At 37.1% G+C, this 144,179-nt stretch overlaps 2 protein-coding genes and 2 long non-coding RNA genes across 10 annotated transcripts in view; 1 reads left to right on the top strand and 3 right to left on the bottom strand.

The window, feature by feature from the left end:
- Positions 1-14,534: 14,534 nt before the first annotated feature.
- On the bottom strand, positions 14,535-23,062 carry LOC139076641 (small ribosomal subunit protein eS4, X isoform-like). The gene is made up of 4 exons (XM_070580256.1): positions 22,830-23,062; positions 20,778-21,010; positions 20,461-20,678; positions 14,535-16,840 (listed from the first exon to the last, which is right to left on the bottom strand). The coding sequence occupies exon 4, from the start codon at positions 15,404-15,406 to the stop codon at positions 14,741-14,743; it is 666 nt and encodes a 221-aa protein (XP_070436357.1). The 5' UTR covers positions 15,407-16,840; positions 20,461-20,678; positions 20,778-21,010; positions 22,830-23,062; the 3' UTR covers positions 14,535-14,740.
- Positions 23,063-36,035: 12,973 nt separating this feature from the next.
- Positions 36,036-57,404, bottom strand: LOC139076820 (uncharacterized). The gene is made up of 3 exons (XR_011528807.1): positions 57,055-57,404; positions 39,157-39,362; positions 36,036-36,215 (listed from the first exon to the last, which is right to left on the bottom strand). It is a non-coding gene; the product is annotated as an uncharacterized lncRNA (long non-coding RNA).
- Positions 57,354-124,175, top strand: LNPK (lunapark, ER junction formation factor). Of its 6 annotated transcripts, none has more exons than XM_070581585.1 (14): positions 57,380-57,659; positions 63,246-63,334; positions 64,868-64,909; positions 65,950-66,137; positions 79,020-79,078; positions 86,146-86,186; positions 91,747-91,830; positions 91,911-91,962; positions 105,014-105,226; positions 112,033-112,138; positions 113,387-113,457; positions 114,221-114,391; positions 115,935-116,017; positions 121,791-124,175. In XM_070581585.1, exons 2-14 carry the CDS (start codon positions 63,308-63,310, stop codon positions 121,797-121,799), a joined length of 1,146 nt encoding a protein of 381 aa, XP_070437686.1. In that variant the 5' UTR covers positions 57,380-57,659; positions 63,246-63,307; the 3' UTR covers positions 121,800-124,175. The 6 variants fall into 6 exon arrangements, with proteins under 6 accessions (XP_070437683.1, XP_008531264.1, XP_070437686.1 ...); XM_008533044.2 differs by having other exon boundaries at positions 57,381-57,996; XM_070581583.1 differs by lacking the exon at positions 121,791-124,175 and adding an exon at positions 118,698-118,832 and having other exon boundaries at positions 57,404-57,996.
- A 13,946-nt stretch (positions 124,176-138,121) lies between these two features.
- Positions 138,122-144,179, bottom strand: part of LOC139076819 (uncharacterized) — a 27,923-nt gene continuing 21,865 nt past the window's right edge. Inside the window, exons 6-8 of one of the 2 annotated variants that reach the window (XR_011528806.1) lie at positions 143,138-143,217; positions 141,121-141,427; positions 138,122-138,382 (exon numbers count right to left, since the gene is read on the bottom strand). This is a non-coding gene — a long non-coding RNA (uncharacterized lncRNA). Of the gene's footprint in view, positions 138,383-141,120; positions 141,428-142,990; positions 143,218-144,179 lie in introns of those variants that run through there. The other variant, XR_011528805.1, reaches the window with a different exon arrangement.

Here is a 144,179-nt window from a genome sequence, read left to right as displayed (position 1 = left end):
AGCAGGCTGTCCTGAGAGAGACCACGTGAAAGTAAGATCCATTCAGGAACGCCCCTGTCAGCTTCTCCAGCCCCCCAACTCCTATTCACCCTCGGGGCCACCTCCTGGACAGCCTTCCTTGATTTCCTCCCTCTCCCGCTCAGAGACTCCCACATTCTCCTTGCATCTGATTGAATGTTGGTGGCCAGAGAGGGCAAGCTTAGGTTTCAGCTCTGGATCTCCAGAACCAGGTGCAGAATAGAGACTGAATAAATGCTTGTTGATTGAACAAAGGAATAAATGATGGGGACTGAGGAGAGGCCAAAGGTTCCTGAAGCGCCCAGGGCTGCTGATGGGGGAGCAAGCCAGGATGCTGCCAGCAAAGGTTTGATTCCAGGGGGAGAAAAGCCCGGCCAGGAAACACCTGCCTTAACTGCCACCCTTAGTCAGAAGGCGAGGGATGGAGGGGCTCCCCAGAGGCAGTGACTTGGCTCAGGGTCTGGTTGGGCATAGTTCCCAGCTGGGGTGCTGTGCAGGGAGGCAGGGATGTTGAAGGGACTGGGGCAGAGGGGCACTGAGTTCTCCCCTCGGCCACGTTGTCCCCACATCCATAGTCTGGAGCCCAGAACTCTCTGCAGACTCAGATTCACCAAGAAACTGCCCCCTTCCCCGCAGGTGAAAAGAAATAGCCCAGAGGCTGCCCCATGGGGTCTGTAGAGGAGAGAAAATGGGATGAGGGACCAAAGGGCAGAGGTTTCCTAGGGATTTGACCAGATCTCCAAACAGAGAAACGAGCTCCAGGCAGTAGAGTTGAGGGACCCAGACCCAGAGAGGCCCCCAGGACGGTGACAGAATAGTGCCTGTGACAGACTGATGATGGAGGCAGCCTGGAGGTCGTCGGGGACAGCATCAGGCTCAGGGGTAGCAAGGCCCAAGGTAGGTCCCGGCCTGGGGATAAGGCCAGAGGAAGCTGAAGTCTGAAGATGCAGCCTCTTAGGCAGTGGGCTCCATGTCTTGTGGGGAGTAGCTCCAAGTACAAGGGGTGGGGGGGGGAGAGGGTTGGGGTATGGGTCGGCGGGGAGAGGCGGGCAGGGCCTAGTTAATCGCAAGCCTGGGCGCTGCAGGGAAATCTTGCAGATTCGGGTTCTAACTGGCCTCCTCTCCACAAAGGGCCCTCCTCCCCTCTCACTGCGGCCACAGCCCCAACGCGCGAGAGACTGCAGAGCCTTGTGGTTTGAATCCCCGCTCTGTTGTTCATCCGTGGTGTGACCACAAGCAAGTTACTGGTCCTTTTTGTTCCTCAATTTCCTCATCTGTGAAACAGGGATAGTCCTACTGTGATAGATTGTTGGGAAGATTGAGTTAATATGTGTACAGCTCACACTAGGCCCTGGCATAGGCTAAGTTCTGCGTGTTAATCCTTCTGGTCAGTAGGAAGGAGTGGGGAGTCTGGGGACCCGGCCTTCCTCACTCCTCTCTTGCCCCCCTCACCCTCTCTGGCCCACTGCTCTCTGAGCCTCCAAGGCCAAGACCAGGCCACCAAACACTCTGCCCCAGAGCCACGCTTGGTTGAGGCCTGGCATCAAGGGAGGAGGATCGCCTAGGGGCATGTCAGGCGGCAGGAAGGGCAGAGTGGGAGGTGCCAGGTGCAGCCTGCACTGCTTCCAAAAGAGCAAAAAAGAAGGAAACAACCTTATTTTGAGCACTTACTATATCCTAGGCACCGTGCTAGGCATGAGGAAACCAAAGGGAGAACAAGGGGAAAAAGTCTCTTCCTTCATTTAATCCTCACAAGGATCTTAAGAGTTGCCCACCTGAATTATGTATTATTATTCCTATTGTATAGCTGAGAAACCAGAAGCTGAGAGTGGCTAGGCAACTTGCCCAGGGTTACACAACTAAGACATCCAGAGCCAAGATTAGAACTCAGATGAGGTGAATCGGTCCCTAGACTCAGGGTCCTCAGAGTCCTGCCTCCCCTTGCCCCACCCCACCTCCAGCAGGTCCCTGGAAATCCTCCTGACATTTTGTTGGTGGTGACCTGGAAGACCCAAAGGGTCAGGGAGCCCGATAGAGCTCAGCAGGCCACATCTATCTCCCTTACCAACACTCTCCACATCCCATCGTCTAAAACTAAAGCAGCGGTATGGGATGTCGTGCTCTTCCTGGTCGGAGCTCAGGTAATCTATTAACCGCTCTGCATCTCACTATTCTCATCTGTAAAATGGGTATAAGAGAACTTGTTCATTTGGGTTGTTGGGAGGCTCGCTGGAGAAAATACAGCCTTATTTTACAGTTTGCTTGGCACGCAGTCAGCGTTCAGTGAATGATAGCCGTTGCTGTTAAATTTTCTGTCATCCTTGGCTGGCTGTCAGGAGAAAGCTTGGGCTTAGCCAAATTCAAGTGTGTGAGCCCTTTACGTCTGCTTCCGGTCTGAGCCTCGGTTGCCGCTTTTGAAATTTGTGGGCAGGACTGGGGCTGCGCTGGGTGACTGCACAGAGCAGGTGGGTGCGCGGACCCAGCCAGCTACAGGGGCTTGCGCCTGCCGGAGCTGGCAACGACTGCTTGACGGGCGGTCGTCGCAGCAAACGGAGTGACTCCGGTCCGAGGGGGCGGCGGGCAGGCTGGGAATAGCGCTGTTCACCCAGTCCCGGAAACATCCTGGGAGACCCGCAGAAGCGGACCGTGACGGCCTGTCCTTGGGGACGCCCAACGCGAGCAATCCATGGGGACTGGTGGGAGGTGCGGAGGATTCCAGGTGAGGCAGAGCGGCTGACCCAGGGGACTGGGGCCGCCGGCTGCGCCAGGCAAGTGCTGGCTTAAGCTTCTGGAATCATCTGTTGAAACCTTAGTTTCCCAGCATGCAGAAGGGCCCTCTGTATCTGCCCTCCTTAGGAGACTCCGGAAGCCTGCAGTCATGCTTGCCCCTGGTTGGTCTTACCCAAGTCCTACCTCCAGGTGTCTTAGTAGATTGTTGGCGCTTATCATTTGAGATTGAACCCAGATGAAGTGTGCATTGGAAACTTTCACACTTTGAAAGCTGAAAAGTGGTGGACCTCACTTGTGGTCCTGGAGTCCCGGGTGGGTGACCAGCAGCAATCTTGACCTCTGTCTGCCCTCCACGTGCTACGCAAAACTGAGCTCTCCCCCGCGTGTGCGGTTTCTGGGGGCTTAGAGGACAGGGGCGGCTGAAGAGTGGGGAAAGGTTAGAGGCCCAGACCCTCAGGGACTCGGCCCTAAAAGAAGCTAGGTGTCCTGCCGAGAGTCCTCTATTCCCCAACTGGAACGCAAGGGTCAGGATGCGGGAGCCGGGTCCCGCTGCGGAGACTCACATTGTCACGGGGACGGCGGCCGCGCCCGGCGCGCCGCGCAGAGCCCTGGCTGGGTGCTTCTCGTCTCCCCAGACCGGCCGAGCTGGGCCCGCCGCGGCCTCGCAGGCTGGGAAGGGGAACAAGACCGCGGGCCCCACCCTGGTGCTCCTGAGGCGAGGGAGGTCCGCCTCTGCTGGCTTCTACAAGTTTCCAGACTCGCGGCACCGAGGGCTTCCCTTCCTTCGCATAACTCTGTCCCTGGGCATTAGTGGCGTGTAGGGCCAAAGGATTATTTATTTTTTTTAAGAGAAAAAGGAAAAGAAACATTGGTTTTTGACCCGATAGTCACTCCTGGTCCTACGTCCATCTTTGGTTCCGCCTCCCTTTTTCTTTGAAGGAACAGAAGCCAAAGAAGGTCACAGACACGCTCCTATCCCGTGAACCAAAGGATGCCAAGGTTGGGTCGGCAGCCGCGTTGAGAGCGGTCCGGGACCCACAGACTTTGGACGTTGCGCCTTTAGCAACTGAGTCACTTGCGTAGCGAGGGTCGGGGAAGTCCGGTGATGGCCAGACGCGCAGAGCGGGGACACGGCGGCGGCAGCAGCCCCGGCACGGCCGGAAAGGAGCCCTGGGGCAGGGCGGGCCCCGCGGCAGCGCCCGCAACATTTTCCCAGCCCTAGACGTGCCAACCTTTGGACTCGCAGGCCTGCTATCCAGGAACTGCGATTGGCGGCTGGAAAAGCTTTCTCGTGGATGCCCGGAAACATCCGGAAATATCCTGAAAAGTGTCGGCTCCCGTGACACTGCTCTAGGGAGAGCGGGGCCTCACCTTTTCCAAGGGCCGGGACGCTGGAGGGGCTTTTCTACAACGTGCCCCCGGCGTTGATGGGGGCATGTTTCTTCTGGGCGGGTCTGGACTTCACACAGCCCAGAGGGCCCCGGTTGTTGCCGGCGAGCACATGCGCCCACGCGAGCCCCCCACGGCGAGGCAACCGGTCAGCGGAAGCTCGCGACACGCACCTTTTCCGTCTAGCTCCTTTTCTAAGTTCATCAGTAAACGAGGACTTAGACTATGGAAGCTCAAGTCCCTGTGAGAGCGCCTGTCCCTGGGGCGCGCAACACCACCCACTGCGTCCTCCTCCCTCAGCCTTCTGCCCCACCATTAGTGGCTGCGTTGAGGTCCTTGCACCCAGTCCAGGCAGGCACTAAGGAAAGCTCTAGTGAAACAGCGTGGGCCTGACAGTAGCCCCGGGGGACCCCTTAGCCAAGTCTGCAGCCCCCACCTCCACCTGCTTCATTTATTTGCTATGCGACCTTGGGCAAGTTACTTAACCTTTCTCAGCGTCCTTCTCTGTATAATGAGGTTAAATAATAGTGCTACCTCAAAGAGGAGTCTAAGGATTTTACGAGTTATTTCATGTCACACACAAGTTAAGGCAACATTGGCCACCTCCACCTTCCAGACACCCATTTCAAACGGCAAAGAAAAGCAATGAACAAATTTCTCTTTGCAAATTTCATTTTGCCCAGTGAAAATAATGCAGGCTTAGAAGTGAGCTGTCTTCTGGTCTCTGGCACTCTTTAAGGGCAAATCCACTAAACTCTCTGATTCTTAATTTCCTCATTGTAAGATGGGGATGACGCTAATAATGCCTTCTTTAAAGGATCTTTGTGAAAGTTAAAGGAAATAATATATGTGAAGCATTTTGCACTGGCAGCCCAGAAGGATAGATCCAATAATTCACTAAAAATAGCAATGACAATAACTCCCAAACAAAATCTAAGCAAAGCAAAAGGACAGACGTTTCCACTGCAGAATGACGAGGGTGCGTTCTCATTCCGGTTGCCAGGTCAACACAAGAGAAAGTTCAACCCAGACAGGCAGCTTAGCATGAGTTTCAGAGAGGGGATTTAGGACTCTCAGTTCTGAGAAGGGACAGCCGTGCCCAATTTGCTACTTTAAAACTCAAGACATGTCTCCATCAAGCCCAAGGATATTTTTCTGTAAACACATCTCAGTTTCTCCAGTATCAATGAGAGAAATTGTCATGCATTAGAGGAGGGCTGCAGATGAAACATAGTCAAAGCTTGATATAACTGCAGAGTTACTCCAAATATGCTGAAGTGTACTTTTAAAATAGGGAGAAAACTCAGGACCATTTTTTCTCATGCTATCATCTATAGAAGTGAATATTTGTATAGCTTCTCATTTTAATATCTCTTTGCCTCTCATATATGTGTATCTATTTTACATATATATATGTGCAAATTTCCATTTTGTTTTCCATTTTGTGTGAGGGGGTTTTAACTTAACCAGATCATTGAACTTTTTTTATTCATAGTTTCCATTCAAAATTAGAGATAACAAAGGTTTTTCTTTCTCTATTCTTTGCATAAAACCCCCCAGTTTGTCCAAAAAATAGAATTTATCACCTCCAGTTAATTTTGTAAAATCTATTCGGTTATTGTTTGGATTGTGCTTTCCATCTTCTTAAAAATATGAACCAATCAATTATAGTAGCCATATGGCTTGATCATAACAGCTAATTTCCATTTCATAAAGTAATTGTTGTTGAAACACTGACAATTTATTAGTCAAGGTGTTTAAGAAAGTTCTATTTCTGTCTTCTTAAAATGGTGATTAAAATAACCATAAAAACTCAATTCATTAGACTATTAGCTTTTGTGGTTTTGGGTTCTGTGGCTCCTCAGCATTAAATATGTCCAAGGAGAATCTTCCGCTTGCTCTGCGGTCCTGGAACTCACACATGGACTATCCAGAGCAGCTTTGTTTTCTTTGCTGGACACAGGCTTTCAACAAGGAGAATTTGTAATGGGAGGGGCTCACAGGGTTACTCAGTTATGTTGGATCGGACATGAGTGCTGGCTGGAAAGGCTGGGCAGCCACACATCACTGCAAACAAACCTGTCATCCTTCAGTGATCTTAATGGTTTGTCCGGTAAATGTACTCCTTCATGGAAATGGCAGTATTTAACCAGTCAACAGATGTTCCCCACTCTCCTCAGAATGAGAAAGCTGTGGTTTATGGTTGGCTTTAAGCCCTGAGTTTCTTATTTCCCTAACTATTTTCCAGACTCACTCTGGGTTTTGCCCCCACCCATCTGAGTTTTGGTTCCACTGTGGCCTTACTCTTGGTTTAGGGAGAAAATGCTCCTGACACTGTAATACACTTCTTATGCGCCTCTACAAATATTCACATATAATACATTAAAACAACTGTGGAACATAACGCTAAACATGCTGTACTTAAGGTTATTTGGCCTTAATGCAGTCGGACTTTAATTGAGGGTATGGTTTCAGCGAACTGCTCTATATATCCCTTAGTTTAAAATACAAGAAACCCACCACGTCAGCCTATCTCCTAGAAGATGGATTTAAATGCCAGATGGATGGCTGGCCTATTAATAGGCAAAAAGTTTTGACTTTAAGTTGGTTTCAGAAATGTGAAATCTTTGCGTAAGCCAGCCCTCTCTCAATTAACTAGAATTTTAAAAAATTTACATTAAGGTCATACATTTCCTGAGAGTCATTTATCTACATTATTGATGATATTTTCTGATAAAGACGTTCCATTTAGGTATTCTACATTGAAAGTATTTGTTAGGAGTTTGAGTAGGATTTGCAGATCCTAGCACTTAAGGAGAGATATTTATCTTCAGGTCCTTCCATCATCATTGCTTGGTTATTGGACCACAGATGGGTGGATGGGCTTAGCATTAAGCCTCTGCTCTCAGAATGATGAACTTGCTGCCACTTTATCAAGAGAACCAAGACCCGTTTCCCAGAGGTCTGCCACATGTGGTACAATAACAAAAAGTAATCCAACAACTAAGTTGAGAGTGGTTAACAGTGCCTTGTGATAAATAGTAGGCACTCAATAATGATTTGTAAATGGTTGGATATCTTAGCTCTTTCATTTTTCCATGTTATTATTTCTTTAATAAATGTCGTTGAAATATAACACCCACAAAGAAAATTTATTAATCTATTCTTCTATTGTTTGACATTTAGATGGTACCCAGTTTTTAGTTATTTTAAATAATGCTGCTATGAACATTCCTGTGTATGTTTTTTGGTGCACATATGTGTGCTTTTCTGGTGGATATAATATCTAGGATTGGAATTGCTGGGTTATCTTAGGGTTATCATGTATTAGTATCGATTTCACTTCCTGATAAGGATTATATAATAACCTTCCAATGGCATCCCATCTAACTCAGAATAAAAGTTAAACAGCCTTACAATTACTTACAAAGCCCTAAACAATTTGCTCCTCACTCTGCTCTCTTTCTCACTGCCTCCATTGCAGCTATAGTTACCTCCATGCTGTTCCTAGAACGTACGAGGCCTGCTCCCTCTTAGGGCCTTAGCTCTGCCTCTTCTCTCTGCCTGGCGGTTCTTCCACCAAATATTTGCAAGGTCCCTCTCTCACCTCCTTCACTTGACTCAGATGTCATCTTCTCTGTAAGGCCCTCTCTCACCAGTCAATTAAAGTTGTAACCCTTTCCTATTACTCTATTACTCTCCCTGCCACCCTTCTTTGCTCTATAGTTTTCCATAGCACTGATCAGTATCTGATATGCTACATGTTTCCATTTGTTTGTTTTTGGGCTCTTCCCACTGTAATATAAACTCTATGAAGCCAGGAATTTTTGTCTCTGTGGTTCCCCCTGCCCCCAACTGCTATATCAATAACTTGCTAGTCCTAGAACAGTGCTTGACAAATAAATAGATGCTCAATAAATAGTTGCTGGATGAATAAATCAATAGATGAGAAGAGGAGGCCATGATAGTGAAAGCAGAAAGGTGCTGCAAAAGAGTCAGAAGACCTGGCTCTTGGTTCCTGCTGTGGTTTCAATAGACTCTGTGACCTTGGGCAAGTCACTGCCAGCTCTCTTGTTTGTCAAATGGGGATAATCAACCCTGCCTCCATCTAGGACTATTAAGTGGATCAAGTGAGATAATATGGGTGAAAATGCTTTCTAAAGTTTAAAGTCTTTATCAAAATAGATATTCCCATATGGCATATAAGAGGCCCCCAGGAAAAATGAGTTAAAAATGATAAAACAAATAAGGAATGTACATGAAAGCCCAGCTTTCTTTTCCCTCTTGTGTCTTAGGAAGGTTGGTGCATGTCATGGTTCAACCGCCTCTTACTCATGCACCTAATTGATGTGTTTTTCTTCTCAGTAGAGACTGGAGCTTGAGGGCTCTTGCAGGCGTGTGAGGTCTCAAGTCTGCATTCCTAGGTAGGGCTGAGGGTTCTAAAGGAAGTCAGGGTTCAGCTTGAATGATGGGAGCAGTAATAAGTTTGTACATTTATTGAGTGCTCACCATATGCCAGGCAAATGGTGCTTTGCATCTATTAGCTCATTTATCATCATAACGTCCCTTTGAGGTACTGTTACTACTCTGTTTTACAGGTAGGGAAAATGAAGCAGAAAGAGGTTAAGTAACTTCACTAAGCTTGACAGGTAGGGCCAGGATTAGAATTCAAGCAGTCAGGTTCAGGGCTCTAGTAGATAACCACTCTGCTATGCTGCCTTCTGGGTGCTCCCGCTATATTGTAGAATAGCACAAGCCGAGTCCATTCCCGACACAAGCTTACACAAGAGGCCAGGCCTAAGTGGGTGCTCTCCGAGGCTGCTGGTGAGAGTGATGCTGTTGTAAAGATCTTGCCGCTTCTCAGTACTGCCTTATACTATGTAATTACTTGAATTGGAAAGACAGCCACATATGAAATTGAAAATAAAAACCATTCGAAGCACAGTAAATGCTTTTCAAAGCTATTTGTCAGTGGGCTAAGTACTTTTTGATTGGTAGGAAAAATCATCATCAAAAATGATAATAACTGCAATGGATTGAAACACACCAAATATGTTTAAACACGGGAGTTTATCTTAGTGATACCAAAAAGAGCCCCAAACCAATTGGTCATCATTGGAGAATGCTAGAGAACTCTTTGTTGAAAAAAATTGGTAAATAGGGGCTGGCCCTGTGGCTGAGTGGTTAAGTTCGCGTGCTCCGCTGCAGGCTGCCCAGTGTTTCGTTGGTTCGAATCCTGGGTGTGGACAGGGCACTGCTCATCAAACCACGCTCAGGCAGCATCCCACATGCCACAACTAGAAGGACCCACAACGAAGAATATACAACTATGTACTGGGGGGCTTTGGAGAGAAAAAGGAAAAAATAAAATCTTTAAAAAAAATTGGTAAATAAAGAGAAAGAATTAAGAGCTGATTCTTTCTTATATGAATTGTACTGTGGGGTAACCAATTAGTAAATGAAGAAAGTTTCTTTTTATAGAAATATTTCAACACATAAATGAAGACGGAATAGAACTGGAATATCCCCATTTTGGAGCCCAATATGAATTAACGATCTAGGCATTGATCATCACAGTGCTGACACAAAAAGGAGAGAGAAGGAACACCACGGACCTCCTGGTGGAGGAACACGGTACCAGGGGTCAGGTAGTTTTGCTAAAATATTTGAACCTGAATATGAGTGATTATGAGTTGATAATCACTGAAGCTGGGTGGTGGGTACATTTAATGCTTTAGTAAATGTATGAGATTCTCCATAATAATAGAGTGTTCCAAAGTGTTAGCAGATACCAACAAAGGCATTGTGTTTGCTTTACTTCTCATATGGCTAAAATGAAAAGACTAGACAACATCTACATGGGTGAGGGTATGAAGCAATTGGAAATGAAATCTTACACATTGCTGGTGGGAGTGTGAAATCATATAACCACTTTGGAAAATGGTTTTGCAGTTCTTTGTAAGGCCACCTACCCTGTGACCCAGCAATCTCACTTCCAGATATTTACCCAAGAGAAGTGAAACATATGTCCATAAACAGATGTAAACAAGAATGCCTATAGCAGCTTTATTCACGATAGTCAGAAATGAGAAATAACCCACATACCCATCGATAGGAGAATGGATAAACAAATTGAGGTATGTTCATAAAATGGAATACTACTCAGCGATACAGAGGAAAAGACCGCTGATAAAGCAGCAGCATGGTTGGATCCCACAGATGTGGTGCTAAGAGACATCATGGAGTCAGACACAGAAGAGTCTACACGGCAGTTTTTGTTTTATATGAAGTGCTTAAACTAGTAAAACTAATCAGTGGTGATAGAAATCAGAACAGCAGTTGCCTCTGGCAGGGGGCTTTGACTGAGAAGGGCAACAGAGATCTTTACTGGTGTGGTGGTTACATGGGTGTATATGTTTGTCAAAATTCATGGATCAGTGCACTGAATATCTGTACATTTCACTGTATTATTATTATACCTCCATTAAAAAATATCAGATAAAAATGAAATCACCTCTTGCCTGGTGGGAGGCAGAGAGGCAGAGCTATCTATTGTTCTAGCACAGCTGGTAAGGCAGCCTCGGCCTGGTAAGATCTCAGGGGAGAAGAGTCCTCCATGACTAGATCTCAGTCTCAAAAGTTTTCTTTCCCAGGGACTAGCCCAGTGGTGTAGTGGTTAACATTGCACACTCTGCTTCGGTGGCCCAGGGGTTTGAGGGTTCAGATCCCAGGTGTGGACCTACACACCACTCATCAGCCATGCTGTGGTGGTGACCCACTTACAAAATAGAGGAAGATTGGCACAGATGTTAGCTCAGGGTCAATCTTCCTCACGAAAAATAAAACCTTTCCTGGACTAATTGGTTAAGTAGGCCCCAAAGAAACAGTCATTTAACAGTTTAGTTAAGTTCTAGCTGAAGGTCAAAGGGGCAAGTGATTTTTTAGCCATCTCTCAGATCAGCAGAAACCAGACAACATGAAACATAAACACTAAAGGCATGGGGCTGAGAACCGGAGGCCTGGGCATTCAGCTCAGCTGGGCTGGTATCTAGCTAGTGTTTGTCTCACCGTGGGCAGAGCACTTCACTTTTCGAGACTTCAGTTTCTTCTCCAAATGAAGGACCTGTACAGAACAGTCTCTGGGGCATCTGTCAGATGTAAGATTCTGAGACTCTACATAGCTTCATCTCTTCTACAGAGCCTTCTGTGGAGTGGTCCAGAAATTCCCAAGCTGATCTCAATATCTTTTTCTCCAGGTCTGTTTCTCTTCCTACGTGTTTGCTCAGTTTCTCAGCACCACCATCACGCATTCATTCATTCAGCAGATACTTATTGAGCATATTGTAGGTTCCAGTGACTGCTCCAGGTAGTGCTGATGCAGCAGTGAACCAAAGAGACGAAATCTCTGCCCTGAAGAACCTCATCCATTCTAGTGGGGGAGACAGATGGTAACAGAATTATGTCCTACATGATAAGAGCTACAGAGAAAGACGTTGCAGGGAAGGGGGCTAGGGAATGCCGGTAAGGATGATGTTGTTGTTTTATTAGGGTGGCCAGGAAAGGCCTCACCGCAGAAGTGACACTAGGTGAATACCTGGAAGTTGTCCCTAATCCAGCCCTATTTGACAACTCCCACACTCAACCATCTGGTGAACCCTCCAATTTCACTATATGTGAAGTATTTCTCAACTTTATTTCTTCCCCTGACTACCAACACCCGGGTTCAGGCCCCTAGTGTTTCCTCTCTGGATTACTACAACAGTCTCTTCACTACTCCCTGCCTCCTGACTTGTCTCCCTAAATCAGTTTTCTACAAAGCCATGCCAGAGAGAATTATCTGAAAGGTATATCTGACCCTGTCACTCTCCAGCTTAAGACCCAACAATGGCTCACTCCTGCCAACAAAGTAAAGCCCAGATGTCCTAACGAGGCACTTAAGCCTTTTGTGATCTGGCCTCTGGTGACTTCTCCAGCCCCATCTCTCACCTATGCCAGCCTCGACATCTTTGTCCCAGACTAGAATTTTCCCTCCATACACAACACAACACCAGAATGCTGATATCTCCTTTTACATGCTGGTGTAAGTCCTACTTTTATTTTAAGATCCATTTTAGTAATCACTTCCTCCAGATGATTTCCAAATTCTTCACCTTACTCCAGATAGGCTGGGTGCCTCTCTTCAGTGGTCCTACGACACCTTGTACACATCTTTTTTATCACTTTATTTGCCACTGTTTTTGGAAATGATCTAAAATGGATCTGTTTCCCCCACTAGACTATAAAGTTTCTGAGCATAGGACCATGTCTTCTTCATTTTTGTAATCTCGGCTGCAACCCAACAGTCAATCAATGACTTAATTTGTGTTGTGATCCTCCCCCTTGCTGATCTTGGTAAGCCAACCGTGATGATTTATAACTTGTGACTGAAAGACAGATATGGGAAATAGTCCCATTTCAAGGCTGATTTCAACTCAAGTCAATTATCAGAGAGCCACAGATTCTCAAACTTGGGAGAAAAATTCCAGGTAATCTAATTCAACTACCCATCCAACACTTGGAGACCCTCCTTCAACATTTCTACCAGTTGTAGGGCGTGGGGTCCTTCAAGTACGGTGGAACGGTGATAGTAGTGTGGGGCATCCTTGGCTCACTGGAGGCCTCCTCTTTTCTCTCCTCCTCTGGTTCAGGATGTTATGTGTGAAAATAATGAAGCAGGAAGTTATGTGTATCAGACATATATGTATTTATATACACATGCACACACACACACAGCATACGTTTAAATCTGTAAATTGCTTAAGATGATGAACGGCAGGCTATTACCTAAAATGTTAAACATAAGTTAGGGACTGAGATAGTACCCAGAGAGAAAATTATTTGTGATTTGAAGTTCAAACCATCTGTCAAAGCAAGGGACTTAGAGTAAGAAGCAACTGAGTAGGTAGACTCCCTAGATGGACGGCGGGGGACAAGGACTCAGCTGCAACTGGCAGTCTGGGCACCAGTCCAGCTCTACAACCAGAAGAGCAGACTAGAAGCCTTGAGTGAGCCATGCCCCACCGCTGAAGCCTTGAGCGCCACTGTCGTCTCAGAGTTTTGTGAGGAACACCTGACTTACTTGTCAGGCTGATCCCAGTTGAACTCAGTGCACTCGAGTTGCTTAAGCTTGCATTGTACCTGAGTCAAGAACTCCTCTCCCTATCTTCTTTTTTGCTTGCTGGTCTTGTAGGAAATAGTGGTGTATCTGTGGGTGAGAGGAATAACAAACTCTTAAAGAATCAGAATTCTTTAAATTCTGCCTTTTCCTCTTGTTTTCAGTCTCTAAGTAGTTGGGGGTAAAAATTATCTATTACAAGGGTAAGTATTAACGTGTTAAGAAGTGGAAAACTGGGGCTGGCTTGGTGGTGTAGTGGTTAAGTTTGCCTACTCCACTTTGGTGGCCTGGGGTTTGCAGGTTCAGATCCTGGGTGTGGATCCACACACTGCTCATCAAGCCATGCTGTGGCAGCACCCCACATACAAAATAGAGAAAGATTGGCACAGATATGAGTGTAGCAACAATCTTCCTCAAGCAAAAAAGGAGGAAGACTGACAACAGATGTTAGCTCAGGGCCAATCTTCCTCACCAAAAAAAAAATTGCAAAAAAGAAGTGGAAAACTTACTTTGTTCAGAGGTCATTCGGTCCATCTTAGTATAACCTATTTGGTAGCTGTTCCCTTAGGTGAGTTAAAGTCTGTCTTTCTATGGCTTCCAGCCATTGATCCTAGTTCTAGCCCAGGACCACACAGAGGAAATCCACATAATAGTCCTTGAGTATTCTGAGGCAGCTTGCTTGTGTAACCAGCAGTCACAAAACTCATGAATATCATGTGCTTAGCAGAGTGCTGGCCCGTGGTTGCACCTCATAAATGTTGGCTATCATTATTAGTTGTATTATCATACTGCCTTTGAGCCATTTCTTTCTTCATAAGCCAAGCCCTTTTAGGAAAGTGTTTTACTGGTATCATAGAATTAACAAAAACAGAGTTTCCCACTTAATTATGCCAACAACTTTATGTGTAAATTGGACACTAGGATGCTAGGCAAATGGAGATGCCCTTCCTTCACCCTCCACCATCTGCTCCTAACATCTATTTAGAGCCAAATCAGTGTTGAAGACTTGGTTCAAGCTGTTTCCTCTTTGAATCTCTTTCCCCTACTCCAAAGAGAACTGACTGCTCCACGTCTTCCCTTGAGCTGAGACCGAATACTGTCTGTATTTTTGATCTCTCCCCACCGCTCCCTCTATGTATAATACTGAACCCCTCTTGGTATCTCTAGGGTCAAGCAGAATGGCTGGAACCTAAGCACATGATAAATATTTATTGAATGAATAACATTTTTGAGTATCAGATTATACCATATTTGTTTATTTACGTCATATTATCTTTAATTAAACACAAAGACTCTTCCAATCATGTCACCTAGAGACCGTTCCACCCACTGCTCTGTTTGGCCGCCAGTCTCCTGTCTCTCTTCAGCAATGATGAGGTGGATATCTTTTCTTTGCGGAAGAGAAATCCGTGTTTTGTTGCATTTGCAAATAACAAAAATGTTGCAGAATCAGGTGGGAAAGCTGTTGCCACTGGAATCTTGCACGTGAACCACATCAAAAGAACCAGGTTGTCTGTCTCTGTTGGTGACCACACTCGTTCCTCCCAGGTTAGCACCTCTGGTCACCATACACAGGTTAGCACTGTCGGACTTTGTGAAGCTGGTGATCTTTCCAGTCTCCAAATCAGTCTGGATGGTGGTGTTCACGTCGATGAGGCAATCAGGGTAGTGGATGGTGTGAGCATCATGGGTCACCAGATGAAGAATTCCTTTCACGCCTACAAAGATCTTTCTCACTTTGTGCAACTTGTACAATACCTTGGCCTCCTTGGGTGTGATACTATGAACAGCAAGGCCACCCTCACTGTCATAGACCACCTGGAAGTTCTCTACAGGCTTGTCAATGCTGACGACATCCATGAAACCAGCAGGGTAGGTTATATCAGTTGGGACCTTGCCAATCTTAATGAACCACTGCATGCAGATATTTTTTACTTCATCTCCTGTTAGGGCATGCTTAAGTCTGTTCCTTAGGAAAATGATGAGGAAGAGACATTCTCTCAGCTTGTGGGCACCGGTAGATGGACAAGGAGCAAACACGCTGGGCTGTTTATCCAGAATCCAATGCTTTGGAGCTGCTACATACTTCAGATGCTTCTTGGGACCAAGAGCCATGGCTGCCACTAGGCATGAAAAGAGGACCACTTCTTCCGGTGCACTGATAAAATAGCGGGGTTATACAATTTTTAGAGCTGGATGGAAACTTTAAAGATTCCTCCATGCCTCAGTCCTCCATTTCAATGGTTCTCAACCTTGATTTTTTTTTTTGAGATTTTATTTTTCCTTTTTCTTTCCAAAGCCCCCTGGCACATAGTTGTATCTTTCAGCTGTGGGTCCTTCCAGTTGTGGCATGTGGGATGCCACCTCAGCATGGCCTGATGAACGACGCCATGTCCGTGCCCAGGATCCGAACCCGCCAAACCCGGGGCCACGGAAGTGGAGCGCACGAACTCAACCATTCGGCCACGGGGCCAGTCCCACAACCTTGATTTTATATTGGAAAATATTAGGGAGTTTAAAAAAAATCCTGAGATCTTTATCCACAAAGATTCTCATGTAATTGGCCTGGGGTGCAGCCTGGGCATCAAGATTTTAGAATCATATCTTAGTTTGCTGGTTCCAGTGTGCAGCTGAAGTATTTCCCTTCTGTGAATGAGGAAACTGACTTCCAGAGAAGTCACGTGTCTTGCCCAGGTTACGTGTTGGGTGGAAATGAACAAAAGACTCAGGTCTCCTGACGTCTAACACACTGTTCATAGTATATGACTCATACTGTGCATTTTTGCCTCAGACAGAGACATTCCTCTCCGCTGGGGCACTGAGGAGCAGCCCGCAGTTCACAGGCACAGCGAAGCCTGCTTGCTTTCCAATTTTAGGACAAAAGACTAGAAAGCAGCTTTCATAATTCTGCTTCTCAAATATCACCAAATAGTAATATTTTTGTGTGGAAAAACATATCACTTTCCTCACTGTCATTTTAGTAAAGGGAATGATCTTACTTTTTATGACTTTCCACTCCCCCATGGGACTTAATAAAAATAACTTCATTTTGAAAGAAAATAAAATGCAGTCTGTAAACTTTTTAATTTATGACTGAATTGGCCTTTGTCTGGAGAGGATGTTTACCAGTAACCTAGGATGTAATGTTTAAGGCAGATTGCTGTTGCCTCTGCCCAAGGCGAAGGGAACCGGTGTCGTACACCATCCAAACACTTCTTCAAACCTCCTAAAACTTGACGGAGTGGTATTTTGACCGAAACCACTCTGCCAGTTCTGCCTTAGGAACCATCGGATCAGCCCACTTACGAAAGGAGGGGGAGTAGGCTCTGGTTATCTATGGCTGTGTGGCAAATTATCTTGAAACCTGGCAGCTTAAAACAGCAACTATTTTATCATGTCTGTGATTTTGAGGAGCAGGACAGGGCTCAGATGGGTAATTCCTCAGTTCCAGTGTCTTCCTCAGACATTGCTTGAGGTCACTCAGAGGTAAGCAGCTGGAGGTGAGGCTGTTCTGGAGGCCCTAAGACAGCTTCGCTTATGTGTCCGCTCCTGCAGGGGTGGGTGGAAAGTCAGGATTAGCTGAGTCTGTCAACCTCCGTGTGGCCTCTCCAGTGATGGTCTCGAGGTATTAGGACTCGGACTCCTTCCCCTCCTCTTTCTTTCCCCTTCATTTCCCCTCTCCATCTTCCTCCTCCTCCTCCTTCTTCTCCTTGTTAGTATATGACAGAGTTTGCAAATTTTTTCTTGTGGTAAAATATACATAACATAAAATTTACCATTTTCAAGTTTCAGTTCAGTAGCAGTAAGTACGTTCACAATGTAGTACAATCATCTGTCTATTTGCAAAATTTTTTCATTGCCTCAAACAGAAACCCTGTACCCTTTAAGCAGTACCTCCCCGTTATCCCTTGCCCCCAGCTCCCGATAACCTTAAATCTACTTTCTGCCTCTATGAATTTGTCTATTCTAGATACATCCTATAAGTCGAATGCTACAATATTCTTCCTTTTGTGTCTGGCTCGGTTCACTTAGCATGATGTCTTCAAGGTTCCTCCATGTTGTAGCAAGTGTCAGAACCTCATTCCTTTTTATGGCTGAATGATATTCCATTGTATGCACACCACATTTTGTTTATGTGTTCATCTGTTGATGGACACTTGTGTTGTTTCCATCTTTTGGTTATTGTGAATAATGCTGCCACAAACATGAATATACAAATATCTGTTCAAGTCCCTGCTTTCAATTCCTTTGGATGTATACCTGGAAGTGGAATTGCTGGATCCTATGATAATTCTATGTTTAACTTTTTGAGGAACCACCAAATGGTTTTCCATAGTGGCTGCACCAATTTTACATTCCTACCAGCAACGCGTGGGCATTCCAATTTCTACACATTTCACCAACATATTTTATTTTGTTTTCTTGATAATAATTATTCTAGTGGGTGTGAAGTGGAGACTCATTGTGGTTTTGATAGGCATTTTCCTAATGACTAGTGATACTGAGTATTTTTGATGTGCTTATTGGCCATTTGCATATCTTCTTTGGAGAAATGTTTATTCAAGTCCATTGCCCATTTCTAAATTGGATTATTTTGTTGTTGTTAAGTTGTATATTTGGACTTCTTACAAGACAGCTCACGGTGTTCAGATAGAAGATTCCAAGAGACCCAGGTGGAAGTTGCAAGACTTCTTATGACTTGGCTTCAGAAGTCCCAGGACCTCAATCTGCTGTATTTTACAGGTCATGCAAGTTACTGAGGTCAGCCCATATTCTATGGGAGGGGTAGCAAAAAATTCGTGGCCATCTTTACTCTACCAGAGTATGGTATTAAAATTAACTAAAGCAATTCAATTGTTTGAATAACAGTAATAATAATGAAGAATGGGGCTACAACTTTGGATTAATACAGTTTCTTTTCTCCTGAGGTCTTGAAGTGCTTTCAGCCATCAAAACCCTCCCCATGGCATTTTTAAACATTTTAGAGATTTTTAATTATGATATAGAGATGAGCACAGTTACTTGAGTTTTAAAATCACTTAGCTGATCTGCTTTATAATGACAGAGTGAGGCAGGAGGCCTGGGTTTCAATCTGGACTCTGCCATTAGCTGGCTGACTGGCCTCTCTTGGGGGATGAGCTGGATGGCCTCTAACTTCTCCTCCTGCTTGGACACAGTATTGTTTTAAGAAGGAAGATGAATTGATCAAGAATTAGGATGTAGAAAATGTCTAAGCACAGGACAATTTGCTGCCTAGAAATATTCCCATGTGTCATTTATTTACTGGGACAGAGAAATAACTTCAGCTTAAAGGCAATTATTATAATAGGATTAAAAAATAGCATCAGTAAACACATACACACAGTTATGATGAGAGCTGAAGAAATGTCTTGGAGCATTGAGGCAGAAGGGCAAGAAGATAAGAAACAGAGCAGTTCACAGGTCAGCCAGGTGCAAGGGAATGAGGAATATGGTTTTCTGGGTCAAAGTCATAATCTAAGAGTGGTGCATAGCAACAAGATTTGCAAACTGGTGGCTAAATCCATGAAACAAAATATGCAGAAATAGGGTAGTGGGGGGGAGGTGGTAAGAAGTGAGGGCACCAAACAATTGCAGTGCGTGTCTTTCACGTGTGCCGAGCACAGGGCCGGTTGTTTGCATATTGAGCCGAGTTGATTTTCATAGGCAACCAGAAGAGGAAGCATTACTTGCCCCTCCCTCCTGTTTTACAAATGAGGGAAATGGTGCTCAGCATTGTGTGTGTGATCCCACAGCTCAAGGCCTGAGAGAGACAAAAGCTTATGTTTTTCCTACATCAAGCTGCCTTCAACAAGCCAGGACGCCATATTTACAGGAGAACAGTGTTTGGAAAGGATTCTTATCAGACATTAGTCCTCTCAACCCTAGAACATAATCATCGTCAGTTTTTTGGTCCTCTTTGAAAATGAAGAGAATATATCCTCTCAAGCTTGGTTTGGAGGATCACTCACTAGCTGTTTCTGACTACCTGTGAAATTCTCCACTACTATCTGACTTCTTCATATAGAGAAAAGTGACCCTTAATAGAAGAGATAACTTTAGTAATTTAACTAAGTTTGTTCTTTAAAAAGTATGCAAGTTATGGGTGGATCTCAAGGACACCTGTACTGAGTCTTGAGCAGATGAGAATTTCCTTTTCCTCCCCGACCCAGAGAGGACCCCTGTCTTGCATCATTGCAAGATCCCAGGCCCAACAGGTTTTCATAGCTCTCTTCCAGGGTGAGGGGCTTTCATTTCTACCCTTTCTCCAGGAGCAGTGGCTCTTTGCCTGGATCCCTGCAGGAGAGGCTTTGCCACCCTCCTCCTGCCCCTTAGCTGCTCAGAGCTTTTGCTTTGTAGGAGAGAAGGTTTGGGGAAGTGGGTTATGTTTCCTAACTCTCCCCCAATGGGAGTGGATCACCACCTGCATGGCTGAGCTCCCAATGGGGACTCTCTTCTGTCTCCTGGTCTTCCTCCAATCTTGCCTATGATCACCTGGTGGATAAGAGCTTAGGAACAAGTCCATGTTCCTTGTAGAAGCCTAGGGTTCCCATTTATTCTAAACTGATACACTGGTCCACATTCAGCCTTTAAGTATTTGTTAAAAATTTAGCTGTTTTCCGTGAAATCAACAATACAAAGAGATTTTTGCACTCCTATGTTCATTGCAGCAGTATTCACAATAGCCAAGATGTGGAAGCAACCCAAGTGCCCATCAATTGATGAAGGTTAGAGAAGATGTGGTATATATATACGATGGAATACTACTCAGCCATTAAAAAAAGATAAAATTGTGCCATTTGCAACAACATGGATGGACCTTGAGGGTATTATGTCAAGTGAAATAAGCGAGACAGAGAAAGACAAACACTACACAATTTCACTCACATGTGGAAGATAAAGAAACACACGGATAAGGAGAACAGATTAGTGGTTACCAGAGGTGAGGGGGATGGGAGGGAGGGCAAAAGAGGTAAAGGGGCGCATATGTGTGGTGACGGATAAAAACTAGACTACTGGGGATGAGCAAGATGCATTTTAAATAGAAACTGATATATAATAATGTACGCTTGAAAGCACACAGTGTTATAACCAATATGACTTCAATAAGATAACTGAAAAAGAAGGTCAGCTGTTTTCTTCTTACCTACCTTAATGGTGGCCATTCCTTCCTTCCATGCCATTCCAAAGGCAATTCATGTGTTCACTTTTTCCCTCGGAGGGGTTTGCCACTCTTTGGAATTTAGTTCATTTAGTGCCTTGTGTACTCAACTCTCTAATGGATTTAAGAAAAACTATGACTTTATAGATTATCAGGCTTTTTCTTATTCTTGGGATGGGAGCAATGTTCTCTTGAAGCTTTCTATATCTTAAACAGAAGTGGAAGTCCAGATGATATTTAAAAAACTCTTTGTATCATGGAAATTTTCAAATATTCAAACACATTGAGAAAAGAGTAAGTACTCACCATCCAGCGTCTGCAGTAATTTATCACTGACATTCTTCCATATTAACACGTACAGATCCACTCATTCTTGTTAGCAGCAGTAGAGTATTATATAGCATAAAAATACTTCCGTTTATATAATCATTCCCATACTGATGGCTAGTTAAGTCATCTCCAACCAATAATAATATTGCATCAAACATTTTTTGTACATATTTCTTTGTGTTCTGTGAGTTTTTATTTGGGATGGGTTCCTAAAAGTGAATTCAATGGGTCAAAGCTTATGCGCGTGTTACATTTTGATAGATAATGTCAAATTGTCACTCAAAAAATCTGTACCAATTATATTCCCAGCAAACATTGTATGTGTGGCACCAAAAATCTTAACCTGGGGCTGCCCCCATGGCCGAGTGGTTAAGTTTGTGCACTCCACTTCGGTGACCCAGGGTTTTGCCACTTCAGATCCTGGGTACGTACATGGCACCGCTCATCAGGCCATGCTGAGGCGGTGTCCCATATTGCACAACCAGAAGGACCTACGACTAGAATATACAACTATGCACTGGGGGGCTTTGGGGAGAAGAAGAAGAAGGAGAAAATAAGTAAAAAGATTGGCAACAGATGTTAGCTCAGGTGCCAATCTAAAACTAAAAATTTTTAACATAACTTAAAAATCTGAGGCTACTTATTGTAAGGAAAATGATAAAGCAAATAAGTTTCCAGTTTGGTCCATTGAAAGACATTCTCATTTTAAAAATGTATTTGCCATTTCAAAAAAGCAGTTCATGGAAGGAAGTAAACATTAGTCTTTAGTTCTTTCAGTCCAGTATTTACAGCTGAAGCTATTTGCCATTTAAATACAAGTCACTAAAATTTAGTGCTTAACCACATAAACAGCACTTCTGGTTTCTATTAGTTTCTTATCCTTGTACATCAGTGACTTTAGTAATGGCTCTGATGATTTATGTTATAAGCAAAGAATGTGCTTAACTTTGGCATTAAATGAAAAGTGGCTAAATGACATTCTATAGCTTCCAGTTTTTTTTAAAAAAGAAAACTTCAAACACAAATTTGCTTAAATTCTCACACTTCTGATTATTTTAAATTCTAGCATCTCATGTGTAAGTTTTTTTCATTTGATAAATATTCATATTTAGTTCCTACAATATGTGTGTGTATACTGCTATGTACTGAGAGGATTAAAAAAATTAGAAATGATTCCTTTTTCTAAGAACTTCCATACATATAAATATATATATGTATTTACAGGAATCTGTCCACCTATTCATCCATCCATCCATTCATCCACTTATTCATTCAATAAGCATTTGTCTCTAGTGTCTAGTCTGTTATAGTAATGTACTGGGAACTCAGAGTTAAATAAAAGATGGTCCCTGTCTTCAAGACAAAACAGTCTAGTAGGAGAGAGACACATGTTCATGTCCTACTGGTGATTAGAGAAGGCTTTCCAAGAGAGGTGGCATGATAGATATTTGAAGAGGATGTAAGATTTTAATAGATGGTGTAAGAGGAAGTTCTTTCCAGGTTGAGGAAATGTGAAGAATGCTGGGCGAAAGCATGCAGGTGCAAAAGTGCAGGTGCAAACGAGAACTGATTGGAGGGGGAGGTTGAGTGACACAGTAGATGCTGATGTTGAAATTGGAAAAAAGTTGGCTAGGATCAGGAGGGAGAAGGGCTACCATTATGGGTAGGAATGGTTAGAGAAGACTTTGTGGGGAAAGAGGAAGTACTTAAACAGGACTTTGAAGGATGGGTAGGATTTGATAGGTAGATTGCAGGTGGAAAAAATACCAGAGGCAGAGAGAACAGTATGAGCACAGCTTTGGAGTTGACCAGGAGCTTAGTGTCCTTAGGGCACAAAGGAACGGAACTATGTTGAAAACAAGAAGTATCTAACATTGTATCACATTCTTTCCTTCTTTAGGGTTTTCACATAGGCTATATCCTCTTCCAAGAATCCTCTTTGCCTGTAACAGAATGCTTTTGGTAGTCATGAGCAAAAAAGCCAAGTTGGATGGACTAGGGGTTGATTTAACTTTCAATTCATAATACCGTCAGGGTTCTGTTTCCCTGTGATCAACCAGTTATCTTGGTTCTTCCTTCTCCTGTATGTTGGCTTTATTTCAAGCTGGCTTTTCTCTTGGTAGACAGTTGACTGTCGTTAGCTCCCAGGATACATGTCCTTGTTCACAACAAGGACGAGAAAGCAGCTGTTTCCCTTCCACCTTCAAACAAATGCCTGACTTTCTTTCCGATTAATCCAGCTTGGGTCACATGCCCCCTGTGAACCAAATACGTAGACTTGAAGTCTGTCGTGTATCGATTGTCTTACGTCAGACCATCTCTGAACCAACCACTGTGACAAAGAGATTTGACTGGACCAATCAGGGGCCCAATCCTTGGGATGAAGGCGGGCTCTATAATAGCCTAAACCTGTGGCTATGTACTGTGTGCGTAAGGGATGTTGTGGGGTGGGGGTGAGGGGTCTGGAGGGCAGCGATCATAAGATCTACCCTATTGCTCCACAGATTGCTTAGACAACTCGTGGTCTTTCTTTAATTTTCACCTTAAATGTCAGGTTTGCAAAGAGGCTTTCCCTCTTCTCTCAAACTGGAGTCTTCCTGTTTTAGCTCATGGTATCCCATAGTTTTTCTTCATAACGCTTATCACCTTTAAATTACACACTTATTTGTGTGATTATTTGTAAAAAATCTGGTTCCTCACTAGACTCTAAGCTATATGAGAGCAGGGACCATGAATTTTTCTCAGCACAGATCCCTAGCTAGCACGTAATAGGCACTCTATAAAAATGTGTGAAATGAACGCCTGGATTAATCTCAGCTCGTATTCAGTAAGGAGAAATCTTACTTTGATCAGCTTCAAAACTGCTATTGTACCAGGGGAGGGGTAACATAAAAGTGAGTATTAAGCTCAGAGCTATGTTACAATGTGACCCAAAACTGATAAGTACCATGTAAAACAGATAAGGTATTCCAGGAATTACATGGATTAAAAGATGCACTGTTATTGTAAATGACACTGTCAAATGCCAGTTTTGTGTAAAAAGTCTTGTCATTTGTAATAATATTCATTCCCACTTTCTTTTACTATCAAGGTTGTATCTCACAGCAGAGCATATTTTGAATGCACTTACACAGACCAGGACTATCTTGCTTTTCTTGTAATAAATTATCTGCATCAGAAATGCACAATATGGAACTGAGACTATAAAGAGGTTTTTTATAGGGGCTAAAGAAATGATTATAAGTCAGTAGAACTGCTATCATTCAAAACGTGCATTTTGACTCCTGGCTGTTTCAAAATTTATTTTCATATATAATTTCGGTACAGTTTTCAATTAGAGGGATTTAGGAAAAATCAACTATCAACACTTGGAAATATTCATGTCGTAAAATGTGAGTCTTCTCTATCCCATCAAACCTCAGCATTCTGGTTAAGGATGTTTGGAAGATCCACTCATAGAACATTAATTTAATTTGGTAAAATTATTCAGTTGACCTTAACATAATTGTTTTCTATGCTTTCAGTGGGAAAAAGTCTCATTGTTAGTTTGGTCCTGAGTAAACACTGAAGTGTTTTAGTGACCACACGAACTAGTTATGGATGTTATCACTTTTTATCATAAACTTATTTTGCATTGTTGTGCAGAAACAACCAAAGTATCATGTGTTCAGATGCCTGTTAGAATATGTGAATAAATTTATATTTAATTTGTCTTTACAGTCTTTTATCCATTCTTTAGTTATTCTGGGTTTACAGAGCCTGAAATTTTCAATTCAGTAGTAGTAATGTGGAAATGAAAGATTTAGGTAATATGGGTTCCATAGGGCATCCAACATCATCAACATTTGGTAGGGTGGATATGGGCTACTCCATTTAGTATAATAGCCCCACATTGTCAGGCGATCTCAGAGCAAGCACTCATTTGAGAAAATAAATCATCCATCCATCTTTTCTCTTCCTGTCCCTCACCCGTTGTTTGTGCTTACTGATTATTTCCTATATTATATATAGTATGAATAAAATTTGTCTTATTATATGAAGAAATAAAGACAATATGTACAATTAAAGAAATAAAAATCCCAGGCCTTGACATCAAGGCATATTTTTTTTTATTGAGTTAACGATAGGTTACAATCTTGTGAAATTTCAGTTGTACATTACTGTTTGTCATTCGTGTTGCAGGTGCACCACTTCACCCTTTGTGCCCACCCCCCACCCCACCTTTCCCCTGGTATCCACTAAACTGTTCTTAGTCCACATTTTTCAATTCCTCATATGAGTGGAGTCATACACAGATTATCCTTCTCCACCTGGCTTATTTCACTTAACATAATTCCCTCAAGATCCATCCATGTTATTGCAAATGGAATGATTTTGTTCTGTTTTGCAGCTGAGTAGTATTCCATTGTATATATGTACCACATCTTCTTTATCCATTCGTCTGTTGATGGGCACTTAGGTTGCTTCCCTGTCTTGGCTATTGTAAATAATGCTGCAGTGAACATTGGGGTACATAGGACTTTTGGGATTGCTGACTTCAAGCTCTTTGGATAAATACCCAGTAGTGGGATGGCTGGATCGTATGGTAATTCTATTTTTAATTTTTTGAGGAATCTCCATACTGTTTTCAATAGTGGCTGCACCAGTTTGCATTCCCACGAGCAGTGTATGAGGGTTCCTTTTTCTCCACAACCTCTCCAACATTTGTTACTATTAGTTTTAGATATTTTTGTCATTCTAATGGGTGTAAGGTGATATCTTAGTGTAGTTTTGATTTGTATTTTCAAGGCATATTTTTTAGATTGCACAAGACATGGCTAAAGTAGCGAAATGAGTTTTTGTGTGCCTTAAGGATCTGTTGGCATTTTTTTTCGTGGGTCGTATTTACATCTCAGTGTCGTTTTGTTCTGCTCATGAAAACATTTTAGACGTGTTTGAAATCATTACACCCTTCACAAAACCAAAACAAGAAATTGGCTTTTCTTAAAATGTTTCATTTTTTGACAAGCTCCTGGCTGTTTCCCAAATCTCAGTTAGGTTTTTAATATCCCATTTAAGAAAATGAGTTTGGCCTGGTGAGATAAAAATTGACATTAGGACATCTGTGTCCCAGTCCTATTTCAACAGTAATTTTGGATAACTGTGCCTCAGATTGTCCATCCATGAAATGCTTTGCAGTCGGTGCTCAGTTTTTGTTGAATGAGTGAACGAAATAGTAACCAACACTTAACTGAGTGCTTACCATGTGCTCGGCACTCTATGTATTATCACACTGATGCCCTATGGAGTAGATACTATTATTTACTCTATTTTATAGAGGAGAAAGTTAAGCTTAATTGACTTGCCCAAAGACATACAGCTAGAAATGAGTGAAGTTTGAACCCAGGTCGTCTAAATCCAGTGCCTGTGTTTTTAAACATACAATGTCTGAGTCTTTCCCCTGGCTCCAGGAGGACAAAATCAGCTATGGGCAGCTAACAACACTCCAGCTATCCTCTGCCTGGTGAGCTCGTGTCTGTGCTTTGTCGTGTTACACCATGTGAGGAAGGAATTCGGCAGGGCTGGAATCTCTCACTATGTGATGTCAGTAATTTTGGGTGCTGGAAAACTTTCCTTTTTGTGTCTTGAAGATTGCATAACCAAGGTCCTTCTAAACCAAAGGGACAGAGTAATTGACCTCAAAATATGTACTGTCCTTTGACTCCTTTGGGGTAAGTGAGGGGTACAGAACTAAGTATTACTGCCGTCTCTTTTAGGAATCTAAGTATAACACCTTCAAAAAGAAATCTGATGCTCGGGAGAACAAATGGCCAATGGATGTTTCAGACCCAGATGGCGGTGGTTAGAAGTTTGGAGGAGGAGGCCTCACTACAGTTTATCAAAGCCACAGAGTATCCTAATTAATATTTAGAAAGTGTATACATGGACGTTGAGGTTGAGTTTATATGACTCTGAAAACCTTCGTTTCATTTTGAAAACAGTCAGTGCCACATAGTGACCTGGCTATGTGGAGTTTGAGATGAGATTCTATGCTCTTCCTTATGGTTTAGAAATACATGCCATATTTTGGAATCATATTGAAATCTGATTTATATCATGAACACATTCTGGGGCATAAATGGAATATTTTATAAAGCTGAAGTTAAGTGAGAGTGACTCCCGTTACGTCGAGGTGTCAAGGGTGTGCTGAGGCGGAGCGAACTCTGCGCGTCTTGAACGAAATTGGAGACGCAGCTGCACATGTGAAAGGTCAAGGGGAACTTACAACCAATAGGTCAGGCCTGAGAAACAGACACCACAACTGAACCAGTTTATATCGTCCCTAGTCTATTTTTAAAATATCGTTAAGAAAATGCAGTTTGGCTGAGAGAAAGAGAACAGCGAAGCTACCCCCAAAGAACAAGGAGGGGAAGATAGGCAGAGCGGAGGGAAGAGGGTTTGCCTAACCAGAATCATGTATCTAAAAGAGATGAATGCTTCATAAACTCTCAAAAGTACTTATCAAAACACAGAAGATATTTTAAGTACCCCCCTCTGAAAAAAACCACAACAAACTATTAAGACTGTGATACAAGCCAGTAGGCAGCAAGATACTCTGTTAATTTTGGAAGCCTACCATATGTCACCATAACACAAAAGAATGCTATTTTAATGGCTCTCTTAACACACCCTGTGGTGTCTGAGTGTTGGATGACACAGTATCTTTCTGGTTTAATTGTGCATTTCCTTGCTGCCTTTGATTTCCCTCTGTCAAAACAGAAATATTCTAATGTTAACGTATATAAATATAAAAAAATTAATAGTTAATAATGAAACAATTTAGTATGCTCAAAATATTTTTAAAATTCAAAGCAAAGCATACACAAAATATTCTTAAAATTTTCAATAGGAACCTCTAAAAACAGTTTTCTGTGTTAATAATTTACCTTCCAATTTATATTCAGGGAGAGAGGTTTTAAGGTGGTTATTCTAACCACATACAATGCATAATTACTAAATAAATGTAAAAAATAGAGGTAATTTTCTGAAGAAATTAAATTATGTAAAAAAACAGCAAACAATATTAAATTAACTTACAGAACTGAGTACCATAAATGTTCAATGTACATCTATGATATCAACACAATTACTTGTATTTACTGAAAGTATTTTTCCTTCTATAAAATATTTAAATAGCTGCACTTCAACCATTTGAAATACATTTATATGCATTTAAGAGATTTTGCTTAAAGAATCAAAATCTATCAAGAAAACATCTGAATGTTTGATTTATATGTATTAAGGAAAACCAAAAAAATGATGAAATTGCTTAGTATCCTTTAAGGCAGTATTACTACCAATGCACTCAGGAATGAGGACAAACAGGTCTTACTCAATGCCATCTCGGCAAGGATTGTCCTTCCTTCTCTTCTCTCCATAGGTCCTCTTATTTCCAAGTTAAACTTAAAGGAAACTCGTCTCTTTAAAGAATTTAATGATAAAGAAATATTACATAGTTAAGGGGTAACAAAAAATTGCCAAACGTGAAACTTTTAGTTCTGGATCATACATTTGAGGGAAATAGAATATACTAAGATCACTTCAACATTAAGACTAAGTCAAACATAATCGTCCTGCTTTGTGCTTCAGAAGGCACCTGCATCTTGCAGAGTCACAGGCCTGTCTATAGGGAAATAAATTGTTGCTGTCTGTGACTGCAAAGAGTTCTGGTTTTTGGGTCCGACTAGATAGTAGCTTATGGTATTTGGTTTAATTCTCCTTTTGAGTTCATGTAAATGGTAACGTAAGTGAAATGGTTTTCAGACCTTTTCTTAAGGGTCTTTTTTATAATACAATAGTCTCTTCTGTGCTGGATATTTCCTTTAAACCTAAAAATCACAAGACTTGCAGTAATTTATGTCCTATTTGTTCATGTACTTCTGATTTAACATACTACATTATTAACAAATATTATAATATTAAATATAATATAAAAATACATACTACATATATTAAGTCAGAAGTAAAAGTTTATTTATCTATCTATCATCTATCTATTTGTCTTGGTATTGGGGAAATCAATGTAAAATTACATTTATAATGCCTGTGACTGAATAGTGCCCCCAATTTAAGAACCATGTTCAATTGGGAGATCAGTGAGGGGAGCATATCGTTTTGAACTTTTCAATTTTTGAAACTATGTACACGTATTATTGTTTCTCAAAAAATAAAAAGAAAAAATTGACATTTTATTGGGCTAGAATGGGGGCAAAAACATCCTGTTTTACCACAGGTAAAATGCCTTATTTTAAAAAGTATCTTGCAGAGTCAGAATTATAATTTAACTCAATTCTTTCTCATTGCTTTTTTCTGGTCATACTACTTGACTTTCAGCTACTATAGCATGACTTTGTCTAAAAAAAGACTAAAGTAATAAAAATCATCCATCTTACAAGAACATTATGACTAGGATTAGAGAATCCCGAAAACACCCTTCAATGTTTTGGAAAAACATGATTATGTTAAAAAAAAAAAAAAAGGCACTGTTATGTTGAGTTTAGGGAAATGCAGTTAGAGGCGGTTTCAAGGTGGTTCTTTTGCGGGAGTTGACGTTTCCCATCTCGGAATACGGAGGAAACAGGTGCAGGGCTGCGGGGGAGTGTATTTTCCCAGCCGACCTAATAAAACCACACGTATCCACTTATGTTTTATTCATGGGATGACACAGGACATGTGTGTTCTCGTTGATTTTAACTTAAGATAGCTTAGGACAAAAGGCGGAACCCAATAATCTGGTGTTTCAGTGGAATTATGGAAGTAAAATAATATTAAATACTTGATTTTTGTGTCAGAAGTTGAAATTTGGAAACTGTTGACATCTCATCAATTTTTTGAACTGACCACCAAGCAACCTAAGTATTGGCAGTCACATAATTGTTCTTTGGTTATGCCTCCAAATTTACTAGTGGTTTTTAATAAAAATATTTTATTGACTCCACTAGTGAGAGGACTTTGTAAGATGACTTCCCTTATGCTCCTAGAGGGTCTTGCTTGCTTCCAAACATTTAGCTGAGTATACATCATAGCAATAGTTCAGTTTATTGAGTGCTTACCATGTGCAAAACATTTTACATGAGTTATCCCATTTAATCCTTACAAAAATCCTTATAGTGTTGGCATTTATTATTATTTGTACTTTACCGATAATGAAACTGAGATTCAGAGAAGTTAAGAAAGTTGTCAAAGATCTTGTTCAGAAGTGGGATTAATTCCAGTCTGTCGACGCTAGAACTTGAGCTCTTTCTACTTTGCCGTCATCAGATTCCAGACCTTAAGTGCATAACCAATTAGTTAGACAATATTTCATTTAAAACACATACATTTATTAAAGATTAAACATCTTTAACTGTTTTGACAAATTGTCGTTAATTCATTGTGTTAACTAATGGGCAACCTATTTTTCCTGAGGGTTAGTTTTGTTCCTGTACAATATTAATTCAGTACTATCATCTATAGTTCTTTTAATATTTTTACATATTGGATTCTCATCTGCACAGTGATGTTCCAGATCTTTAAAAGGGACTTACATAATAAAGTGTTTCACATTTCCAGTTTCTTGCTGATTTTTGTGAAAGTCATTATCTTTACATAATCACAGAAGATCCTCAATTTTATTCATAAACCTTTCTACAGAAAAGAACTGAATGCCAGGAAATGCTTCTGTCTATAAGATGCCACTCATTTAAAAAGAATTAAAATCTGAGTTTGTTGGCACAATAAAATGACCAGAAACACAGAGAAATTGCTTCTGGTGAAGGAAGTAAATAAAGACAATATAACACCAGCTAGGGTTTATGGCCATCATAATGGACTCTGTTTTACATGCCCTGGGCACTTCCCCTTATAATTTCTACTGCATTATTTTTTACTTATTCAGCTGTTGCTTTGTCACTGTTCTGCAGGTTCATGCATTCCCCTTTTGTCATCTCAACTTATAATTTCACCAGAACAAGACTCTGCCTTCTAGTTTTTTAAAAAAAATATGATCCTGAAGATCTCAGTATTATGATCCTGAAGAGATCAGTAAATCAGCACTCAGTAAATACCTACTGAAAAAATACTGAAATAATCATTTCTCTGTGAAGGGAAGAATTACCACCATTAACTAAGAAAAACACTTTATTTTCCAGTCAAAGTAACAAGATGGAATTAAATTCCTTTCTCTAATTCTAAAATCAATGTACTTTAAAATGTGTGCCTCCTCAAGAGCAAAGGCCAAAGGATTAAGCTATCAACAAACTCATTTTTTCATGGAAAAACATGAGGAAGAAAAATGTTTATTAAATTTTATAAAGGCGAAGTCTTAGGCTGTGAGTGATGCGTGTCTCACTGGTCTCAGTTGCAAGTTTTTAAAAATGGAAATGGGAAGAACATAGAAATCTTAGTCTTTTGGCACAAGAGCGTCACACTCTTCCTGAGAAGCTGCTGGAGTTTGGGTTTGTGGTCATGTTTCTCAGGCTACTAGTCCTTCACCAGCAACCCAAGAATATTGGTTTTATTATGTAGTTTGTATTTCTGTACTAGATTTGTGATTATTTGCCAACTAGTATAGACTCATATCGTTTGGATCTAGACAATCTGAACTAAATCCATTCATGAGAGGAAACTAAGGCATAGGAAGAATGAATGACTTGCTCAGAGCATTTTCTACTTAAATCTGATCTTTTCCCTTCTTGAGTCTGGTTGTGGGGTACATGATAAACACCAGATGCAGCTAGAAAGAAAACTTCCCTCTGAAGACCCCAGAAAAGATGCATGGGTTCCATTGGTACGTGTTTGATTTATAATTTAGACATTTTTCGGTTTGTTTTGGACAATGATTGAAGGAAGGTGTTCTGAAAAGGGCTTAGGATGTTCCTGACCCCAATATAGCTGCCCACCTCCCACCCCACCAAAGTACTTGCTGAATTTCCTGAAGCTGGGACAGCAATTAGACCCATAAAAATGAAGTTCATTAATGAAAACTAATTGAAAATTAATTCACCACGACTCCAGGGAAGAGCTTGCATTTAAAATGTTGTGTTGTTAGCGAGCAAGTCTCTAATCATCAGAGCATGGCAAAATACTTCAGAATGACACATAGGTTAATGAGGTGGTGAAGCATCAGAAGAACGAAGTCTTGTAGTATTAAAATAGCAGCCACACTTAAAACGGCTGGCTCGCCCCTCCCTTCTGACTCCCTTCCTGCCCCATTCCACCTTCTTGCTTCATTGTCACTAGACAGAGTGGACACGGCCGTGTTATCCCTTCCCCCAACAAATCTGTCCTAGAGAAGAAATTCCACAATAATCTCCAAGTTTTGATTACTAAACATAAGTTTTGCAAATGCCAATTTATCTATTCTCTAAACCTTAAGTAATCTACTTTTTCATTTTTTAAATGTGTTATGGAAATTTTCAAACATATACAAAAGAGAGAATGCTATCATAAAATCCCCCACCTGAGTTACACAGTTATCTACTGGGAACCTACTTTAAATCATATTTTAGTAAATTTGAAAGAGCAAATATTTAGACTTAGAGTGTTTTCTTTCTCACAAAATAGATATTATGTGATAGCAGGCTTGCTTTTCTTCTTTGTTTTCATTCATCTAAAAAATATTGATTAAAGGTATTGTACGTGCAAGATGGAACTAAGAGGGATGGGACATTTATTCTTTTAAAATTTCACCCACGTCTCTTCTGAGGGATCATCTAGGATCCCCTTGAAGCATCTTTACATGCAGACAGTTTCTAATTTTATGTTTATATTTATGGATTTTTCTTTTTCTCTGTTAGATCGCAGTTATCATGAACATTTGACTGCATCTTTTGGTGATTCCAAGAGGGATTGTTCTCCAAGAAAACATCCATTTTCATTTTGCTCTTCACACAATTCATAGCTGTGCTGGTATTGAAAACATTGGTAAACCGGTGTGTGAAGGAATCTGATGAATCACTGCCTTTCCTCTCTATCGTATTTTTTATTATTTTTGAAAATGAGAAATTAAGGGTGGGATTTTGAAGATAAATTCTTTTTCTCCATTTGGTTGTTACCAGAGTCAATTTGTGTTTCCTTTATTGTCAGTCCTTTTAGCAAATCTCATCTCTCAACTTGTCCAAAATCTATTATTCAAGTATTCTAGCTTCAATATCAACCCAAGGAAGAGAATAAATAGTCTCTTTGTTCAATCTTTTAGAAAGTTTTTAAGAAAGCTGCTCAAAACTACCGAAGTGTTCTGGACATCTTTAGCACAGTCTTTCACGGCACAGAGCTCAGACACGCCCCACAGGAGAGCACACCCTCCTCAAACGCCTCCTGTCTTCACGTCCCCCTGTGTGTGTGAGTCCAGTTCTCCACGTCCCACAACAAGTCATTTCAGAACAATTCTGCTTTGGTATCTTCTTTTTAAAATTTCTTTTTTTAAAAAAGATATTTCCTCCCATATCACATTATTCTGATTTTTTTCAACTAAATTGCTTAGACAAATATATGTTTATGGTATTGCTGTTCTGTTATAATGTTTTCAAGAAATTTTAAAACAGAAAACCTGATAGAGTAAAAAGTTAAACAGCCTATGAAAATGCCTCGCAGTGCCCCAGGTGGAGTAGGAGATTGATGTTGCGTTCTGACTGTGATTTTGTTTCTTATTTATTTAATTGCTAAGAAAAGTTCTATGTAATTCAATTTGTACAAACAGATTTGATGTAATACGAGCCACAACCTTATTAGTACTAGAGCCAGCTTCAAGCGGAAATGGAGACATAAAAAAACATGAAGTCTTTCAATTTTGAATATATCTATTAAATTTATCTGACATGCTTGGTCAGATATTTTCTCCCTGTGACTGAATTTCTTCTGCATTTCCAGTTATTGATTTGCATTTACAGCTATTGATTACGTAGTCTGTTTTGGGTTCCTTCCTTGCCCTGCTCTGGGATGCACAAGTATACTATGCTTAGTAAGAAACACGATGTGATGAGTTAACAGGGATGAGGGAACAAGAAAGAAAACAGACTGTTTAACTGAAGAGATCCATTACGAGAGAGGAGCCCAAGACTGGATGCAAGGAACAGCACGCAAAGTTGTCTTCCCCTTCACAGAAATGCAAACTTATATTCAGCACGTGTACCAAATAAAATACAGGTACACGACATTTCTTGAATTTCTGCACATCTCTTTATTTTCTGAAAGTCATACCCATTTTTTGTGTATCCAGTTCCTTGGTGATTGCCAGTGAGGGGCATTTTAGGACATGAGCAAAGTATTTGAATGACAGTATCAAAGAAAATGTGGCAGTTTTCTTTTATTATTAACAGCCAGTCAATTAAATATCTCTAAATTTCCTTAGATAACTTACAATGGAACTTATAGTTGAGACTTGATCTTGTAAAAATTTTTTTACTGTAAAAAAAAAAAACAACAACGAGAAAAAGAATCCTTGGCTTAATTTGACTTTGAGCATTTCAAAGCTGGTATTTGCAAACTCAGAAAAAAGAGCTTTTCATTAATCCATAATTTTGGAAACAGTTACTCTAACCCACAACCGCATACAAATACAAAAATCCTAATGGGACTATTTTCTTACTAAGCCTGCAACAGTTTACATTCACCTAATGGCCTGGGGTTATGAGCAAACTACTCAATTAGAGAATTTAGGCTGGTTGCCCACATATTTTAGAGCAAATTATCCCTTCACAAATGCAGAACCCCCTATATAAAACGCCTAACCAGTATTTCCTGTAAAAAAATACTATTCCCTAAATTCCCACCTTGAACCTACTAAGAATTTCTCTTTTTGCTAGGGCAAAGATTTTATGGAAATATTTGTTTTTATATCACATACCTTACTGTTGGTCTTCCTGTGGGCTTGTGTTTTGACTTTAAAGCAGCTAAGAAATTATAATCAAAACACTTCTAAATAAGACATTTCTTTTGTAAGTACTTAAGGTAAGAACCTTAAGTTGGAAGGTGTAGAGTCCTGCCAATTCTTTGATAACGGATCTTCTGCTTGGGGGGTTAAATGAATTTCATGGTTATCCTTAACACTTACTATTTCTTCTTAGGCCTCTTTCATTTAAAAGGGGGTCGGTGCTTCCCATCTATAAACACCCATTAAAAGTTCTCCACCCTTTTATACTTGGCTGCTGCTCTTAATTGTCTGCAGATGGGTGGGTCACTGCATTTTTATTTCAAAGGTAGAGATTTGCAAAATGTAAACGAGCCTATTAAACGTTCTAAATCAAGACTCTCAACATCCATTAAAGGATCCATGTGTAAATGGAGATAGAATGCAATCTGAGAGTGTCTTTTTGTGACAAACATTTTCACCCACATTTAAGTAAAAGTGTGTCTCACCACCAATGCATGACATGTGTTCAACATAAACAGTGCATTGCTAGAGGGGTATTTAAAAATTTCACACAAAACTTGAAACTAAGGAAAATATACATTTGCAAAACATTATTTTTTCTTTTATAATAGTTGATAGATAAGAGATGCCACATAACCTGTCTATCCGACCTTATGAATTTTCACCAGGTTGAAAAGAAAAAAGCATTTTTTTATATTTGACACAACAAAATAAAAATTCAATACAATATAGACCTATAGTACTAACAAACATTTTATTGCATTTAATATAAAATCGTAAAATGTGATAATTTTCAGTTCACCTACTAAATTATCATTTTCTTTCCTGGTAAAATTGCTTTTTAAATAAATGAATGCCAGCACACAGACTTGCTGTGAGTGGGAACTGAAACCTGAGCTAGTTGGGCTCAGCACTGTGCTGCTCTGGCTTATCTTGCCTAAGGGACTGACAGTTTATTTCAGATTCTACAGTTTCTGCCATCCTTCCTTCACTAGCATTTCCCCTTAGTCTTGCTTTTCATTAGCCCACCCTGATGGCGGACCACTTTTCATAAATTAAACAGAAGGAAAAACAAAAGTGTGCTTCTTTTATCTCTGGAAACCAAACCCTTCACAAACTCAATGTAGTTTGATTTCTCTAGGTCTAACATAAAATATTCCAAGTAGCACAAAATATTGCTAGAATCCTTGCACTTAAAAACCAGCCTTAGACACTCACCTTGCAATGGCAGATGCAGTGGAATTGCTTTGGACTATTTCATTCACTTTAGCTTTGAGCCCCGTAATCTGGACCCAGCAGTCAACTCAAGATTTGAACATCTGACAATCATATCTCCTTCACCCTTTCTTTAAACACAATGCACAATTTATTTAATTTCAGAGGAATGGTGTTTTCCCTGAACTCCATTTTTAATATACAGATTATAGTGAGAATATTTAAAAGATGGTCCCGTCTTTGAGGTTGCGTTTTCTTCTTTTACTTAATTTTTCTGTGTGACAAAATGGGAAGCAGAAGTTGGGTATCTAAATAGAAACAAAAAAACAATTTAAGTTCCTCTCCTTCAGCTTGCAAAAATACATTTATAAGCTCTCAACAGAATTTTACTTTTAAAAGCCGTTTTAATATTTGTTATCTTCTTCTGAGTAAAATAAGCTGATGCTTTTACATGTGGATCTTATTATGTGAAAAGCTGTCTAAGCCTGCTATTGAACATAATCATATGAATTACGAACTGTGACTTTATTTCTTTTATAATCTTTGTAGTTCTTGCCATTACTTTTACATGTCTATGTCTGGCATTATGTAGCTTTGAAACTATGCCAAAAATATTTATTGTCGTCTATCTGGCATTCTTATACTATGTAGCTGAGTTTGGTTTCCAAGCTGGGCAAAACTTATTAGCAGATACAGTTCTTGGCATTTGTTTGAAAAAAAAATCATATGTAATTTTAGTACCCCCCTGAAATACAACCTTTTGCTCTCTTTGAAACATGTATGAAGTTGAAATTCCAATGCTTCAGCTATCTCTTTTCCCAATTTTGAGTAATTCCTCAGTTATAGAATACATAAAATGGAACACAATAATAACAAAATAAAGCAGAAAATGAAAGAATAAATTTAACTACAAACCAGCACATTTTGAAATGTTTGTATAGAGGGTCTTTGTAAGATATTTCCCTAGTATGCAAATCCCCAGGAAGCTGGGACAGGGTCCCAATGGCACCGTGCAGTGCTAGTACTCTGTGGCTGCATGAACTAATAAGAATAACAAGCAAAATGTGTATGAATGATTCTTTTACTAATCTCTTTGCAGCTTGACTAACAAAATTCTTTAAACAAGTGTTAGGAAGATATTCAGTTCCTGCACTTGCTGTTTATTTTGCTCAGGCATGGCATAATTCTTTCCATGTAGTGCATTTTCAATAGATTTTTGTGTACACAGATAAACTGTTAGCATTATTTAAGATGTTTTTAAGGTATTATTAAGGTATTAAGGGATACTTTCTAAAAGAAGGTAAAATCATGACTCATACAAATATAAAACAAATACATATCAAATATTTTACTTAATGAATTAATTATTGAGAGAACCAGAAGAATGATATAAGCAATTCAAAGGAGAATTCAAAGAAGCAAATACGTGGGGGCAATGTGGAAAGCTAAAATACAATTACAAATAAATGCAAAACTGATCTACACATAGAGCAATAACCAACTGCATTCTACATTTAATTTATTTACATTTCTATGGACAAGAATCATTTGTATTATCCATTTTCTATAATTTACAGAGTAATACATAATAATACTTGCACCATGCACTTTAGATGGTAAAGATTCTATATTTGAAATTTAATATAAATTATTCTGTATTTATGCATTCATTAATTTTTTTCGGTCAACAAATTCTTTTGAATCCCTATTATGTGCCAGGCACTGTATTTGATGCTGGGTATATAATGGTGATCAAAAACAGCCCTCCTAGATCTATGGTTTAGTGTGGGAGAAAGACATTAATAAAATAATCAAATAAACGCAAAAATAAATGTACACTTGTAACTGATCAGAGCCACAAAGGTCTCTGAGAGAAGTCTGCAGGGCTCTGAGATGGTAAAATTAGTAGAATGATGATTTCAATGTAAGTTAATTTTACATGAAGTATCATCTATATTTCCTGATTTTTATATTTACCAAAGGTAATACTTTAAATTAGAAATTTATTTTTTAAAAGTTCTATCTTCCTGAGTCAATTACTCATACAAAACCTAGTAAGTCTGCAACACACAAACAATTCTAATATTTACATACTTCAATATTATGGTAAAAAATAGTGTAACATAAACTTGTGTTAATTTATTAATTAGATTATAGAAGAGGATCATAGATGGTTACAATTAGTAAAGTCAAAATTCAATCAATCAGCTGATCTTTTGCCAGTTGCTCCCTCTGGAGTCCTCCCTCCCACTCCCCACCACCACACTGTTTTCGTCATGGTTCAGCAGCCAGTACCCTCTTCAAAACAATTACATGTGATATATTTGGTCCACAGAAAGATGTCACTCTTCAGTGTTTTAGTTACTTTGGAATCCATGACACCCTGTATTCTGAAATGCTCTAAGCCCCTTTGGGTTACTCAGTGCTGAGCATCGCTGAGCACTTTTGTTGCCTATTCCCTCCATTCACTTAACTGTATTCCCTTTATCTCCAAAGATCCAATTAGAAGATACCTTTCATGAAGATTTGATAATATAGAATAAGATACAGATGCATTCACTTTTTGAACAGGTTGTAGACATCCACTCACATAAGCTACATTTATACAAACTATATGAATGTGACCCTGGCAAAACAACAAAAATACAGATTTTTGTTTGTTTTTTCCATAGTAGTCATGATAGCTGTGAGTGAAGTCATTCATACTTGTCCAAATATTGCTTTTGATCTTACGTGTGAGGCCACTAAAAATGATCCAGCACCTTTAACCCTTTACCTTGTGTCTTAGATAAGGTTTCCTAGAAGTGCACCATCAGATGAGGATTCCTGTGCAAGTGATTTATTAAGAAAGTGCTCCTGGGGGAAACCAGTAAGGGGATGTGGAAAGCAGGACAGGGAAGAGAAGACAGCCAAGCAAGGATGAATCTCAGGCCATCTCCCATAGAGGGCAGCTTCAGCCTGTGCCTGCATGGGAACTCTCGAGTGTAAGTTATGCCTCAGAATTGTCCTGACCAGAGGGTAAGGAAGCTGATCTTTCATACTCCTGCACCTATTGGCCCTCCCTGGCTGAGGTGGGGTAGGGGAGGTAAATTCCTAGGCACTTTCCAGTGTTGGCAAAGTGAGATCCAGTGTCCCCAGCACATCTTCTGAAAAACAGCCCAGTGTTTGATGTTGGAAGCAGAAACAAAGAGGTAAAAAGGGATGTGAAGATATTGAGGAGAAACAATGACAGTGTTTGCAATGTCCTACCTGGTCCCCCAAATCCATTCTCCTTTTCTTCTTGGGACATGTTCAGACTATGTCTCCCAGCCTCCTATGTTGAGTGTGATGGTAACCAGGTTCTCTTCAGCAGAATGGAGTGGAAGTGACGTGTGCCACTTCTGGGCCTGGGATAGCTTCATCCATGCTGTCTTTCTCCTCCCTGATGGCTGGAACTCAGGATGACCAAGCTTATACTATAAAGATAATGACAGTGACTTAAGGTATGTGATAATGCAACATGAAAGAAGGACTGGGGTCCCTGGGTGACTTCATGGAGCAGAACTTCTTCATGATCCAGAGTAGTCATGTTGGACTATTAGGTAAGAAACAAACTTTTTCCTCAAACCACTCAATTATTGTTGGGTCTCTATCTCAGCAGCCTAGGCTTTTCCTAATTAATACAAGATGCTTTATTCTTATCATGACATTATATTATATTACAGATCCATTTTTAATTGTTTATTCTTTGTTTCCTCTATTAGAATATATACTATATGAGAGCAGGAGATTTGTCTATCTTTTTCTTTCTGGCATAAAATACTCATTAAGTACATATTTAGTGAACAAATGAAAGTGTAGCTACCTTGCCCTACAATAATTAAAATGTTAAAAATCACATTACAATTAAAGAACTTACTATAATGCTAAGTTAGGAGTGGTATAGAACAAATGGAAAGAGTTTAATGAAAACTAATCCAAATGATTAATGAGATAAAATACTGATATATTAAAAATGGACAGAAGATAAATTATATAATCTTAAAAAAATAAGGCTGAAGGGCACCTTGGTAACTGTCTTTGCGTATTAGAAAGGCGATTATAAAGAGGTTGCTGACCAACTGTTTTCCACGGCTGCAGAGGAAAAACTAGCAGGAAAGAGCTTAAACTGACCTGACAGTAATAGTGATTAAACATTAGAAAAGGCTCCAGAGTGATATTGTAGAATCTCTGTCCCTGGTGAATTTTAAGGACAAACCATCCGTCTTAGACATTTCAGGCAGAGCCTTGCAGGAAGAGAGAGGTTTGGATTAAATGACTCCTTGAGCTGGCTCCCTTTCAATTCCAGGAGTCTGTGCCACTGCACAAGGTATCAGGGGATCTGGCAGTGACATCTTTCACTCCAGTGACCAGTCGGACTGATTAACTGGCATCTCTTATCTGTAACCTGAAAGAGTTATTTCTCTGTGTAAAGCTGATGGGGTGGGGTGGGAAGTAGGGAGCAAAAAGACTGATTTCCCAAACTAATGATATTAAAGAGTATACTTTGTACCTAGAACTCTAAGATACTAAGTAACTTCCATATGATCAATACAAACTAACTGGAAAAGTCCTAAGATTTTTGATACACTTCAAGTGCTAGGTTTTGTTTAGTAAGATTAACTTCTATAGCAATGATGGAAAGATAATGACAACGTCAGCAGTGAAATGACACAGAAGAGAGAGAAGAGTTACTGTTGATATTCATTTACAATATTTATTTACATTGGTGTTGTAGCAATAGCAATAATGTAAAAATGCCATTTATGGATACTGCATTAAAATTTATACTATATTTATATTACTCATCAATAGTCATGTTAGAAGGCCCCTAAAGACAAGCTTTCAATGGAAAAGAGATTTTGTAAGTCTTAGAAGTTTGCTTTTTCAATACTGAATAATATTGCAGCTATGATCTTGAAGGAAAATATTTTTGCTATTGGTATATATACGTTTTTTGCATTTTAGCACAGAATTGTGAAAAACAATTAAAATTGAGAATTTATATATTGTGGCGATTTCCAACTTTACTAATAAGTAATTTTAGTGAAACTTTACATGTTTGTTACGAGTCCAAAGATGAACTTTTGAATTCTTCCAGAAAGGTGGAAAAATCCTGCTTTTATATTCTGAGATGTTGTAGAGTTTTATTAATTTTTTTATTTTAATGGTAGGTGCTATATAGTTACAACCCTGTAGGAGGTTTTTTTTCATTGAGGGGAAAAAAATCTAGTCAAATTTAATGGAAATATCACTACTCTTTATGTGAGGAATCTTGAACGTAAATGTTGCTCTTAAACACATGAAGTGATACTCAACCTCTCTCACAATTAGAAAAATACAAACTAAAGTGAGACACCATTTTTTAAAACCCATCATATTGTCAAAAATTGAAAAATGTGGGGCTGGCCCCGTGGCCAAGTGGTTAAGTTTGCGTGCTCTGCTGCAGGCGGCCCAGTGTTTCGTTGGTTCGAATCCTGGGCAAGGACATGGCACTGCTCATCAAACCACGCTGAGACGGCGTCCCACATGCCACAACTAGAAGGACCCACAACGAAGAATATACAACTATGTACCGGGGGGCTTTGGGGAGAAAAAGGAAAAAAATAAAATCTTAAAAAAAATTAAAAAACGTGATCATACGCTGTGTGGTCCAGGCGAGGAGAGAGGCACCATCCTGGTGGGTGTGTAATCTAGTACAACTTCTGTGGAGGGGAATTTGGCTATATCTGTCGAAATTTTCGCTGCACACATCCTCTAACCCAGTAATTCCACTTCCAGAAATTCTTTCTTACAGATGTACATTGGCACACAGAGAAATGGCACATGCACAAGGTCCTAGACTGCTGCATTGTTTGTCATTGTAAAAGATCAGAAACAGCCTAAATGTCCATCAGGAGGAAATGAAGAATGCTTCATCCTTTCAATTGAATATAATGCAGCCACTACAAAGACTGAGAAATGATTCTTAAGATATATGCAGAACAGTGTATAGAATAAACTAGTCTTTGTGCAAAAAAAGAGAAAAAACAGAGAGAGAGAGAAAGAGAGAGAAATATATCCATATTCACAAAACATATCTGAAAAGCTACCCAAGAAGCAGCAACAGTGGTTGCTTCCAGGGAGGGAAACCATGAGTCCTCAGGACAGGGTGGGAGAGAGACTTAATTTTCACTATATGCCCTTTTGCAACTTTTGAATTGTGTATCATATGCATGTATTACCCATTCAAAAAATAAACAAAATAATTAAAATAGAGAAATATTGTGAATAGTGGAACAACATTTATTCTTAGCTTCAGGATTTATTTACATTAAATATGAAATTATCTTTAATTTCAAAGTGTACAATCAAAGAAATTCCAAAATTTTTTAGACTTTGCTCACACTTTCTGTGTGGGTTATAATTAATATTTAAAATATGAAAACACACCTCAAAACAATTTTTAAATATTGCCCTATGTAAAGATCACAAGTTATCATTCTTTTCTCCTTCACCTTTAAAGTACGAGGTCCTTGAAGCCAGAGACTCTGTACTCTTGCACTCAGAAGGATACAATGGGAAAAAAATACTGCTTAAAAAAATTATTTTAATTATAAAAGTAATCTGTGTCATGTATATTTCAAATTTGCCAGTTATTTTCAAATTGGCCTTAAGCTAGTACCAATTTATACTTCTACCAACAGCATATGGGAGTAACACTACAGAGCACACCTCAAGTAGGATATTTGAAATGTTTTGCTCCAACATCTCAGAGAAATAGTCGTAACTAAATTTGGCTAAATAATTTAGATGGAAAATAAGAACAACTTACTGATATTTAGGTAGAATTCCTAAAGGAAGCATAAAGTCTCTGAAGTACTCTGAAATGAACCATTTTGCAAAAAGTTGAGAGTGGAATTCAAATAACTTCAGAAAAGGAAAAAATGGAGTAGACCGTTCTAGAGTGAAGTTATCTCCGATAGAAATTATGGAAACGTTTTCGAAAAAGTAAGCCACTTTTCAAAGCACAAACAATATTTCTAAGATAAAACAAAGATAATTTGCTCACATCACCAGTTGTAGAGGGTCAAGCTTTAATGCTAAAAGAATTAATGTTGGAGGTGTTGAAAGATGGCATCTGGAAAAACCACTGAAAAGAAAGAGAATAATTCAAAGTTGTTATGAATAATTATAAAGAGACATAATATTCCAAATTCTTCCATTAAGTTTGGATCACCAACCAGTGTGAGGCATATTGGAGCCTAAGGCAAAAGGAGAAATCAGTATACTGATCCTGTCTTTATTTAAGATTTTGATGTTTTGTTCACCATAGATTTTTTGCATTGACTTTTAAAAATACTGAATTAAAATATTATTTATATTTGCTGAGTTTTTTGACACCCCTCTACATTTTGGACCTGAGGCAAATGCCTCAGTTGCTTCATCCTCGTGCCAGCCCTGTTGATCACCCAAATAACAAAATGATGTAGGGAAAAGAGAAATAAACAAGTTAAAGCCTCTCTTAAGCACCATTTTCTCAATGTTCCAAATATTCTATGGAGAGATGTTAAGATGAGAAAAAACAGAATTGATGAAATGCTAAATTTTAAAAAATTCTTACAAGGCAGCTAGGTATATATTCTTATCCATATTTTATAGATGAAGAAATTGAGACTCAAAGAAGTTAATAGTTTGCTTGTGACACACAAACAGCATGTGACTCAGCCAAGAGATTGAAACTTAGATGTCTTTTACCAAAGCCCAAATTCTTTCCAATACACTAGATTCTTTCTCAGGAAATTATTGACATTTGAATCAAGCCCTGAAAGAAGAGTAGGGATTTTCCAGGAGCAGAAGAAGGGACAAGACATTTCAGGCAGTGGGGGTAATTGTGGATAAAGCCTGGAAGTCATGCCCAGAGACAGATCTACCAGGAAGCTAAGGAAGTTGATGTCTCCTGATTCCTTGGAAGAAACTGTACTAAGCTTCTTGATAGGGACTCTAGCAATGTGTTCATAAGATCATACATTTTTGAAAAATTTGCCCAAGTAAGTTATTTTAACTCCAATCAGTGAAGATTGCTGTGTGTTTCCCTCCTGGGTTTCCCTCCATCACACTTCCCCTTGGGTTAGATGGCTTTGCAATTGCTCAGGCATTTTTGAGATCTAGCTTAGGGGTAGTTTATTTGGAGATAATGCTATTTTGGGTTTAGTGGGATTTATTTACACAGTTTACAGCCACTCCTGTGGTTATTGCTAGCCTTCTCAGGGTAAGAATATCTTCTAGGCATACTCCAATTGCTCATTCTGCGGACTCAACTTGGCATGGTGGTATGAAAGTACAAGCTTAGAGGCTATCACAAAATGAGTGGTACCTGAGTATGGGAATAGGTTCTCAGGGGAGCAGAAACAAGGTCTGCAATGTATGGAGCCAGAAGCTAGGCTGTGGAAAATTCTTTCAATCAGATGAGTAAAATTATAAGTAGAGGAATGAGTTCTCATTAACATCTAGTGAAATTAAAAGTTCTTTCTTATCAGAAATGTACTTGAGGGGCTGACCCCGTGGCAGAGTGGTTAAGTTTACGCGCTCTGCTTCAGTGGCCCAGGGTTCCACCCGTTCAAATCCTGGGCATGGACATGGCACTGCTCATCAGGCCACGCTGTTACCAAATACTGCTCCATTATTGCAGATTCTATGCCAGATGTCTCTGACACTGATTAGTTGGCTATTATTGTGTTCTACTGCTGTGACTGAAAATTCTATGTACAGTTTTAAACTTTTTCACCAAGTGAAAACCAGCCTGTGGCTTTACTCAATGATGTGAAAGAAGTTTTGGACGTTGGAACCTGTGGTTGACAACATTCATGGAGTGTTGTCCAACAACGTGGCTGCTATGTGAGGAAAAGGGCTTCCAGCACTCTTTAAAGATATTAATCAATGTGCAGCATGTACACCATGTGCAGCTCATGCCTATCACCAGGTAAGAGAAAAAGCTGCATCCACCATTGTTAACCACGTTGGCATGTTATGACAGTTATTTTCCTTTCAGATTCCTCTCATAAATGGTGTATCTTACATATACATATCAACTCGGATTTTTTTTAAAAAGTCTAAGTGTAATGTAATGGGTTATCCATTATAAAGCTGTGCAAGCCTTGCAATATGAGTCAAGGACATTTTATGAATTCTAAAATACATATTTCAAAGATCTGGAAGAAAATCCCTAACACTCAAAAAAGCATTTAAAACCTTATTCAAAAAGTTGATAAAAATTAAATACAGCATTTTAACTGCAATTCAAAAAGACACTTTGAAACATTGCTTTAAGAAATTTAAGAAATTGCAATCACCTTATTTGAATTATATGAAGGGGATCATCTTTTGTCATCTCTAAATCTATTTAGAAAGAACTGACAAAACTTTCAGATGAAAAATTAATGGAATATAAAACAAAAGTGGAAGAAGGTAAGCAATTAAGTCAATAGAAATTATTCTGACACCAAGAATATTTGTAACAAAAAGATTTCAAATCATCATTAAAATCAGGAATTCACTAGTAGGAAGAGATATATTTCAAATAAAAGCAATGAATAAGCTCTTGGAATGTTTGATAATCCAGTTAGTGAGAGGAGAGAATCATATGAACACATTGGAAAAGGATTTAAAGTTCTTGTTGATTTGACATAAAATGGTTACTTTGAAAAAAGTAACATAAAACTCGTAATATGCTATTACAAGGACATCAGGGAAGGCTAGTAACTGTCATTGATTCAAAGAATATTTCAGATTAATTACTGCACAAGAAAATTTGAAAAGCTCTGACATCTTACAGTACATATATGAAAAAACTAACCACCTGATAGTACTTTTCCCACATTTGACAGCCAATCTAAAAATTTACATGATATTAACACAAGGCTGAAATATTTTCCTAAATTATCAAAAATGGAAAAAATTTTAAACCAACTAAAAGACTGAATTATAAAAATGCAAAAAATTTTAAACCAACTAAAAGACCGAATTATATTTCTACTCTTTATGAAGAGGCAATTAAAAAGTATGCAGATTGAACTTCTGATGTGGCCAAGATGGAGTAAGCCCACTACAGCCTATTTCTCTGATGATTACAACTAAAAACTTTAGACAAAATACAAAAAGCAACTATCTGAGGAATTTGAAAAGTAAAGCAGGCAGATTGGGGAAGGGAGTCAAAACCTGGAGAAACAAGCTTGTATGAGGATGAGTTTCCTATTTTTTTTCTCCTTTTGCTCATGGTCTTAAGCCAAGAGTGGGTTGCTGGCAGAACTGGGGCATCCAGACTGCAGACAGCTAAAACTCAGAGAAATTCTATCTTTCTGTCCAAAATACCAGGAAAGGGGATCCCTGTGGGCTAGGGAGTGTGGGGGTAATACTTTTTTCATTTACATCCCTTTTTGTTCCTTTGTGGCTTGCAGAGGGCTGGCCTATAACGGAGCTGAAGCAGCGAGTTTCCTGTCCAAAGGAGTGAAGAAAAGGGACCTGAAGGCCAGACAAAGTAGGAAGAATTACTGTTTTCTTCATCTTTTTTCCCCCTCTCTGCCTTGCCCCATGGGTGGCCCCAATTGTGGGAATTGTGTGGCAGCATGGGCATCCAGGAATCCAAGAGGAGTCCCATCTTTCTGGCCAGAAGATCAACACAAAGGACTCTTGCGGGCTGAGAGTGTGGGGGATATCCAGGAAGGGTGAGACTTGGAGAAGATAATCCCCAAATCCTATAACAAACCAACGTAATGCCAGCCTCACCACTGAGTTGCACATGTGTGGGTGAGCTGTTTTTACTTACAACACTTCTGACACCAAATGTGTGGGTTTTTTCCTCACACCAATCAATATTCCAACTCTCTGGACATCAACTGGGTGTCCTACAATTCAATCCAATTCTGACACTAACTACCTGGAGTTGGTGTCAGACTCCAGAGATTTAAGGGCTCAGGCCCACAAGACTGCCCACACTTCAGATGCCAGTCACAAGTATTAGGTGCCCAAGTTACTCACTGTTCTGTGTGACTTAGCTACAAATCAAGGGTTCCCGCAACCTCTTCCCCCCAAGGTTCAATGATTTGCTCAAACGGCTCACAGAACTAAGGAAAACAGTCACTTCCTATTACTAGTTTATTATAAAGGATACAACTCAGGAGCAGCCAAATGGGAGAGATACATAGGGCAAGGTATGAGGGAGAGGGGGTGGTCCAGAGCCTCCATGCTCTTTCCAGGCATACCACCCTGTCAGCACCTCAATATGTTCACCAATTTGGAAGCTCTCCGACTCCTGTAGTTTATGGTTTTTTTATGGAGGTTTCACTATGAAGGCACGATTGATCAAATCATTGGCCATTGGTGAGTAACTCAATCTCCAGCCCCTCCTCCCCACCCCTCGGAGGGTGGGGGAAGGGATTGAAAGTTCTAAGCTTATAATCAAGGTGTTTGTTCTTTCTGGCCACCAGCTCCCTTACCGTGAAACTATCTAGGAATCCCTCAGCCAACAGTCATCTCATTAGCATGCCAAAGGCACTCAACATATAGGAGATTCCAAGAGTTTTAGGAGTTCTGTGCCAGGAACAAAGGACAAAGACCAAATATATATTTTTTATTTTACTACAGTGGGACAGACCCAAAGTTACATAGCCAGGGCTTTGAGAATGGAACTACAAATCTCAAATCTCAGACTAACCTTTAAGTGATACTTGAGACAAATACAAAACAGCCTAGCAAAGAAATTTTTAAAAATCAACCAATCAATCAAAACAAAATGAAAAAACTCTGAACTAACATTGGAACCATCACCTACAGAGGGAGAGATGACACTTGTGCTCTGAACCTAAATAAATGGATTGCATTCTACCTAGGGTTAGCCAAACTGTGATGTTTGAGGATACAGTTCTCCAGACTGCCCAGTCCACCTAAGACTTCTGACACCAGCTGCGAGTTCAGGGGCGTTCTCAGGTTTGATAATTCATTAGGAGGACTCACAGAACTCACTGAGAGCTATTATACTCACGGCTACAGTTTATTACAGGATTTAAGATTTGAAAATCAGTATCATTCATCATATCAACTCACCAGAAAAGAAAAAACCATATGATCAGCTCAATTGATGCAGAAAAAGCATTTGACAAAATTCAACATCCATTCATGATACTTACTGCAAACTAAGAAGGGACTTCCTTAACCTGATAAAGAGATTTACAAAATACTTACACCTAATATTATACTAAAAGTGAAAGACTGAATGTTTTCTCCTAAGATTGGGAGCAAGGCAAGGATGTCTGCTTTCATTACTCCAGTACTATATCGTACTGCAGGTACTAGATAATGCAAGAAGGCAAGAGAAACAAACAAACAAACAAACAAAAAACCCATACAGACTGGAAAGGAAGAAATAAAACTCTCTCTGTTTAGACTATGTGATTTTCTACACAGAATATCCCAAGGAATTTATAAAAAGCTCCTAGCATGAATAAATCATTTTAGAAGTGTCACAGGATAAAAGGTCAAACTATAAAAATAAGTTTTACTTCTACATATTACCAACAAATATTTGGAAATCAAATTTTAAAACACAGTATCATTTGTAATAGTACCAAAAACATAAAATATTTAGATATAAATCTAACAAAAATATGCGGGATCTGTATGCTGAAAAATATAGAATAATGATGAAAGAAATCAAAGGTCTAATCAGATGGAGAGAAATACTGTGTCCATGGATTGGAAGACTCCATATTGTCAATATGGCAATTTTCCTCAAACTGATCTACATATTCAATGCAATCCCAATAAAAATCCCAGCAAGATTTTTTCTAGAAATTGATGTTTATTTAAAATTTCATATAGAATGAGGATAACAAAAACAATTTTTAAAAAGAACAAAGTTGGAGGACTCACACTACCTCATTTACTCACTTCAAAGGTATAGTAGTCAAGATGGTGTGGCAAATGGCAAAAATAGAGAATATGGATCAATGGAAAAGAATAGTGAGCTCAAAAATAGACCCACAAATATTTAGTGAATTGATTCTTGACAAAAGTGCAAAGGCAATTCAATGGAAAAAGGATGATCTTTTCAACAGTTGGTGCTGAGACAGTTTAACGCCTACATGCAAAGAAAATTACGAAAATGAACCTCAACTCATACCTCATACCTTATGCAAAATTAACTCACAATGGATCATAGACCTAAAAGCAAAACCTTAAAGCATAAAAGTTGTAAATGAAAATAACAGGAGAAAGTCTTTATGATCTTGGGTTAGAGCATACCAAAGGCACAACTCATAAAATAAAAAAAAAAGATAAATTCCCTTCATCAAAATTAAGAACTTTTGCTCTTTGAAAGACAAACAAGAGAATGCATAGAGAAGCCACAGACTGGGAGAAATATGGGAAAATGACATATCTGGGAAGGAACCAATAACAAGAATTTATAAAGAATGCTCAAAACTCATTACTAAAAAGATAAACAATGCCATTTTAAAAATGGGCAAACGTGTTGAACAGATAGCTCCCTGAGTATGGCCTATTTCGGGAATAAAGAGAAGTCTGTGCAGCTGCTACGTCCACAAAGCGGGGACCTGGAGATGGTTTGGGCCCTCAGTACACTGCACAGAAACTTGGTCTTTATCTTGTAGGGAAATACTGGGTCTGATTTCAGTATTGCTATAGCATTGGGACTTTTCTAGAATATACGTATATATGAAGAAAACTAGTGCTTTTCAATATATCTTCTAAAGTGAAGTTCCTTTTATACTTTAGCTCAAAAATACCCTTGAACTTTTTAAATCATTCACAATTCAACTGCATACAGAGCTGTATGGAGTTTTATTTATATATGCATATGTTACAGATGCAATAATATGGCTTGAATAAGAGGTTTGGTTTAGTTTCTGCTGTTTCGAAAAACTAGCTCTTATGTGTTATAAGTGAATTGTAGAGTTAGGATTTCCAATTGTCCAATATCCGAGGTTTGTCAAACAAATCAATCCTCCGTTCTTTCTCATGTATGGGTTCGTGTCTCACAGCAGCAAGTCTTTTCCTCTCTATCTTCCGTTTTCCCTCTTTCCTCATTTCTTAGAACTGTCTTTCATTTCTTTCATCTCTTTTTCATTCTTCCTTCAAGTTCTTGCAATCTCTTTTCTTTTTTCAAATCGTTCGCATTTTCCAATTCTTTCTTCTTATAAGACATCATTTTGATGCTGTTTTCCATTGGTGATCACTTTGTAAATCACCATTAGCTACCGCCTATACAGGTTTTACTAACCTCCTCAGGGCAGAAAATTTGTCTTCCATATTTTATGCTTTATAAAACACCATGTACTCTTATGACTCTTATTAACAATAAATCTCAGTATGAATTAGCTAAAGCTACATCTTCTTTGTTTTATGTATAAGCTTTACACATACACACACACACACAGGAGAGAAGCCTCAAGTTTCACCAGCTACCTGATTTGTAACGCCTATCATTATTTTTTAGGTAGCATTAGAATGCCACCTTTTGGAATTACTGGGCACAAGGCCAAGAATTTATATCAACCTGCTTAGTTTATATATATATTTAACAGAACAAGCAAAGCTTTTTTTTCTCATTGTAAGAAGGAAATGTTCTTCTCTTTTTCAATAACTAGATTGAGCTCACACGCCATTGTCTACATGCCAGGATATCTTATGTTCTAATTTTAAATTGTCTTTCATACACAAATCATCTCTGAAATTATGCATTATTTATGATAATAGGAATCTTTAATGTTAGCCTTGATAAATGTCAATATAAAAATACATTGATATTTTCAGAGTTATTTCACAGCAGTCTAGATTCTGTTTCCTCACTTTTTTATTGGAATGTGGAACCACACTTAGTGTGCATTTGCCCCAGGAGAGTGTGATGCGAGTCTAAACCTGAAGCGAGCAAACGGGTTGAGGAGCTGCACTGCTCCTTCTGCTGCACCCCAAGCTCTTGGTTTGGTGCTGTGCTTTCCCCAAAGTTGTCCCTTTCCTCTCAAGTACTGTCTATGTTGTCTGCCAAACGCACCTTCAGAAGGCAGATTCAAGCGCCACCTCCCTCATGTGCTAGACGTGCATTTTTAGTCTGGATTCTAAATGGTAAAACAAGCTCAGCCACAGGATTTGAAGGTGCGACCTGGTATAATCCTATTTAGAGTAAAGGCTTACTTGATGAGCCACCAAAAATATTTTTGCTTAATGAGAAAGGTATTAGTTTTCTTTTGCTGCCATGACACAATACCACAACTTTAGCCTCTTAAAACAGCACTCATTCATTACCTCACAGTTCTGTTGGTCACACATCCAGGTACGCTGTGGCTCAGCTGGCTCTCTGCTCCCATCTGACAAGGCTGAAATCAAGGTGTCAGCAGGCTGCATATCTTTCTGGGGACTCCAAGGGAGGACCTGTTTCTAGGTTCATTCAGTTGTTGACAGAACTCAGTTCCATGCAGTTGTGGGACTGAGCTCTCCATTTGCTATCTATCTGTCAGCCAGGAGGCATTCTCAGCTTCCAGAGCCTGCCTACATTTCTTGGCTCATGGCCTTTTTCCTCCATTTTTCAACATCAGCAACAATGGGTCAAGTCCTTACAATTTGAATCTCTCTGACCTCTTCTGCCTCACCTTTCCCAAACTTCCCTTTTCTGCCACATCTCTCTGACCGACTCCAGCTAGAGAAATTTCTCTTTGCAAGGACTCAAGTGGTTAGATTGGGGCCACGGAGATTATCCAGGATAATCCATAACTTTAATTACATCTGTCAATGTCCTTTACAGCAGTACCTAGATTAGTGGTTTACTGACTAACCAGGAGATGGGAACCTTGGAGGGACATCGTTAGAATTCTGCCTATTATGAGAAATAAGACCTATATGATGAAAATAATAAAATTTTTGGAGAACATATGAAGACACTTGAACAAATGTAGAGTCATATCATATTCCAGAAAGGTAAAGCTCATGTGGAAGGATATTATTCTCCCTGAGATTAATATACACAATTAAAGAAAGTTTAATAAAAATCTAAATGGATTTTTGGGGGTTCTTGGAAATGTGATTCCAAAGACAAGAAGAATAAATGGATAAAAATAACGATATTAGAGTAGGAAAAGGAAAGTATATTCCCCAACTCATTTTATGAGGCTAGCTAGTACACCTTTGATGCTAAACCCAAAGAAGGACATTACCAGAAAGAAAAATTACTGGTTGATCTCATTCATGACAGCCCCCCAGATCCTAAATAAAATACTAGCATATTGAGTCCAGAAATATATAAAAAAGAAAACAGAACAATGGGATAGAATAGCAAGGTCAGAAACACATCCACATATATATGACTACTTGGTTTATCACCCAGACAGCCCTGCAAGGTAGGGTGGAGAGGACCACCTGTCAATAAATAGTGCTGATTTACTTTTCAACATTGTGGGAGGGAGGGATGTGAGGACTACAGATGTATCCCTTTCTTCATAAGTGAAAAAGTTAATTTCAGGTCTGCTTAGAACTAAATTTGAAAAGCAAAACAATAAAATTTCAGAAGACAATATAAGAGACTATCTTAATGACTTTAGGGTAGGAGAAGAGCTGTTAAACAGGATACAGATACCACTAGTCATAAAGGAAAAGAATGATAAATTTAACTCCATTAAGAATTTCTTTTCAGGGCTGGCCCCATGGCCTAGTGGTTAAGTTCAGTGTGCTTCACTTTGACAGCCTGGGTTTTGTTCCCTGGTGCAGACCTACACCACTCATTGGTTGCCATGCTGTGGTGGTGACCCATGTACAAAACAGAGGAAGACTGGCACAGCTATTGGCTAAGGATGAATCCTCCTCAAGCAAAAAAAGAGGAAGATTGGCAATAGCTGTGAGCTCAGGGCAAATCTTCGTCAGCCAACAACAAAAAAAGAATTCCTTTTCATCAAAAGACATTACTAAGAGAGTGAAAAGGCAAGCCACAGAGCGGAAAAAATATTTGTAGCACATATAATCAACCAAAGACTTGTTTCCACATTATATAATCAATTAATACAATCAATAAGAAAAAGCCAGACAACCCAATATAAAAATGGGAAAACACCTAAACAATGAGATAATGAAACATACGAAGAGATGCTATTCTTCATTAATAATCAGGGAAATGCAAAATAGTGCCACAATAAGTTGGCATTGCATATCCATTATATTGGCAAAAATTAAAATGTCAGACAGTTCAAGTGTTGGTGACGATGTGGAGTGACAGGAACTTTTACGTTATATAAATTGGTACAATCATTTTGAAAAATTTTGGCATGGTCTTGTAAAGCTGAAGATAAATATTCCCTATGAACCAGGAATTCCATACCAAGGTAAAGACGCTATCAAAATCCATGTTTATGTGCTCCAGGATACACACACACGTGCACACACGTGCAGACATTCACAACAGCATAGTCTATAATAGCCCAAACAAGATAGCCTATACGTCCACCAATAGTAGAATAGATAAACAAATCATGGTATACCCATGCAATATAGTAACCTACAAAATGAAAATGAGTAAACTACAGCCGCATCCACATAAGTGAATCTTACAGACATAACGTTCATCAAAAAATTTCAAGATGTGAAAGAACTTACTCTATGATTCCATTGACGCAGAGTTCAAAAACAGGCCTAAGCTATATTGCTTAAGAATGAGCAATTAGGCAGCAAAACTGTAAAGAAAAGCAAGAAAATGAATATGCTAATAATCATGATAGTGGTTATCTGTAGGCACTTGGGGATTATAAGGGGAGAGGCACAGTGGGGCCTTTTGGGGTGTTGGTAATGTTCTACTTTTTGGCCCAGTGGGGTTCCATGCGTGTTTGGTTTATGTCTTTAAGTAGTACCCTTCTGTTTTATGAACTTTTCTGTGTGTTTGTTATATTTCCTACCACAAAAAAATAATTCTAATCTTCTCTTTTTCCCTCATACTTCTTGATTCTTCCTCTAGTTAGAAGCATCTACAGTGCCTTAGACTCAGAGTTGTTACAAGACAACAAAAAGAATAAACAATTCAGTCTTTAAAAACAAAAACACTTCCAAAGTAGTTTTTGAGAATAAAAAAAGCTTTGATGACAGTGAAACATAGCATTTCATCTTATTTCCCGCCCAGTCCTGGCCAGATTAGCTAAAAACCCTTGAATTGGGAGGAATATATAGGGAGCATAACACTGAGGAAGATTAAGGGGCCAGGGAGGGAAGGATGAGGTTTGATGGGAGTGGTGGAAACAGAGAACATCAGAGTGGGCTGAGGGCCGTTTCAGTGGACAGGGCAGGAGGCCTGAGCTAGGAGTCAGGAAAGCTGTGATTACAGCAGCCTGTGCCTACAAAAGCATCATCCAGCAAAGGACACCAGCTTTCCTCTGAACTGCTTGGTGGAGAGCCTAGGACACCTCTGTCAAAGATGGCGGGTGAAGTCTTGGACCACCTGGTACTGTGCCATCTTCCTCTTTGCATTCCTCTCCTCCCTTTTTCCCCTAGAGACTTTAGTCTGCGGGGCCCAAGAGTCTATATTTTGATAAGTACCTTGGGTAACTCTCATGCAGGCGGCCTCTGGCACTGGAGTACCAATGTCCAGAGAAACTGCCTGATAGGAAGAATCGTCAGTGGCACTTGTTAGAAATTCAAATTTCTGGGCCCCATACCAGACATGTGGAATCAGAATCCCTAGGGAAGGGGCCTGAGAATTTGTTTTTTTAACAAAGGCCCCAAGTGACTCACAGGGAAGTCTGGGAAACTCCCGTAGAGACTCCCACTTGTTATTTTCTGGTTTTATGCAATGTATTTTAAAATAAAACATTTATTTATAATAAGTAAATATATTTGCATTTTGAAAATATATGTACCTTGTGGAAAAGGACAAATTACAAACTGTAAAATATTTTTTTTCTCCAGCCCAGACTTCTCCTCTGCAGATCCATAGATCTGCTTACTTGACATTTCTCCTTGAAGTCACAAAAACATCTTAAACTCAACATGTTCAAATGTTGAAACACCATCTTCCTCCAAAACCAACTCTCTTTCAGTGTCCCCCACATCCAGCGATAGCATTTACTACCCACGCACTGGGCCCGCCAGAAATCCCATCGTCTCTGACTCCTCCCTCTCGTCAGTCCCCATTCCACTCTACCATATCTAAATCCATCACCAAGATCTCCCATTTTACTTCCCAAATTGTTCCATTTCTCCCACTTGTCTCCACTTCCTTCTTCCCACTCAATTCACTTGAACCACTACCGACACTAACCACTACCCATAGGTCCTAATTGGTCTAATGCTGACCCTGTTCACGTTCCCACACTGCAGCTGGAATAATCTTTTTAAAACACAGATCTGACTATGTCAAATCCCTTCCACAAGAAAAAGATGCTCTCAAGAAAAAGATGAAGGTTCTCAGCATGGCCAGTGAGGTCCTGCTTAATCTGGTCTCCAGCTTCATACTGTAGCACTCCCTCCCAGCATTCTATGCTCTAGCCACAATGGCCTCCTTTCAGTCCCTCAGGCTTCCAAAGTTCCCTCCTGACAAAAGTTCCCTCTGTTTCTTTTTCTCCTCTCTTATCCTCAGATCTCCATTCCAGTGTGACTTCCTCAAGGAAGCCTTCCTAACATTTCTGGCCAGATCAGTGAATGACCCTACTGTAAGCTCTTATAGCAGCTATCTCTTGCAACGTTCATTTATTTCTCTAAATAAACGCGGCTCACAAATTTGAATTAGACCTTTTAGAATTCCTTTGACTGGTTTGTTTCTTTTCTCATCTTCTCTGATGTTCTTCCAATTTCACTTCCTTAGAATCTATCCCAGAACAATTTTAGAATCAGTAGCGAATAACTTTAACATTTGGACTTAGCTTAAGCACCACCTTCATTGGCTTTCCCACATTCCCTCTGGCTGCTCATCTTATCATTTTCCAATCTCTTGAACATTTGCCTCTATCACAGCAGTTATTCACCCTATATTATATTTTTTGTTTGTTTTCTTGAAGGTCTCTCTCGCTAGTGTCAGTTGCTTTAGGGCAGCTGTTTTATTTATCTCTGTATCTTCAGCACTTAACACAAGGTCTTGTCCTCAATAAATATTTGGAATGACCCCTGTGGCCTGTAATCCAGCCGTATAGTACATATGTTGATTTCTCTGCTTGTAATGTCTTCCCTCACTGTGCCTGACAAACTCTTCCCACTTCATGTAAAGGAGGCAGTGGTATAATGTTACCTTCTCCAATATAATCTTTCTACTTTCAGTCTCCTCTTTTGAAAAACGATACCTATCTTAAAAGGTTGTTGGGAGGATTAAAAGAGTTAATGATTCACCACTTCTATCCCTCCCCTTGCCAGGCCAGATCTCTCCTCTTCTAGAGAACTACCTAGGGAATTTTGTCTCATGATTAGGGTTTTGGAATCTCTGGCACTCAGCTAGCCCTTCTCTGTTTCCCCTCTCCTGTTTTTTCCCCCTTTACATTAGACTGACGGCTTAGTTAAAACTAGGTAACAAGTCACTAGCAAGTGGAAAATGTTTCTACCCTGTTCTCTTAGGAAAAGGCATCTTCCTGAGGTGAGATTTATTTGCATAACTGCATAGGCCTTTTTTTTTTTTAATACTTTGAAATGGCAAAGGATGAAAAACAAAATGTTTAAATTTCCATGTCAAGATAGGCAGAATGTTTCTTTTCATTTTCTTCTAGATTTGTAAGGTGCCTGACCCAGAGTACACAAGAAAAAAACTTTGGTTCCCTCCTCTTCATCCTTTCAAGTTTACAAAGATGTAACTAAAGATTTTAGCAGTTAGGACAAGCATCTTCACCGTGAATTATCTGGTAGCTTCCAGTATAATAAATTATTCTTACCCACTAGATACTACTACACTCAGTTTCTTTTCTTACTTTACCTGTTTGCATTGTCAAAGTTGAAATGCAGCATATTAAAGTGATTATAGTCTTTAAAAATCATGGAAACTTTTTATTATTTTAAAATGTATATGTAAATAAATAAAACAGAAAAATCCCATAAAAAATGTTTGCACAGAGGGCTAAAACATGTCACAGGGGTAAAACCTGACAAAAGTTTTTGCTGAAGTTTCTTTACTTTTCTCCAAGTTACCTTGTGTGCTTCAAGTTTCATTTGTTATTTAGACTTGTCATTCCCAGTTGACTAGGAAATTTAACGCTGTTTAGCCAATGTTTCAAATCTGAGGCAAAGAGGTCTCGGTGGTTTATTGGTGGGCCCACGTATCAGGACCTGTGAAGGAGTTTTCTTGAGGTGAGAGTTTTAAGCGAAAACTCGGCTTCTGTTGTTAACCACAGGTTTGAAATCAACATCATTTGGCATCTGAAGTGTACCACACGCCGGTGAGGTAAGCATCCAGGCATCAAATGAACCTTTTTGACGTCACGAGTGATAAAAGCCTCAAGCACTCCTGGACTCTAGGCTGAATGTCACTGGCTTGTTTGGGAATTGGGTCTCTTCTAAGCTATGTAGCATTAACTTGCTCTGCTGCCGGCTGGATGACAGCTGATCGAGGACTCTTCAGGGCGGACTCCTTTCTAGATGCACCCGTCTCCACCCTCAACCCCACTCTTCTCTCTCGCGGTCGTCTAGGAGCACCAGGACCCATTTCGGGGTCTTCTGTCTCCAGCGAGACCTACCAGTGCAGGCTTTAAAAAGACAAGAAGGAGGCAGAGGAACAGCAAGAAGTAACTGCACTGGTAAGAGTCATCATAAATGGCAGGACACCTCCAAGACGAGGCGACCAGCGCCGTATTTGGCCGCGGAGCCCACAGGCACAAGCATCCTCCGACCCACCGCCCGACTCCCCCGCCCCAACTGCCCGGCCGGGTCACAGTCACGTGACGGGGGAGCGGCGCGCGCCGGCGGCGGCGCGGATTGGCTGGCGGCGGGAGCGCGGGGTTTGATGGGAAGGAGTTGGCCGGGCCCAGAGCTCTGTCAGTGGCGGCTGCTGCCTGCTCCGGAGGCGTGCTGCGCGGCGGCGGCGCAAGCTGGCAGAGGTGGACGCCAGCGCCGGGCTTTGCCCGCTTCTCAAAGGTAGAGCGCTCCAAAGGAGGGCCGTTGGGAGGGCGCGGCGGAGGGGAGGCGCACTGAGCTTTTCCCTGGGAGATACGCGCCGGTTCCCCCGCTCGCCTCTCCCGGGCGCTCGGCCCCACGCCGAGTGGCCTAAGAGCTCCGGGGCGGCGGCTGGTCAAGCCCTGCCCGGCTGCGCTACCCAACTCTCGCCGCCTGGTCCCCTTGGTTACCCAGCACCGTGGCAGGGGTGGCTCTGCAGTGCTGGGGACTCCCTTCTGCCCCGAAGGGGAGGTTGTTCCCCAGCTCTGTTCTCGGAGATGCCGGGGGTGACTGGATTGATTTGAGCATCGGCTCTTTGGCCCGCCTATGTCTAGGCGAAGGGTCACAAGGTGCTCTGCTAAGCGATCGCTTTGAGTGTTCTACCCGTCTCTTCTTTGAGTTCGTGCGGAGGCGCCGTGAGTTGGAAAGATCTGGAGGGATCGAAAACTGTCAGTGTCATGCTGCTCCGCCCAGGCGTTTGGGCGTGGATTCTATGCTGCTTAGAGAAGCCTCTCGGCAACCCTCGTCCTTGTTTGGGGGACGGTGGGTGGTCTAAGGGGTGGAGGGAAGGGCGAGGTTGCGTAGGTGTCATAAGCATGGCAGAAGGAGAAGAGCAAATCTAAACTACATCAGGAGTTTCAATTCTTTAATATTGTGTATGGGGATAGAGAGAGAGTTGGGATTGGTGAACTCACTTTTGCTGATGGTGCCCTCACAGTGCTAAGTAAAACCCATGACTCACTGAGTTTTCCATGTTCCGCCTTTCCCAGTTGGCTTCTGCTCTGTGGTCCCTTAGTGTCGACTGTGTTTTGTCCTTTCTCTGTGGCTTGGATGACACCACTGACAAAATTGACCCTGTTCAATAGCGGTTTGTGTGGATGTGAGTAAACTTGGTGTGAGGCATATGTTCGAACTGGCAGGGAATGCCAATCTCTTGTCCTCACCAGCCCCCATGGTTCCATTTTAGGAGGACCAAGTTGATTTTGAACACATTTTTTTTTAAACAAAAGTGGTGCATTTAAAATTAGAATTTTAAGTTTCTCTGTTCTCTACTGAGGTCAGCCCAATGCTGTTAATAAACTTACGTAGTGTTTATATATTATTAACTTGAAAGAGAATATAAAGAAAGAAGTTATATGGCTATCAAACAGGTATGATTTCATATAGACATCTTTCTAATCAAATAGTCATTTTTTTGGTGGTATTTAGTTCAGAATGAACATCGACTTACCATGAAGACCTTAATCATGGAAACTTCATCATCATATAATTAATCATGAAGAACTTCATCATCATATAATAAAAGTGCTTTTAGAGGTGTACTTCTTTTCAATAATTTTATTTTTGAGCAATATGTGGTGGTTTGGGGTATTTCAGAATTGCCTTTTTCATTTAGGAAATTTGAAAGTTACAGTTCCAGAACAATCACTTTTAATCTTAAATTGAATAGTACAATATGTTATAGAAGTACTGTTGATGGTGATTGAATAGTTTCTACTTAAGTTTGGAACTTAATAAACATAAAACTAAACTTCTTTGCTGTTAAAGGCCTACAAGGTTATTTTAATGGAAGAATCTGCGAAGTATTTTGCTTTATTTTTTATACTAGGGAAAATGAGAGCAATACAATTTCAGTTAAAATACAAACTGTAATTTTATTTTCCAATTTTAAAATTATGAAACAGTTCTTTTCTTTATAAGAAATTAGAAATTTGTTCCATATGAGAACTATTGTCTGTACTGCATGTGTTTTCTGGTAATAGTAATAATAATGGCCACAATTTATTACGCACTTACTATTTGTTGGAAAATGTGCCAAGGGATATGTAATTCCGTTTAATTCATACAACAATTCTGTGAAGTGTAGATATTTTCACCACTTTACAAATGCGGAAACTGAGGCTTAGAGAGTCTCATTTACCCAAGATCATGTAGCTAGTATGTAGTTGAGCCACATTTTGAACCCAGACCTTTTTTACTCCATTATTTTAATCTGACGTGAAGTGAGTTGAAAATTTAAGAATAACGTGCCCCATGATTTTAAATTCTGACACCCAAACCTGACAGTGAATAGCAGTTAATAGAAAACAGTTAAATAGTATGGTGGGCGTTGTTATTGAAAAACACATTAGATGCACCCAGCTCTTAAGGTCATGTGAGCTCCCATTGTGATATCAGAGTAGAAAGAGACTCTCTGTACATGTTCATGGAAGAGTTCTTGGGGTCAGGCCACTTAAGATCGAGCCATCTGTCCACTCAAGGGCAAACAAATTGATTTATGCTTCAGAAAGAAATGCTGGTTATTTGGTTTCCATGTTTTTTCCGTGTGTTCAAAGGAAGCAGAGATGGACTAGAAAATGGCATCAACCACAGCAGTAAAAACAACAATTTGTATTGAGAAATTAGTATGTGAGAGGCACTGTTGTAAATACTTTAGAATGCATTATGTCACTTAAGCCTTTCAACATTTAAGAGATTCCGTAACTATCCCTCCTTTGCAGATGAAGATACTGAGTAATTGAGAGATTAAGTAATTTATTTGCCCAAGGTTTCATAGAAAGTAATGGGCCACGGGAATTGGAGTTAGGATGTTTGGGTGGCAAGGAGGGGAAAAATGTTTGAAAATGGAAGAGGTATGAAAATAAAGCTATAGACAAATAGTTGATTTATTTAATTTTGTTATGCTTTTATATCTGTTGGAAAGTTCTGCCATTACCTGTGTGTTATAGTAAACCAGGTTCTTTAACAAATACCAGAATTTGAAAGGAAAATTGCTGGAACAGTAAGCGTTTACTGGTTCTTTGATTGTGATCCTGAAAGCATGGATTTAATGACTATTACCCTAATGTTGTTTTTGAGGATAAATTTAAAAGCTCAATCCTCTGCTTCAGAGATCTTAAAGGCTAAGCTGTAGTTTGTTTCATTAACACCAAAACAATCCTCCAAGCAAATAATTGATGTCAAAGTTGGAATTAATTGCAGTATTATGCATATATTTCATATTGCGCTTATTTTAAAAGTGATACGCAGTAAGCAAGTAAAGGCAGTGCTTGCAGACTTTTAGTATCAGTTCTGCCCCTAGCTGGAGCTACATGATTTTGGTAAATCATTTAGCTTCTCTTCCAGGCGGATTTAAGCATTCATATTTAAGCAAATGAAGGAATTGGGCTACATGATACACTGTACTAACACTGTCTCTTGTGTTTATAACTCACTTTCCACTTCAGTAGCTCTGTTTACCAGCTATTTGAGAATGTCAGGGGTGCTTTCATATATTTTATGTATAAATATTCCAATCTGATCTATATAAAGCAGACTTTATTTCTGATCTCGTGTTATTGGAAATAACTGGTTGCTTTTTAAAAAATCAAAACGAAAATACTGTATCTGGCTCTGCTACTTAATATCTTTGAGACCTTAGCAAATTACTTCACTTCTCTCGCCTCAGTTTCCTCATTTGAAAATGGAGGGCCAGTAGTATCTGAATGATAAAATTCATGTAAAGCATTGGTTTTAGGGGCTACTAGAGATTAAGTGCTTAGCAAGTGTTTACCTGATATTGTTATTGTCATTACTTTCAAATATGAAAAATTCTAATTTGTGATGGCTACAAACTTAACTTGGAGGCATGTAACTGTTACAACGCAAAATGTGCAGGTCAATTGTGTACAAAACAATGTGCTAGACACCATTAGGTCCAAAATAGTGGGATGATATATACCTTGAAAATACCAGGTTAAGTGGTTCATCTGAATCTGCTTTCCCCAGTTACCTTTCTTGGTGATTATTTTTAGCTTCTTAAGAAGGTTTTAAGACTATTTAATGTCTTAATTCAGAAATTTGTGCTTTTATTCAGTAAGGTTCCTGGATTTCTTATAACCGAAGTTTAGAAATTTGAATACTGAGTTAATATTGAAGGATTAATATTTAGATTGCATTTTAAATGTGGCTTATAACATTCATTATATTTATAAACTTAAGAATTTTTCAAGATGTCCCTAAAAGTTACTTTGTAAGTGTAAGTATTTCATAATTAGGCTCTTTGTTACTTCTTTAACCAAGAAAGTCCGAGATAAGTATGCCTTATACTAATTCCAACCTATAAATAGAATTGCAGAGTGAATGTACTTACTTGGTACTGGCATTATTTTGTGATTACGTTCATGGTTTTAAAAATTCTAAGAATTATGGCCTAACTTTTTTGGGTGGAAATGAAGTAGTTTTAGACATTGGCAGTATATAACTATAACGTAAAAATATGTAAGTTTGAAAGTGTATTTTCACTATTTCAACTTAAAAGAATAAAAATTTTTATAATTATTGACTGGTAAATTGATTTAGAATATAATATTGCTGATACATTTTCAAACATATAGTAATATTATATTACATTTGAAAGTCATAGAAAAACAACTAAAAGAAGGATGTACAGCCAGCTGACATGAAGGTCAACTAACTTGAGGCCCTTAGACACAATTTCAGAGAGAAAAGTTTATTTGGGTGTTGAACAGTAGTGAGTAGACCAGAAGTCTGAAAATAGAGTGGCTTTGGGCTGTCTCCTCTGAGCTAATGGGCAAATCACTAAACCTCTTTTCATTTAATTTTCTTATCTGCAAAATAGTAATAATGAAGGCTATGTTGTGAAAAGTGGTAGTATTATTAACTCTAATTACCGAAAAGAAAATTAAGACTCAGAAACATTAAATGATTTGCTCTAGGTCACAGGTAGCCTTGTAACCCTTATTTTTTTATTCAAAATCCAGTTGGCTGTCTATTATTGCTTTTAATGTGATGTTGTTCTAAACATTGTAAAACACTCCTCATTCCAAATAACTAGGTTAGTTGGGAGATAGCTGAATGATAGAAATGGTTGTATTTAAACGCGTGTAGAATGAAAGCAGTATAGTAAAACTTTGCTTACAAGAACAACACAGGGGATCTACTGAAAAGAAGAGAAATTGCAAAGTGGTATGAAATGCATTTCTAAATGCCTTACCATTTAAAAGCCTTTTCAGCCTTATTTTCACTTTTTAAATGTCCTGGCTTAGAAGAAAGAATTTTTTAAAAGGTGGACTCTATCCCAAGACTGTCTGAATTAAAATTCCACTTAAGTAGAGTCTAAAGAAATTAGTATTTTATGGTATTTTTAGGCAGTATTGCAACAGCTAAATTTTATAGTGAGTTTGCTGTGTGTTTAACTTAAAATTTTCGAATACTTGCTTTATTTCTAGTTGTGAATTCCTTTGGACAATTGATGTCATTTGTTATTGTGCCCAGTTTCTACAAATAAAAGATGGGTGGATTATTTTCTCGATGGAGGGTAAGTTACCTTTCTTTCTAGCCAGTAATTAGTCTAACATAAAATTGTCACAGAAAGCTATTTGTGAAAGTCTCCCTTGTGTAGACTTGAGTAGTAGTTTGATATTATCTCTAACTTTATTTGATTTTTTAAAATTTCTTCCTTATGAATTAGTTTTTTATTTGGACCTTAATAGCTCCACTTGCTATATAGGTGTCTAATGTCTCTGTTTAACAGAATTATTTCACTTTGACTTATGAATTATTTTTATTTCTGTATTTGTGCATTCCTGTACAAATGGTAATTTTTCTTGTTTTCTTCTCATACTGCTTAAATTTCAAACTTACTTGAAAGATAGTTGAAACTAAGTATTCTATACAATACTTACGTTTTTACAGGCTATATCTTTTTGCTTAAAGCTTGTCACAAATATTTACTGAAGTCACACTAAATATACTTTTAAGCATTGTAGGTTAAACAAAAGTAAAAATGCAGTTTGATTTTATTGGTTAAACCTTTAGAGGAAGTATCTCAAATTTAGAGCTAGAAAGTATAAAATATATTGATAAATGCTCTTCTCTAATATAAGAGATGATAATATAGTTTAGGACAAACTACTTTGCTTATTTGTTGATTTCTTCTTATTTTAATAATGGAGTCTAGCAATACTTGGTGCTCAATTTAGTTTTGGGACTAGTGCTGGAACTGCTTCGTTTTGGATTGACATTATATTGATCCCTCCTCTACGTTTCTGCCTTTGGATCAGATTTATCTGTTCTTCCTTTGTCTTTAGTGTTAGGTTGAACCATATGAAGTTGCCAATATTCAATAGCTTTGACTTACATAAACAGCAATTTCGTATGGTTCAACCTTATGTTAACAACTCTTGTGGGAACTATAATGAATTGATATTCATTACCCTCTTAGATTATTGCATATATAATTGGTAAATATTTTCTCAAGTTTTGTATGAGCCATTTGGCTGGTTTTTATTCTAGGTGGTATAAAAAATATCTTTGACAAACAATAATGAAGTATTCTAAGATGCTCTTTTAAAATCTGATCTTCAGAAAAGTATTTTAGGAATTCAGAAAGGAGGTAGTCTATTGATTTTGACCTCGAGAGTCCTAAGTGAACTTTTAGTAATAGCAAATGACACCATCTTTGGTCTTGAATTTTTTAGTATGTGAATTCTTTTGAATAATCATATCTAAGAAAATTTTTCTTGAAGGAAAATTTATTTCTCCTTATAAAAGTATGTTCTATTGGGGTTGAGAATGGCAAAAATTGAGCTATCAGAGTTGAAAGTACTTCTAGGAATAAAAAGAAGTTAAGTGGGAAGGTGATTATTTCTTTAATCTTATGTAGTTCTGTTTATAATTTTTATTTAAATCAATCTCATTTATAAATAAAGAAGAATACATATTGCTTGATAACATTTGGAAAAACTTAATTTTGGATTCAAATGTTCTTTTATGATTATATAAATCAAAGTGTTTCTAAGTTTGCAGTAATGAGTTTTAATGTTCTCTCTTATTTCTCTTTCTATGTCAGACAAAACCTTCAACTGTAGAAGTTCTGGAAAATATAGATAAGGTAAGGTATATTCCTTGGCTTGGGGGTATTTTAATTTATTTTAGGTGTTATGTAAATATTATTTTAATATATATTATTTTGGAGACCATATCTGGTATGGGAATTTAGAGGTGATAGACAGTAAACCTGAGAACTTTGTTACATGATCTCGAGAAAATCCAAAGTCTATCAGTGACTTAAGAAGTCTGTGTCAAGTAATAGAGCCTGTTAGAATGAAATTAGATCTACAGCGTGGTGCAAATCAATGCTGCAGATAGGGTAAAGTAGATTATAAAATAATCTGCAACAATTTTAATCAGTCTGCAAACTTCACAGTTTTTTATACTTTCTGTCATTATCAAAAATGGTTATTCCTTGGGAATATTAAGAGTGCTGAATAGATTGAAACAATCTAGTATGCGTCACTGTTTCAGTTTTTTGAATTCTTCTTACAGCCAGATTTTTTTTTTAGGCTTTATACGGGGAGAATTATTACTTATTTGATTTTAAAAAATACTGCTTATTGATGCCAGTTTCATCCCTCTGATCTTTGCTAATTTGACAGGTTAAAAATAGTATCTTAATTTTGTATTTAAAACAGTGATTTGTCAGAATAGGTGTTTTCATATATTTTTAACTTCATTTTTTGTTTTCTTTTTCATATTATGTTCTGTTTTTAAAATATTAAGGGGGCTGGCTTGGTGGTACAGCAGTTAAGTTCCGCACATTCTGCTTCCATGGTCCAGGATTTGCCAGTTTGATCCTGAGTGTGGACATGGCACCGCTTGTCAAGCCATGCTGTGGCAGGCATCCCACATATAAAGTAGAGGAAGATGGGCATGGATGTTAGCTCTGGGCCAGTCTTCCTCAGCAAAAAGAGGAGGATTGGTGGCAGATGTTAGTTCAGGGCTAATCTTCCTCAAAAAAAAAAAATTAAGATATTATATTTCGTTGAATTTTAAGAGTTCTTTCTATATAACCTCTCTATCATGTTAAAAATTTTTAACATTTTAATTTCCTTATGAAATTTGAGATAATATAGAATAATTTTCTCTTAACAGGAAATTCAAGCATTGGAAGAATTTAGGGAAAAAAATCAGAGATTACAAAAATTATGGGTTGGAAGATTAATTCTCTACTCCTCAATTCTCTATCTGTTTACATGTTTAATTGTATACTTGTGGTATCTTCCCGATGAATTGACAGCAAGACTTGCCATGACACTCCCATTTTTTGCTTTCCCGTTAATGTAAGTAAATTGTTGTTTTTGTTGACCTTTCCTCTTTCTGAACAGATAGTTTTAATATATTCAGTCTCTTTTTGTTGTGAAATAGTAATGTCTCAGATTGAATAAATTTTCATTCTTTTTGGCAGTTTGAAAAATATTTCTCTAAAAAAAGTAGGACAATTGTTTTAAACCTTTATTTGCAGCCCAACATACCTGAGGAATATGGCCCAGTGACATTAGTAATAAAGGCTCTATATGGCAGTCTTTTGTGATTCTCTGGTAGATGATCATGCTCCGTTAGGGGTGTTGGGCATGGAGTGGGCATTTCAGATTGTGGATACTGGAAAGTGAGGGACGGTTTGTAAAACAAAGAGGACAACTGCCCCAGTGATTCTGAATACATTCCATTCATCCCACTTTTCTTTCCCTTTTTTTAGTCACTGCTATAAAGCAATTGACCCTTATTTTAGAAATATTTTATAATATAGCACTTTACAGAAAGTGTATTGTGATTGAGAATTTTGAGAGACAATTGAATAAAAAATTTGGTCATTCAATCAACAAACATTTATGGGTCTCAATTGTGTAGATGTTGGATTATAATGGTGTACGGTACACAAAAATACAAAAATCTCTGACTGTAGATCTTAGACTACATACTTAAATTAAGTAATAAGTATGATGAATGTTATGAAGGAGAAGTGCCAAATACCATGGGAGCATTTAACAGGGGCCCTGACGCAGTCAGGGGTGGAGGTGGGATCAGGGAACGGCCTTTGTATTCATTTTCTATTGCTGCCACAAATTTAGTGGCTTAAATCAACACCTCTTTATTATATTGCAACTGTGTAGGTCAGAAGTTCAAATGGCTTGATTGGGTTCTCTGTTTAGGGTCTTACAGGCTACAATCAAGGTTATCAGCTGGCCTGGGGTCTTATTTGGAGTCTTTGGGAGGGTGGTGATACTTACAGGCTAACTTAGGCTGAATCTCTCTGAGTTCCTTTTCTGCCCCCCACTGGGGAGAAAGCTCTGCTTTTAAGGGTTTAACTGATTATATTAGACCTGTCGAGATAATCCAGGATAAACTCTCTATCTTCAAATCGCCTCAGTAGTACTTAATTCTATCTGCCAAGTCCCTTCACAGCAGTACCTAACTTATTGTTTACCTGTATAACTGAAGGTTAGAGATCTGGAAAAAGCAGGGCTATCTTTATAATTCTGCGCATCATGGTCTCCTTGAGGAAGTGGTAGTTGAGTTGGAGACCCAAAGGATGAGTATGTGTATCGAGGGTGGTGTGACATGGTAGGTAGTGTGTTAGGCAGAAGGAACAGCATATTTGAAGGCCCTAATAGAGGATAGAGCATGGTAGGTGTAAAGAATTGAAAGAAGGCCAAAGATTGGATTATAGAGAAAAGTCTGGATATTTAGGTAAGGGATATTTCTTATAGGCCTTATTGTCCATGATAAGGATTTTAGGTTTTAATCTAAGAGTAGTGGGAAGCCATTGAAGATTTTTAAGAAGGAATATAACAAGATCATATTGTTATTTTGAAAATACCACTGAGGCTACAGCTTGGAAAATAAATTAGGAATAAGAATGGAATTAGGAATAAGAATGGATCTGGAGCCACAAGTGGGAAGGTTATGGTTGTCTAGGGGAGAAATGATTGATGGTGATTTGCACTTGAGTGGTGGTAGCAGGGTTGAAGAGAAGCAGGTGGACTGAATGAAATGGATGGATTGAAGAGATTTAGGAGGTAGAATTGAGGTAAAACGGGAAGACTCTTGGTGATTGGTTGGATGTGGGGTGAGGAGGAAGAATTGCATCAAGGATAAAATTCAACTTTAAGGCTTGATAAATTTGGTTGGTGGTAGTGTCAGTCATCTAAACAAGGAACAACATGAGGAGTTGCAGGTTTGGTGGCCCACTGAGCCTAAAATACCTATGTTTATCCAGATTGAGCTGCCCACTGGGATGGTTAAGTATGAGTAGGAAGCTCAGAGGACAAATTTGAATGGGGGATAGAAATTTAGGATTTGGCAGCCTATAAATTCTAATCAAAGCCATCCTCTGTTCATTCAATAAATATTGAGCACCTGCAAAGTTTTAGGTATTGGGCTAGACCCTAGTGATTGAGAAAGTTGTGACAAGATCTCTGCCCTCATGGAGCTTACATTCTATTGGGGTTGGAGATAAAAAGTGAGAGACAAATAAACATAGTTAATTTAGAGAGAGATAAGTGCTATGAAGAAAATAAACAGGGTGGTGAGAGGAATAGGCTACTTTTAGGATGGTCCTGGAAGGCCTCTTTTGAGGAGGTGGTACTGGAGTTGAGAACTAATGTATGAGGAAGAAGCAGCATGGAAAGAGTTTGGATTTCTGGACAGTTATTTATATATTCAGTATGTAGTAGCACATATATCCATAGATAGATGTAGAAAAGGATTATCATCAAAGTATTGATGGTAATTCTCTCTAGGTGGTGGAATTTTAAGTAGTTATTTCTTTCCATATGCTTTTTGGTATTTGAATTTTTTTACACCAATGTTTTCTTTAAATCCTAAAAACAAAAACAAAAGTCCAGGAGTTGAGAGAAGATCTTTCCAAAAAGAGAGAACAGAAAATGCAAAGGCTGCAAAGTAGGAGAGAGCTTGACTTGAGTGTCAGAAAGATAGGTATACCTGGAATGTGTGATGGAGAGGAAGAGTGATAGGAGGTGAGAATCACGCGGGATCCACATCATGGAGATTCAAAAGGAGTTTGAATCTCATTTTGGGTGAAATGGGAAGCTTGCAAAGGTTTTATGGAAGATAAAGATGAGATGGCATGATGAGATTTAAGTTAAGATAATCGTATGTGCTGCCTTGTGGAGGCTGAGTAAGAAGACAAGAGTAGAAACAGACAAATCAGCTAGGAGGCTGTTACAGAAGTTTAATCTAAAGATGAAGACGGATGGACTGCCCAGTGGCAGTGGAAATGAATAGGTGACTTGGAAATATATCGCGACAACTTGGTGGGAGGTCACGGAAAAGGAAGCATCAGGGTGATACTTAGGTTTTTGGTTTGACATTTCGGCGAGGGGCAGGGGAGAAAGATCTTTTTCTTCGGAACTGCTATAGTAAAGTCTTTTGTTTAGTCTTTAGGGCAGGGCATATTTTGAAATTGGAACTCCTGGAGCTTATAAAATTTTAACTTTGTATGTAGAAAAAAGAGCCAAAAATTGAATGCATGCATATTACAAAATAATTGGCTGTGCCGTTTTCTTTATTTTCCTTTTCTTTTGCAATCTTTTGGAATGCTTCTTATCCCAGGTGTAGCAGTGGATTTCATAATACGGAGCCTCCCTTCCCCTTATTTCCCTTCTATTTTTTCTAAGAAAGAGGGGAGAAAAGAAATTTAGAAAGGGAATCAGTGTGAGATGTTTAGTTGATTTAAACTTCTTTTAAAAACTTTTTAAAAACCCACTTGACATCCATTTCCGTATAAAAATTGATTTTCTGATTATAAAAGATTTGTATCTAGTTGCAAAAGAATGTCTCACAGCTCTACTGTGGTAATTCTAACGGCTATCCACAAATTGTGAACTATTAGATCTGCTATTATGCCTCAGAAGACTTTTTGGCAAATAAGTAATATATTAATTGTTTTGAAAAGTAGAAAAACTTCATTTAAGAAATATTTATTTCTTCAGTTTGATCTTTCTACTATTTTGAGTGTGAAGCGTTATTACTCTTACTGTGTCCTTCTGCCTCTTCTGCATCACCTGCATCTAGTATTTCTGGGCTTGTTAAGCTTCAGAGCCATTTCTCACTTTGTCTCATTCATGTGTGTGACCTGGGTCTCAACTGCTGCGGCTTCTGTTTCAGTGAGCTCTTCACTTTTGGAAGCATAGACCGGTTATCCAACAAAGAATAGAATTGTCCTTCTGATTGATGACAATCAAAAAAGCATGAAATGAAATACAACAATGGCAGAGTGGATGTTGTGGTAAATAGAATGAAGGCTTACCACGGGACATTTTCTTTTGCGTGTAACATGAGCTATTGCCCAAGCTTATCTCTGGACTTCTTTCCTTTGGAAACAAAAGGTTTGAGGTCCAGACCAGGGTTTACTTAAAGAAATGGAGGCAGAAGGAGCAGTAAAATATATGGGTTTACTCATCACTGTCTATATTGATTTATAAAGCTTGGAAATCTACCTGATAGCTGCAAAAAATGACTGCTATCTCTGCATTCCAAGTTTCCCAAATGCTTTTACTGGACAGAGAAGTCATGCATTCAGGACTGAATGTATATTATGTAACCATAACTATTCCAAAGTTATGTTTTATGGTAGAAAATCAGTATTCTATTTAAGACGCTTTGAGATTTTATTATATCTTATTTTTAGGGTGTAATATGGAGTAACTTGGTGTGATGTCAGGGTATTGTTTTTCTGCCTTTCAGATTCAATAATATCTTTATATCTCTGATCTTTTCAGCTGTTACTGAAACTGAAATTTTAATCTAAATGCTGAGCTTATTTCATAGGACTCATTAAAGCTGTGCTGCATAGTAAGGGAAGGTTTGGGTTACAGTTAAAATCTTGTATTTCTACATTATTCTGGCAGACATGCATTGCCTTCAGAGTTGGTTCATTTTCTGAGTGAACAACCATTAAGTTTTGTCTCTACCCTTAACTAACTCTGCAAGCAATCTTACAGACTTTTACTCCTGGATCCCTTATTCTTACAGATTATAACTTTCTAGAAATTCCATTCTGTATACAGTCATTTCAGAGATCAACTCACGTAAAATGTTGACTTTCCCAGAGGATTTAGCCATATTTCCCCTCTGTGTTTTTTTGTTTGGGTTTTTTCTTGCCTCTTAAATGGGATTATGAGGGAAGAATTTTAAGCAAAGGAAATGAAGAAGGTGGTCCTGTCTCTGTTTCTTTTCTTATTTTTCTACTTAAATTGAAAGCCATTTGAGGAGAGAACTTTGATCTTAGACAGTTTTTATGCCTCCTTCCCAGTCCTGCTTCTTCCAACTAGTTGTAATAGATATTTCTTCAATCCAGCTGGAAGGTTGACGAACATAATTTGTAGCCTTTTGAGGAAAGTTAAACATTTGTTTCATGACACTCTAATAAAAATACAAAGTATCGCTCATCAACTATACTCGACTCTTAAAGGAGAAGATATCTGTGAACATCTCTTGATATTTACTTAAGGAGAATATTTACTCTTAGGTTTGGTAGGTAAGAAAATCATTCTGCAAGCATCCCTTTTGCAATATTGATAGTGATTTGAATATTGATAGTCACTTGATAGAATTTTGTACTTAAAGAATTGTGTATTGAGACATAATTAAGAGACAAATACTATTCTTGAATGGGAAGACTCTGTATTGTAATGAGATGAGTTCTCCCTAAATTAATCTAAAAATGTATGATCACAATAAAATACCAGTAATACTTAAAAAATCTTGGCATGCTTGTTCCGTAATTTTTAATGGAAAAATAAGCAAATAAGAATAGTCTTGAAAATTATAAAAAAGAAGAGGAATGAGAAGCAGAGGTTTACCAGGCGTCAAAAGACTTCATAATAATAATAAAAATTATTGTAAATAATGATAAAACAATAATAATAAGTTGCATTATAAAACTTCATTAATTAAAAGTTTGCTATGGTAAATAAGGAGAGCCACAGACCAAAGAAAGAGCCGTAAGAATCCAGAAATAAATCCCAAAAGGAATTTTTATGTATGGTTTTTATATATAATAAAGGTGACATTTCAAATTGTTGGGGGAAAATGGTGTTAAGTTATATCCAAAAAAGTAAAATAAAGCTTGATTCCTGCCTTACTCCTTATACCAAAATAAATAATTATTATTAGTTTGTCTGAATGTGAAGGTAATTCTTGCTAGAGCCTTTGATGGTTGAATAAACTGACAAAATAGTCAACATAGTTATAAATATTGAGACCTGTATATCTTTTCATTTTTAGCTTTATATATTGCTAAATCTCATCTAAAAAACATTGCAGTAAATTGAGTAGGACTTAAGTGGTTGTTGGAAAGAGAGCCCTTAAGTTTGGCAGAAAGGACCAAATAGGTGAAAAATGCTTCATATTATGAATGTTGGTGAAAAACTATCAGAGGTTTATGGAATGTTAATCCTTTAGTAAAAGTGAGAAAGGTTTGATTATATTGGTTGAGTTTTAGGTATTCTGCTATATTTTAACTTCTGGCATTTTTAATTTTAGTACAGTAAAACACTCAATATTAAGGACTTAAAATGTTTACCATATCTAAAGTGTGGTTCTGTTATATTGAGGGTCCAAGTATTTCTGTTAGAACACGTTTGTAATTTTATAGTGCAAGTCACTAGGTATTACTTAACAGAAATTCATGCTGTACTGATGTTTCAAATAGCATCAGTTTCATTCAGAAAAGAGAAACTGTAGTGATCTGATGAATGTGAATTAAGAAAGAGTTTTAAATATGTCTTGGAACTAATTGTATTTATGAGCTTACTGATTTTCTATACTAATTTTGTATTCAACTACAATAATTGTCTTGTTTTTAATAAGTTTTTCAGTTGATTCTTTGAGAGTTTCCAAGTATGCAATCATATCATTTGTAAATAGCAATAATTTTAACACCTCCTTTCAGATTTTTTGTCTGAGGTTTTCTTCTTGGCTAATTGTGTTGGCTAACACCTTCAGGACAATGTTAAGTTATAGAAAAAATAGTGGACATCCTTGAATTGTTCCTTGGGAATCCTTCTGATGTTTCCCCACTGGGCATTATTCTGACTTTGGGATTGAGACAGATATATTTTATCACATTAAGGAATTTTCTAGCCATTCATATTTTATTTAGTTTTCTTTTAGATCAAGAAAGATTGTTGAATTTTGTTAAATGCTGTTCTATCATCCATGGAAATAGCTGTATGATTTTTTTATCTTACGTCTCTTGATGTGATGAATTATATTAAATATTGAATTCAAATATTGAAATCTTGATTTCCAGGAAAATTTCTACTTTCATAGTTGTAATCAGTTTATAAAGACATCTGAAAGCTTTTCTGTATTTTTTAATGCTCTGGAACAGTTTAAATAGTACTGGCATTATCTGTCCTTTACAGGTTTGGTAGTATTCCTTTTGAAATCTTTTGGGCTTGGTGCTTTTCATAGAGGGTAGCTCTTAACTTTTAAAATTCAGTAGTAGTGGGGCCGGCTCCATGGCCGAGTGGTTAAGTTCGTGCGCTCCGCTGCGGTGGCCCAGGGTTCTGATCCTGGGCACGGACATGGCACTGCTCATCAGGCCACGTTGAGGCAGCGTCCCACATCCCACAACTAGAAGGACCTGCAACTAAGATATACAGCTATGTACCGGGGGGTTTGGGAAATAAAGCAGGAAAAAAAAAAAAGATTGGCAACAGTTGTTAGGCCAGGTGCCAATCCTTAAAAAAAAAAAAATTCAATAGTGGTTAATCTTGTAAGTTTTCTGTCTCTTCCAAGGTGTTTTGTTAAAAATTATCTATATATATAAATTACCTTTTCTACAGTTTTAAAATGTATTTACATAGTGTTGTAATAGTAGTAGTCATCATTGCCTCTTACTGATTTTTAAAATTTTCTTTGTATCTATGACTGTTGCTTCCTTATTTTTATTTTCTATCTTTGTATTAGTTGTTTACATACCTTTTTTTCTCCCAAAGAACAGCTTTTAAAAAATTACTTATTTTTGTTAATTCTTTTTTTCTTTTCCTTAGCTTTATTTTATTCTTGTAACTTAAATTGAATGCTTAATACATTTATTTTCATCTTACTTATTAACACAAGACACTGTACACATATGTATTTGAGGCCGTGATATTTTCTGACCGCTGCTTTAATGTTATCCCACAGGTCCTGATATGTAGTAATTTACTTTGGTTTTTTCTAGATATCATAATTTTTTTCTTTTTCTTTTTCTTTTTTTTAGTTTTTGTAATCTAAGTGTTATTTCCAGGTGGCAAATGTGTGTTTATATGTTTGGTTTTTGGCTTAATTACTATTTGTAGTTTTATTGTATTGCTTTCAGAGAATACTGTTGAATCCTATTTCTACTTCTTTGAATTTGTTGAAACTTTATTTTGGTGGCATGCTATTTGGTCAGTTGTGTTTTATGAACACTTAAAGATGTATTCTTTTTTTTTAAGTACACAGAGTTTAATATTCTCAATGAGAACTGTCTCATTCTGTATCCTAATAACAATATCTTTCTACTTCTCTCTGTATTTTCTTTAGTTTTGCTTTATGAATGTTGATGCTTTGCTGTTTGATGAATAGATATTCCTGTTATATCTCCATTGTAAACACATCCTTTAAAAAAAAACTTTTTTATTTTGAAATAATCATAGATTTACAGGAAGTTGCAAAAAAAAAAAAAAAAAAAGATGTATAAGCAGGTCCTGTACACACTTCACCCAGCCTTCCCCAATGGTAACATCTTGACTATAGTAAAATATCACAGCCAGGAAATTGACATTGGTTCAATTCACAGAGCCTATTCAGATTTTACCAGTTTTACATACCACTCATTTGTGTGTGTGTTTTATATTTCTGTGAAATTTTATCACACGTGTAGCTTCATGTAACTACCCCACAATTCAGATCTAGAACTGTTCCAAAACCACAAGGCTTCTTTTTGCCACCTCTTTGTAGTCATACCAACCCTCCTCCATTTCTCACTCCTGCCACCCACTAGTCTATTTTCCATCTCCATAATCTTGTCATTTCAAGAACGTTATAAAATGGGATCACATGGTATGTAACCTTTTGAAATTGGCTTTTTTCACTCAGCATATTCTTGAGATCCATCCAAGATGTTAAGTGTATCAGCAGTTCCTTTTTATTGCTGAGTAGTATTCCATGGTATTAATGTGCCACAGTTTGTTTAATCATACACCTGTTGAAGGACATTTGAATAGTTTCCAGTTTTTGGCTATTCCATATAAGGCTGTTAGGAACATTTGTGTACAGGTGTTGCTGAACGTAAGTTTTCATTTGTCTGGGGTATATGTCCAAAAGTGCAATTTCTGGGCATATGGTAAGTACATGTTTAGTTTTATAAGAAACTGCTGAACTTTTTTTCAGAGTAGATGTACTTTTTACATTTCTACTAGTTATGTGTGAGTGATCTAGTTTCTCTACATCCTTGCCAACGTTTAGTATTATCACTGTTTTCTATTCTGTTTTAATCATTCTGATGGGTATGTAGTGATATCTCATTGTGGTTTTTATTTACATTCCCTAATGGCTAATGATGTTGAACATCTTTTCGTGTGTTTATTTGCCATCTGTATCTCCTCTTCAGTGAAATGTCTGTTTGTATCTTTTAATTTTCTGATTGGATTATTAGTCTTTTTTCTGTTGGGTTTGAGAGTTCTTTATATATTGTAGATACAAGTTCTTTGCTCACTATATGATTTGCAAATATTTTTTCCCATTTTATAGTTTGTCTTTTCATCCTCTTAATAAGGTCTTTTGCAGAGAAAGTTTATTAATTTTTCCTTTTCTGGATTGCACTTTTGTTGTTAAGAACACTTCCCTAGCTGTAAGTCCTGAAGATTTTCTTCTTTGCTTTTTGTTTTAATGCTTTTTTCCTTATAACATTTTACATTTAAGTTCATAGTCCACTTTGAGTTAATCTTTATATAAGGGGTGAGGTTCGTGTTGAGATTCTGGGTTTTTTTTGCCCATGGATGCCTAATTGCTCCAGCACCATTCGTTGGAAAGGAACTGCGTCCTTCTTAACACTACACTATAACGTGACCTTTTTTTAGTTTAAAGTTTTTTTTTGAGGGATCTCAAGTTCAACCGTGTGGGGTATTAAGATCACAACCCTTGTTCTGTTTGTATTTGCCTAGTATACTTTTGCCCTTTGTTTTGTTTTCAACCTTCAAAACCGCTTAGATGTCAGTTTACATTGTAGGCTTGGATGTTGTTTTATGATCCAGTCTGAAAGTCTTTTTGTTTTCCTCTGGTGAATTTAGCTCACTTATGTTTATTGAAATGAAAGACGGTCTAAGTTTTGAAACATAATTTTCTGTTTTGCTTTTGGTTTTTATAACTGAAAAAATCTCTAACTATGTAGTATGTTTACTTTGGCCTAGTTATTTGTAGGAAGTGTGTGTGAGTATGGAGGTGTGTCTTCCTATGTTCCAGGCTGTCTAGAATTTTCCTTATGATCCAAGAATAAGTGTGTTAGTTTGTTCAGCTTTTTTCTTTCCCCAGCCAATAGAGTTAGGTTACTGTATTTTTTTTGTAATAGAAAACCTCTTTTCTCTCCTGCTGCCATAGAAACAGAGTGTTCTTTGTAAATAGTGCATTCCTGAATGATTTCCTTTAAGCTCTGTCTTCTCTGTTTCATTGTGGGAACCAAACTGAGGAGTTTCTGCCTGTAGCATGTGTATCTCATTCTCATTGTTATAAACATGGATTTTAGGCTTTACACTTTGAGAAGTTTATCTTGCTACCTCTTTGTGAGAGAAGCAGTTTTCCTTCTCTTCTTCCACTGTTTTGAGCCCCTACATCATCTCCATTGCTTTTGTGAGCCCTTCCACATATTTTGAGGGCTGTGTTTTAGCTCTATCTTAATTTTATCAGAAAAGGAATTTATGTTTTTGTTTTTGTTCTCCTTGTTTGGATGATTTTTAAGAAGAGAAGGAGGAAATGGGGATTATGCCACTATTCTCAAAGTAGGTATCAGTAATAGTATTGTAACATCTTCACAAAACATGTTGCTGTATTTTTATAAGTTATATTTAATTATTGGGAGAGCAAAACCTTTATTGGGATAATTAGAATATAGATTTCTGAAATACTTTAATTCTTTTTCTAAATTTTAGTTTAAAAATACAAAAGAATTTAATTTAACTTTAAAAAATAACTAATTCTATGTGTTCTACCTTTTAAAGTCTTGAAGACTTGACGCATGGAAATATGTATTGTTTGTCAGCTCATTTCCTCCAGTAGTAGTTGTGATAAAAACGAACAGGAGAATTTATTGTTCACAAAGTGGGGCATTAGTGAGTTTTATTCTGAAGTAAGGGAATATATTTCAATTCTTGTAGTTTCTACCCTTTGAAAATTATATACACTTTTAAAAAAGTATCTACTCATTTAAGGAAATTTACTGATTTCTTACAGAATTATAGCTACCATCTCTGCAATTCCTTCTCTTGTGTCTCTATTTTCTTTCCCTGTACTTTTTTTCTAAGTCATCTCTCTCAGCTTGCCACTGTTTCAGTGGCTTTGCAGTGGAGAAATAGTATGGGACTTTTCTACTATCGTAGGATCCTTTGAGGGTTATGAGCAGTATGGTTAACCTCTTCTGTCATCGCCCTTCCCTTGATAAGGACAATGTTCAGTGTCTGTATTGCTTAAATAGTTGTCCAAGGACCATATAGCAATCTGGTACTGGTTGTTTGGTGTTTTCATATCCTAAAAATAAATCATCACAATATAAAAAGCATGTATTAGTTATCTATTGCTGTGTAACAAAATGCCCTAGAATTTAGTAGCTTAAAACAATAAATGTTTATCATCTCCACAGTTCCTGAGGGGCAGGAATGTGGGAGCAGCTTTGTTGGGTGGTTCTGGCTCAGGGTCTTTTATTTGTATGTAAATTACAGTTAAGCTGTTGGCTGAGGCTTCAGTCACCTCAAGGCTTAACTAAGGCTGGAGTCTAAGCTCACACACGCGGTTGTTGGCAGGCCTCGGCTCCTCACTGGCTGTTTGCCAGAGATCTTTGTTCCTCACCACGTGGGCCTTTCTATGGAATTCCCTGAATGTCCTCGTGTCATAGCAGTTGCCTTCTCTCAGGCCGAGTAATCCAAGAGAGAGAAAGATAGTGAGTGGAAGAGGAGTTCCAAGATGAAAGCTGCAGTCTTTTATAACCTAATGTTGAAGTGACATACGATCACTTCTGCCATATGCTGTTGGTCATACAGACCAACACTGGTGAGAGAGGACTACACCAAGGTGTGAATACCAGGAGATAGAGTTCACTGTTGCCTACCCTACAGGCTGACTCCCAAGAAGAGCAATGATATATTTCAATGGAGAACTAATTTTCATACTTATTATCTGAATTTATATTCAAATACAATGTATTTCTTTTATAACATGATGAATGTTTTTATACTTATTCTGCTGTGTTCTATGGACAAAGACATATTTGCTATATTTACGCTGAATTTAAGAGATGACTTTGACAAGCTGGTGATTAGGATCATTCTTTGATTTTCTTTTAATATAATTTGATGTCTTACTAATGCAAAGCCTAAAGACTTATCCTCATAAAATCTTAGGAAGGAAGTGTTTAGCTGAGTTTACTTTATCAGTATTTATTTGAAGGTAAGATTATTTTTCCCCTCCAGAAAGCTCCAGATCTCTCCAATGTTAAATAATAAGGAAGGAGCAGCAACTTATATTTGTATAATGCTCTGGATTTGTAAAACCTCCTTTTTACTTTAATGCATGGGATTAGACAAATTTTTGGAGTTGATATTTACTTAGAAGGCATTCTATAATTTGTTCTTAATTTTTGAGGGGTTCATAGACCCCTTTGAGAATGATGAAAGCAATGGTCTTTCCAAAGAAATGCAATTATACATACAAAGGCGATTTTGCGATTCAGAGGGACCCTCAGAAAGTCCATGGATTTTAGATTGAGATTTTGTCTCCTTTGAAAGCACCGGTAGACTTTCTGATGGTCTCTGAAAGGAGTACTTTTTGATTTTCAAAATATAAAGGGAAACAATGTACCTAACTCAAATTGGAAATGTGTGTTTGTTTTCATTTTATATGCCTTTTTATTCATTTATCCTAATGATCGTTTTTGTTTCTGAATTTTACTTCCTTTGTAGTATCTGGAGCATAAGAACAGTGCTTATTTTCTTCTTTTCCAAGAGAACAGAAAGAAATAGTAAGTTTAATTTCTTAGTTTTTATAAATACATTTAAAAAACCCATCTGATAGTGCATTGTTTGTAATTGAATGGCAGTTTGTGAAATGGTATGTTGAAATGACATGGTAAATATTCAAGAGTTGATTAAAGCATAAGAAAGGTTATGAGTGATCAGGATGGTTCTGTTTTTCATTCGTATTATTTCTGTCTTATTCATTTAGAATTTTTTTTACACAATTCATTTCTTTAAATCAAGAGAAATTATATTTGTTAAATTAATCTTTATAGAAAACTTATGTTACTATGGAATAAAGTATAATTACATATCTTTGATTTTTTCTATTAATTGCACCATTCTCTTTAACCTCACAGCCCCTAGGCTTTTGTTTTTGTTGAAATGTACAAGTTATGATAAAATCTCCTTCTGTATTTGTTGTGTGTATGTACAGATTTTAAAGATTTTCAGGTCTTAAAACTATGAGTTGTAATTAATCAAAGATGCAGATTTCATTTAAAATGAACTTGATGTGTGACTTTTTTCTTATTTTAACTTTTCATTATGGAAGATTTCAAAGGTATACAAAAGTAGACTGAATAGTATAATGAACCCTCATATACCTATCATACAACCTAAATAATCATCAACCCATGGTCAATCTTGTTTCATTTTTACCCTCATCCACTTCTTCACTTCCTGTATTATTTTGAAGTATACCCCAGATATATCTATTCATAACAGACTTAAAAAAAAAAAGCACAATATATTATCATACCTAAAAAAGAATTTTAGTGTCAAAATATTTAATATAAAAATATTAAATTTCCAATTATCTCATGTCCTTTGCTTTAAAAAATATTTTGTTTGACTCAAGATCCAAGTAAGGTTCATACAGATATATGACTTTCAAACTGCCCTCCTCGCTCATCACTTGTCTCCTGCTCAGTTTAGTTTCTGTGGTCTAGCCCAATGACCATCTCTTGCAGACACTCTTTTTTTTTTTTTTTTTTTTTTAAAGATTTTATTTTTTGCTTTTTCTCCCCAAAGCCCCCCGGTACATAGTTGTATATTCTTCGTTGTGGGTCCTTCTAGTTGTGGCATGTGGGACGCTGCCTCAGCTTGGTTTGATGAGCAGTGCCATGTCTGCGTCCAGGATTCGAACCAACGAAACACTGGGCCGCCTGCAGCGGAGCATGTGAACTTAACCACTCGGCCATGGGGCCAGCCCCTTGCAGACACTCTTGACTCCTTTGTCCCTCTTATCATCCTACTAATCTTGCAAACTGTACCTTGTTTAATTACAATTAAATGCTTAATCTTTGACTGGCAAAACCTTATCCTGGTTAAAAACATTTATATATTTAATCTATGCCTGCATCAGAAAAGCTAAAATTTGTTAGAAGAAAATCATACAATGTGCTGACCAGACTTATTTTAAATCTATGATTGCAAATATCAAATGTGCAGTCAACAGTACTACACAGTTCTATTTTACAGTTAGTTCCCTAGGAAATTCACTTTTTTTCTCTTTGAAAGCATTGTTTGAGATTGTATTTCTCCTTAAATCACTAATACCTGCCTCCCTACCAAAAACCAAACCAAAATAAAAACAACCAACCAAAAAAAATTCAAAAGCCACAAAAAACCCCCCCCCCACAAAATCTACCTGGCCGCTGTCACCTATTTGTCTCACTTTATAGAGAAAATAGATATTAACAGATGAGAGCTACCTCTACCACCAAATACATCAAGTTAAGTCCATCTGTTACTCAGTGTGTTGTCATCCTTCATGATATTCTGAAAGACTGACCTTGATCCCATCTGTGCCTAAGCCCTCCATTTATGCTCTGGATTCTAGATACTCTGGACATCTCAAGAACTTTGCCCTTGTGGTTGTCAACAAAAATAATCCATAGCCAATCTATAAATGAAAATTGGGGTGAGTTTGTTCTGAGCCAAATGTGAGGATTGTATAGCCTGGGGCTTTCCTTCCCCAAGGAAGAAAGGGCACCAAAGAAGTGGGGTGTACAGAGTGGTTATATACCCTCAAAGAGAAGGTTTCACATGTGATTGAAATGTCCCTTTTACAGTAATTATGAAGCTGCTCTCTTGGCACAGCGATTGATGGACACAGCAGGTGGTAGGTCTGCTGGTCTCGGTGGACACAGCAGGGTGGCAAGTTTGTTGTCTCAAGCTGGGTGGTCACAGGAATCAGTTCCTAGCCTAGGGAGAGATGCTTATCCTTAAGGAAATGCCAATGTGGGGGAAGTTGCACCTTTATCTTAAGGCCATTTATTGTTGTCTTTGGGACATAGCAAATGCTTAAAGCAGATATACAATGCAGGCTCAATGGCCATGTCAGGTCCTTTTGGAAAAACAAAGCAGGCAGAATTAGGTTTACACTGAATGACTTCCTCTTATAGTCCAACATATCCTATTGCTTGCCATTTTTATTTGTCATGGTTATCTCTTCCTATGATTGTCCTCTCTTTTGCATCATCACTTTCTATTGGATTGTCCCTGTTGGCTTTAATCCTGCCTCAGTACAATCATCTGGGGGAAAAAAGCTCTATCTTGACTCCATATTCCCTTTAATCTACCATGCATTTCTCTCTCCCTTTCAAAGTCCCATCATCTTTACCTCCAAAATTATCTGGAATCTGACCACTTCTAACTTTTTTTACTACTACTTCAATTCTCATTCAGGTCATCATCATCTCTTCTTGCACTACTGCAGTGGCTTCCTAACAAGTCTATTTTTAAGGTATAAATCAGATGTTGTGTCTCTTCTGCTTAAAATTCTCTAATTGCTTTCCATTGCAACCAGAGTAAAATCTGATTCCTTATCCCAGCTTTCTGACTTCTGCTCATTTTTCTAACTTTATCTGCTTCCACTCTCCTTTTTCTCTCTTTTGCTTCAGCCACACTGTCCATCTTCTTGTCCTGCAAACAAATTCTCTAAACCTCAGTTTCCTAATTTATAAAATGGAAACAAATATTTTGTTTTGGCAGGGCTGTTATGAGTATTATTTGTGAAAGCATGTAAAAATTGCAAAGTGTTATATACATGTCGGCTGATGGTACTAATTTTTCTTTTCCAATCCTTACTCTTTTTTATTTTTCTTGCCTTTTAAATTTTTCTTGCCTTATTTAGTGGGTTAGGACCCAGTATAATATGGAATTGAAGTGGAAATACCAGATATAGTTGTCTAGTTCCTGATTTCAGTGGAAAAGCTTTTAATTTTTACCATAAAAATATGATGTTTCCTGTAGTTTTAAAAAAAGTTGATGCTTTTTATCAGATTAAGGAAATTAAGCATATGGTATTTTTCCAATGATATTTAAAAGAGTCCTTGGAATTACTTCTCTGAGGAAATCGAATGAGCAAATATTTTAATTTACAAATAGGCATTTCAGGACGTGGCTGTTATATAAAGGGATGTTTTTGCTTTAAAAGTTTATTTCAGGGATCTTTTCACTTAAAAAATTTTACTAATTTGTTTGAATTGCTTGCACACTTAAAGTAGACTTCATAAAAGATTGTCTTGCAGTATTACACATTTTTTTTTAGCATGAAGTCAGGTACAACATATGTATATATATATATTTAAGCCTGAAGCTATTGGTTATGTCCTTGCTTTTTGTTTTCTATTAGTTTTATTTCCTGTTTTACAAGTTGAACTTAGTGTACATTAAAGTGAGGGTTGGCAAACTATAGCCTGTGAGGCAAGTCCTACCCACCACCTTGTATGGCTCATGATCTAAGAATAGTTCTTACATTTTTAAATCATTGAAAAAATTCAAAAAATAATATTTTGTGACATTTAAATTTGTGTGAAATTCAAATTTCTGTTTTTATTGGAACACAGCCATGCCCATTTATTTACATGTTGTCTATAGCTGCTTTCATTCCATAGTGGCAGAGTTGAGGAGTTTGGACAGAGTGCATATGGTGCTCTCAACACTTCAGAGTGTTGCAGGATGCACAACAAATCATAGTGACACATTTATGACTTGACAGCCTTTCAGGTACCATGTATGTTGCTGTATTGCGACGCTTTATTTTTTTATTACCAGCTCATACTCATCATGTGAAAACAAGAAAAGAAGAGAAAATTGGACTTTGAATGTTGCACTTTTAGGGGAGCAATGGAAGGTGGACTAATTTTTATCAAAATGCAAAGTATTGTGTTTATTATGCAATGATATTACAGCTGTGCTAAAAGAATACTCCTATACATTGACATTACCATACTAAGTACTCAACATGATATTCCTAACTCACAAAAAAGCAATGTCCAGAAAAATTAGAGCATTTAAAATGGAATATCTCATCATAGCAGAATTTCTTCATAAAAATAAAAGATGAAAATGGAACTTTGACCAAAGTAAGTTTCTGAGTGGCTTATTTGTGAAGCAAAGAAAGCCATTAATCAATGGCGAGTTCATGAAATTGCATTTGATTGCAGCAGCTTAGGAAGTGTGTTCAGAGAAAATATACTTGCTTGAGTAGTAGCCTTTTGGCAAGAACAATTTCTTAAAGAATTGAGAACGTTGAAAGCATCATAATCAATTTAAAAACAAGGCAAATAATTTCAAGTGATCTTCCTTGGCTGTAGATGAGTTGACAGATGTTACCGATACCACTCAATTGTGGTTTATTTGAGGAGTCAGTACTGAGCTTGAAGTGGCTGAAGAATTAGCCTCTATGAATAGTATGTGTGGAACCACTCCAGGAGAGAATATTTTCAAAGTTGAAAAAACGGTACAACCTGAAGTGGAATCTGCTAAGATGTATTACAACTCTTGGTGGTAAATATAGATGAGTAGCAGAAAAAGGCTTAGTCGGGTTAATTTATAAAGTTTGTGAACTCTAAGGTGTTAAAACCTACAGTTATTCACTGTGTTATTTGACAGCAGGTACTTTGCAGAGCATGTTTGAACCTATCATGTGTTCTTGAGGTAGTAATGTTAATGGAGAACTTCATTTGCTCTTATGGACTTAACTGTCGTCAGTTACGTAAACCTTTATCAGAAGTAGAGGCTGAATATCTTGACCTGCCCTACTATGCAGCAGCTTGATGGCATAGCAATGGTAAAGCTTTACTGTGATATTTTGAGCTCTGAGCTCAGACTGAAATTTTTCTGAATGAGAAGAATCCTCTTCAATCACTATGATTGAACACTGACTGGCTTTGGAAATTAGCTTTTGCTGCAGACTTGAGGGTCGTTCTTAATGAATTCAGCCTAAGATTGCAAGAGAAAACACTGCTTATATGGGAAACCTATACTGCCGTAAAGTTATTTAGAAAACAAATAGCATTGTAATCACAAAAAGTAATTTTTTAAAAAGTGCTATGAAAAGTCAAAACAAGAAGCAAGATCTCCATTCTAACACAGTGTAGCAGATACATTATCTGAGCTCAAACTGCCAGTTCCAGCAGTGTTTTTCAGACTTCATGCAAGTGCAAAGGAAATTTCCATATTTCAAAATCCATTTAACTGTACAATTGAGCAGCTTCCACTAATCTTCACTTGGAAGTGATTAATTTGCAGTGTAATGACATGATAACAGGCAAATATCAAGAATCTAAAGAATTCTATGGGTACCTTCCATACAATAAATTAAATCATGTGGTTGTGGATTGATTTCAACCTTTAGCAGTACCTATCTGTGTGAAAGAAAATTTTTGATAATCAAATGCATAAAATCTCATTACAGATCAACATTAACAGATTAACATTTGCAATCAATTGTGATAGTAGGGAACACTAGCTTTGAACCTCAATTAAGTGAAATTTTATCTTCCTACCCAAAAGAAAATAATTTCTTCCTTTTCATTGGTAGACCTGTATTACAAAAAATTAAACTCAATTATTACTATATAATTTGAATTTTGTCAATAAAATGTTTGTGGAAATTTGTTTTCTCTTTTGCTTTAAAATAACCGATTTGATTTTACCTGTTGGTCCATAAAGCCTAAGATAGTCACTGTCTGGCCCTTCACAGAAAAAGTTTGCTGACCTGTGGATTAAAGGATAGATATTTGGCTTGGTCTTAGCTAACTAAAGATGACTATTCTTTTTAAAGATGTCAGCAGGTTTTTTTTCCTCTTTAGTAATAAGTCTGCTAGCACATTAAAGACTACTTAATATATTTTGAAAAAAAATTTTATAGTAAAATTATCATTTTATAAGTTTGTATTTCTTTGGAGTTTTACATACTTTTACTTTGAATTGGGTGTTCATATGTTTGCTACCCCAAAACTTCAATGAAGAGATAGCAGTTTTATTTATAAACTTGATTAAAAATTAAGAACAGTTATTTAAATTCTGTTTGCAAAAATGTTTAAATCAAGTTCTGACTCTTTTTTCCAGCTGAAATTGCATTCCCAATTGTACAGTTAAATATTTCTAGAGAAAGACTAGAAACCTAAGATAAATTTGTAAAGTATATGTTTGACATTCACAAATGATATTCTTTGAAATAATTCTTCATGTTCCACCATGCCAACCTAAATAAGCAGGCACACCTTAGAACAGTTTAATTTTGAAAAGTATCCCCTTCCTTTTTGAATCCTTCCTCAGGTATAATACTATCGATTTTCAAAAGGTTTTCCTTATTAGCGCTCAATATCTTAAAGGTTGAGTAATTTAAAAAGTTATGCACTTCTTCCTTATAAACAAAGAGAGAACATTTTTATTACCAATGTATGAAAAGAGATTTGGGTATTAATTTTGAAGTTAACGTGAGTGAGATGTTGAAGGAGATGTGGAAAGGAAGAAGAAATAATAGTAATGTTTCTGAAAACATTTAAAAATATATATCTTTTTAAATTTGGAAAGGTATTTTATTCTATGTAAAGTCCATTTTTCCCTACTTAGCTTGCAGTATGTAAAATAGGCAAAAATATGAAATATATATGAGTAAAGATTGAGGTAATATTTGTTTATACACATCAGCGAGAAATCCTAAAATGAGAAAGTTTTCTTGTGGTTTTTTAATGTATATCATTTGGCATGATTTTTTCTTATATCTCATTATCTTAATATCTGATTTAGCTTTGATTTAAATCTTGTTTTCTAGATGAAGCATTGGATGATTTAAAATCCCAGAAGAAAAAAATCGTAAGTTAACTTTTATTTAAAGTTAATTTATATGAAACTAATAAATTAAGAACTGAATAATTAATGTTTATATGTTGTAAGTAATGACTCTCCAAGGAACAAGTATGCTTTTAGATAGCATTTTAATGATGAAGCTAAATTATGAATATTTTTGCTAGTTAATAGTGATTGACAGGAAAATATAGTTAGATGGACTTTTGAGTTTCTGAGAATCTATGTCAGTTGGAAGCTGAGAAGTAAGTAAATGAATCATATTGGAGGACTAAATGAGAACATTGGTAAAAAGGTGGGTGTCTAGATTGATTATTAGGGCCAAAAAAAGACCAAATATCTACATATGTCAGTTCTCAGGTTTTCTTGATGCAGTAGGCTGGGAGAGAGAGAATCAAGAAGATTGGTTGTAGAAGACAAATTTAACATGAAAAGGCTGAAGAAAGGGGGAAGAGAGATGGAAAATTCTTTTCTTTGATTTCTTCCGTTTTCTATCAGCAACGCTGATCACATGGGTATCTATTGGGGAGCCATCCTTGCGATGTGTTGGAAAGAGGGCCAAGAGTAAGAGAGGAAGGGCCCTAGATATATAGAGGCTGATATATGATGGTCTCTAATAAGTGAATTGAAGTTGATGTTTGACTTGAATTTGCATATGCTTTTTTCATATAATTATTTTTGAAGTATGCAAATGGTAATTACTAGCAATATCATGTTATATGGAAACTTACTTAATGAAATTTAGTCAGATACAAATGATCAATTCAATGTATTTTAGTCTAACACGTAATAAGTAACAATTATGTGTGAAACTAGTGAAAATTATGAGGGTTAAGATCAGTGTCAAAAATTGTTCTGAGGGTTTTAAGTACCTGAAAAATAAAGGAACTTTAATTCTGAAAGGATTCTTTATCTTTTTGTTTGTTTGATGCTTCTTCAGTGTTCTGTGAGGTATTTAGCAAAATTACATTGACATTTTTGATGGGCCTGAATTGAAACATATATTCCTATTATATCTTATTATATTTCTGGCATTCTGTACATTATGGAACAGCCAGAAATTCAAAGTGAGGAAATACTGATGGTTCTCAGTGATAGAGAAGTTGTGATATTATTGGTTTGGTTTGCTGATGTCATAAAAAAGAAGAGCTGGCAGTGGTGATCAGAGCCAAGCCCGACTTGTACCAAAATGGAGAAATACTGACTAAGGTAGCGAAGACAAGGAGGACGCCAAAGAAAAAAGAAAAAAGAAACAAAAGAAAATAAAAAATTCTAGGTGATGAGAAGCTGACCCAGTGTCAGTGGCATCACATGACTAGAAAACAGAAACTTGGAGAACATATGATTGGGGAAAATCTCTCAATAGAGTAACAGAGCAGACTTGGTAAATGCTGTGAAAGGGCAGGCCAGGCTATTTACTTGTTTAATAGCCCTTAAAGGAATCACAACATAAAAGATGCTCTATCTACGCCCGACAGTTGGAAATTCAGTTCAGGGTTCAATAGTTGTGTATATCTAAATGGTTCATGAGGCATCGATATTACAGAATAGTTCAGTATGGCATTTCTCTTGCAGTATGATTAAAAAAAGAAGTTGGCTGCTCTAACTCATTGTATTATTTAGGGAACACAATTTGCGTTGACTTGACCATTGTGGTTATTATACTGTTGCTACTGGGAACTAGTTCCTGGCCTTTATTGTTCAAGCCCGTAACAGAACTGCTTTGTTTGAGTAGCTTTATACTTTGTTTAGAACAATAGGTGTTAAGTGTGAGTTAGTAAGGAGCACAGTGCTAGCTAATGATTGTGCTGGTAATGAGAGGAAAAAGAAGGGACGTTGCTTTTGAGCAAAAGCTAAATGTAATCAAAACTGATCTTCTTTATTGATGTTTAAGTTTAAACTCTACATTTATAGATTTAAAAATACTTTTATTCTTTTGAAATACCTGAAGGAAAAAAAACTTTATCAGTCTAAAATTATCCAATTCCTAACCCTTTTCTTTCATTAACAAAATTAATACAAGTTATACTTACTACTTGATGTTTTATTAGAGGTGGTTTCCTTAGGGATGCATCTCTTTAATCTGTATAGATTTGTAATGTAATTTGTAATTTGTAAAAGTGTAATTTGTAACAATAAACTTGAATTATCAGTTGATTAAAAAGTCCAATTTCTTAGAAAAACGAGTGACAACAATGTTTTGAATCTAAGAGCTAAATCTAAGTATTTACTTATTAAAATAAAGCTAGAAGTTAAACTTTAGTTATCGAAAACACTCCCAGTTCTGGATGTATGCATTTTGCCACTCACGTATTTTGTGGTCTTTTAAAAAAACTTTTTGTTTTTTTAAAAAGTCTCTGTTCAATAGATAATCCCTCTGCATCCATAAGCTTCTCATCTAAACAGTTCAAAATCAAGATCCATCAAAACGAGTCAAGATGACCTGTTTAAGTGGCTTCATGAAAATGCTGTGCTTTTTCCAGAATAATGTTTCTCTATGGTACTTCTTTGTGGCATTTCTCAGGAAATTTGTTTTTTAAAATCTTGAGAAAAATCAGTTAAGAAATTGGGAACATGGGAAGAAGTGTTATAATTCTCTGAGAATTAAAGCTTAAGAATCAACTCCTAATGTTACTGGTTCAAAGGAATCCACTAATGTCAATTGAAAGGAAGAGCAAGAAATGCTGCCATGCTGAGCTGTAGGTTAATGTGGACATTTCTGGGAACAGGACAGGAGCAGGTAGAAGAGAAGTGGCACAATCTAATTAGTCAGTTTTACCTATGTGGCTATTTTATAAGTATGTTTTATGGGCCCTGTCTCTTATTAATAGAGAGTTATTCTTACAAATAAATGTTAATAAGTTTATGAACATAGTATACTTTATACAAAATCCTGTGAATGATTTTCCAAGAAATAAATTTTGGAAGCAAAAGTCCTTAAATTGACAATTTCAGCATGTTGATTCCATGTAGGACTGTTAACCTCACTAGAAGTTTCAAATGTTACATTTTCATATTACCCAATAATGTTTGCTGGCATTTCCAGTGTTTGAATCTTCACTATGGGCTACAGACCTTGTATATACTTTAACAGAAGAAATGCAGAGAGAAAAGATGTGACTTATAATTGTGGAATACTCCTAATATGAAATCAGAAGATAACATAAAATCCAAATTAGTAAAAGCAACATTGATTTCAGCAGCAAAACCAAAATCAGAGTAAGCAGACAATATGTTCATTGTTGTAAAAAGATGATGCAATATGTACCCTAATACTCTGAATTGAAGATGCTTTTGGGCACACTCTTAATAATTTGACCAAAGTTAGTGCAAAACGAAAGAAAATTTTCTGCATCTGGAATATGTGTCATGAGACAAAGATCTAGAATATTGGATAGGGCAATTAGTGCTTTGTGTGTTTTAAAATTTTATTTCAACAATGATAATTTAACTATTAAATATTTGTAGAATTATCTTTCAAAATTAAAAATTTTGACTTTATTTTGTGTTCTCCCTTCTTTTAGTGTTCTCTATGATGTAATGTCGATATCAGGTAGAAATAATTTTTACCTGTTATCAAAATATATAATCTTGTCAAAATAATATTGATTCGTAATAATCGTGTTTGTTCTCTTTTTTAAATAAAAAAATTCTGGAACTTTTGGTATAACCATATCACAGAAAAACAATTCATTCTATCATTCATTATTATTTAAAATATATAGAATATTATGAAAAACACAGAGTAATTAAGCTATTATGTGAAAATTTTTGTTAGAAGTAAATGGAAAAAAAAGGAGAATGGATTTGTATCCATTAAATGATTTTTAAAATGACTTCATGTGAGATACTTTACATGTACATAGACATAAACACAGATACTAACTGAATGATGTACGAGGAATTGCAGTCATTTGATGTGGCATTTTGGTTTTGAGTTTTTGTGTTGTTTTAAAAATCATAGTTGTAGCTAATCTTTTGATTAAACCTTGCACTAGTCTTAGTCTAGAACTGTGCTGTCCAAATCCGTAGCTACTAACTTCTTGTAGCTTTTTAAATTAACATTATTTAAAATGGAATAAAACTATAATTCAGTTCCTCAGTTGCACAAGCAACATTTTAAGTGCTCATTTATTTATCACACATGGCTTAATGGCTACTGTATTGTACAGATATAAACCATTTTCATAATTACATAAAGTTTATTGCCACAATACTGGTGTAAAACATCAAAAATTAATTTGTAGAGATGAGAGATTCAGTTCTTTGGTGTTCCATGTAGCTTATGTTGATTTGGGGATATATTCTATCATGCCCTCTCTCCATTCCCAGTCTTTCCTCAACTCTAAAGTGATTACAAACATTTCTTTTATGTCAGAAAATTAAACTTGCTTGTTTAAGAATTTATCATAATTTTAAAATAATTAGGAAAATGTTTTACTTTCACTAAACCAAGGTTAATAAATCGTTCATCTAAGCAGTTTAGTTTTTTAAATGTTGAATTGAGTTTTTAAGGAAGAATCTATTAACTACTATTGTGGCAGCATATTTTTAACTTGATAAATGTGCTTTGCATTGCGTTTTAAAATAAATGTCCTTTGTAATAAATATGACATTTCATGAATCTAAGAGGCTATCGGTGGTCACTGAGAAGGAAAAGGTCTCGTTCCAGTTTTTGTAAAAGCATTTTATTGTACACATTAGCTGTTTTGTACTGTCTGTCTTGACTGTCTTGTACTAAAGTTAAACTTTTTCTGATATTGGGCCATAACTGCTAAAATGATACTTTACTAGTGATTACTTTTTAAATTAAATCCATGTATTAAGCCATAAAGTGACTTGAGTGCATTGTAAATAAAATGCTATAATAATGAAGTGTTTTAATGACAGTCCCTAGTGTGAGCATAAAACTCAATAAAATTTTTACTTAAATTCTTACTATGTTCAGTTTTTTCCCTCTAACATTGTTTGAATCTAAATATAAAAGGGGGAGCTTCAGCTTTTGAAGTCGTTTGAGCAAATTCCATGGCTGTTCTCCCAGTTAGTTTTCACTGCATTTGCAGCAAGCTAATTGCTTCTGCTAATAAATAATCTAAAATCGATGCTGACAGCAGTTAATTGGCACAGAGATTTTATTTTGTAAAGCTCTTGGCTAACGACCTTCTTTAAATTAATAGCATTAAGTGCCATGAGGAAATAAATCTGAGGAATTGCCTGTCATTTGCTTGTCATGTCTAATAACTTCCAATAATGATAGCTGATAGATTTTTGCACATTCCATTATTGAAGTTGGTGCATGTAATTATTCTCCTCATTATATGTAAACAATTAGCAATATTTGGTATTTCCTTGCAGTAAAACTGTTAAATACAAGTAACATTAGAGGTTAGAAGCCATTTTAAAATCTGAATTTTAATTATTTGAATACAGGAAATCTTTCATGTTATCTGGACACATGATGTGCTGTTTATTTTAAGCCTTGCACTTGAAACTTTTTAAATAAGACTTATAAAAATAAATAATACATGTGTTTTAAAATGTGACAACTTATGGAAATTTTTGTTCGCAGCTTGAAGAAGTCATGGAAAAAGAAACTTATAAAACGGCTAAATTAATTCTTGAAAGGTTTGATCCAGACTCAAAGAAAGCAAAGGTAAGGCTGTGATATCGCTACTATTTTATTATAACTTGCACATTGTAATAGGTCACTAATAACATTATTGTAATTGACAGGAGTTTGAGCCGCCATCTGCTGGAGCAGCTGTAACTGCAAGACCTGGACAAGGTAAATAACTTTGTAGAAACTGCTGCTGCTGTTGGAAAGATCCATATTTACCCAAGTGAGTTCAAAAGTGTGATAGAGATGTGTGAAAACTTATATAGAATGCTTTTATGTTAATTTATATTTGCTGATTTAGGATATGACTTAATGTGGATGGCAATAAGTTTATTTCATTTTGACTTTACAGGAGTGTGTTGATAAATATAGATGTTATCTGTTGAGATTAATTGTATAATCGGTTTTCATCTTTTGAAGTTTAAATAATTTCAGCAATATTTTATGTTTTTTTCCCTCTTCAAATAAGAATCTCTTGGAATAGCTGTTATTATGAAAATTCTTACATTTATATGATTTATTTTTGAGGAACTTAATGAAGATTTTTGTCAAATATGAAGTTTTTTTCTAAAATAACATTTTTATTTAGGAAGAGACTAAAATAATTTAGAAATGATAAAAAAATAGAATTTCTGCTATAAAATAACATTAACTTTTTTTTTGAGGTTATATTGCTGGATTATTAGTGAAGCCATCACTATTATATCATTAAATATTATGTAAAATTTTAAAAGTCATTATTTTAAGTGGTTATATAAAATATTCCCAAGACTGGCATGTGAAAAGATATTTTTGAGTTTTCATTGGCTTCCTTTTTTGTTCTCTTCTCTACAGTGTAATAATATAGTTTGTAAGAATTTTGTTGCAATATAGAGTATACTATTTTTAAGAATTTCACTTCTATTCTTGTAAATCATCATAAGTGTAGCCTGGTTTATAAAGTTAAGATGACATTTAGAACTTTGAGAAGTCAATTCTTTTATAAATATCTGCAAATGCCATGGGTATGAAATAAGCCATAATAGTTTTAGATTTTCTGATGGGAGAGCTATGTGGGAAGAAGCCAACCCTCTCCCATCTTCCCTAAGGAGGATTTTGGTTTATAGAAATAATAGCTTGCTCTTGATAAATGTAAAAGTTTACATATGATTAAAATAAATTAGCCATAGATACTTGCAATGAAACTCTTACTTCCATAATTAGTTTAAATTTTTCTACAATTTATACTTTTTTCTAGTAATTATAAAAAACATTTTTTGGCCTATGGGCCAGATTTCTATAATTTTATAGTATTTTTATTACTGGTACTAACTTTTCAAAAATACTTGTTAAATAACCTAGTGAAAACATTTTAAAAATCTGATATTTTGCAGAAAGCTGTGCTGTTGTTTTTAAAAAATCTGTTCTTTTCTCTCTTATTAAAAAAGAACAGTTGTATGATCCCCTTTACTGACATTCTTAAGTATTTATTAAAATTTAGGCAACATAAGTTCCTTTAAGAATCTCAGCTTATCTTTTCTTAAAAACTTTTGAAACACAAATAAATTTTTTCCTTCTGATGTCATACCATAATTATAGAAAAACTACTGCTGGTCTCTCTGCTTTATTCCTGCAGCACTGCTTTTGGATATTCTTTTAGGGGAGAATTAACATTTAGCTATAATATAAATGAATCGTTCATTTAAAAGGATGTATTAAATAACTCTTATGTACAGACACCATGGGGAATAAAGAGATGAATACAATATAGTTTTTGACCTTAAGAAGCTTATAACCTTTTTTTCTTTAAAAAATATTCTTCTGGAGTATACTATTCTAGTATTCCTAGCTCTTCCAGGTCTATAGTAATTAATTGCTGTTAGGAATTTTTTCCTTATTTTGAAAAAATTCTAAACTATATCTCAACTTTATTCTACTTTTTGAGAATTATAATTTAGTTTTGTTGTTTAATCCTGTCAAATCTCTTTAGCTTCCTATCATTTTTATAGGTGACTTAGTCATATATTTTATTTATATTTAAGTTCTATGTTTTTCTGAAAGTCAAGTCTTTATTTCTTTGCTTGAGCCATTGTTAGTTCCTTCCTTCCTTCCTTCCTTCTGTCCTTCCTTACTCTCTCGTTCTCTCTCTACCTCGTTCCCTCCCCTCTTCCTCCTTTCACCTGTTTCTGAAATTAAATAACAGAAAAGGGGAAAAAAAACACTAAAGGATGTATGTATGTGGTACTTGAATAGATCTGCTCCCCAAGTTGAATCTAATTGTCCTTATTTTATTCGCTCTCTTGCCTGATTGCTGAACTAGAATTTTGATTCATGTGTAGTAGATATCTTTCTTTTATTTTTCATTACTTAGTTTTTAATGATATATATTGTACTGATATTGATTATAAAATTTGAGACTAGTATTCTTTGATTTCCTTAGGTTTGGCACTAAAAAGAGTGTAATATTTACTGGACATGATACTAACCTGACTGCCTCCCTCTTTTTTAATAGACTTAATCCTTTAGGACATTTTTAGATTTATAGAAAAATGGCAAAGCTAGTACAAAGAGTTCCCATATACCCTTGTACCAAGTTTCCCCTGTTATTAACATCTTATTTTAACACACTACCTTTGTTAAAATTAATGAACATATTGACTCACTATTATTAACTGAAAGTACATAGTTTATTCATATTTCTTTAGTTTTTACCTAATGTCCTTTTTCTGTTCCAGGATTCCATACAGAATACCACATTACATTTAGTTGTCCCATTTTCTTAGGCTTCTTCTGGCTGTGCCAGTTTCTCAGACTTTCCTTGTTTTTGATAACCTTGACAGTTTAGCCCTGACCCCTTTTTATGAGCGGTTTTTATCAGTGCATAATCTTAGTGTCATCATTTGATTTGAAGGAATAAATAAACATAAAAAGTATACACACACACACACACACACACACACACACATATATATACACATTAAATAAAATGATATGGTACTTAGATGCTTAGCATTTATTCTAGTTGTGTAGAAATTATGGACTGGGAGATGGAAAGACTTTATGTCCTTAATAGATTAAAAAGTAATAAAGTTTGGATTTAATGAAAATGGGATTTGCCATGGTGTAAATTCCTGAGTAGCTTCTATAGGATAAAGAAATCTAGATATTCGGGGATGGTGAACAATTAAATTTCTTTTAAAGATTTTAATTGGTATGTAGGAATAAATTTGGCTTCTATGTACTAATTTCTGATTTATTCATTTGATTTTTTCAATAAATGTTTACTGAGTGTGTGCTGTCTCCCAGGCATTGTTTTAGGCTCTGGGGACATAGTAGTGAACAAATTTTGTTTGGGGGGTGGGGCAATAGACATTATACACATACACACACACACACAGATATGAATATAATGTTAGATGGAGGAAAATAAAGAAAGGATGGTGAGTGGGGAGTGCCTTGAGTGAGGGTAGGTTGAAATTTTAAATAAGTTTGTCAGGGAAGGCCACATTGATAAGGTGACCTTTGGTCAAAGACATGAAAATAGTGAGGGAATAAGCCATGCAGATATCTGAGGGAAGAACATTCCAGACAGAGAAATCAGTAAGTGCAGAAAGCGAGTAGAGAGCATGCCCAAATTGTTCTAGAAATAGCAAGGAGGCCAGTATGGCTGGACTGGATTGACCAACTGAGAGAGTAGTAGGAGAGGCAGTAAGAGGTGTCAAAGGATCATATCTTATGGCATTGTAGAATGTAGACAATTTAAGAACTTCAGGTTTCTAATTTTTTTAAACTTCGTTTTGTTTTTTGTTTTGAGCAGAGGATTGACATGATCTAAATTATGTTTTACAAGAAAGGCTGCATTGAGGCTCCAAAGGGAATAAAGGTGGAAGCAGGGAGACCACGTAGGAAGCTATTGCAGTTATCTAGGAAGTCATCGATGGTGGCTTGGACCTTGGTTTAGTAACATTGGAGGTGGCTTAAATCAGATTTTGCATATATTTTGAAGGTGGAACCCAACAGATTTCCTGATGGATTGGATATGGGGTCAGAAAAGGAGGAGTCAGAGATGACCTCCAGGATTTTGGCCTGCGCAACTGGGAAGATTTGCCATTTACTGAGATGGTAGAAATTGCAAGAGGAGCACTTTTTGGGGTGGGGGCGGGGGGGGGGGTAGGTTGAGGTGAGGTGGTGAAGAACAGGGTTTGATTTTGGACATATATGTTTGAGATGCCTATTAGACAGACATCCAAGTAGAGATTTTAAGGAAGCAGTTGAATATGAGTCCAGCAAAAAGGAATTATCTGAGCTGGAAATATAAATTTGAGTGTCCAGTGAGTGGTTAGTATTAAAACCATGAGACTGGATGGGATTATCAAGGATGTAAATGCAGAGAAAGAAGAGAAAAGGACCAAGGCCGCTCTAGGGCACTCTAACATTAAGATGTTGGGAATAAATGAAGAGGAACCATAAAAAGAAATTGACAAGTGGTCAGTAAGATGGGAAACCCAGGAGAGTGTGGAGTCCTGGATGATATTGGAGTGTTTCAAGGTAGTGATCATCTGTGACAAATACTGCTGCCAAGTAAGTTGAGGGTCCAGAACTGACCATTGATTTTAGCAATGTTGAGGTACTTGGTGACATTGAAAAGTACAGTTTTGGTAGAGAAATTGGGGCAAAAGCATGATTAGAGTGGGTCTAAGAAAGTATGGGAGTAGAGAAGCTGGAGACAATGAGAACACACAATTCTTTTGAGTAAAAGACAGTGGAAAAATGGATACCTAGAGGGGAAGCATTTTGTGTGTGTGGGTTAACATGCCATATGAAAGAAATGATAGCATGTTTGTATGCCACTGGGAATGTCCTATAAGACACTGAATAATTGATGATGGAGAGAGTAGGGACAATTGAGCGTGAAGCGTCCGTGAGGAGGCAAGAAGAGATGGAATTTAGTGTACAAGTGGAAGAGTTGGCTTTTGGTAGGACTGTGCACAGTTCATCTATAGTAAGGAGACAGAGAACATGAACAGATAGAGGTAGGTGGTGGGAACTGTCTTCAGTATCTGTTTTCTCAGTGAGAGTGAGGATAGGGAAGATGATGTTGGGGGCCTGAAGACGAGGTATAAAGTAGTTCTCTAGGAGAGAGAGAGAGTAAACGCATTAGGAAAATGTAGGAATGCCAGGGGACACTAAGGTCCACTTAAAGTTAATGGTCATGAATTTAAAGCATAGTTGTGTGTATTTTCCAGTGATATTTAGCTGGATGGGTACAGGAATGGAGTAGGCAGAGTTGGTTTTAACCAGGGTTTTGCCTAATGGATTAGATAAAGTGATAGAGGCAGGGAGGTGAAGTATGCAAGGGGGTGATTGTAACAATAGATTATGGAATCTGAGATGATCCTGAGGGAAATAAGGACATGAGAGGGGGATGATAGACAGTCAAAAGGTGTTGCTAGTATAGCTGTCTGAAAACTACAGCCTGCCAATCTGGGCCAAGGGCAACACGTTTTATATGGCTTGAGCTTAGAATCGGTTTTACATTTTTAAAGTGTTCTAAAAAATAACAAAGAAGAATAAGAATATACAACAGAAAACATATGTGGTCCACAAAGCCTAAAGTATTTACTCTCTGACCCTTTACGAAAAAAGTTTGCTGATGCCTTTAATAATTAATAATTAATGGATTGTAGATCCCCTTGGAGTTGAAAGAATAACAGAGGAAGTAAGCTGGGAAGGTAAATGTGGTTTGAGAGTGGAATGCTTGAACTTGAGAGGGGTGCAGTTATTTTTAATAGCAAGGTTCTAGGACTCTGTATGACCATAGGAGTGAATGACTGAAATCGGGAAGCTGATCAAATTATTGAAGAATGCTAACTGATAGCTAAAAATACATCCTTAGCAGACCCTCCTATATTTATTGTAAAAGGAAGCCACCTTCCTGTACATTCTCTTTTACCTTTATACATAACCCTGCATCTCTGCTAGTGAAACTAACAAAAGAAAAGTCAGTTGTATCCTGCTACAGCTAAATTTGAAATCAATAAGTATTGCAGAAAAATTTAAGGGCTCTAGCAAATGGATTACAACTTCTTATTTAAGTAGGTTTTTAGAGTTTACTCATTTGTGTTCCATGGAGTATATGGAAGATTAAAGTATAAATCATGAATCTTTTTTGATCTTGATAGCAAATGGAAAGATACTTCATATTTTGCTGTTTTGAGCATGAACATTTAATTAAGAAAACCTGGAAAAATTCACTGTTTTGGGTGTTTACTTAAGTGTCATATCGATACTGTTACATTAATCTATTGTGTAACAAACCACTCTAAAACTTAGTGGCTTAAAACACCATTCATTTGTTTTACTCATGAATTTGCAGTTTTGTTGAGGTTTGGCACGAGACAGCTCATCTCTGCCTCACATCAGTTGGAGCTACCTGATTGGGCTGGAGGTTCTCCTACCAAGATGGCTTACTCATGTGGCTAACAAGTTGGTGCTAGCTCTTGGTTCCTCTCCACCTGGACCTCTCTAATGGGGTTGCTTGGGCTGACCCCTAACATGGTGGTTGAGTTCTAAGAGCAAGCAGCCCAAGGGACAGAAAGTAGCCCTGAAAACTGACACACCTATAGTTTCTTGGTCAAACAGTAACAGAGCACAGATTCAAGGGAGGGGACATAGACATCCCCCCTCCTTCATTTGATGGGAGGGAAATCAGAGAATTTTAGACTCTTATTTTAAAACCACCACATGTACCTTAATCCAGGTAACAAATGTATTTCTATCCCTATCCATTTTTCAATGTTCATCTTAAATTCCATCATTGCCATGATCCCTTTTTTCATCTCATCGCTGAGTTTAATTTCCTCCTTCTTGAACCCTTTATGTACTTTGTTGGTTCCTTTTTAATGGTGCTTACCTTGCATTAATGTATTTCTTAATTTTGTGTTATCTTTGCTTGCTGCCTCTAATACAACTCTGAATCCCATTCAGTAGTGCCTTACTCCTTGTGGTTGCTTAATAAATATGTTGAGTTGAAGGAAATAAAAGGAAACTTCTTTTAGAATTCATGAATTTTGTTTAAATGTTGTAAAATAGTAATTTACCAATGGGACCTTGGTGAACTGCAAGGTGCGTGTTGTTTAAAGTTGAGAAAGGTAGGAGACAAACTAGAGTAGAAATAGATCATGAAGGTGATGAAAAAAAGTAAATGTCGAGATAAAGAACTATAAAGCAAAATATATTATTAATTTAAAAAGCAGAACAACAGAAAAAGTAAACTCAGCTCAAGGCTGGCAAGTGGTAGGTGTTATTAGCAAATTTTCTGTTTGAAGATAGCTTTTTGGTATGGTCTCCCAAAGTTAGGCTGAAATCTCAATTGCAGTAAGCAAAACAAATTCAGCTGATTAACAATCTTAATTCCATCTGGAACTTTATCCCCTTGCATGTAACATAACATATTTATATGTTCTTGGGATGAGGATGTGGATATGTTTGGGAGGCCGTTATTCTGCCTACTACACCGTGTAAGTTAGGTAATAGGCAGTTGGAAATTTGATACAGGAGTAAAGTAAATTTATTTCAGACATTTATTAAGCTCATACTTTGTGCCAGTTACCTTGCCACATCCTGAGGCTACAAAGATGCAGTTCCTGTCTATTAGCTCTTGATTAAAAAGTGTATGCACATGTAAATAATCTTATCCCACTAAGAACCACAATGAAGGTAGGCACAAATCACAATGCATTATAAATTTTGATAATAATTTGCTTTGAGAACATGTTGGGAAAGGACTCTTCCGGTTCACTTCATATGCAAGGGTAAGAAGAGAGAAACAGCTTAGTACCTTGAGGGACTGCAAATAGAGCCATATGCCCAAACAAAGAGGTTTATATGAGGAAGGGATAATTATGAAGGATTTCGTGTGAGTTTGGGACTTTATCTTATATGGAGCATAGAAAGCCACTGGAGGCTTTGCATTTCAGATCAAGTTTGCGTTTTAGAAAGAACACTTTTTTTTTTTTTGGTAACATGGAGAATGGAGAGAGCAAGGCTGAAGACATGGAGATCAGTTAGGATAGCATCTAGTATAGGTAAGAAATAAAGGCCTGCACTCGATAAAGTTGTGGCAAAGGAGTTGAAAAAGGAAGAGATTTAATAGATAATTCAGATTTAAGAGTAGATTGATAGGACTTGACATTTAGATTTGGAAAGTGGGGAGTGGAAGGAGGAATCAAGATATCACTTAGGTTTTTGACTTGGGTAACTAGCTGGATGTTAGTGTTTTTTTTATTTTTTATTTTTTTCCTTTTTCTCCCCAAAGTCCCCCAGTACATAGTCGTATATTCTTCGTTGTGGGTCCTTCTAGTTGTGGCACATGGGACGCTGCCTCAGTGTGGTTTGATGAGCAGTGCCATGTCCGCGCCCAGGATTTGAACCAACGAAACACTGGGCCGCCTGCAGCGGAGCGCATGAACTTAACCATTCAGCCCCGGGGCCAGCCCCTGGGTGTTAGTGTTTTAATAAAGCAAGATAAGAAGCATATGAATTGGAGTGGTAGGTGTGTTAGAAGATAATGAACTTGATTTTGGATCTCTTGAGTGGGAGTTACATCCAGGTGGTGCAGTTTACAGGTAGTTAATTGTTTCATGTGGAGCTCAGGAAAAATGTTGAGGTTATAGATACAGATTAGGAATCATTAGGAAGTATAGGTGACAGTTATTGAAACCATGGGATTGAGTGAAACCAGGGAGAGAAAATAGAGTAAGAGGACCTGTGGCAGAACCCCAGGGAACATTAACATTTAAGAGTAGATGCAGAAAGAGGAGCCCAGGAAAAAGAAAGAATTATCAGAGTTAAAAGCAGAACTAAAGTGGCATCTAGAAAGTTGAGGTGTAGTAGGGATGGTATCCACTGTCATAGTCTGCAAAGGGTCAAGTAAGTAGAATACTAATGAGGCTATTGAATCAGGCAGGTTGTACAACAGAGGGAGGGCATTGTTGTCATAAAAACTGGGGTTTGAATCCTAGCTGCATCTCTAATTTTACTGAGAGTTTTGGCAAGTTACATAGCTTCTCTGTTTTGGTTTCTTCTTTTGAAAACTGAGGATAGGAGTTATCTTAAAGAGTTTGTCTAAACATTAGATGAAATTAGTAAACTCATGTAAAGCGGCAGTTTAGTTCCTAGCAGATAACAGGGATTTGTTAAAGAGTAGCTATAATAACAACAGTAATGGTGATGTTATAAGTTTGTTGGTAACCAAAGCAATGGTACGTTCAGTGGTGGGTGATACTGTGGTAGCTAAGAAGGAGGACAAAAGCCAGATTGCATTAGGTTGAGGAGTGAAATGTTGGGAGAGTTTTTCTTTTTTTCAAAAAGCTTTGCCTCTGTGGAAAGGAAGGGATTATGGAGTCATTTTTGTTAATAAAAAGCCATCAACCTATTGAGAAAACAATTTTAGTGGAGAAGAGGGGCAGAAGCTGAATTTTAAAAGAGTTTAGTATGAGTAGGATGTGAAGAAGAGTGAATGTAGACTTCAGGAAATTTTGAAAGTATAAGGAAGAGATGTTAGATGCATGGTCTCTATTATTTTGATTATTTAGAGGAATCATATTGATATAAATTTAGACAATAGAGATCTGAATTTATATAAATTCAAAAATAGAAACTCTCCTGAAGACACATCCCTGTGCCCCACCTAATTGCATCTCATAATTGCATTTATAAAGAGCCAAATTCATCCTAAATTTAAGAGTTTTCACATCTGCATATGTGAATCATTCATGGGGTTAAAGATTTTTTTTCCTTCTTATTACTAAAATCATATTTATTGAAATTTTTTTTTATGAGGCTTAGAACTAGACACAATAGTTCATAAAGCCTTGACCAGTGCTAGGGAAAAATAAGAGGATTGTCTTTGTAGTTCTTCCGATGCTCTTTAAAGAAATTTGAAACCCAGAGTGAAAAAAAAGACTTTTTAAGTTCATGTAAGAAACTGGTGGTATCAGCTAGGATGAAAATCCAGGCCTCCTAACTACTGTATCGTGTTCTTCCTACTACAGCTTAATACCAAAACAAAGACAAAACCTACCAGTAAAGAATCAGTATTTAAAAATCTGATAAATTAAGAGATAATTATTTGTATTATAGAACAGTCGCTTAAAGAATTATTCAATAGCAATCTAGAGTTATAGATTTAAGTTTTTACATAAATTGTGAATTTACACATTTAAACAAGTTCACAAATAACTTTAGGAAGGCATTTGATTTGTTAGTATCTATATTTTATTTTAATAATCGCTTTAGAAATTCTAGATTGCTTGGCTTTTGATTTATTATATTCTCTAGAAACTTTAAATGTATACTACTTCTAATAGTTATAGCTAGTTAAGTACTTTTCCTGTGCTTTAGCTGAGCTCTTTGCATTGGTTATCTCATTTAATCTTTCTAACAACCATAAGAGGTTAAGTATTCTCATTATGAGGAAGCTGAACTGAGAGGTGTCATCAACATGGAAAAGGCTGCATGCACATCTAGTAAACAGAGTGGAACTAAAATTTAAATCAAGACAGTTTGATCCCAGTCTATGCTTTTAACAGCTATCCTGTTTTAATCATTATTTTAAACTTTGTTTTCTTCCTTTTGCTTATTGTAATATAGTAGTTTTTAATCTCATTTTGATTCTATTTGCTTCATTTCAAATTTAAAAATATAGATATGTCCTTATATTTGGTGAGCATGATTTTTATTGACTCATTGGTTGATCATTGATGAGGATGTTAAGACATCCTCCAATCAAGAATTGACCTTATGGAACACTCCTTATGATACTTTCCCAGATTGATGTGGAATGCTTGGTAAATCTTTTTTGGGAGATGGCCTTTTACAATTAAATGCAGGAAATATTGAATATAACCAATATGACTACTTTGTTGAGACCTAGAAACTTTTTAGAGTAATTATAATACAAAGCATTTGTGAATGTCAAGTAGCTAAAAGTAGATAGATCTTAGATATTTTAAATTGAGCCTACCAGAATATTTCATAACACTTTACCAAATGTAGAGTGGTATTGTATTGCTAACTATTTTCAGCTATTGATATTGTAACTCTTTGTTTCCTGCTTTTCCTTTGAAGACGATGAAACTGTTTTCTTCCTTTCCTGACTCTTCTATATCATTTTTCTCCTTTCTCTACCTAAATTTGGATTTAGAAATTATTAAGCCAAGTGTCTTTTCTGGAATGCTAGACATAATGTTCTTTGTTAACTAGTTCGTTATAGACCTCCCCTTTCATGTTAAGAGTGCTTTAATTTTCACAAGGTAAGTGCACGTTCAGAGGAAGTCTGTTCAAGAAGTAAAAGGATAATAGCTACTCTTAATATAGTCTAATAAATGTTGAACTTTTATTTATTGGGAGGAAAAATGTCATTTTTTGAGTTGCGTTTTACCAGAAAATTGGCTAAAAAGTGATTTACAATATTTGATGCCTTATACTTAAAAAAATAATTTAAATGACCAAATCTTAACATGATTTCATTGCCCTCAGTACCTTTTGCAGCATTTAATGGCTTTTCTAATGTATAACCACTTTTTAAAATGTTCCTTGTGAGAAAAAAATAATTAAGTGGCTAGCTAATTTGCAGGAGATATTCGGTTGCAATTAGTCCAGGTAAAATCTGAAATTTTGTATATAAACTGCATGGAAAATAGCCAAATATAAAGACAATTCCATTTATATAATGGTGACATGCTTGTAATTTATTATTGCAGTGGCTGGGTTAGGATTAAATTAAGAACCAATGGAAAATTAGTTGGTCTCAGTAATTATAGTTAAATGGTCATTTGAAAATAGTGTGAAAACAGTCATCTGAAATTTATCTATTCAAACTGAGCTGTCAGTTTACAGACATTATCTTATTTAATTCTCATAACAATTCTATGAGTTAAGAATATTATCCTAATTTTACAGATAAAGAAACAGAGGCTTAACGAAGTTAACCCATTTGAGGTCCTGTAGCTACAGCTCGGATTCTAACCAAACCTTTCTGACCACACAGAGCCTAGGTTCTTAACTAGTAGATTGTAGTAAACTGAAATCTGATGCTAGAGTTTGTACTTTTGATTGCAGTGAACTTTCCATGTCAAATAGAGGCCAAATCTAAGTATTTTGCTTCTGGAAGTATGCATTTTTACCAATTATGACAATTAAAATTTAACTTCTTTAGTTTCAGCCTACAGTTTCAGAATTTGTTATAATTTGATGTGATATGTAGAATTAAAAAGCTATAAGGGCTTTTTTACTTGCGATCTTACCATGAACATTCAAGTAAGATATTGGTGGGAATGGGGAATGATAAATTGAATTTTATGTCATCGAGTAGGGGATCATGAAACTTTCTGTAAAGGGCCAGATACTAAATATAGTAAACGGCTTTGAGAGCCATATGGTCTCTGTTGCAACTACTCAACTCTTCTAAAGCAGCCGTAGACAATCTGTAAACAAAAGAGCATTCCTGTGTTTCAGTAAAACTAGAAAGAGAGGCAGCAGCCTGGATCTGGCACATTTGCCAACCCCTGTTACAGAAAATCTTTAATTTCTGCTACTAAAAGATAAGATTTATTTATGATGATACATTGTTTATGCAGCGTTGAAGTCTTTTTAATTGAATGTACTGGCAAAAAAAGTTTACCCAAAAGATAGTAATAGTGTAAGGGAGAATGGGAGTGGTTTCTAATTGTAAAGAACACTTTCTCAGCATTTCTGTGACTATACTTAGATTAATTACCTCATAAATTTTTTGATAATTCCAGAATATATTTATTCACTTGTTTCTTAGAATTATCCTTTTTTGTCTTGAAAAAATATATCTGCAGTTTTCACTAATTCTGATAAAGTTTCTTTCCTTTATCATAAATTAGGAGAGATTACTGTAAAAAGACATGACACAATTGGGTGATGATTTTATGTTATTTGAATTTATTTTGAAAAGTGCTATCAGTCGGTAGAGGTAGATGAAGGCCGTTTGTGTAAATATATGCAGTTGGGTTGTAGGTTCGGAGATGGAGTACTGTGTTACAGTCAGTTTTCAATGTGGCATTTTATAGATTTCTTAGTATAAGCAGTTTTGACCCTACAGATGTCTTCTGGTGCCACAAAACTTTATTAAATGTAAGTGATTTGTTGTATTGGCAATGTGGTTTATTGGATATTGAATCTAATATATACTTTTTATTCTTATTCTCAGAGATTCGTCAGCGCACTGCAGCTCAAAGAAACCTTTCTCCAACGCCAGCAAGCTCTAGCCAGGGCCCTCCTCCACAGGTTTCAGTATCTCCTGGACCACCAAAGGACACTTCAGCCCCTGGTGGACCCCCAGAAAGAACTGTTACTCCAGCCCTGTCGTCAAATGTGTTACCAAGACGTCTCGGATCCCCTGCTACTTCAGTGCCTGGAATGGGTAAACAGAGCACTTAATGTTATTTACAGTTTATATTGTTTTCTCTGGTTACCAATAAAACGGGCCATTTTCAGACAGTATGGAAATGGCATTTCATTTGGAAATAGCAGAGCAGTTATCTGATTAAGCAGGAGTTCCATATTCAATTAGCCATAACTCTTTACAGCTGGCACCTTGTGATACTGAAACCTATTTCTTGAGCTCATTTAACTGTTATGGCTTCTTTGTTTAAATGGCAATAAAACTTTGTGGTATTCTGTAGTAACAGTATAGCATATCTTTTTATATTCAGCTTTAGAATGGCTCCAGATTTATATAAAATGAGGATAGAAGAGAACACTTTTGGAATATATTCATGCTTTTTGCTAAACTCTTCCCATATATTTTTAAACCTGACGATTACTTAACCTATTTCAGGAAGAATATTCCTGCATTGTGATGTATACTACTACTATTGTTAATATGGGCTGGTAGATTTTTCTTTTTTTAAGCTGTGGAACCTTAGTATTTTCTGGCAGATACTTTAACATAAAGTTCTATTAAATTAACATACTGCCTTTACTGCTGTTTCACTCCTTTGGATTCTCTTTTTTCTGTGTGGCAGCTGTCTAGGGAAAGATCCCGCTTTTAAAGTGTAATGGATTCTGTAACCCTGCAGCTTTCTTTTGGAGTATCTCTGGGCTGTGGGAGTCTGTTGCTTCAGCAGATCACATTATTTTATGTAGATTTCCATGTCAGGTCCTTGAATATGATAGTCAACTATTTATCTTATTTTCAGATATTTAATTCTAGTTTAGATTACTTTGGTATTTCATGACTAATTACTAACATAATTTATAATGATTTTGAGGCCAGTCAGTATTTGATATCAGGTATTCAGCGCACTTATGTAATAGAACCAATAGGTAATATAAATGTTACTATTACAGATTTTTTTTCCCTGCTTTTCCTTCAAAAAAAGCTACATAAGATATTAGAAAACTAGAAACATATTAATTTATAAACAAATTAAGGAAGCTGGCCACAAATGAAATGTAACTTTTAAAATGAAACCATAAATTTTAAAGTAGTTATTGAAAAAATACTTTAAAACTTGACTTATAATGATGTCCCTTAAGGCAGCTGTATATTATGTGAAGTTGAGAAAAATTAAATTGATTGAAAATTATTCATCTTTCAGTTATCTGTATGATATGAGATACCCATGATTTGAAAAGTTCTTAGTTGTTTAATAAAAAAACTTTTTTTGTGAAAATGCGTGAATTATATACATTTGTGTAACTAGTTTTAAAGAAATAAAAGTTTTAACAACTTAAAGTAATAAGAACTGTATTGCCCATGTAAGAATAGATTACTGAAGGAACATGGCCTTAATTTTGTGATCGTGTGAATAGAACATATTTTACTAAAGTTTTTAATTAGTTTCTGTGTAAAAGACTTTGTATTTCAGTTGTACAGTGCCAAAAATATGAATCAGTTAAGTGATTTCTTAGAGAGAAGATTAGCAATTCATTTTTTCATTATGCCTTATTTGTGGAAGAGAATCAACTTAATGTGTATTACCACAGGGCTCCCATATGTTTGAAAATTAATAACCAGCAGGTACTTGATAATTTGCCAAGCTGTGTAAAAATGACCAGTATTCCTACAATGATTGCTCTTGATGTTTGTATTAATTGCTGTTATTCATAACAGCATGGATTCAAAGATGTGTTATTTTAAAAGTTATTAATATGCAAGGAGTTTAAGATATTTTTATGAAATATGTTGTTTTATGTATCTAGATTCCTTTATGGACATTTTCATTTTAAACATATAGAAATAAAATACTCCAGCAAAAGTTAAGTTGGCTTAAATGCTTTCAAAATCTAATTTGGCATGCTAATTCAGGTTGAAACTTTGATAATGAAGGATGACATTTAATGTCTGTATTCAAGTTTATTTTTTGATGATAATGATTGAATGTTGTTAGTACAAGTAAACCAATAACTGATGAAATCTGAAAAATGTACTTGATTTGTAATACTAAGAACTTATTCTAGAATCTAAATTTCATTTACTAATAGCCATAATTTTGACATTATTTGCCCTTTTTAGATGGTAACAGTTTTTAGGTTTGTGATTATTTACAAAGCAAATCTTTTTTTCTTATCCTTTAAAATAGTGATATGATATCGCCACCCTAAAGCCATTCTTGAATCCTTTAAAGGTTTTGTCACAGTCATTTTGAAAGCCTTGTATCCTTGTATTGCAGGGCTTGTTCCAACAAGGCCTCATTTTGTTTCGGGGTTTTCTGTGAGGTCTCCGTGTAAACCTCTGTTGCTGCTCATCTTACTTTTAAGTTCATCCTGCCTTGTTTTACAAAGGCAGGCATCACGAATCTTATTTATTTTATCCTCTCACTTTTTTCTCAGTGCCCTCTTCTGTGTTGTCTCTGTCCAGAGTATCTTCTGAAAACAGTTCTCTTTCAGTTTTCAGAGACTGAAGTTACAATTCATAAAGTTTGAATGTGTAACTCTCTATTTTTGTTATTACTGTTTTGTATGATATAAACCATTAAGTAAATTCTAGGTTATTCTTCCACTTCTCACTCTCCATTTGTCTCTTCTAATATTGCCTAATTTATTACATGAACACAGCATCTCTCTCCATTTATGTAGATCTTCTTTAGTTTCTGTCAGCAATGTTTTGTAGTCTTCACTATATAGGTTTTGCACATTTTTTTGTTAAATGTACATCTAATGATTTCCTATTTTTGATCGTATTGTAAACGGTATTGTTTTATTAACTGTTTCCAATTATTCATTGCTAATATATGTAGAAATACAATGATTTTTGTATATTGAGCTTATATCTTGCTAAACTCACTTATTAGTTCTAATAGCTTTCTTGTAGATTCCATAATATTTTCTACATCGACTGTCAACATTCTGAATAAAGACAGTTCTACTTCTTCCTTTTTAATGTGGATCTCTTTTATTTCTTTTTCTTGCTTTATCACACTAGCTAGAACCTTTAGTACAAGGTTGAATGAAGTGCTGAGAGCAGGTGTCCTTGCCTTATTGCTGATCTTAGGAGGAAAGCAGTTACTTTTTGACCATTCAGCATGATGGCAGCTGTTGGTTTTTTTGTTTTAATAGATACGCTTTATTAGGTTGAGGAAGTATCCTTCTATTCCTAGTTAGCTGAAGGTTTTTATTGTATGGAGGTGATGGATTTTGGCAAATGGTTTTTCGCCTTTATTGAGATGCTCATATGGGGTTTTAGTTTATTTTTTTGTTTTAATGTCTGTTCATATAGTGAAATACATAAACCACCTTGCTTTTCTAGGATAAATCTCACTTGGTCATGTTTTATTTTGTATATATATTGTTGGTTTTGGTTTCCTAAAATTTTGTTAAAAATGTTTACATCAATTTTCCTTAGGCATATTGATCTGTAGTATTTTTTTTTCTTGCAATGTGCTTGTCTTATTTTGGTATCAGAGTGGTACTGTCCTCGCAGTATGGGAGAGTTTTCCCTCGTCTTCAATTCTGTGGACAAGTTTACGTAGAATTGATATTATTTCTTCCTTGAATGTTTGGTAGGATTTACAGGTTAGAGCCTTTGGGTCTGGTATTTCCTTTGTGGAAAAGTTTTTTTTTTAAACTAAAATTTCAGTTTTTTAAAAGAAAGACTACAGATTAATATCCTTCATGATCATAAATGCAAAAATTGTATGTTATTTAGTATCCAAATTTGGACATTTTCCTGATGTCTTTCCGTTGCTAATTTCTAATTTAAATTGTACTATGGTCAGAAAACATACTTTGTATTATTTGAATCTTCTTAAATATACTGTGATTTGTTTTATGTCTCAGAATATCATCTGTCTTGGTAAATGTTTTATGTTCACTAGAAAAGAATATATTCCTTTTGGGTAGAGTGGCTGTAAATGTCAATTAGGTCAAATTGGTAGTAGATAAGGTTGTTCAAGTCTCCTATATCATGTCTGATTTTCTGTTTGTTTATTCTGTCAGTTATTGAGAGAAAGCTGTTGAAATCTCCAACTATAGTTGTGTCTTTGTTTCTTTTCGTAATTCTATAAGTTTTTGTTTCATGTGTTTTGAAGCTCTGTTATGATGCACATATATGTTTTGGATTATTATGTCATGAATTGTAATGTTACTGAATTGACTCCTTTGTTGTTATGAAGTTACCCTTTTTATCTCTGATGATATTCTTTGCTCTAAAATCTTCTCTGCTTGATATTAATATAGCTACTCCAGATTTCTTTTGATTAGTGTTAGTATATTTATATATTTTTGCATCATTTACTTTTAACCTATTTATGTTTAACGTGGGTTTTTTGTAAGTAGTATGTATTGGGTCTTGCTTTTTTATCCATTCTGACAATCTTTACCTCATAATGAGGATGTTTTTTTATCCATTCTGACAATCTTTACCTCATAATGAGGATGTTCAGGCCACGTACATTTAATGTAATGATTGGTATGTTTGGATTTGAGTTTAAGTTTTTCTATTGTGCTATTTTTTTTCTATTTGTTTCATCTATTCTGTTACCTTTCTCCTCATTTTCTGTCTTCTTTTGGATTGAGTATCTTTTATGATTCCATTTTATCTTTTTTTGTTGCCTTGTTAGCTATATTGCTTTTTTTTGTGTTATTTTAGTGGGGTGCTTTGGGGTTTATAGTATATATCTTTAGTTTATCACAGTTCACCTTCAAGTAGTATGATACCAATTCACATATAGTTAAAGAACGTAACAATAGTATACTTTCTCCTCTCCTGGCCTTTGTGCTGTTGTGGTCAGAACACTTTGCTTCTACATGTTATGAACCTCCAAACGAATTATTATTTTTCCTTTAAGCCATCAATTATCTTTTAAAGACATTTAAATAATGAAATTTTTGTGTATTTACCCACATGGTGACCATTTCAGGTACTCCTCTTTCCTTTGTGTAGACTAAGCTTCTGTCTGGCTTCATTTTCCTTCTGCCTGAAGGACTTCTTTTAACATTTCTTTTTAACCACTAGCGCAGTTCTGCTAGTGATGAATTCTTTCAGTTTTGTATTTCTGAAAAAGTCTTCATTTGCCTTCATTTTTACAAGGTGTTTTGACTAATACAGAATTCTAATTTAATGGTTTTTCCTTCCAGACTTTAAAGATGCTGTTTCACTGTCTTCTGGCTTTCTTATTTTCTGATGAGAAATCTACTGTCATTCTTATCTCTGTTTCTGTGTGCATATATATCTTTTTCTGACTGCTTTTAAGATTTTCTCTTTATCACTGATTTTAAGCAATTTGATTATGGTGTGCCTTGGTGCAGAATTATGTTTCTTGTGCTTAGGGTCTGTTTATATTCTTGGATCCGTGGGTTTATAGCTTTCATCAAATTTGGAAAATTTTTGTGCATTATTTCTTTAAATATTTTTTCTTTTCCTTCTCTCTCTTCTTTTGGACTCCAGTTATATGTATATTTGGCTGCTTGAGGTGGTTCTACAGCTTGCTGATGATTTGTTCATTTAAAAAAATTTGTAGTCTTTTTTCTATGTTTCATTTTGTATGGTATCTATTGCTTTGTCTTCAAGTTTATTAATATTTTTTTCTGTAATGTCCCAAACTACTATTCATCCCTTCTGTGGATTTTTCTATCCTAGACATTGTAGTTTTCATCTGTAGAAGTTCAATTTGTGTCTTTTAAATTTTTTCCATGTCTCTACTTAACGTACTGAATCTCTCCTCTAGATTCTCAAGCATATGAAATATGGTCATAATAAGTGTTTTAATATATTTACTAATTCTATCATCTCCATCATTTCTGGATCACTTTGATTTTTCTCACTACAGGTTGTATTTTCTTGCTTTTTTTTCGTGTCTAGTAATTTTGATTTGAAGCCAGACATTGTGAATTTTACCTTACTGGATGCTGGATGTCTTTAAATCCCTATACAAAACTCCTCTGAATACTTACCCAGTGACCTGTGTGAAGTTTTCCACCCTGACTGGTGGCAACATGCAATACTTTTGGCCCCATATGAGCACCGTTGCCTTCAATATTCGGGGGTAGTTCTTTCTCTGTCCTCAGACGCATGCACCAATCAGTACTCTGCTGAATAGTCTCGGGGATCCTCTGCAGATCTTTGGTGTTCTTGCTCTCATCCCTGGTACTCTTTCTTATGAACTCAAGCTGCTTTGGCTTCCCCAGAGTTCCAGCTTTATCTCCTCAACTCAGAGAGACTGATGCACTTCACCTGGGTTTACCCTCACTGAGCTGCTGGCTGGAAACTCTCTCTAGGCAACAAGCTGGGGCAATTGTAGGGCTCATCTTACTTGCTTTTTGTCTCTCAGGGGTCTTTATCCTGCATTGCCTGATATGCACTGTCTTTAAAACTGTAGTATCATATATTTTGCACAGTATTTTAGTTGTTTTACGTTGGAAGGTAAATCTGACGCTTATTACTCTATTATGGCCCAAAGTGGAAGTCTCCTAATTTATTATTACATAAGCTGTTAAGAGTTTGGGCATTTTTAAAATTAGTTTGTGCAGAACCCAGCATAGTTTCATTTCTTAATAGATTATGTTGGTGGTTCTGATATAATAGCACATACTTAAACATATTTTTTGTAGTGTAGTATTTTTCATGAAAATTTGGATGGTCTATAGAGATTTATAAGGATATTATTTTTGTTTTGTTAAAATATTTTAAAAGTTCTGATAAGCAAATATAGTTCTTGGTAACTGAATTAAAATTTAAACGTATTTTGTACATATAAGTTTTGTATGTATTTATTTATTTGCTAGGTCTTCATCCTCCAGGCCCACCTTTAGCAAGACCCATTCTCCCCCGAGAACGAGGTGCTTTGGATAGAATTGTTGAATATTTAGTTGGTGATGGTCCGCAGAACAGGTAATGTTTACTAGGGTGGTAGATAAATGAAAACGAAGAAAGAGTTTGTTGGTCAGAGAGTGTGTGTGTGTGTGTATGCGTGCAGATGCACTAAATTTTCTATAGTTTTGTGGCTGTTGTTTCCTAATTTTAGAACATTATATTTTATAGCCTTGTAAAAGAGTATGTATTCGATTGTTTCTCAGTAGGTGTTCAGATAAAGTATCTAGATAAAACAAAGAAAATACATACATATATGTGTATATATATAAATAAAAGACAGAAAAAATGTTGTAACCTTACTATATTATAACCTACTATAACATTATTTTTAGAGAAATTGAATAATTTCATTGAAACTTTTAAACTTGAAGAAAACACAAATAGTGAAAACTTGGTAGGTTATAAGAAGATGTCAGTACTGGACTTGATGATGGTGATAATTTTAATAACATGAAGATAATTTACATGTATTTGCACTTACAGTTCTCAAAATGCTTTTCCAATATTATCCTATTTGATCTTTACAGTAACTCTAGGAAGATAGATATGATATGAGCAGATAATTCTCATAGTATAGACTTTTAAAAAATTCTTAGGGTAGTAGAGTAGATATTTGATAAGGTTATTGGTTAATATTATCATTTTAATAATGGGACTCGAATTTAATATAATAAATGGTATGCTGTTCAAACAGATAGAATGTTGTTTGATGGGACCAAGTAATTTGTTAAATACGTACACAGAGAACAGAGAGAGTATATAAACAGAAAATGAGGAAGATGTCTAAATGTAACTGGGATAGATACAGGAATCATGATGTACAGAAAGTAACTTTTGGATTGTACTAAAAACATTAAATTCATTTCTTTAGTGCAAGACTTCTCCGAGGTTTTAATAATATTCATTGTGAATCCCTAAGGGGTTCCACCTTTTCCAGTCCTCTCTGACCACAGATTTGGAGTCTATCATCCCCAGGAATATATGTTAGGAAATTCTGAAATTTAAGTATTCTGTTATCAAATGTGTTTCTGCTAACTTAGTAAGTATATATTCATTTGACTGTTACTTATTTATTTTTAATTTGACATATAAATTATATTTTAAAATGGTTGAATTTGTGGCTGTGGTTATGTTTAAAGAGTATTGTTTACTATGACATATTTAGCTATGTTAAGATATAAATTAGCCGTAATGGCTGAAAGCAGCCTTTCCTCTGGGCTTCGTCTGCATTTGTAACTGGCCTGTTCGTGTTTCCTTTTGGTGCAGGTATGCCCTCATATGTCAGCAGTGTTTTTCTCATAATGGCATGGCCTTGAAAGAAGAATTTGAATACATTGGTAAGAATTATGGGGCAGTTAGATTTAAATATTTTACTCTTAAATATTTTTTCTATGCCAATCATTTTATTTTAGCGACTGTCTCTGTACATATTGTTCAGGCATATTGTCCTTATTTAGAACACAGAGCAAAGCAGAAAAGATAGCTAAGGTTTTTCCCTCATACAATGTACAACCTCTAGGCTAGTTATTCTCAGACTTCACTGTGCATCAGAATCACCAGAAGAGCTTTTAAAAATTATGATGCCCAAGACCCACCTGCAAAGGGTCTCCTTTAATCGATCTGGGATAGGGTCTAAGCATCAGCATTGTTTTTAAACCTCCTCAAATGGTTCTCAAATGCAGCCACTATTAAAAAATATCATACTTAATTAATTATGCTTCTCAAATATGGCATACTACATTTTCTTGGGCAAATGAGCAAGGTTCTGGATTTTAAAATACCTAATGATTCTTTTGACTAGAAATGTAATTTCTATAATACATTTACATCACTATTGTTCTGCTATTAGTTAACTTGATATATAACTTACTATCTTTTCTGCTTTAAAATTAATATTCTAATTCTAATAGTAATTAGAAAATATACTTTAAAATTAGCTTTGGTTAGAACACCTGCTATAATGTTATTAAAACCAATTTCACAAGGGATAACTAACTTTTCAAGGGTTCTTTGACTATTTACAAAAGTGATCCTGAAAGTTATCTGATTAGTCCTTGAATTTTCTTTGGTTTCTGGTTTTATTTTTTTAATTCTCTGCAGCTTTTCGATGTGCCTACTGTTTTTTCTTGAATCCTGCAAGAAAAACCAGACCCCAGGCTCCGAGACTTCCAGAGTTTAGTTTTGAGAAGAGGCAGGCAGTGGAAGGCCCAAGTTCAGTTGGTCACTTGCCCTCAGGAAGTGTGATTTCATCAGAGAACCAGATCAGTGAAGGTATGAATATGTTAATTAAGAAATTTTGTCCCCTAATAGTGTTTGCTATTTAACAATAAAAGCATAATGCTTTTAGATAGGAATAGATTAATTTATCAGATGTAGCAGCATGCATCTATCAGCTCTTGCTATGATACTGTAGCCTCCTGTGTGATTGGTATGATGTGTTTCAGTTTTAAAATTCAGGTTCTATTGTGTTAAGCAGCATCTAGCTACAGCTAAGTAAGCATTGTTTATGGAGCGACTTCTTCTAATAACTGTTGGGAGATTTGACTAGTAGTGTTTTCATGGAATCATTTTTTTCAGTTTATTTAAATGAAGCAGATTATGAGAATTATGAAACAATGACTTATAAGGGTGGAATTCTTATAAGATTTGTAATGAACATTGATAAAATAAATTTGTGCCTACCACTTGACTTGGTAGAAGGTACCAGAAAGGAGGAAACTTTGGAATTGAAAAGTCATCGTTGCATTCTTGGGATGACTGTGTCAGTAGAACTGGTGTTCCTTTGAAACAAACAATTTATCAAGGTCCACAAGATTAACATTGCTGATGCATGCCTTTAATGTAAAATCACCTTATTTTAGAGAGCCAGAATTTATTCGGTTTTAGAACTCATCTTGCAATCCTGTTTTAGGAATTCTTGAGGAACTTTCATGAAAAAATAGAAAAGATGAGATGGAAGATCTGACTGTTAATTGTTAACTATTTCTTGCTGTTAGTATTAGGTGAGGAGTTACTTTTTAAGCAGGTCTGAATTATGAAGATTGCTGAAATTATGAGACAGGCCATGATATTTTGGTTCTATACTTGGTATAGAAAAAAAATCCACATTGAAAGTTTAGTTCACATAGTTTATTTAGCAGTTAGTATTCATCCTTTTAATTTCTAGGAATTATCATTTACGTATATTTGATTTCTTCTTTATAAAAGCATTGATCAGTGAAAAAATTGCTTTAACCAAGAATAATATGAGGCAAGGAATTTTCAGATATTAGAAGTTTAGGCTGAAAATTTGAGTGTCTTCTTTTTTTAAACTTTGAAGAGTGAAAATACATGTGTTGACTTGGGCTTGGCTTTTGGCTTACTAACAAATATCAAAATGAATTGGAATACAGATAGCCATGACAAGAGGCCTGTATACTTCCAGCGCTGAATCAGTGCATTCGTCTTCTCCAGGTCTGCAGCATCAACTCCAAACACAATATCAGATTTTTTCTTTTGCTTAAGTCATGCTCTGAGCTGCATGCTGTCACATGCAAATCATCTGCCTTGCCATTGCAGCCTCTTGGAACTGAAAATTAAAGAATTTCATACTGAAGATGCCTAGAGGAAAAATCGAAGCTCTTTCCAAGAGTAACCTTGCTTATGAAGGCTAAAGTGAATATTTGAAAGCCAACAGTTGGGATGAAAAAAAGAAAAAACAGCAACAAAATAAAACTCTCGATACTGAGTCCCATGCTTTATATCTTCTGCTAAGGTCTAGATGGATAGTTAGCAAACAACACCCAGCCATACCTTTCCTTCTCATCTAATCTAGGAGGAGCAATACCCCAGATGTCCCATTTTCTGTCTGAAATCTCTGGAATGAAGTCTAACTGGCTCAAACTCAACCCTAATAAGGTAACGTTAATAGGTGAAGACAAAACTTGAGGCAGGGTCTGACAACTCCATAGTGCTAGAAACTGAAGCAACAATTCCATTTGTTTAAGTTAGTGTTGAGTAGTAACTTTTTCACATTCTCTTTGGATTCATCAAAATGGCTATGAGCACGTTTTACTTTGGCTTTCCAGAAGACTGAAACTTTTCTCCAAGACTCCTATCTCAACACTGATACACAGTTATCGATTCCAAGACGAATTCCTTTAGTAAACAACTGGAAGTATTTCTCATAAAAAGATGAAGCTGGTGTAGAGACTTGAGGTCTGAAAAGAAAACTTTACTGCTTTAATTTTTATGTTTTTTAAAGTACTAAAATAGCTCCTTGATAGCAGCAGAAACTGCTGAGATTAGGTTATTGAATTTACAGATGGAACCGAAAGGTAGCTGTCTTCCATCTGAATTTTTCTTTCAATGAATATTCTATAACCATTTATATGAATAATCTAGAATTAATAGAAGAAATCTTTTTTTCAATCCATGATGCAAGACTTTGAAATTAAGTTTTGTCTTGATTCTGCTACTGGAAGATTTTGCATTTAGGCTAAGGCACAAGGCTTTTGAAATTTTTGGACCACTCTTTAGAACAACATATGAAATCTTGGGAAGTTTTCATCACAGGAGGAGACCTAGATGAAATTTCTCCCACTAATTGCTCATTTGAATTCCTAGAATTTTTCCCAGAACTGTATATCTAGATGCTTTAGTAATAGAGTATTAGAGAAACACAAGAAATTAGGACTGTGGATTGCCTTTTTATCTAAGAGCATACTAGATATGGTATGCCAAAGTAATGCACTGCTTTTAGGTTCCTCAGTTTCTTTTATGGCTAAGTGAGTAGGACAGTAATACTTGAATCTCTGCTACGCCACATTAAAGTGGTTTTTTCTTTTCTTTTTTTTAATGTTTTTTCCAAAATACCTGGTATATAGCATTCTTTTTGTTAGATATGGTAATAATTAGACTATGAGGTTGCTACATTGTTAGTATACCAGTACAGTGATTTTGGGCTAGCATGTTTAATAAATGTTAATATTGTTTTCATTGCTCAGTTGTATTTATCTAGATCTTATGTAATTATTTTAGTAGAAGATAGCTTTTATTGGACTGAGAATAACTTGCTAATGATACAACTCATGGAATCTAATCAATACTATCACAAGTAGCAAGTAAAATTTATATAAGGTGAAATTTATCTTAGTAATTTAATTTCTGCTCTTGCCTTCCTTTCTTTTAAGCAGTACACTGTTACTATTAGGTTATGTTGAACTAGGGAAAATTCTATTTTTAGTATTTTTTGTTATAATGCCCTAGGAAATTGAACTATTTGATAATGTAAATTCTGTTGAATTCTGTGTATTTACTAGAAGATCCAAAAAGATTTGTACCTTTATTTTATTCAATTATGTACAGCTTACTCACGATGTAAACTTGTCTGTAGTATGTTTTTGCATGTTTGTTTTAGACATAGAGATCTTTTGACCTTCTGATTCCCTTTTCTAAAACACCTTCACCTAATAGTTTTACATCATTGCTTAATAATGATGTTCTTACTCATCTAATGGATTTGTTCACCAATGGTGAAAAATTAAACAGTATTCTGTATGTTGAATATGAGCTATTTTCTCATAGGTAGTTATTATTTAATTGAATTTTATTCCTTGTGCCATTGGATTCAGTTTTGGGATGAAATTCATGTCTTTGTTCCTTAAATATAAGTTGGCCGTTTTCCTTAAGGCAGAAAAATCTTGTAAAAACTGCTCTGTTTAAAACCTGTGAGTTCAAAGACAAATTGTCCATTTAATTTAACAAATTTCCTTTGAGTAAGTTTTACAGTCAACACATATAGTGGGTATTGATGTGTTAGCAAGGCAAAATTTCGATGTGTTAGCAAGGCAAAATTTTTTTTATTACTGTAAAAAGAAATAAAAAGTAAGAATCTAAATGAATTCACCAAAATATGAGGGGTTTTCAAAGGCATAATCTAAATAGAATCATGTATTTTTCTGTGGAAATTATTATTTCCTTTGGAAAATATAGGAAATTGTTTGCTAGACTATTCTTTAATTTTCTTAGAAAATTATTTTTTCAAGAGCTAGACTAAAGAACTAAAGCTAAGGTGACGTTCTTACATGTTTTTGCATGTGTGTGGTTTATAGATGAGGCAGGGGTATTTGTTATACAGTTATACTCAGTTTTATGAGTTTGAGTTTCCTAGCTGAGTTGAGGCTTTGCCCAAACAACTGGAAGCCGGTTGTTACAGGTGGTAGAAAAAACTTCTCTCTCCAGAATGTTGCAGTAGGAGTGGGGTAGGGGGCAGGAGAGGGGAAAGAAACAGATTTCATGGGTCATTTTTTATTTTATCACACTGCAATATATTGTTTTCATGGTGTTACAGATGCTGAAGTTGGTTTTAAAATTTTCTTACAGATGGAATTAGGTCATTCAGGTAATTTTGTTTCAGTTTTAGTCTTGAACTGGTACTGCACAGAAGAGAGTAGGCTTGTTTAATTAGTATGATCATGAAGGCTGGTTTCTCTTTTAGTATTTGATGCCCAAATGTTGACATCTTCTGTTAGGTATTTTATACCACCAAGCTATTTTAAACTACAACTTCACAGCAAAAATTTACTGTTTTTATTAGAACAGGCAAATGGTACACCCCCACAGAAATAAAGTAAGTACTCTTGGAATACATTTAATAATCTTGTTATAAAGCTCTCTGCTTTCATTATTAAACTGATATGTAATTTTCTGTTAATCTTGCACACCTAGTTCACTTAAATCTTGTTTGGACGACTTCTTACAAAATGGCATTGGCATCCAAACACTAAATGTTAGTGTCATTTATACTAGCTGATGGCTGCATTGTAGGCATCCTAACACATACCAGCTTTTTGTAGTGTTACAGCTATTAAAATTACTTTTCTGAAAATTAACCTATGGGAAGAAAAGTAGTCATTAATAGGCTTTTTGATTGTTTTCAAGCCCTACCCAGCATTTCACCAATTTTTAGTCTTCCATATATTGTATTCTCTGAAATACAATACAGTATTGACGGGCAAGCTTTGTGTATGATGCTGTTTTCTAACTGTGACAGCACATGGTATTTCTTAGAGTTCACCTTTGTAGACATTTAAAAATTTAGGTATTGTAGTTCTCTTTAAGACCCCAGAATTTTTAAATTGGATTTGACTAGTGATGTGTCTGTTTCTGAAAACAGTTATATCACAAAGCTTTAAGATGATAAACTATGAACTTTGATACCTCTCCTGTTGAAGTTCAGTACTGAGGCAATCTGTCAGACAGAATGTGACAAACTCTTTGGGCCTGTGTTCACTTAAACGTGTTTATTGGTGAGTTTAGTCCTGGATCCTGAGTTGCTTGTTTTTTCATTTTGTTTGACTTTATTGGTTTGTTTTAGAAGGCTTAGTAAATTATAACAAATTCTAAAGTTTTTGGCAAGTAAGTATTGCTTTATGGCCAGAGAGTTGTGTGAAACCATGACCCTTAAAATTCTACCTGGGGCCAGCCCTGGTGGCCTAGTGGTTAAGTTTGATGCGCTCTGCTTCAGCGGCCCAGGTTCAGTTCCTGGGCAGGGACCTACACCACTCATCTATCAGTGGCTGTGCTGTAGTGGTGGCTCACATACAAAAAGAAGAAGGTTGGCAGTGGGTGTTAGCTCAGGATGAATCTCCCTCAGCAAAAAAATAAAATAAAATAAATTCGACCTGGATAAATTCTGTGAGAGCAGAATTACAAATCATTGGCGACTCCTGAAGTTTTCCACTGAAGGACTTGCTAGCTCTTGAAGCAGAAATGATCTGTACATGTCTGTAGAGTTTCATTTGTACTTTCTTCTTTTCCTTTGTGTGCTGGAACATTCAAATAACAAGCTTTTCTACCTTGGATTTTCATAATTCCAAGTGGTGCAGCAATACCAGTTTAAATTTCTATTAAGATAAAAATAGCATTTTTGTGACATTTGGCACAAATATGATTGTGAACATTCCTTACTACTTTTTGTGATCATGTGAAGTTTTCATACAGTAAAAGCTCGTTAACTTGGATGTCTCTAACTGTGGGATTTTGGCCTTTCATTCTATATGTAAAAAGAGGGAAAGAGATTGTAATTAATTCTGTAAACTAGAGTCTAAGATATCTGTTTAAAGAAATAATTCTTTTAAGATACTTTTAAAGTCTTCGCAAAGAGTGTGAGATATAGAAAATTTGTATGTATTAAAACTGATATGGTAAAACCATGAATTTGTAAGACTTCTACATTAATAGGTGTGCATATAGCACATAGTTTCTTTCCAAAACTATTGATTAATTTTATTTATTTGGCAAAACTCTGGCCTGTGCTATACAAGGAACTAAACTAGAACTCTTTACTAATGTAGACAGGCCTTTCCTCCAGATTTTTTGAATCAGTCACATTTGTAGTATATCATAAGGGATCTTCTGTGAAGGTAGAAAAATCTGCTTATTTGTTTAGCTGATGTGGTTTGACCATATTTTTCCTAGCAAGGATGTTGCTATTTATTACAACAACAAAACAAACACCTCAAAGCTGGATTTTTATCTTTGATTTGGAAATTGGGTGGCCCAAATCTTTCTGCTCCTGTCATTCCCTCCCTGATCCCAGTCTTTAAACTTTAATCTTTAAAGAATTAGGGGCTGGCCCTGTGGCTGGGTGGTTAAGTTCATGCGCTCCACTTTGGTGGCCTGGGGTTTGCCAGTTCGAATCCTGGGCGTGGACATGGCACTGCTCATCAGGCCATGCTGAGGCGGTGTCCCATGTGCTACAACTAGAAGGACCCACAACTAGAATATACAACTATGTACTGGGAGGCTTTGGGGAAGACAAGAAGAAAAAAAGAAGATTGGCGACAGATGTTAGGTTAGGTCCCAATCTTTAAAAAAAAAAAAAAAAAAAAAGGACTTTATTTAATAAAATTTTTATTATTATTAAATTATTATTAAGGGATTTGAATTTAATGAAATGCAAAAGAGAGTTTAAAGGGAAATTTTCAGGTAGGGACCAAGACCCTTACTTAGCTTCTGCTATGGAGACAGGTGCAGAAGACCCTTTCTGGTGTCTCTAGCTTGCTCGATGTGTAGCGTATTCTGACCCAGAGGTCTGAATCATGAGGAATTGCCTTGCAGAGGATTGAGGGGAGACCTATTATGCCTTTGGAAAAGGTGGATCCAGACCTCCCCAGTCCTTAGATAATAGGGATGTAAATCAGTGTGGGAAATAGCACCCACACACACATGTACACACAAACACGCAAAAGTACACATTTACACATTGCTCACAGAGTTGCCTGTGCACAAGGGAGACAGTTCCTTCAGAAAGCATAATCTAGTGCTGGACTGTTGTCTTATAACACCCAATTCTGTTGAGACTTTGATATATTTGGACATTCAACTTTCAAATGCATCTTTAGGAAAGTTCCTAAATATTATGAAAGTTCCTAAAATCTATGAAAATACAGGGTTTTAGATAAAAGTATGTTTATGGGTTGTTTCCCCCAAATTGTTTTTTTTATTTCCTTCATACCAACTCATATATGCTATGGGCAGTTAAGTACATATTTTTAAAGATTTTAAACCTAATGTTAGGCCATTCTACTATTTCTTAGTCCATGTGTGCATATGCTTATCTCTTGCTTACCTTATTTAGCAGTTGTCGTTTGCGTATTCCTAAAGTCTTGACTGTTTATCTTTTCAGAATCTTTAGAAGAACAAGATGTTCTTGATAACAGTACAGAGCAGACAGATGACAAAATATCAGATACAGAGCAGACAAACCAAGTGACTGAAAAAGCATCTGGCACAGAGGAACCGGAGAAGCAAGAAGAAACTGAGAATGAGGGAACCTTGGTGAAAGAGGCCAAATCAACAATTCCCAGAGCTGATTCTCTTCCTGATTCTGAACTAAGTGGAGAATCTTTGGTGACAATGTAGTAAATGCTTCCACGTGCCTTCAACTGGATATTTGTAGTCTTTTTTGATGTCAGTGTTTGCTTTTTAGGTGGTGCATTTTTCCCCCACTCTGAGGATATGCTTGATATCATTTGAATTCAGATTGCCTGGCTGTTTCAATATGTCAGTTATATTTACTAGGTATTAAAATTAAAAGCAAGTGATATTAATAAAGAAACTTTTGAATGTACAAAGACCCACACTGTTTAGAGAACTTTTAGATATTTTTTTCCATTCTAAAAGTAAACAAACATGATAGCATTCTTGTTTTCTATATGTGTGACCTGTAAATAATATCCGTTTTGACATAGGAAGAATTTTGGTTAGGAATAAGTTATAATAGTGTTTGTTTTAAGGAATGAAACTCAATTAAGATTTTTAATACTTCATCATTAAAAATGGATAGAATTTTAACTCTTGGGATATTTGCCAGGGGGAAAAATGTCTACTTAGGCATTAACATTAAGCAGTATGAAAATTGTACCTGTAACTATATAGGCATTGGTATGAATTCTTAGTAAGAATGCAATTGAACAGTCAAGTGCAGTGTTTCTTTTTGATGTCATTTTGCAGCTAGGCCAAAGGCACATGATGTATATAATTAGCTTATGTTTACATATGAACATATAGGAAATATCTCTGCACTTGACTGTACTTGAATTCTGAGCATTATTTATACTTGTAAAATAATGATGATATTATTATAAGTGAATTTTGTGTTCTTGTGTGTGTTTTGTTAAGGAAAATAAAGATGATCTGGCAGCAGTTTCTTTTTGTTAAACATCTAGACTTTTTCAGATAGTGTCTTGGTGGATGACTTGGCTACCTGAAAAATCTTGGTAGGAAGAGCTCAAGATATAATACATCTGTAGGTTCTGCTGAGAATAAAGTACAATGCTTTCATTCAGGCTTGTTACCTTTCAAATTCAGATAATAGCGACATTTAGAGGTTCTAATCAGAAATTAGGTTTTTCTGATTCAGGAAAACCTTAGGCCATTTGTAATTTTTAGTTTGGAAAGACAAATGAGTTTTGTGAGAAAAGGCAGCTACTGGTAATTCATTGGACTTAATACGTGTGTTAAGGATTAACTGGGAAAAATTTTTGACCCAGAATGGCAATTCTTGGACCTTAAATACAATCTGGTTATTTTTTTCTATCTTCCTTTTATCTCTCTTTTGCATTATTAAAAGAAAATTGAAATCACATTATTATGCCAAAAGGAGGAATATATAGGAATGGTGTATATGGAAAATACTTCTAACTTGTACACAGTTTATTAAAAATTTAATAAAATAACATTTATCATTTAAAAATTCATCTTTATGATTTAATATCTTATATTTGATAGGTATTTTTAGGGATCCCAACATGTTAATAGTCTGAGGCATCTTGGTGTATTGACCAGAGTTTTTAGATTACAGAACTGTGCTTAAATACCAGCCCTGCACTCTTGGGCAAGTCACCTGACCTCTCTGAATTTTTTTTCATCTGTAAAATGGGAAAAATAATACCTACTTTTTGGGGTATGGGAATGATTAAAAGTAATTTATGTAATGTGCCTAGCTCACTGCCTGATAGTAGATATTAAATAAATGTAGCATTTTATATTATTGATATCTTTATGAAATATGAAAGGGCCATAAATAATAATTCTTGCAGATAGGGAAATGAAAAAAATAATATGAACATATAGTTCATCTGCTCAGAGTCAAGCCAAAGTTTTCTTCATCAACTTTTCTCTATCATATACATATATATAAATACATAGTTTAAGGAAATAGGAATGTGAAACTATGGAATATAATTTTTTTTTGATGAATTCCATCAAGTTTTTGTGCATTATCGGCCTGTAAACATTTTAGTAACACCTTGCTGAGTTTTCTTGTTATAAAATATTCAAATTCTGATGTACATTGCTTGAAGATGAGGAGTACCTCAGAGAAATATAATTTAGTGACTGAATCAAGGAGATATTATGAGAAATATCTTTGAAAGAAATATGGAATAAGGTTAAAAAGGGGATTAGCAAAATTAATGCAACAGGTAACATGCTGTAATTATAGAGTACCCTTTTAAACAGAAAAGGTTATTCTGATACTGTTGTAATAAACTGTTAATGATTGAAAGAATGGTAAAATGTCCTCTTTCTGATTATTAAGGCTAGCATAAAAATGAGGAAAAGCAAGCTGCTAAGTGCTGTAGCGAGAGTGATCTTAACTGCCTGCCTTCCGGATGCTCAGCAGGTCGTCATTCAAACTTTTCTCACTATGCCCTCAGCAGGAGCTACAGACAGAGGCTGGCTTCTGTCTCGTCATCCGTCCTCCACGTTATGCTGTAGCCTCCAGGGCCTCTTTCAGTTCTCTGACCATGCTTTGCCCTTTCCTGCCGTAGGTCTCAGCTTAAATGCTCCCTCCTCAGAGAGATGCCCTTCCAAACTCCCTGTCGAAAGCTTTTACTCTCTATCATGTCACTTTATCTCTACTAAGGTCCTTACCACAATTTGTAAGTATTATATCTGTTTTCTACTTTACTGTCTATCTTTACAACCTAAAGTCTGTGTGCGCAAGGCTCTTATTTGTCTTATTTACCTGTATTTCCAGGGCCTAGCACAATGCTTGACACATATTTATTATGTGAACAGATTACTTTGTTGCTAAATCCAGTGAAAACTCAGTCCTTAACTTCCCTCCTTGGCAGTATTGACATTGTTGAGCGCTCCCTTTTGTTTGAAACACGATTTTCTTTGGGCTTTTGCGTTCTCACGTTGTTGTTTGGTGTCCTTTGCAGGCTTCTCTTCCCCTGCCCAGCCTTTAAATGTTGGTGTTGCTGTAGCTTCTACCTAGTGTCAGCATTTCTTCATGCTACATATTCCCTCTCTGCTGGCTCTTATCAACCCCCAGGGATTGAATCACCGTCTGTCTCTCTGATTCTCAACCCTCCAGCTGGATCTGTTTCCTTTACGTCAGAGCCATATAGTCACCTGCCTGCTGGAATGTCTCACAATCAATATATTAAAAACGAACACTGTTTTCTCCTTCAGAGCTTCAAAACTTTCCACCTTCTGTGTTTCTCATCTCATCAAATAGCACCACGATTCAAGCCAGAAACCAGTCTATCCACTCATCCCTTTCCCCCTTTTCCTGGATCTTAACTGTCAGTTTCTGTCTTGTAAACATCTTGCAGTTACATGCTCAGTTCTCCATTCCATTAACATTCCATTAATAATGATAAACATTTGCGTTCTTACTCTGTGTCAGGCAAGATGCTAATTGTTGTATGTGTATTATTTTATTTGTTCTCTGGCAGCAACCCTATGAGGATTTTTATCTCTGGATTGTAGAGGAGAAAAAAACCTGAGGTGTAGAGAGAATAAGCAACTTGGTAACTGGAAAATCTGGGCTTTGAATGCAGGCAAATGACTTCAGAAGTCTTGCTCTTCAAGACTGTTGTACTGCCTTCTGATTCAGGCCTCCATCATCTCAAAACTGTCTCAACTGCTTCCCCTGTCTCCAGCTTGCCCACTTGCTATCTATTCTGTGCACTGCAGCCTGAATGAGTTTTCAAAATTGGGAAATGAATCATGCCACACCGTTACTTAAACCCTTTAATGGTTCCTCACTGTTCTTGGGATGAGGTCCAAACTGACTGATATTGCCTACAAAGCCTGTGTAATTTTTTTTTTTTAGTTTAGTTTTTTATTGAAGTATAGTTGGCATACAATATTGCATTAGTTTCAGGTATATAACAGTGATTCGATATTTATATACGTTACATAATGATCACCCTGATAAGACTAGTAACCAGCTGTCATCGTACAAAGGTGTTAGAATATTGTTGACTATATTCCCTATGCTGTACGTTACATCCCCATGACTTACTTATTTTATGACTAGAAGTTTGTGCCTCTTAATCCCCTTCAACCTGTTCTGCCCTCCCCATCCTCCTCCCCCACCCTCCCCAGGGCAACCACCAATTTATTCTCTATGAGTCTGTTTCTATTTTGTTTTGTTTTTTTTAGATTCCACATATAAGTGAAATCATACAGTATTATTTCTCTGGCTTATTTCACTTAGCATAGTACCCTCTAGATCCATCCATGTTGTCACAAATGGCAGGATTTCATTCTTTTTTTTAGTGACTGGATAATATTCCATTTTGTTTGTGTGTGTCACATCTTTATCCACTCAGCTAACAATGGGCTCTTAGGTTGCTTCCATATCTTGGCTGTTGTAAATAATGCTGCAATGAACATAAGGATGCATATATCTTTTTTTTTTTTTACACACACACGTAAAACATTTATTAACTCAATGAACAGCGCAAAGCTATGAGAAAAGATATTTAATCACAGTGCACCCGTATAGCTTAGCTGTGAAAACTATCTTTATTATCTCTATAATATAAATACAAAATTATTTAAAATTAAAGTACAATTATACTGTAGGGTTTGAGGAACAGGTGTGTGTGTGTGTGTATGTGTGTGTGTGTAAGGAGGAATAAAATATGCAAAAGAAAAGCTAGATTCTTATCTCCCATAGCAGAAAGCTAATTGATAAAGACAAAATGAACAATAAAATGAAGACGTAGCAGCCTACATCCAATCCCTCAGGAAATCCTGTTATCGCTGCCCTCAAAATATATCCAGAATTTTACCACTTCTCTTGCTAAGAGCCAGCTGGAGTCCCCATCCTCTCTCACCTACATCACTGTTTTAGTGTCTTTTTGATCTAGTCACTTCCACACTTCCAGGGAATTCTAAATACAACAGAGGATTTCTTCTAAACTCAAAGTAGATCATGTCACTTCTCATTCCTCTGCTTAAAGCCCTGAGTGTCCATTTCGGATGCATATATCTTTTCAAATTAATGTTTTTGTTTTCATCAGATAAATACCTAAAAGTGCTATTACTGATTGTTTGGTAGTTATGTTTTTAATTTTTCGAGGAACCTCCTTACTGGTTTCCACTGTGGTTGCACCAATTTACGTTTCACCAACAGTGCACCAGCGTTCCCTTTCCTTCACGTCCTCGCCAACACTTGCTATTCTGACAGGTGTGAGGTGATATCTCATTGTGGTTTTGATTTGCATTTCCCTGATGATTAGTGATGCTGAGCATCTTTTCACCTACCTGTTGGCCATCTGTATGTCTTCTTTGGAAAAATGTCTATTCAGGTCCTCTGCCCATTTTTTAATCAGATTTTTTGCTTTTGTTTTTGTTTTTTGCTGAGGAAGATTCACCCTGAACTAACATGTGTTGCCAATCTTCCTCTTTTTGTATGTGAGCCGCTGTGACAGCATGGCCACTGACAGACAAGCGTTGTAGGTCTGCACCCTAGAACTGAACCCAGGCTGCCAAAGCAGAGTGCACTGAACTTAATCACTAGGCCACCAGGGCTGGCCCTGATTTTTTGTCTTTTTTGCTACTGAGTTTTATGAGTTCTTTATACATTTTGGATATTAACCCCTTATCAGATCATTTACAGATATATTATCCCATTCAGTAGGTTGCCTTTTTGTTTTGTGGATAGTTTTCTTCTCTGTGCAAAAGCTTTTTAGTTTGATGTAGTCTCGTTTGTTTATTTTTGTTTCTGTTGCCCTTGCCTGAGGAGACATATCCAAAGAAATCTTGCTAAGACAGATGTCAGAGAGTTTACTGCCTGTTTTCATTTAGGAGCTTTATGGTTTCAGGTCTTACATTTAAGTCTTTAATCCACCTTGAGTTTATTTTTGTCTATGGTGTAAGAAAGTGGTCCAGTTTCATTCTTTTGCATGTATCTGTCCAGTTTCCCCAACACTATTTATTGAAGAGACTGTCTTTTCCCCATTGTATATTCTTGCCTCCTTTGTTGTAGGTTAAGTGATCATATAGGTGTGGGTTTATTTCTGGCCTCTCTATTCTGTTCCATTGATCTATGTGTCTTTTCACGCCAGTACCGTACATTTAGATTACTCTAACTTTGTGGTATAGTTTGAAATCAGGGAGCATGATACCTCCAGCTTTGTTCTTAAGATTGCTTTGGCTGTTCGGGTTCTTTTGTCATTCCAGCCATACAAACTTTAGGATTATTTGTTTTGGTTGTCTAGAAAGTGCCATTGGTATTTTAATAGGGATTGCATTGAATCTGTAGATTGCTTTAGGTAGTATGGACATTTTAACTATGTTTATTCTTCCAATCCATGTGCATGGAATGTCTTTCCATCTCTTTATGTCGTCGTCAATTTCTTTCAAGAAAGTCTTGTAGTTTTCATTGTATAGATCCTTCACTTCCTTGGTTAAGTTTATCCCAAGGTATTTTATTCTTTTCATTGCAATTGTGAATGGGATTGAGTTCTTGAGTTCTTTTTCTGTTAGTTCATTGTTAGTGTGTAGAAATGCTACTGATTTATGTATGTTGATTTTATACCCTGCTACTTTGCTGTAGTTGTTGATTGTTTCTAATAGTTTTTCTATGGATTCTTTGGGGTTTTCTATATATAAGATCATGTCGTCTGCAAACAGCCAGAGTTTTACTTCTTCATTACCTATTTGGATTCCTTTTATTTCTTTTTCCTGCCGAATTGCTCTGGCCAACACCTCCAGTACTATGTTGAATAGGAGTGGTGAAAGTGGGCACCCTTGTCTTGTTCCTGCCCTCAGAGGGATGACTTTCAGTTTTTGTCCGTTGAGTATGATGTTGGCTGTGGGTTTGTCATATATGGCCTTTATTATGTTGAGGTACTTTCCTTCTATACCCCTTTTATTGAGGGTTTTTATCATAAATGGGTGTTGGATCTTGTCGAATGCTTTCTCTGCATCTATTGAGATGATCATGTGGTTTTTGTTTTTCATTTTGTTGATGTAGTGTATCACGTTGATTGACTTGCGGATGTTGAACCATCCCTGTGTCCCTGGTATAAATCCCACTTGATCATGGTGTATAATCTTTTTGATGTATTGCTGTATTCGGTTTGCCAGAATTTTGTTGAGGATTTTTGCATCTATGTTCATCAGTGATATCGGCCTGTAGTTCTCCTTCTTTGTGTTGTCCTTGTCAGGTTTGGGGATCAGAGTGATGTTTGCTTCATAGAATGTGTTAGGGAGTACTTCATCTTCCTCAATTTTCTGGAATACTTTGAGAAGAATAGGTATTAAGTCTTCTTTGAATGTTTGGTAGAATTCTCCAGAGAAGCCGTCTGGTCCTGGACTCTTATTTTTGGGGAAGTTTTTGATTACTGTTTCTATTTCCTTACTTGTGATTGGCCTATTCAGATTCTCCATTTCTTCCTGATTCAGTCTGGGGAGGTTGTAGGAGTCTAGGAAGTTGTCCATTTCTTCCAGGTTGTTCAATTTGTTGGCATATAGTTTTTCATAGTATTCTCTTATGATCCCTTGTATTTCATTGGTATCTGTTGTGATTTCTCCTCTCTCATTCCTAATTTTATTTATGTGAGATTTCTCTCTTCTTTTCTTGGTGAGTCTGGCTAAAGGTTTGTCAATTTTGTTAATTTTTTCGAAGAACCAACTCTTCATTTCATTAATCCTTTCTACTGTCTTTTTTGTTTCAATATCGTTTATTTCTGCTCTTATTTTTATTATTTCCCTCCTTCTACTGACTCTGGGCTTTGTTTGTTCTTCTTTTTCTAGTTCTGTTAGTTCTGTTAGGTGTCATTTGAGGTTGCTTATGTGAGCTTTTTCTTCTTTAGTGAGGTGAGCCTGTATTGTGATGAATTTCCCTCTTAGGACTGCTTTTGCTGCATCCCAAATGATTTGGTATGTCGTGTTCTCATTTTCATTTGTCTCCAGATAATATTTGATTTCTTCTTTAATTTCTTCAATAATCCATTGTTTGTTCAGAAGCGTGTTGTTTAGTCTCCACATTTTTGCACCTTTCTCTGCTTTTTTCTTGTAGTTGATTTCTAGTTTCATAGCATTATGATCAGAAAAGATGCTTGATATTATTTCAACTCTCTTGTATTTATTGATGTTTGCTTTGGTTCCCAAAATATGGTCAATCCTTGAGAATGTTCCATGTGCACTTGAGAAGAATGTGTAACCTGCTGTTTTTGGATGAAGTGTTCTATATATATCTATTAAGTCCATCTGGTCTAATTTTTCATTTAATTCTATTATTTCCTTGTTGATTTTCTGTCTGGATGTTCTGTCCATTGGTGTTAATGGTGTGTTGAGGTCCCCTACTATTATTGTGTTGTTGTTGATGTCTTCTTTTAGTTCTGTTAAGAGTTGCTTTACAAATTTTGGTGCTCCTGTGTTGGGTGCGTATATATTTATAAGTGTTATGTCTTCTTGGTGGAGAGTCCCTGTTATCATTATATACTGTCCCTTTTTGTCTTTCTTTATCTGTTTTGCTTTGAAGTCAACCTTGTCTGATATTAGTATAGCGACACCTGCTTTCTTTTGTTCATTATTAGCTTGGAGTATTGTTCTCCATCCCTTCACTCTGAGTCTGTGTTTGTCTTTGGGGCTGAGGTGTGTTTCCTGGAGGCAGCATATTGTTGGGTCTTGTTCTTTGATCCATGCTGCCACTCTGTGTCTTTTGACTGGGGAGTTCAATCCATTTACATTTAGAGTGATTATTGAGATGTGGGGGCCTACCACTACCATTTTATGTCTTGTTTTGCGGTTTTCTTCAATTTCCTTTGTTTCTCGTCCCATGGTTTAATCTGTTCTGATGTAGAGCTGCTACTCTCTGTTGTTGTCCTTCTACTTATCTCCTCTGCTCTTGGTTTTGTAGCCCCTTTCCTTTTTTTGATTTTTCAGGAATGAGGGTTTTCCTGAGGATTTCCTGAAGAGGAGGTTTTGTGGCAATGAACTCCCTTAATTTTTGTTTATCTGGGAAAGTTTTTATTTCTCCATCGTATTTGAAGGATATTTTAGCTGGGTAGAGAATTCTCGGCTATAGGTTTTTGTCCTTCAGATTTTTGAATATATCATTCCACTCTCTTCTAGCCTGTAAAGTTTCTGCTGAGAAATCTGCTGATAGCCTGATGGGGGTTCCTTTGTAGGTTAGTTTCTTTTGCCTGGCTGTCCTTAGTATTTTCTCCTTGTCGTTGACTTTTGCTAGCTTCACTACTATATGCCGTGGGGTTGGTCTTCTTGCATTGATAAAGTTTGGAGATCTATTGGCTTCTGTCACCTGAAGATCCATCTCTCTCACCAGATTTGGGAAGTTCTCAGCCATTATTTCTTTGAATAGGCTTTCTGCCCCTTTCTCCTTCTCTTCTCCCTCTGGTATACCTATAATCCTTACGTTGCATCTCCTAATTGTGTCTGATAATTCTCGGAGAGTTTCTTCATTTCTTTTTAGTCTTACTTCTCTCTCCTCCTCTGCCTGCAGCATTTCTATATTCCCATCTTCCAAATTGCTAATTCTTTCCTCCATATTATCGGCCCTACTGTTCAGTGCATCTAGATTTTTCTTAATCTCCTCTATTGTGTTCTTCATTTCCAGTATTTCTGTTTGGTTCTTCTTTATTGTATCAATCTCTTTTGTGACATAGCTCCTGAACTCGTTGAGTTGTCTATCTGAATTCTCTCTTAACTCATTGAGTATTTTAATGATGGCTGTTTTGAAGTCATCGTCATTTAGGTTATATATTTCATTTTCTTTGGGATTGTTGTCTGTGTATTTGTTATTTTCCTTCTGTTCTGGAGATTTAATGTATTTTTTCATATTGCTTGATGTTGTAGATTTGTGCCTCTGCATAGAGATAGAGATTAGTTGCTCCTTCCACTTGTTTCTGCTGGTGTGGTGGGGGAGCAGCTGTTTATACTGCACCAACCAGGAACCCTATCCTCAGTTGCTAACTGGGCCTGGGCCCCTCCTCGTAGTCACAGTGGTCCTTTGGATTCCCTCTTCTGCCGTGGGGGCCGTCACGGGGGGGCTTCAGGCTGCTAGTGCCTACTGTTGCAGCCCACCTAGACGTGCTCCCTCCTTGGGGTCTGCAACAGTGTTATGGGCTTTTCCAGCGGCCATGGGTAGCATCACTTACATTTGCCACTCCGTCACTGTTGGCACCCACAAAATCTCACTTGTCCACTATGGGTCGCAGCAGAGCTATTGGCATCTTCTACAGTCTGTGGTTAGCTCACCTAGCTATGCTACTTTTGTCCCGGGGTCTTCCAGCCTTGTGGCTGCCAGATGGGTGCTCTCTACTAGTGCTGTGCAGAGGCTTTCGCTGAGGCTGCTGTGAGCTTGTAGGGTTTCCCCCTAGGCTACGGAGCCGGGTCACTGGAACTCCACCCAGCCCCAGTCCTGTTTTCCAGGAACTTGGGGAGCCCTTTGCCCTGACTGAAGGATAGCCGGAGATCCTGATTTCAGTGGTAGCTGGTCAGCTGCTGCCCTGCCTGATAGTCTCCTCTCCGGGACCCTCCCGGTGTTGTGGATGCTGGGAGTGGCCCCTCCGCTAATGGCAGACAGAGAGTTTTGTCTGCTGCCTGGGCGGAACTCTGGAGCTTCCCCCCTGGGCCATGGAGCCGGCCTCTGGAGCTCCACCCAGCCCCAGTCCTCTCCGAGATCTCCGGCAACCCCTTGCCCCACGGGGCAGGCAACGGCAGCTGGGGGTCATCTCGCCCTCTGAGATTCTCTCCGGGACTTTCCTGGAGTTGTGAATGCTGGGCGTAGCCCCTCCGCTAATGGCAGACAGAGAGTTTTGTCTGCTGCCTAGGCAGAACTCTGGAGCTTCCCCTCCGGGGCGCAGAGCCGGCCTCTGGAGCTTCACCCAGCACCAGTCCTCTCCGAGATCTCCGGCAATCCCTTGCCCGGCCGTGCAGACAGTGGCAGCCGGGGGGCCGCCACGCCCTCTGTGATTCTCTCTGGGACCCTCTGGGCGCTGTGGACACCAGGCGGGATCTCCCCGCCAATGGCGGGGCGAGACTTTCCCCGCGGGCTCAGGTGTGTAACTCTAGAGTTTCCCTCTGCATTTAGGAGTAATTGCGGGGGGTTTAGGTAGGGTTGGTCACCTGTTTCCACCGTCGCTCCTCTGGTGTGTGCTCGCTCCTGCCCTAGGTGTGTGTTGATCTTCTGGGGGCATCCGTTGGAAGAAAGCCGCTTGCAGGTACTAGGCTGTTCGGTCGGGGTTGGAGAGTTTTCACCTATCTCCACCTCCTCCCGGAGGGAAGTCCGTCCGCCTTCCGATGTATAGTCGCGTGGGTCTCTCAGACGTCCTGAGATGCTATCTGGATATCCTTTGTTAAGTGATGAGTGTCCAAATAATTGTAGACTCAAAGAGGGAGAGACAAAGAGGACTACTCACGGCACCATCTTGGATCTTCCCCCTATTGTATTCTTTTTGATGCAATTGCAAATGGGATTGTTCTCTTAGTTTCTCTTTCTGATAGTTTGGTGTTTATGCTTAGAAACACAACTGATTTCTGTGTATTTATTTTGTATTCTGCAACTTTATTGAATACGTATTCTAAGTTTTTTGGTAGAATCTTTGGGTTTTCTATATAGTATCATGTTGTCTGCAAATAGTGACAGTTTTACTTCTTCCTTTCCAGTTTGGATGCTTTTTATTTTTCTTGTCTGATTGCTATAGCTAAGACTTCCAACATGATGTTGAATAAGAGTGGCGAGAGTGGGCATCCTTGTCTTCTTCCTGATATTAGAGGAAAAGGTTTTAGCTTTTCATTACTGAGTAAAGCCTTTGTAATTTTGCCCCTAGTTACCTCTGGCATTTCTTACCACCACTACTGTCATCATTCCCCCTTCCCCCCTCCCAACACTTTTAATGTAGCTATGTTAATATTTTCTGTAGTTTGCATATGCAAAGTTTTTTCTAATCCCCCCACCTCTTTATGCTCTTTCTCCCCCTGGGATATTGTCACACTCATATAGACATAGGGACATTCAATAAATAGTTGCTGAATTGAATTGAAATAGTTCCAGTTAGAACTGAAGTTTGGAAATTTTGCTAGTTATTGATAAGCTATGCCTTTTATTCTTGAAATTGATCTTTCTCATTTTATGCACTGGACACACAATCACTATTGTTATGGAGAACGTAATTGAATCAGAAGGGCTAAACCTTCGTGTGTGTGTGGGGGGGGGAAGAGGATATTCTAATTATATGATTTTCACTAAATATTGTGTACTGAGTGTCAGAAAAGGTCAATGAGTTATATAAGGTCATAGGGATAGGTAGCATCTGACCAAGCCAGAATTCAGATCTTAACCCTTAATGCAGCGTGCTTTATACTGGACCACTGATTTTACACTGCCAATCAATATTGATTTTAGAATTTAAGATTACTTAAAAAATGTAGTACGTTTTTCTATTTCCAGCTGACAGCAACTACTTAGCTTTCCTAAAACTTTTTTCTTATAATAGTAGTTCACAATATTACCCTACAATATTACCTGTTGGATTGTGTGCACATCAGTTAGTTGAAGGGTCAAAGAATGAGGATAATGTATGAAATTACGGATGGCTATTTTGAAAGAATTATGGAGAAGAGAGCTGTTTTAGATGATGTACTAAGTTATTATCTGGTATAACTTCAATTCATTATAAAAATTATAGAAGACATTTAGATACAGTTTATGAACTCCCAAAGAACTATTAAAAATAATTCATGTACTGGGGCCAGCCTGGTGGCGCAGTGGTTAAGTTTGAACATTCTGCTTTGGCAGCCCAGGGTTTGCCAGTTTGGATCCTGGGTGTGGACCTATGCACTGCTTGTCAAGCTATGCTGTGGTAGGCGTCCCTCATATAAAGTAGAGGAAGATGGGCATGGATATTTGCTCAGGGCCAGTCTTCCTCAGCAAAAAAGAGGAGGATTGGTGGCAGATATTAGCTCAGGACTAATCTTCCTAAGTAATATAATAATAATAATAATAATTCATGTACTTATGTAAAGACAAACCAAGTTAGAGATGGTTGTGAATCAGTGTGCTAAATCTTACAGTTTGTAATTTGACTTGTTTAAAAATTATTAAAGTTCTAAATATATTAACTCTACCCAGTTAATAAGTAAGTACATTCAGTTTCTGAATTTAAATATAAGTAAATATAGAAAAGTACATTTATTTGAATAGAAACATAAGAATAAATATTAAAACAAGAACAGAATTGAAACCTTATTAAATTGTATCAATCCATAAACTATTAATTTGTCTCAGCCTAGTTTCTGTCCTCCTTAGAAACGAATCTATATTTTCTACTTTACTACTATTTAAAAATGCCTTTTAAAAATCGTTGTATTTGCTGGGTAGTATGTGTCCCTTCAATTGCCTTTTATCAGTATTTTTGTGTGTGAAACTTAGACTCTATTTAATTTTTTGTTCTTTCTCCTCCAGAGGTCCTGTTATATGTAGTTTAATCTATACTACTTGTGTGCTTAGGAGAAGAAAACTCTATGCACTTAAATAATTCTATATTTCTTGATGTTTTTTAAAACCTAGATTTTCTGCTTTGTGCATTTTTCTCTAGGTTTTTTGTTTTTTTTAGTATTTATACCTTCCTTTTTTCTTTGGCAGCAAAACTGATAGAAGCTGGAAGCACTCTGAGAAGATTAAAAAGTGTTCTCAAAAATCTCCCTCATAAATTAGTTTTTTTAAGTTCTTATTCCAGGATTATATGAGAATAGGCCAAATTTTCAGCTGCCAAAGACTTTTACCAGATCCCTGGCACTTGATTTAGGAAAACTGGGAAAAATCATTGATTTTTGTGAAAATAAATATTTCTCTGTTAGTCTGATTTTGGAGGGTGGAGAAAGTGGGGAATTAAATGAACGTTTTTTGAATTTCTCCTCGTGGTCAGGCACCGGGCTCCAGGTACTTCCACATCCACGCTCTTACAGCTCTCAAAACAACCTTGTGAGCAGATGGAGTACCACTTAGTTTATGGATGTTGTAAACAGAATTGGAACCTAGGATCTTTAAGTCCTGCTCCTTTTCGCTACCTATGAGCCTGTCCTTCTTTGGCAGCTGGAAGAAATCTGCTCTTGGGCTTCTCATATTTTTGTGATAATTCAAGTGTTACATCTTCAGGGCAGTCTTTTCTTAGCCTAACACTTGTCAGACTCTCCACTCACACACCCTCCCCTTGAAATTCTTTCATAATATCATCTCCCGCACCAGACTATGAGCTCCTTGCAGGCAGGGCCATATCTGTTTTTGCTATCATGTTCCTAGTGTCTGACAGATAGAAGACACAATAAATTATCTGTTGAACACACATGCCCAGAATGGGAAATACTGCTGTAGTCTTACTGCAGATTTTATAGCATGGGGAATATTGCAAATCTCAAAGTTATTTGAATTATTGAGTAGGGGAAGGGCCAGATAACTTGTTACTCACAGTTTAGGCAAATTCCATTAACTCTTTTGTCTTTTTAAAATTTTTTTGATCCATCATCCACATTGCTGTTGGAACTCTCTAGATCACAAATTTTAAAAAATCTTCTAATGCTTATTTATGTACAGCTGACTGCTTAGGTGGCTTGTAAGATGCCCTTCAGAATGGAAATCACTTTTCCAGTCTTCTCTTGCATGACTCTCCTTATGCTCTGACCACAGCTGAGCATTTGTACTTCTGAGAGACGCCCTGTGCTGATCTTATACGATGGGGTTCTTACTGAACTCTTATTTCTTTAAGATTCAGCTTTATCTGTACCCTGCTGAGTGACATCTTCCTCATCTTTCCTGTGCAGTCGCTTGCTGCTTGTTCCCACTGCACTTATACACTATAAGTGACTTGTAGCGCCACCTTTGTTACTGTCTGCCTCCCTCATTTGATATTAAACACTGAAGATAGGCCATGTTTCTCAGTTTTTATTTGCTCACTCTTGCTCTCTTTGAACGAAACACCACAAATTAAAACAACTAAAACCTGGCATGGTGTCTGCTGCACATACATATGTGCAGAGGGTGGACTCGCATAAATAAGGGATAGACCTGACTTGAGGAGAACTAGTGGTTGGTGTGCTACTTCTACTGAAACTCCTACGAATGAACTAATGGGGGCTGGAAAGTGAGGACTAGCTCAAGCTGACTGTGAGCACTGGGAGGGTGGGGCGGAGCCATTCCTTTCTGTATTCTTAGTGCCTGGCAGAGACGCTCAATAACTAAATGAAGTGACCCAGAGACGACCTAAGAGCCGAAGTGCCAGGGTGGGATTACAGTGTCGGAGCTCTTCCTAATTCACACGAGGCTGTTCTTTGGGTAAGGTTTCTAAATTGTGTATGAAATAATTTGAGTTTGTTTAACAAACTCCTATTCTTGAAGATCCCTACACCCCCCCATCCCCTGATCCCATATTTTATTTAGCTATGGAATAGAGTATTTAAAAATATCTTTTTTGTTTTTATGTTTATTCCTTATCTCATTTCTGACCCATTTGATGTTATAACTGACATTAAGTTAGGAATTTTCTGAATTAAGTCACTGCTTTTTTTTTAAAAGATTTTATTTTTCCTTTTTCTCCCCAAAGCCCCCTAGTACATAGTTGTATATATATATATATATATATATATATATATATATATATATACAACTTGTTATATGTTAGTTGTGAGTCCTTCCAGTTGTGGCATGTGGGACACCACCTCAGCATGGCTTGATGAGTGGTGCCATGTCCAAGCCCAGGATCCGAACTCGCGAAACCCTGGGCCGCCGAAACAGAGCGCACGAACTTAACCACTTGGCCACGGGGCTGGCCCCAGTTACTGCTTTTTTGACACTGTATCTGGTGGAGACTGGATACACACATACACACGCACGCATGTGCACACTCACATGCAATATAAGTTAAGAATATTTCCTCTTTCAGTATATAGGCCATAGGAATTCAGACCTTAAAGTTGAGTACTTACTCAAAAAACCATTAAAAGGCAATGTATACTGTACATGGCAAGTGTAATTAAAACTTGCTCTAGTGTGGTATATTTTATGAATTATAGGCAGCTAAGTTATTCATTATTTTTTTATAATAATGAAACAGGCTACTTGTGCCTTACTGTCTATAGCAAGAATTCTAAAGACTTTGCCAACCTGCCAAGCGTTGACCCATTTTATTAAATTATAGTGGTTTGCTTTCTAAAAAATCTTTTTCCTAGGAACAAAAAGGAGCCAAATTTTGGAATGAACTTGTATGCTCAATTATGAGTGTTCGCACAGCCAAAGAATACATAAATTTTCAGAATAGGATGCAGTAAATTAAAAAAAAATAAACTGAACACAGGCTGAAATAAAACTGGTATGCTTGAGACATGTTTGGGGAGGATGTTGTGAATTCTTTCCAGAACACTTTTTTCTTTTGGTGTTTGAAGACTTGGGTTCTTTTCACGTGTTTGTATGATCTCTCTTCTCAATAAGGCAATCTCCTGTGGTTGGGCCTGGTGAAATTAAATGGTATTTTATTTATTTAAAGACAACCACAATCATCACTGAAGAGCAGAGATTTTCTCTTTCCTGCTGTCCTCCCCCGCCCCCTACAACCCCCACCCCCAACCACCAAAGGAGAGAGCAGCATCTGTTCAGGTTTTAGCAGATTCTGATAAAACCGATTTATCCATCCAGCAAACAATTGTAAGCGGTAGTTTGAAGCTCGCGTGACTGTCCAGCACTCCATGTAGGGTAGGATGACACAAGACTACTAAATTGTGTGTCGGGACAGTCGTGCTGTGTATTTGGAGTTGGAAGAGGAGAGATGGGAAGCAGGTGACTTGCCTTCTAATAGGCTGAATTCGGGGCTGCTGCGTTCCAGATGAGCAACAAGAGGTGTGGTGCCCGACGCTTCTGTTTTTAACGGTGCCTCCGATAGACATGTAAACAATTCAATTTGTGCATTATAGGTTTTATTGTCTCTCAAGAGTGATTTATGTCCGTATTTCTGCATTACTGTCCACAAGGTACTGCCCTCTGTCAGAGGGCCCGTGCTATCTAATTTTTTAGACCTTTGTCTTCATTAGTACAGCAATTTTAGCTTGTGATCATTGTACTAGACCTCATTGATAAGCGAAGACACTGTGAGATTCATAGTGCTGACATCTAACCTTGCTGCTGGCTTCTTGACCCTTCTGCTTCCGAAACATGGGTTCATTTTTTTCTCAAACCCAAGGAAGAACTCCATCTATTTTTCACACACATTGTGGGCAGTTTAAAGGTTGGTCAGAATCAAATATTGTGCTTTCAAATTTGATAATGTATGAGTACAGAAGGATGACCTTTGATACATACTCATACATCAACATGACATGAGCAGTAAATGCAGCAATTACCTTTACTACATTGAAATGGTGCCTTAGTTTTCATCTTCGGAGCAATTATTGCAAAAATAAAAATGCATTTAAGTTCTTATTATGAAATTTGTAAAATTAAGTATCTTTAGAAATAGTCCTAATTTGTGCACTTATTTTCTCCATGATTTTGGTTTTCCATGATACAGTAATTCACTACCAAAAGATGTTAGTTGTTGACCTGATAATATTAGGCAGATTGTTGTAAAGGTGCTTTGTGGTTTATGAATAGATTATTTTTCAAAAGGATTAACGCTGTTTCTGCACAAAAGAGTTTTACCATGTATGTTTTACAATATATTGAAGTCTGCGCCCAGTGCTCATCTAAAGGAATATTTAGTGACAAGGACTTTTATCTTGTGGCAACACAGAGGCATATAGCTTCTGCCACTGTCCATGGGATTGTTGCCCCAGTGTGTTAATTTATACATTCCATTCTCCTTTAAAGAGTGCCTTCTACGTGCCAGGCACCAGAGACATCAAATGAATGGGACACGGACCCTACTCTCCGGGAGTTCACAGTCTAGCAGATGCGGTTGGTCTAATGGTTCAGTTCTGTCTTGAGAAGTCCCAAGATGAAAAAGCAGTAAGCGGACTTAGCGCTAAAGGAAATGTACATTGGACTTAAAAAGTCAAGACAGCAGGTTTGCATTTTGCCTCTGCCACTTTCCAGCACGATGGCTTTGTTGGGGGTTGCATAGCCTCTCTGAACCGTAGTTTCCTTGACTATGGAAAAATAATAATATGTAGTGCACAGAGCTTCTGCGAAAAGTAAAGAATAGGGAAAGTCTAGGACAAGGCTGGCCCAGAATGGGAAACTTCCTTTTCTCCTGTCCATCCCTCCTTTATCTCCCTCTACACCGCGTAGTCAGCCAGTTTACTATTTCTCTATAAATTCCTCTTTTTCTGATATAGAGGTTGCTAATGGGGATTCAGGGAGTCCAGAGGCCTCTGGGAATTTTCTGTAGAACTTTGCCTGTGTGCACGCGCATTTTTCCAGGAAGAGGATACATAGCTCTCATCTAATTTTCAAAGGAGACTGTGAGTCCACAGAGTAGGAGGCTGCGGCCCTCTTCTAGGGGAATAGCTAACTATCAAAGATATTACTTACCGTTACCATAATATTTGGATTAATGATCTAAGAAAATCAGTTGAATCTCAAGTATCTTTTCTCTGGGCATTAAAGAATCCTTCAAATTAACCCCAAGGCCGGAGGCTATATGCAGGTACAAAGTGGCAACGCGATCAAGCGGCAAAATGAGTATAAAAACGACACCATAGTTCAGTGTGTGGGTCTTGCATGTGTTCAGACTGCTGATAGCTTTGTCAATGGTCACTTTTAGACGTGAGAACTGCTTAAAAGTTGTCAGGTTAGTGAAGTTGAATTTTGAAAATAAAATGAGGGTATTGTAAGGAATCACAAGGTATCTTAAGGATTTTGATATTATAGATATTATAGTTCCACCCCTCCCCCTCAGCTTGCTCTTTAATTGCCCTTGCTCCCCCACCCCATGTCCCCTCAGCCCCCACCCCTGGGCCCAGGAATCTCCTGCTCATGCAGTGATGTCACAAAATAAGTTTTTTTCACCAAACTTGCCTATTTTTCTCTCTCGGTTTTTAGTATAAGACATCTAAAGCTCAACGATAAGAGAAAACTTTAAAAAGCTATTTCACTGCATTCTATCATTGTGACGCATTAACTGTTTTCTCTCCTTTAGGTTTCCTTTAGTCTTTAGTCCCTTTAGCTTAAATGCTTTATAAATTCATACATACACAGTTGTATCCTTAAAGCAAACTGTGTCTGAGCGAGGCGCTCTGTGTGCAGTCCCACTTACCTCCTGCAGCTTCTCTCACATGAACTGTCGTCGTCACACTTGCGAGTCAATTACTGACCACTCCGTAACACGTGAAGCCGGGGACATCTGGTCACTGGCAAGAGGTTTGAACCCTTAACTTTTTACAGACGATGGAGCAGCTGTCGAGTGGTAATGAGTTTTCCCCTCCTTCTGGGGCAAATGCCGGCTGAGGGCCTGGATGTCCGGTCTCCCTCCTTCCCTGCATGCCTCCTCTTCGTCTCTCCTTCAGACTACACCTTGAGTTTCAGTTTGCACATTTGCTTTATAGGTCTAAACTTGTTGCACTCTAAAATGAGGGTCATCACAGAATTATTTATGATAATGAAAAAAATAGAGGATCAAAATGTTCAGGAATGGGGGACTGTTTAAAGGATGCATTTAAATATTTTTGAAGTATTTTTAATAATGCAAGAAAATGCTTGTGATTTAATATTAAGAGAAAAGCGGATATAAGTTTACATAGTACTATATAAAGTCTGGTCTCCTGTGCAAGGGTACAAACACTTATGTATATATATGTATATATCCATGTAAGGTTACATTTTTTTTTAGTTTTTTTCCTGTATTTTCCAAATAGAATATCAAGAATGTGTATTACTTTTCACAACTGTACTTTTTAAAGTAAAAAATTAAAAATCTAGAATAATGATCTACAACAAATCATTGTGTTCAGAGAGATTTCTAAATTCAAGTTAATACTCGGTTGTTCCCAAATTCAGAGCAATTTCGTATGTGCATAGTCTTGAGAAAGAGTTGACTTAGGTTCAACTTCAAAAGAAAGAGAAAAAAATGAGTTTATCTGAGGAGCAAAAATATAGAGACCTCTGTTACCTTGGAATACAGAAGAGAAATGAATGGTTTATGAATGATATGGACTTAAAAATTAGGAAGGAATCTGAGAAGCTCAGAGAACTTTTTTCTTCCAACCGCTTAAACAAAGTGGTCTCGGCTCGTGAGTGGTGTGAAAGTCCCCGCACACATTTACATGTTTCTCCACCTCCCTTAATATGCACGTATATAGACATACACAGCTCATTAATTCCTTTAATTAAGAAGAATATATCTAAGGTTTTGTCTTCTAATAAGTAGCTGCTTTGTTACACGCTATATGGCACTATAATTTTTGATCTTCCTTTAATATATATCTTTGGAAATCTCACAACTAAGTTCCTATAGAGGTTGCTTCTTATGGATGTTTGAATAATTTCCCAAATCTGGGTAATGATAAACACTTAGAAATAATCACAAAACAGTATGCGGTAATGCATTGTAGTGCAGTTTGTTCTACAATTGTCTTTTGATAATCTGATTGAAGCTTCCCAAATTGAGAATTTGTGATAATTTGTGAAAGAGATGAGAATGAATTTCATGATTTAGAAGATTAGATAGGTGAATTTATAGGATATGTAAGGTTTTTACTTTATGGTATTTACTTTATGGTAATTATTTTAAATGTAACTGGGTACAGTAGTGTACCTGGAGGCACTCTGATGAGCTGGTTTCCTACTCGGTAAATTATAATTGGCCAAATGCTTAATATATACCCAACCTTCTGTAAGACATCTTGTATACACAGTGTCATTTGATCCTCAGAAGAATTCTTTGAAATAGATAATTTTCATCTCCATGCTATAGATAAGGAAACTGAAGTTCAAAGAAATTCAGTAACTCATCCAAGGTCACACAGCTAGTAAGTGGTGAAGGCAGGATTTGAGCCTGGGTTGGTCCATAAATGTTTCACTATATCACTCCACCTCCAGTCTTATCCATTTGTTAAAAGTGCCCCTTTACTAGTAACATTCCCCTTACCTTACATACTTTAAAGTGATTAAAATACTCTGTAAAAATATTCCATAGTAACATTTTTATTCAATATTCTGAAGAACATCTTGAAGAATCCCTTTATTAAGATGACCACTCCTTAGTTTGCCCTGATTTTATGAAACACTATTGGAGATGTTACTATTATTTTAGAAGCTGAAAAAGAATACAGTACCATACTGCTTGCTGGCTCCTTCTCCACGTAGTACAGGGCAGTGTGCATTCTTTCCGCTTTCTCCGTTGGCCATGGCTCTTCTGTGATACCATGCAGAGTCAGGTTGATTTGTGACAACAGCAGAAAAGATCATTATAAGTTGCTCTGTACATAAATTACATTTCTATTCTTGGTACTAAGTGAATTTCTAAAACCAACGTCTAAATTCTTTGATTGTGTGCCATTTAAAAAATCATCTTTCCAATGAGATTTTCACTGACAGCACTGAAAAATACCTAATATTTCTTGTCTATGAAAATGTTTTTCTGAGCACACTTCAAATGCTGGTTTGGTTTATACAAAGGATGGATATACAAAGTATATCCAGACTTCTTCCTGGATGGCAGATTCACTGAGGGACTAATAGTCTCTTGGCTACCTTCAACTCTCCACTTAGGACAGTGCTTGGCAAAGAGTATGTTCTCCACGCATGCTTGTTGAGTTGAATTGTTTCTTAACAGGACACTGTGCCCCTGATATAGATGCTTATCTTCTCTGAAATTTGGGATTCCTGAATGGAAGGAAGAAACCTCAGTGTTGGATTTCCTTGTGCCTCCAGGTCTTCTCCTGAAGGCAGGGAGGGAAGGGGATGGACTGCTGCGATTCATAGCTCCCATCCCCTTGGGCTTTACCTACAGGTTCAGGCATTGATGACCCGCTGCCTTTCCCCACTTAACCTTTGGTAAGAGGCACTGGCCCCATGAAGGACCCCACGCTAGTCAGCTGCCTTGTCTGGCCCCTCTCCCCTTCCTTCCTCTCACATCCTTCCTCCGCAATCATCGTGCACTCACCCAGCACCTGCTTCCCAGGACTTTGCATGTCCTTCTATTGAACTCGCGGGGGCAGGGGGTGGTAATCAACCTTTCCCTCCGTCCTTTATGGCTTTTCCATGCAGTTCTCATGACTCTTTTCTATTATATGTAATTCGTGTATTTTTGTGATGTTTCTATTCACAAAGAGCATGCTTTCTATAAACTTCTACTAACACATTTTGCTGTCAAAC

The sequence above is a fragment of the Equus przewalskii genome, chromosome 17 (assembly GCF_037783145.1).
Source record: "Equus przewalskii isolate Varuska chromosome 17, EquPr2, whole genome shotgun sequence".
Lineage (NCBI taxonomy): Eukaryota > Metazoa > Chordata > Mammalia > Perissodactyla > Equidae > Equus > Equus przewalskii.
This window is presented reverse-complemented; position numbering and strand designations above follow the sequence as displayed.

What these genes read in the sequence shown, in the direction of transcription:
- LOC139076641 (XM_070580256.1), bottom strand. Translation starts at nt 15,406, where the DNA reads ATGGCTCTTGGTCCCAAGAAGCATCTGAAGTATGTAGCAGCTCCAAAG.
- LNPK (XM_070581586.1), top strand. Translation starts at nt 57,866, where the DNA reads ATGGGAAGGAGTTGGCCGGGCCCAGAGCTCTGTCAGTGGCGGCTGCTG. An exon ending in TTTTTTGCTTTCCCGTTAAT is followed by an intron (nt 66,138 to 79,019) that starts GTAAGTAAATTG and finishes CTTCCTTTGTAG; the next exon opens with TATCTGGAGCATAAGAACAG. An exon ending in AATCCCAGAAGAAAAAAATC is followed by an intron (nt 86,187 to 91,746) that starts GTAAGTTAACTT and finishes TTTTGTTCGCAG; the next exon opens with CTTGAAGAAGTCATGGAAAA.